Genomic DNA, 133,420 nt, shown 5'->3' with positions numbered 1-133,420 from the left:
CCTGTCTATTCTCTTGCAACGGAGGGCTGGGTATTATTGTATTGTGTCCTTGTGCAAAGGAAGAATTGTTGTTTGATCCTTGGAAGTGTTCTGTACACTTGTGTGTGTGAAGTCATTTTGCCCAATAAAATTCAGCCTTCCTCCTCCACTGGTGGTTTACCTTTGCATCAGAGCTCCTTTAGCAAAGGATCCATTTGCCTTTGGCAAAACAGCATGGGAAAGAGCAAGGAAAACATGATTTGTGCCCCCAGAGTCCTTCAGTTTCCTACCTTAGTGCCTCCTAGTCCTTTGAGAGCCACTGAAGGCCTCTTCAGGTTGCATCGTTCACTCTCACATACATTTGTAGGACTAGATAGCAGTCCATGGGTGTGATGAATTGCACCAGCCTCTATTGTGCATCTTGAACCCATGCTCCAGAAAAGAAGCCTTCCAAGGTGACACACCGGGTCTCCACACAGTTATCTCCCTCTTGGACTACTGCAATGCGCTCTACGTGGGGCTACCTTTGAAGGTGACCCAGAAACTACAACTAATCCAGAATGCGGCAGCTAGACTGGTGACTGGGAGCAGCTGCCGAGACCATATAACACTAGTCATGAAAGACCTACAGTGGCTCCCAGTACATTTCCGAGCACAATTCAAAGTGTTGGTGCTGACATTTAAAGCCCTAAACGGCCTCGGCCCAGTATACCTGAAAGAGCATCTCCACCCCCATCATTCTACCCGGACACTGAGGTCCAGCGCCGAGGGCCTTCTGGTGATTCCCTCACTGTGAGAAGCCAAGTTACAGGGAACCAGGAAAAGGGCCTTCTTGGTAGTGGCACCCACCCTGTGGAACGCCCTCCCACCAGATGTCAAAGAGAAAAACAACTACCAGACTTTTAGAAGACATCTGAAGGCAGCCCTGTTTAGGGAAGCTTTTAATGTTTAATAGACTATTGTATTTTAATAATCTGTTGGAAGCCGCCCAGAGTGGCTGGGGAAACCCAGCCAGATGGGCAGGGTATAAATATATTATTATTATTATTATTATTATTATTATTATTATTATGTCTTGATCAACGGTGTAGCTTGAACAAAGACTAGCTCAGGAATTCTTGCATGTATAAAGGTTTGAATCATCCCTGGCATTTTTACCTACCCACCCACAATAGGGGTATGACATGGAGAACCTAAGGCCCACCTAGAATACTGATTCTCCACTTACACAACTAGCTGCAGTGTTGTGCAGCACTAGGTCCAAGATGTGGGTGGCGCTGCGGTCTAATCCACTGAGTCTCTCAGGCTTGCCGATCAGAAGTTTAGCAGTTCTAATCCCTGTTGCTCTGTCCCAGCTCCTGCCAACCTAGCAGTTTGAAAGCATGCCAGTGCGAGTAGAGAAATAGGTACCGCTGTGGCAGGAAGGTAAATGGCGTTTCTGTGCGCTCTGGTTTCTGTCATGGTGTCCTGTTGTTCCAGAAGTGGTTTAGTCATGCTGGCCACATGACCCAGAAAGCTGTCTGCGGACAAACGCCAGCTCCCTCAGCCTGAAAGGCGAGATGAGCGATGCACCCCATAGTGGCCTTTGACTGGACTTAACCATCCAGGGGTCCTTTACCTTTTAAAAAAAACCTATGTCCAGGAGGTGGCAGTCAAGGCCATTTCATCCATCACAATGCCTTTTCCAAAGGTCATCCTTTATAAAGTAGCTTACATAAAAGCAGAGTTCTCTTTATGTGGGAACATTGTAGATACTAGGAGAGGATATATTGATTTAATAATATCCTTCCTAACTTGCGCTTGTGAGTCAGCAGCAGAGTGCATTCCCCAATAAATAGCAGGAAGCTAGTTGGTAGATTCATTTGAATCTCTTTACTTAATAATTGAATCTGGCTTTGTGTTCCTGGTAAGTCCCCTTTTATCCCTACTTAAGAAAGAATAAAGACACAAGAAGCTTCTTTTAAAAGTAATTAGAAGTTTATTCACATTCAGTTCACATTCAGATCCCTGAAGGCAGGCTTTAGCTTAGAGCAGGCATGGCCAAACCTGGCCCTCCAGCGACTTTGGGACTACAATTCCCATCATCCCTGACCACTGGTTCTGTTAGCTAGGGATGATGGGAGTTGTAGTCCAAAAACAGCTGGAGGGCCAAGTTTGGCCAGGCCTGGCTTAGAGTTACAGAAGAGGGTTTGAATTCATCCCATATGGGAATGAGCCCATGTCCTGGTGGCTGAGAGTCAGCAGACAGCAAAATACATCAGTATAAAGAGAGAATGGCATCAAGAAAAGAAGAGTCAAAGGAGAGAGATTGCTGCATGACCAGCCCCTCTTATGGGGTCTCCCAGTGTCACACCCACCTACCTGGTCACATGCAGAGGGAGGAAGATCCTGGCAATAGTAACACCCCCCCCCCGCGTGTCCACTCTGGGCTGTTGCAGGACACCCCCCCAATCATTCAGTTTGTACAAACATGACACACACACACTCTCACACATGACATATGTGACTTTTCTGTTATAAATTCATAGTAAATCAACCGTACATCGGATTTACACTGGCCCACTTTTATTTTGCTCCCTGAAGGAAGGACTATCAAAGGGGGATGGTTTGATACAGGATGGCCATAATCCCTTAAGCGTACCAACACGTACTCAGGAGCCCTACCCACTTGGCATGGCAACCTTGATGGTCCCAGACAGAAGACCATCAAAGTCACAAAGGACTTGCATATGGGAGTGGATTCAACACAGACTGGAACAAAGGACAATGATCAGATCTTCCCTCTGGGGGGCAGGAAACTGCCAACTCCCCTTTGTCCTCTGGAATGTACTCATGGGGAGGGGGAAAGGAGGAACCAGTCAGGTGACAAGATACTCAGGTTACCGCCACAACTCCTCCCTCAACCCCTCCTTTTTGTGATGTCTCAATGATGTAGTCATGACGTAGTTGTGATGTAGTTCTAGGGGTGTAGCTTGGGGGATTAGTAACTAATAAAAGTTGGGGTCTTCTTTTGTTCTGGGCTTCCATTTTGTTTCACCTGGTGGCAGGTGGGAGTCCTGTTGCGACAGTCTTCAATAAAGACCATGCCTACTGGCTGCTGTTTTGCTCTGGTATTCCTGGCTGGTGTCCTTGTTTTTTTTGTCCAAGGGAGCCCTTGGATTTCTCCGTTAACAGGGCAAACAGGAAGTGTTGTACTTGACTGCTTATGTTACATCCCACAATTTATACAGCACGGTGGCTGCAGGCAAGAGACTCTCCATAGTGCCCCCACGACCAGTGCCAGATTTATGTATAGGCTAAGTAGGCTAAAGCCTAGGGCCTGTAAATCTAGGGGGCCTCGCCAGCCCTCCCGCTCCCCAACGGGCAGTCTCCTCTCTCCCCAAACTGCAAACCCAAGACTTCATGCGAGGGCAGGGCAACTTGGGCCTCTAAGTCTAGGGGGCCTCACCAGCCTGCCCTCTCCCCAGTGCTGCAGTCTCCCCTCTCCCAAAACTGTAAACCCAAAACTGTAAAACTGTTTCATGCTTGGCAGGGGGTTGGACTCGATGGCCCTTGTGGTCTCTTCCAACTCTATGATTCTATGACTTCATGCAAGGGCAGGGCAACTCAGGCCCAGCAACTACAGTGGTACCTCAGGTTACATACGCTTCAGGTTACAGACTCCGCTAACCCAGAAATAATTTCAGGTTAAGAACTTTGCTGCAGGATGAGAACAGAAATCGTGCCCCGGCGGCACGGCGGCAGCAGGAGGCCCCGTTAGCTAAAGTGGTGCTTCAGGTTAAGAACAGTTTCAGGTTAAGAACGGACCTCCGGAACGAATTAAGTACTTAATCTGAGGTACCACTGTATTAGACTCAGGGCTAGCCAGTGGGGCCCAATTTGAAGCAGTGGGGCACTGCTTGAATTATTTTTTGGTTGGGCTCCAGTTCACAGCCAAAGTCTGCAAAATCTTATAACTATAAATAAAATCCATCTAGATTGCCCTGGTGCAGGGGGCCACTTAGGAGCAGCCCGCGGGGCCCAAATTGCTCCAATTGCCTTAAGGTCAGCCCTGATGAGACTGTGCAGGGCTGGACTGACAAGCCCTGCCCCTTCTGGGTCCCTGGTGTCACTATTCAGAGTTCAGACTCAAGGTATATAAGAGATTGACCCAGCCTGCCCATCATCATCATCGAATAGGACATTCCTATTTTTGTCGGAGAAATGTTGGGAGGGAATGAGACTGGGAAGATGTGTGTTCCAGGCATGCACAGAAGTAAAATTTCTACCCTAAATGACTCTGCCCTAGGATGCAGTCAGTGGGATGCAATTTTGGACCATAAGCGGTGCTGAGGACCTGGTGTTAGATGCACATGTTGTTCAACTCAATGCATACATAAGGGGACAATTGCCAAGGAAGTATATCAATCACATTTGGGGTTTAGCGGAAAAGGAAGCTAAATGGGAAAGTCAAGACCATTAGATTTCTCCATAAGCTTTTTGGAAAACCACAACAATAGCAGACCCTCCACGTGTCCTATTTTCCAGGGACAGTCCCAAATTTACAGAAGCCATCCTAGTTTCTGATATTTGATCCCAAAATGTCCCACTTTTCCTTAAGATGTCTCATTGGAGAAAAGTTGGAGGGTATGGTAGGATGTCCCTATTTTCGTTGGAGAAACGTTGGAGGGTATGGAGTTATCCAACCCCGGAGTCGTCTGAAGGCAATCTTGTATAGGGAAAGTTTTTTTAAAAAAATGTTTAATGTTTTCTTATTTTTTTATATATGTTGGAAGCCACTCAGAGTGGCTGGCGCAATCCAGTAAGATGTTTGGGGTATAAATAGTAAAATTACCCCCCTCTCCCTTTCTTCTTCCTAACCTAACATTGTATCTCACAACAAGTAAAACTGATCTGTAAAAAAACGCAACTTGAAAAAAGAGACAATGCATGTATTTTTGTAAATTAAGAAATCTGATACACACTCTCTCTCTGTATTTAACAGAAAGAGTGTGTGTATGCGATTTCTTAATTTACAAAAATACATGCATTGTGTGTGTGTGTGTGTGTGTGTACATATAGCATATATGTACATTGTGTATATATATATACAATATATATAAAAGCAAAATTATCATTATGGAATGGGACGTCCCTATTTTCATTGGAGAAATGTTGGAGAGCCTGCCCCTTTTGGCCACAGAGTGTGGGGCAGATGGCTTCTTCTCTGAGAGCGTCGCCTACCCCCTTTGCAAGGTTCCCATGATACTGTATTATTCTCCCTTTGCAGCAGGAGGAAGCTCACGGTTTCTTTTCCAATTCAGAGATCCGCGACGTTGGCCGCCCGCCATAGACACAGCTGGCTCGACAACAGCGCCCTCTAGCGCTCGCCTAGGCGCAGAAGAGGGGTTCGGGGTGGGAAGCGGCGCTCTCCCCGCATTGCAGCTTACGCGAAACACTATAATCTTTCTGCGGGGTTTTAACTAGGGAGCCGTAAGGAGCACGTCCCAGCCAGCCTCTTACAAAAGCTAATGCTTGGCTGCCACGAAGTGCCCTCTGCTAACACTAAGGAGGGGCTGTGGGGCGGCTCCCCGCCCCCAGTAGGGATCGATCTGGCGAGATGAGTGGCTCTGGGAGTGGCGCCAGACGCAGCGCCGGGACGGAGGGCACAACAGAGTTGCATACCCTAATGATAATTTTTACGATTTATGCGCCACACATCTGACTGGGTTGCCCCAGCCACTTTGGGCGGCTTCCAAGATATATAAGAAAAATAATAAAACACTAAACTTTTTTTTTAAAAAAAGTCACTGCGCAGGATTGCCTTCAGACGGCTGGGGAGCCGGCGGGTTGGATAACTCCATACCCTCCAACATTTCTCCAATGAAAACAGCGACGTCCCATTCCATAATGATAATTTTACTATTTATACCCTACACATCTTACTGGGTTGCCCCAGTCACTCTGGGTGGCTTCCAAGGTATTTTATATATGAGACATAATAAAACACTAAACATTAAGAAAACTTCCCTATACAGGATTGCCTTCAGACAGCTTGGGGGTCAGATAACCCCATACCCTCTGACATTTCTCGATGAAAATAGGGACATCTAAAGAAAAGCCAAAGAACTGATGCTTTTGAATTATGGTGCTGGAGGAGACTCTTGAGAGTCCCATGGACTGCAAGAAGATCAAACCTATCCATTCTGAAGGAAATCAGCCCTGAGTGCTCACTGGAAGGACAGATCCTGAGCTGAGGCTCCAATCCTTTGGCCACCTCATGAGAAGAGAAGACTCCCTGGAAAAGACCCTGATGTTGGGAAAGATGGAGGGCACAAGGAGAAGGGGGCGACAGAGGACGAGATGGTTGGACAGTGTTCTCGAAGCTACCAGCATGGGTTTGACCAAGCTGCGGGAGGCAGTGGAAGACAGGAGTGCCTGGCGTGCTCTGGTCCATGGGGTCACGAAGAGTCAGACACGACTAAACGACTAAACAACAACAAGGAAAAGCAGGACATTCCGGGATCATATCAGAAACGAGGATGGCTTCTCTAAATTAGGGACATCTCTGGAAAACAGTGACACTTGGAGGGTCTGGCATTGCAGGATGCTCGTAATTGTCTTCGGGGTGCTTAGCATAAAACTCACCGCTCAGATGTGGCAGCTGAGCCCACAAACCCAGAACTTCCCTGATTCTATATACTGCTATCCCCCCCCCCCCCCAGCTTAATATGTGAGGCACAACTTGCCCCTTCAACAGGGTTCGAAATTAGCAGGGTGCTAGGCGCATTTTGCACCTAAAGATTCTCCATTTGCGAGCACCTCAAAAAGTCTGGGTGCCATTTTGTGCTCTGACACTCAAGGATTACTGAAATATCTTTGCTTTTAAGCCTCAAAGTATATGTTAAGGAAAGACAATATGTTAAGGAGTTTAACAATAAAGAGTGTTTCGAAAACTGAAGTACAGTACCAATGTTTTTATCGCTAACACCAAATTAAACACGTATTAACAATTTCTGTTAAAAATGTGATATTAGCATTGTGTCACTTACGTGAATCGTGTATTACGTAGTTCATGTTTATCAAAATAATAAATAGAAAGTTGACCCCCCCCCCAAATGGCAGCTAGACATTCTGTTTTGGCACCCACAACCCAGGTCCCAGGAGCCATTTGGCTCCCAGCTTTTCTATCCCAGTTTCTAACACTGCCCCCCAAAAATGATTTTATTATTATTGCTGGCACATGCAAGCATGTCCTTTCCTGTTTCTTCAACAAGCAACAATTTAAAATAAAAATAAAAAGGAGGATTCCACTTGATTCAGCACCCTTCCTTTAGCAAAACCCTTTCCCCCAGGCTGGTGTGGCTGTGGCGGATCCATTAAGGCTGAAAATCCAATATCGTTGCCATTTCACGGATGTTTCCATTGCTCTGCTTCTAGCTCGCTCGCTCGCTGCCCTCCCCCTCCCCTTTAGCTGTCCTTTGGGCACATTTCAAGTCCCTCAGCAGATATATTCATTTGCTCGGCTTTCCCGTAAGTAGCTGGCAGAGTTCTCAGATGGGAGGGGGCCTGGCTGGCGGCTGGCGGCAGTGGCAGGCAGACTAGAGCTGCAGAGAATGGCGAATAGACCTCTCCGAGAATGAGTGATCTCAGAAATGTCCACCACTGACTGTCTGCGTTCCTCCTCAGAGCTTTTGTTTCAGGAATGATTAATCTGTTTCTGTGTCCGCATCACATCATGCCGACCTCATAATCTGTCCCAAGACAAATTAGAGTGGTGGTACCACTAACATCAAAACCATCAGCAGCGCCAGGAAAGTGGGATTAGCTTTTATTATTAGTGTGCATGAAGGGTGTTGTGCTCAGGGTTTTTGGGGGGGAGGGAGTGCTGCTATTGCTGCCATTGCTTTTTAAAAAAATCTCCCCCCCCAAAATAATTACAGTGGTACCTCAGGTTACATACGCTTCAGGTTACATATGCTTCAGGTTACATACGCTTCAGGTTACAGACTCTGCTAACCCAGAAATAGTGCTTCAGGTTAAGAACTTTGTTTCAGGATGAGAACCGAAACCGGGCTCCGGCAGCGCGGCAGCAGCAGGAGGCCCCGTTAGCTAAAGTGGTGCTTCAGGTTAAGAACAGTTTCAGGTTAAGTACGGACCTCCGGAACGAATTAAGTACTTAACCTGAGGTACCACTGTATTTGGTTTTATATATTCAAATTTAGAGTCATACCACAACACATCCAAAAATACAATATTCCGACGAATCTCTGGACTTTCCCCTCCCCCTCCGTAGGTCCCATTGTTAAGCCTTTTCTACTGCACCTTTTATAATAATCCAAAATTTTATATCTCCATTGTGTCCATAGTTCTCGTTAAATTGCAAGTGTTATTGAAACCCCGCTAACGGTTTTAGCTGTTTACAGTGGTCTCCAAGGTAAACTATTTTAAATCTTTATTTTACATCTTCTTGTGATTTATGTGGAAATTGTTCCGTTTGCTTGTGTGTTTTTTATTGTTTGTGTTGCACTTATGTGTCATTATCATGTTGGTAAGCCGCCTTGAGCATGGTTTGATTTGTGGAAAGGTGACATACAAATAAAATTATGCATGTACAGTGGTACCTTGAGTAACATATGCTTCAGGTTACATACGCTTCAGGTTACAGACTCCGCTAACCCAGAAATAGTACCTCGGGTTGAGAACTTTGCTTCAGGATAAGAACAGAAATCGTGCAGTGGCGGTGTGGCGGCAGCAGGAGGCCCCATTAGTTAAAGTGGTGCTTCAGGTTAAGAACAGTTTCAGGTTAAGAACGGACCTCCGGAACGAATTGAGTACTTAACCCGAGGTACCACTGTATCTAAGAGTTTTGGATCCTTTCATTAGTTGTTTATGACTTCAGATCTCCCCAGGCCATGATGGTTGATTTGTGTTACTGAGACACCCAGCTAAGACTCTGCTGGAAGGTTGCAGGAAGAGGATAATGTGAGACAGGACACATTCAATTCAGGTCCTGAATTATCTCACATTCAAAGCCTTCTTTGGCTTTTGTCTCAGGCTTGGCATCATTACCCAACAGCAAATGCCAAGGGGCCAGCAGTCCTGCAGAGGCATCCTAGCTGATGCTAGCACCTCTTCTCTATTTATTTAAATGTGGCCACGTTTTTTTGGTACATGTGTAAATTAGGCCCTGGCACTGAGAGCAGTGTTAAGCTGGCTGACGGGTGCTGCCTCCATCTTAATCCCCACAATGCACTTGGGCCCTGCCCCTGGCAGTGTCAGGGCCCAGAGGCCTTGTGTGGGAATTACCGGATTTACTCAAGTAAATTTACACTCCATCGGATCTCAGTTTTCAGAACCTTGAAACCCCAAAAAGTATTTGCTGGCGAATGTAAATGGGCCATCAAATCTATTGTTCGCCTTAATTTTTGCAACACAATTTGGCCAAAAGAAGGTGAGCATCAGGTTCGAGTAAATACAGTAAGATAGCCAGCTGGCCCACTCAACTTCCCATGTCCTCTCTCAGCATCATCTTCTGTGGCGATCACTCGTAGCCGAGTATGATTGTCTTCCATAAACACAGATTTAGCAGTGAGTCTGTAAGTGAGTTGGAGATGGCGTTTATAAGTGGTCCACGTTTTACAAGCATACAGAAAGGTTGGTAGCACAGTAGCTTTGTAAACAAGCATTCTAGTTTCCCTGCGAATGTCCCGGTCCTCAAACACTCTGCACTTCAATTGGGAGAAAGCTGCACTCGCAGAGCTCAGGCGCAGCGTAGGATACTACTGAGAGAAACATGGGATGGTTCTCATCAGCAATGCCACCAGCCTTCATCACCATCCTCTGCCACTCATCCCTGTTACTGCCCAATAAGCTTGCTGGAAAGACCAGCAGAGGACACAAAGCTAGAGTTGGGCCTACATTGCCTCTATGCTTATCCCATTTATCTCACATCCCCATCCATGACTTTTGCTCATTTAATTTGTTTTCCTCCCCACCCACCCCAAATTCTGCAACCCTCAGCTGCTTTAAGATCTCCCCCTCTCGCAAATGATTCATCTTCTTTCAAATCTTCCTTTAAAGGTATGCGACAACAGCAGCACGGATGCTACTAGCCCAGAGATGGAAAGAAGAGTTCCTACCAGAGAGGAATGGCAAACTAAGCTGATGGACTGCACTGAAATGGCAAACTGGAAAGCTCAGGAACCAAGAGGACAAAATCTTTAAAAAATAATGGGGGAAAATTACGATTTATTTAGGAGACCACTGTAAGCAGATGAAAACATTAGCAGGATTTTAATCTCATTTGTAATGTAACAAAAACTGGATAAATATGGATGGAAACAAAATATAGATTATGAAATAATATGCAGTTGAAAATGTTTGTAGCACCCTGCTTGTGGTTAACGCTTAGCTGGAATGAAATATTCAACGCAGCAATAGAGAAATTAAAATAATAATTTATTTGTCAGACAAATAAATGATAGGCACAGTGGTATATGGTTACCAAAGCTCTGCCCCTCCAGCCCTGATGGCCAGCACTTATATTCCCTCAGCCCAGCCCCCTTGCTCCTCCTTTGGCTGCCTCTGTCGAATCAGCCTGGTTGAAATTCCTATTGGCTGTTTGCTAGAACCAATCATAAAAGATACACCCATTTCCTATTACCTTTTATGGGAGACAAAGAGCTATATTTCCTTCTATCTATAAATGGCAAATAAATAGTCATATATCTTACATTTGCCTCAACAAGGCACCTTAATTACCAGCTCACCTCTTGCCCTCCTTGCCCTATTGCCCTCCAAAACAGATGGCTAATGGTTTTAAATTTTTATTTTAAACAGAGGTCAGAGATCTTGGGTTCACATTCTCACGCATCATCAATGAAAGATCTCCTTCTTTGGAGGTCTTTAAGCAGAGGCCTGACAACCATATGTCAGGAATGCTCTGATGGTGTTTCCTGCTTGGCAGGGGGCTGGGCTCGATGGCCCCTGTGGTCTCTTCCAACTATATGATTCTATGATTCTATGAAATAAGAATCTAACATAAGAATCTAACATTTCTTACTTTCTAAATCCTTTGCATAATTACATTTAAGCCAATATATTTCATACATTAACATATATAGCTTTTTAGAAGGAAACTTAGTAAGAACACTTTCCAAAGCAACCCCCCTTTTCCTGGCCAACTGCTTTTTCTAAAAGCAACTTCTTCAATTTACCCTTTAACCTTTGGCTCAAGTCTCTAATGGAAGACACATGGTATTATTATTTGTTAAACAATGAGTGCTTTTGCAGCTTGATTGTATTCTGTAATTTGTATGGTCAGTGTGACCTTTTGCTCCTAGCCTGTAATTTCCTTTTACAACCCTGAGGCACTCATCTCCTGCAATAAATCAGGGGGCCCTTATCCAGGAAGATAAACATATGCCAAACCCAGCTGGTCTTCTGCCTGGCATGAGAGATACAAACATTTGCAAATATATTTTTTTAAGCTCATTTTAAAATACAGATCTTGATCTGATGCCTCAAAAGTCAGATGGTTGTTCATTTCCTTGTCATCTGATGGGAGGGCGTTCCACAGGGCGTGCGCCAATCTGCCTGGTTCCCTGTAACCTCACTTCTCGCAGGGAGGGAACCGCCAGAAGGCCCTCAGAGCTGGACCTCAGTGTCTGGGTTGAGCGATGGGGGTGGAGACGCTCCTCCAGGTATACTGGGCTGAGGCCGTTTAGGGCTTTAAAGGTCAGCACTAACACTTTGAATTGTGCTCGGAAACATACTGGGAGCCAATGCAGGTCTTTCAGGACTGGTGTTATGTGGTCTCATTCAGTAAATGTTCAGGAAGGCAAAATCAGCACCAGCTTAAGGAAGGCTGCCCCAACATCACATCGCTTGCCAGGCGATGAGATCAGCAGTACCAGTGGAACTATATTCTACCTCAGCCGATTTTATAAACTGCTCTTGAGGAGGGATATATTTTAGTGTGTGTGTCAAGCAGCCAGGGAATAAGAACTGTAATAATAGCAAGGGCAGGGTTTTATTTTTTGCTTGTCTTTTAATCTGCGGCTGTCTGGCTCCCTCTTTGTCTTCAGCACTTCCTGCTGATGAGGGATCAGATCTCTTAGGTTCTTTTTTCCTGTTTGTTTTTTTTAAAGCTAAACTCCATTAATCATTAAGAGCCAGAGGGGTTTGCAGGAAATGCTTGGCAATCTGATTACCCAGCTCATTCTATGCTTGCTATGATATGACACCCACCCACCATCAAATCTTGGGCACATCTTTGCTACGATTTCTATACTTTCCATTTACAGATAGGTAGCCGTGTTGGTCTGCCATAGTCAAAACAAAATTTTTTTTCCCTTCCAGTAGCACCTTAAAGACCAACTAAGTTAGTTCTTGGTATGAAGAAGTGTGCATGCACACGAAAGCTCATACCAAGAACTAACTTAGTTGGTCTTTAAGGTGCTACTGGAAGGAAAAAAAATTTTTGTTTATACTTTCCATGTTCAGAATGCTTTACAATGTTGCCACCACTCCCCCCCAGGAAAACCCACTTAAATTAAATTAAGCCAAGATAAGTAAATATGCATATGCATTTTATTTTATTTGTAAAAAAAAATAAGTATTTGATTTTACAAACAAAAAGTTATAACAATAGCAAACACATATATTGAGATTTATCTGAGTCTCCCAACTTCCCACTATTGGTCCAATTGTCAACATCTTCAACTGCATATTATTTCACAATCCATATATTGTATCTCTCCATATTATCCACAGTGTTTGTTACATTACAAGTGTTATTAAAATCCTACCAACGTTTACATCTGCTTACAGTGGTCTCCTAAATAATTTGTCATTTCCCCCCATTCTTTCCTAAAGTTTTTGTCTTCCTGGTTCCTGAGCTTTCCGGTCAGTTTTGCCATTTCGGTGCATTTTTTATATCTCAGCTGACAGAGATTGTACAGCTCAACATTCTAGGGCAGAGAAGTTTGATTTTTCTTACAATATAAACACGGCTGTGCTCCCATGGCATGCCACGTATGACATAGGTTTTGTTAGATCTCAAAATATTCCAGCTCTTGACGTTACTCGGCTGTGAGCCTGGAAGGCCCCATTTAACGGGCATCTACTCTGTATCTGGCATTAATTAAATATTGGCAACCTCAGCAGGTGGTCAAGAACTGGACAAACCCCTCCAGCTATTTTCTCTCCCCCCTTTTCCTCCCTCCCCACCCTCCGCCCCCCTCTGAGAGCACTCCCTCTGGCAGGCTGATGGATTGTATGAGTGGTGTTGCCATAAGGGAGAAGATTTCTATTTCCCCCTTTTTGTGCCAGTCAGAGAGGTATTAGGTCTTCTTCTCCTTTGGCGATCACTCACAGCCGAGTAAGATTGTCTTCCATAAACACGGTCTTAACAGTGAGTACATAAGTGATTGTGGAGGCCAATTCTGGACCCACACATCCTTCCACAGTGGAGACATAGGTCTCCAGGCGGGAGTTGATCATGGTGAGGGTTTGCCAAGTGTGCCTTCCTCTTTACCCTTTACCTTTACGATTGTTTAAAGGTCCCTTTACCTTTACGACTGTTTAAAGTAGTATGATACTGCTTTTTAACTGTATAGTGCAGTTGGAGGCAGTGAGACTTACTAGAGCATATGAATCATCAGATTGCACTGTTAAGCCTTGGGGAGAAAACACTGGCTGGGAGGGGAAAGCTGAACTGTCAAGGAATCAGAAAGAAGCATTTGCCATGGGCATATGTGTGTGTCTTGGGTGGAAGAAAACCGTTGACCTCAAGGATTATTGGTCAGGGAGAAGCAGCAACACTGAAAGGGCTTCTGTAAAGGGGTGTTAAAAGCTTTCTGGGAAATGATATATAATGAATTAAAGAAAATGTTTAAGAAAACTTTTATTTAAAAACCAGAGGCTTTTTTGTTAGGTATAAAATAGGTGAGGAACTACCAAAAGAAAATAAAAGACTGTTTACGTATGCAATGACGGCAGCAAGGATACTTTTAGCCCAGAGATGGAATGAAGAAGTACTGACCAGAGAAGAGTGGCAGATCAAATTGATGGAATAGGCAGAAATGGCAAGATTGACGGGAAAGATCAGAAACCAGGAAGACCAAAGATTCTTAAAAGACTGGAATAATTTTGTAATATATTTAAAAAGCCGCTGTAGACAGTTAAAATCATTGGCAGGGTTAGAATGACACTTGTAAAGTGAAATGAAGTTTGGTTATTATGATTAAATAATAGATTGAGAAAGATTCAGGAAAACAGATTAAACTTTTTGAAATGGAACCCACGGAGGGAGGGAAGGAGGTCTGAAGGTTCGAAAGAACCTTCTCTATTCTCATGTTTTGGAATGGTTATGGTTATTGTGTATAACTTTATGCAAAATAATAAAAAATTATTACATGGGGGGAAAAGAAAAAGAAAGGGTTTCTGTCAAAGTTTTCTGATGCAGCTCTTCAGCTCCAAAAAAACTACCCCCCCCCAATATATATATGTGCGGAGGTCAGGAATGATAAGACCAACTGCGATATGATATGCATATGAGATTTTAAAGAGGTTTCTTGGCGTATGGTTTGTCGGCGTGGACGTCTCCCTGAAACCACAGCTGATTTCTATGCAGACTGCAAGGTTGGTAAATTGGATGAGGTACCAGGCCTATGTGAGTCAGCTTGTGGGTGTGAGCTCTCTTGGCTGCCTCACCCATGACTTGCATTTGTGTGTGTGTGTGTGTCCATAGTTTCATGCTTGCTGGATATGCAAGTTGAAGTACTTGACAGTGCTGCTGCTGTTGTGATCAATTTCTCTCTCTCTCCCGCTTCTCAGATGGAAGCTGGCAAACACAGAGTGACTTATTAAGCAAGCGATGGGGGAGGCACACAAAAGAGGGATGACCTCAGGGTCTGGGTAGATTCATATGGAAAGAAGCGGTCCTTGAGGCATTGTGGTCCTGAGCCATTTAAGGCTTTATAGATCAAAACCAGCACTTTGAATTGGGCCCGGAAACTCATTGGTAGCCAGTGCAGTTGGAGCAGTGCAGATGGAGCAAGATGCAATGGCTTGAGTGCTCATTGGGTCTGAATACAGTCATAAAAGGTAAAGGTGAAGGGACCCCTGACCATTAGGTCCAGTCCTGGCCGACTCTGGGGTTGTGGCACTCATCTTGCTTTACTGGCTGAGGGAGCCGGCGTACAGCTTCCAAGTCATGTGGCCAGAGCAGCGCACGGAAACGCTGCTTACCTTCCCGCTGGAGCGGTACCTATTTATCTACTTGCACTTTGATGTGCTTTCGAACTGCTAGGTTGGCAGGAGCAGGGACCGAGCAACGGGAGCTCACCCTGTCATGAGGATTCGAACCTCCGACCTTCTGATCGGCAAGTCCTAGGCTCTGTGGTTTAACTCACAGCACCACCTGCGTCCCGAATACAGTCATACCTTGGGATAAATGTGCTTCAAGTTAAGTATTTTCGGGTTGCGCTCCGCAGCGACCTGGAAGTAACGGAGCACATTACTTCCGGGTTTCGCAACGCACGCATGTGCAGATGGTCAAAATTACGTCATGCGCATGCACAGAAGCGGTGAAACACAACCTGTGCACGCACAGACGCGAGTTGCATTTGCTTCAGGACGCAAACCTGGCTCCGGAATGGATCCTGTTCGCATCCCGAGGTACCACTGTATTGCCAAAATGTCACCCCGCTCCGGCCTTCTGTCATGGATGCTTTAGCTGAGATTCCTGCTTTGCAGGGGGTTGGACTAGATGACCCCTGGGGTCCCTTCCAATTCTACGAGCCTATGTTTCAGGGAGCCACAGAAAACTCTTCCTGCTCGGCTGCTGATAATAATAAACCACCCTGCTGAATTTTAATGCCTCTTTTCTGCCACGCAATGGTGGCTCCCCCATCTCACTTAGTTCGCCTGCCTCCTTGCTTCCTCTCCAGAACCCCCTAACACAGAATGGTTTCCCATTGGTGGTCCACGGGCCCCGGGGGTCCACGTGACCCACCCACGGGGGACTGTGGCACCATTCACTGAACAAAACCCACCATAGAGGAATCAAAATATTTCAAAAGCAGCGGGGTCCATGGGTTGGCTTTGGAAAAACACGATTTAACTAATTGGGAACCACGGCCCTGACATATTTAACCAACCCATTCCATTTTTGCCGACAGATCTAGGGGGAGAATCGGTGGTCCACCGCCCTGTGCCCTAGCTCCCCCCCCACGCACTTCCCCCACCCTGGGTAGAGAGAGACCCCAACCGCCAACGATATACTTCTCCGTTCTTGCCCAGCCCGATGCCCCAGTCGGGTGTCAGCAGGCCCATACAGAGGGGGGGGGGCACATGGGCCACTTGGCCCGAGCCTCCGATTCCAAAGGGGGCCTCGGTCAGCATATTCACTATTGTATGTCTATATTTTCCATTTTATCCTTGTATACAGATATGGTTCAAGCCTTGAAATAAAATTATTTATCAGCATAACTTTTGTGAAAATTATTTATATACTTACTTATTTATAAGGGCACATTATCTACCTGGCCCGGGCCTCTGCCTGGCTCTGCAAGGCCCTGGGTGTTAGGTACCCCGCGGATAATCGAAGGGATTTACTTTTGCAGAACCGTGCACGGGGGGGGGGGCTGCAGTGCGATGCTCTGTCTCTCCAACAACATGGAGCAGGCGTGGTGGGTGACATGCATCATGCGTGGCCCTCGCACCGAAATTGGTGGTGCCCCGGCCCTTTCACGGGGAATTTTGTGGGTGCTCGTGCACCCAGGAAGTTGGCACGTATGACATGGAGGGCGGTGGACCGGACAGGACCGAGCAGGGCGCCTGGGATCCCACTCACCCTCCCCTCCTGCCCGCCGGAGCATCTTTGCAGAGCAGCCTGGGCGGGGTGGTTCCCTTTCCCAGACGACGGGGCTGCAATGCGGGGCTCTGGGCCGCGTCCAAGAGAGGAGGAGCCTCTTCCTCCTGCTGCTGCTGCCCTCCTCCCCCCTCCAGTTCGCGACTTGGGGGCCTATAAAGCGGCATCTCCGAAGGCGGCGCCTTCTTCCCCCGTCGAGAACTTCGCGGCTCCGTCCCAGCCTCGACGCCGCCTCTTCTCCTTCTCCATCTCTCTCTGGGCACAGCCGCTGCGCCATGAGCCACCATCACCACTCCGGCGCCATCCGCGCCACCTCGTACCGCCGCACTTTCGGGCCGCCGCCCATGCTGTCCCCGCTGTCGTACTCCTCGTCCCGCCTGGCCTCGTCCTCTTCGGCCACGCGGCTGCTGAGCACACCCTCGACGGCGGCATCCATGCGCTCCTACCGGGCCAGTGGCGGCGGCGGCGCGGTGACCTTCCGATCCTCCAGCGCGCCGGCTCCGCGCTACTCCTACGGGGCGGCCGAGAAGCTGGACTTCTCGGTAGCCGAGGCGCTGAACCAGGAGTTCCTGGCCACGCGGAGCAACGAGAAGCAGGAGCTGCAGGAGCTCAACGACCGCTTCGCCAGCTTCATCGAGAAAGTGCGCTACCTGGAGACGCAGAACGCGGCGCTGCTGGCCGAGCTGGGCCACGCGCGCTCCAAGGAGCCCACGCGCGCCGCCGACCTCTTCCAAGACGAGCTCCGCGAGCTGCGCAGGCAGGTGGACGCGCTGGGCAAGGATCGCGACCGCCTGCAGGTCGAGAGGGACAACATGGCCGAGGATCTGGCCGCCCTCAAGCAGAGGTGAGGCGCCGGGGTGGGGGCGGGGGCGTGCCAGGACGCCTGGGTCCTCCTCGGAAGATGGAGGGGGCAAGCCGGGCCACATCCTGTGCGGAAAACGGAACTTCAGCCTTTTAAGTGGCTGGGGTGGGGCGGGAGGGGTTAATCGCGGCAGGCGCCCCCCGGATTCCTGGGTTCTCCTTTGGGTGGTGGGAGGGTCCTGAGAAAGATGAAGCAAAAGATAAGACAGAGCTCAATTGGAGTCAGCCCCCCCCTCAAAGGGATCCTTCTGGGTAGATGAAGATGAAGTCAGCCCCGCCCCCAAACGCATCATTTGGAGCAGATGAAGATGGTTGCCTCTGAGCTCGTGCAGAGTCCCTTTTCCCACTCCCTGAATATTCAGAAATCTCTGCTAACTCTCTCTGCTTGGGAATAGCGGAGAGAGTTTCCAAGGTAGGGTCGCACTCTGATGGCACGTTTCCCTCCGAAGATAGCAAGACATTTAATTGGTGCCAGCGCCAGAGAGGCACAATTCCAGGTCCTCTTGCAAAAAGGGACTCGGCCTAAAATAATAGCCACCCCTGTCCTGCCTCCAAGGCAGCAGAGTCCATCGATGCAGCCTGGTGGATATGTGGGTTAAGTGAGGAAGGTTCAGAAAGTGATGGTTTTAGACTGTGCACTTAACTGCCCAGGCATAGGGGGCTCTTTGGGTGGGAATACATATTATACTTAATTTGCTTCAAAATGTGACACGCCAGCTCTGTTGCATTTGGGGAACTCTCCTGCTCATTCTATAAGTCTCCTTCTGTACCCCAAAGTCCTGAGGGGTGGCATGACTGTGTAGCAGTGGGCCTTTCTGGGATCCAGTCATTTCTTCCTTAGTTTCCAGCTCAAAAGCAAAGCAGCAAAAATGGGAAATGGCATTATATAACACCTTGCGGGGAAGGTCTGTGCATCAGCTGTAGAGCAGTTGCTTTGAATGCAGAAGGTCCCAGGTTCATTCTCCTGCATCTCCAGGTAGGACCAAGGGAGACCCTGGTCTGAGACCCTGGAGGGTCTCTTCCTGTTGTTGCAGGCAATACTGTACTAGATGGACCAATGGTCTGCTTCCTAGGTTCCTAATATAATTGATAAACAAATGGGAACCAACTAAATCTATACAATTCTTTCTCTAATCCATTCATTATATTCCAACTGCATGCATTACAAATGATGAATCACTGCCCTGCAATCAGAGCAGCTTTTCTTATTTTATTTTATTAGCCTTAGGCAGTGATGGGGGAATGTGATGGGTTGTGCTGGGAGCTTATTCTTAATCCTAAAAGAGGGATTGAAGTTGCACCCCGGTAAACCTGGGATCCAGTGTTCCTGGGCTGTATACCCACTGCTGCATAAGAGTCTGGGACAAGACAACAATTAAGGATGCAATCATAACCCCATTTGCCTGGAAGTAAGCCCTGCTGAATTCAATAGGACTTCCTTCTGAAAATACATGGTTAGGCTTGTGCATGGAATCCTATGCACACTGGGAACTGGACATCCTGGGATTTGCTTTTGAGTAAGTGTGTTAGGATTTTGCTGCACTGACGGTGTAGGTCTTGGACTCAGAAGCATTGAATTTGAACTTTGATGACTTGCAGAAGGGAGAGTTGCAAGCCAGGAATTCTGCACAGTGGAAAGGTTTGTTAGAATCTCTTCATTTTGGTTCCGCCTCCCGATGGAGATTGTGGAAAGATGGTTAGGAAGGGTTGATTCGAAACTGTTCCATCCATCCAGAACTGTGCGGAGGGATAGATTAAAGAAAACAAACAAACAGCCACAATAAAAAGATGTCTTGGGAGATGTAGGGATTCTAGGATGGCAAATAAGTAAGACTGGTCCTTGAGATGTGTCAGCGAGGTGGGAAGGGTGTGGTGGGAGATAATTCTCCACTAATGGGATGAGTCCAACGTGGCAGGAGGATGCGGCAGCTAGACTGGTGACTGGGAGTGGCCATTGAGACCATATAATACCAGTCTTGAAAGACCTATATTGGCTCCCAATACGTTTCCGAGCACAATTGGTGCTGATCTTGTCCCAATATACCTGAAGGAGCATCTCCACCCCCATCGTTCAGCCCGGACACTGAGGTCCAGCTCCAAGGGCTTTCTGGTGGTTTCGTCCCTGCAAGAATTGAGGTTACAGGGAACCAGGCAGAGGGCCTTTTCGGTAGTGGCACCCGCCCTGTGGAACTCCCTCCCATCAGATGTTAAGGAAATAAATAACTACCTGACTTTTAGAAGACAGTGAAGGCAGCCCTGTTCAGGGAAGTTTTTAAAGTTTGATGTTTTATTGTGTTTTTAATATTCTGTTGGGAGCCGCCCAGAGTGGCTGGAGAAACCCAGCCAGATGGGCGGGGTATAGTTATTATTATTATTATTATTATTATTATTATTATTATTATTATTATTGGTGACAAAGGGCAATAAAGCAAGGGATGCAGGAGAGAAAAAGAGCTGGATACATGCAGTGTGGGACAGTGGGTATATGGTACCTGAAAACAGTAAGGCGATGGTGGAGATTGGCAGGGAGAAGATGAACTTCTGCCACTTTGTGTCATCCATGAGATGTCTGGATGGGGCAGGGTGCAAGGAGATGGCTATTTCTGGTACTTGGTAGAGGGGGAGCAGTGGGGTGTGGCAAGGGAGCTTCCGCCACAGCAATAACGCCCTTAGCCAGAGAGCTCTCTATATCCATGTGAGCTGGCAAGGAATTGCGTGAGGTGGGTAGCCAGTTTGGGTGGGTTAGCGGCAGCCTCCTTAAAGGGGGCATGTGGCGCTCATGGGGTCCCATGCTGCACACGCGAGAGGGGTTCCTCACAGGGCATTGCAGCTTCCATGCGCACATCACTGTGCTGAAAAGCAAAAGCAAGCAAAGCCACAGCCTCGAGACTGCATTCCCCATGGCGCCGTGGGGTGGGGTTTGAATTTCTGCATCCTGGCATTGCTCACGCTGTGGCAGATGGGGCAGGGTGGGGCTGGGCTATTTGGGAAGAAGAGAAGGGGGTGGATAAGGCGTGCGCAAGGAGCTGAAGCCTGGGAGAGAGGTGGGGCGTGGTCCCCTTCAGCCATGCAGAGTGACGTGGGTTTTGCCATGTTCTCCAGTCTCCCTGCCCTAACAGTGCCATCTGTCTTCTGCGTCAGCTCAGGGACTATGGGAGATGGTGGCGTTGGTGTTGCGGGGTGGAGTGGAGAATACATCACAGGGGAAGGGTGTGGCCAAATGACAGCATCCGTCTGTGTCTTGAAAAACCATCCCTTCCCAAGGAGGAGAATGGAGAATACATCTTGAATAAAAGTGGAATGGCCAAAAGCTTCTGATGCCAATGCAAAGCATTTCTGGAACGGTCTCAATTTCACTTGAGCTCCATCTCCACCTCAAACCAAATGTTCCCTACTCCTGATACAGTGGTACCTCGGATGAAGTACTTAATTCGTTCCGGAGGTCCGTACTTAACCTGAAACTGTTCTTAACCTGAAGCACAACTTTAGCTAATGGGACCTCCTCTTGCTGCTGCTGCGCCGCCGGAGCACAATTTCTGTTCTCATCCTGAAGCAAAGTGCTTAACCTGAAGCACTATTTCTGGGTTAGCAGAGTCTGTAACCTGAAGCGTATGTAACCCGAGGTACCACTGTACTTCTCAGTGACTTTTCCCTCCTTTCCCTGCACTAGCTATCTGCTTTAGGTAAGCCCTGTGGGTATTACCAGCGCAGGGTCGACCAATGTCAGGGGGCTGGAGAAGTCTGTTTGGCATTGCGTTCTTGCGATGTAGGGGTGTGGCAGATGGCAGCAAGGGAGGGTAGAGGCAAGAACTCCTGGGTGCAGTTCATTTGACCGGTTCTTGCATCCTGCTTGGCCCATAAAAGCAGAGTCCAGAGCATAGGGAGGAATAAAAAACAGACTGCTTCTGGTGCAAGGGAAAAGCTGCCAGGAGTTTATGCAGCAGAGCAGAAGTGTGACCAAAGTGGGAAGTGTGTCGCCTGGGGGAAGATGACAAACGATGGAGTTAGCCCAATTCTAGCTCCTGGCTGTTCTTTGTCCTCTACAGGCTGGATGAGGAGATGCACAAGCGCGAAGATGCTGAAGGGAACCTGGTTTTGTTCCGCAAGGTAAGCGGGGCTATACGTGGAGCAGGCTAGCCCACTTACCCTTGAGTAACTGCAGGGTCCCAGCACACTCTGCTGTTTGCAAACTGCCACGCGCATTAGCTCCTGCACTCGTACATGGGTGAAGGGTCCTCTTGAACAGTAACGGCTCAAGCCAAGTTCTTGAAAGCAGCTTTAGGCAGCTGTGGCTGCTGTCCGTGGTGCTGAACTGAGGCACCCTGTTCTTTCCCCCTCAGCCCACCATCGCAGCCTGGCGGATGAGGCTGGGATTACCTTGTTTGCTTTCCCCGATCCTTCTCTGACCCATATGTATTTCACGTTAAAATGGAAAGGGGCTTGCTGCGGTTCTGATCATGGCTCGTTTCTCCTCCCTGGCATGGTAGGATGTGGACGATGCCACCCTCTCGCGCCTGGAGCTGGAGCGCAAGATTGAATCCCTCATGGATGAAATTGAATTCCTCAAGAAACTACATGAAGAGGTAGGGCAAATAACGGGGGTGGCCTTTGAGTGGAGGGCAGATTTGAAACTTCCCTTTCTCTCTCTCTTTTTTAGTTTTTTATTTATATTTTCAAATTTATACATTTCAACAGTTTTCCGATCAATTTGACATTTCAAAATTTGACTTCCGCTCTTTCTGCGATTCCTTGAATTCATTTTTTTCCTATCTTCTGCATCTGCAAATTCATTTAACTTACTCATTTCTTTATCTACTATAGATAAATACTCTTATAAAACTGCAGGTTATGACATGAATCCCACTAATATTTTTATCTGTTTACAATTTATCTGTAAATATTCAATAAACCATTTCCATTATTTTATGATAAGTTTGTTATCTTGATTTCTTATTCTTCCGGTGAGTTTTGCCATTTCTGCATATTCCCTAAGTTTTTGCATCCATTCTTCCTTTGCTGGGACTTCTCCTTCTTTCCATTTTTGGGCAAGTAACCTTCTTGCCGCTGTAGTCACGTACATAAATAAATTTCTATACAATTTAGGTAGTTCTGTCCCTATAATTCCCAAGAGAAAAGCTTCTGGTGTCCCCGCCCCCCACATGTTAATTTAAACATCCTTTTCGATTCATTATATATCATTTCCCAGTAAGCTTCAACCTTACTACAACTAGTTCATTGACTGGCTTACATAGAGGCTTTTGAGAGTTCAGCTGAACCCTATACAACTGGACAGGTGTGCCATTTGTACTGACGGAAGCAGCTACTGCTTCCCCGGAGTGCAGAAGACTGGGCTCAAACCTTATCAATACACGCCTCGCAACAGGAATTATGTTTTATCCCAAACTCATGGCTTGCTCCTGAGGATGGTGGCAGCCTTGGGAGACAGGTAAGGGGCTGCAGGAGAAGCAGCAGAAGTGGGCATGGGGTAGGGGAAGATTTCACGCACAGGATTCATGGGGATCCCATTTAGAGTCCTTTAACATTTCTGATAAAAAGGGATGCGGGTGGCGCTATGGGTTAAACCACAGAGCCTAGGACTTGCCGATCAGAAGGTCTGCGGTTCGAATCCCCGCAATGGGGTGAGCTCCCATTGCTCGGTCCCAGCTCCTGCCAACCTAGCAGTTCGAAAGCACGTCAAAGTGCAAGTAGATAAATAGGTACCACTCCAGCAGGAAGGTAAATGGTGTTTCCGTGCGCTGCTCTGGTTCGCCAGAAGCGGCTTCGTCAGAAGCTGTACGCCGGCTCCCTCGGCCAATAAAGCGAGATGAGCGCCGCAACCCCAGAGTCGACCATGACTGGACCTAATGGTCAGAGGTCCCTTTACCTTTTTAACATTTCTGATGTCCTGAGGGTCTTGCAGAAGCCATTTTGCTTGTGCTCCATCTGGTGGTAAACAGCAGAAGTGCAGTTGCACCCCCAGCCCCACCCTTGGGTGTGTGAGCAGGATAGCTTGTATCCAGGGTTATGAATGTAGATTTGCAGGACTGATGTAGCTGAGAAACCCTTGCATGCAGCAGATAGTCACTTGCTTCTTCTTCTTTGTCTAGCAGTGAATAACAGCAATTATTACCCACGGCCCCACTCTTGGGTGTGTGTGCCGTATACGGGAATTTTGTACTAATGTGTCCATCTGTCATTCAAGGCTGTGATACTTTATGCTTTAAATTTTTGATTCTTTTGTTTTCTTTCTTTTTCTTATGCTTTCACTTTTTTTTGTTAACAAGCCAATAAAATAAAAAGTGGAAGAAAAACAAGAAAAGACTGATGCCCCCCCCCCCACCCGGAAATGCCGTGGGGCACGGTATAGGGTATGCACATAGCGTATTCACCAACCTCAAAGTATTTTATTCCATGCACAGATTTTGTGCCACCTAAGAATACCATAACATAAGAATACCATAACATATATCTTATAATAGGAACATTACCCCAAAACAGTTTTCCACAAGCTCATTGCCCAAATAAATTTCTGTTTGAATCAAGTCAGTCCACGCATTTCCTCTATGCCAGTAAGTGACCTCCTCATCTGTTTTTTTCCTCCAGTATACATGCACGCTTTCTCCCCAAATCTTCATGCAAATGCACATGAAGCTATTCCAGCAGCGGGAATAAAACAGTGCCAAAGTTTGGTAACCCTCAGTGAGACAGAGAGAAAGAAACACACACACACACACACAGAGAGAGGGAGAGAGAGGGAGGGAGGGAGGGAGGGAGGGAGAGAGACAGACAGACAGAGAGACGGAGAGAAGAAATTGTTGTTTTTCTCCAGCCATTCTTAGCATCCCATCTTACCCCTGAACTCCCCCAATGATTTGGGGGAAATCTTAGGACTGCCTAACATCTTACAGGCAGTGTAAGAAGAAAAGAAGGTACTGTATTTTTTGCTCTATAGGACGCACTTTTCCCCCTCCAAAAATGAAGGGGAAATGTGTGTGCTTCCTATGGATGAATGCAGGCTTCAGGCAGCTGAAGCCTGGCAAGCGCAGCTGCGAGTTCCCGCCGGGCTCCGAAGGCTTGCGGATAGCTGCCTGTTCTGGGGGCTGGGCCCGGGGGTCGGGGGAAGATCAGGCCCGCAAGCTCCGAGAGCAGCGGCGAGGTTGCGCGCAATCCTGCTGCCGCTCCTGGATGGCGGGGGGGGGGGAAATAAATTTCCCCCCTTTATTCCCCCCTCCTAAAAACTAGGTGCGCCCTATGGTCCGGTGCGCCCTATGGAGCCAAAAATATGGTAGTTCTGGTTAGTCCTTTCCTTATGCAAAAAAGAAAAGAAAAGAAGCAAAGTCGAATGGCAGATTTCTCCCACCTCTGATGTGCCACACCTATAGATTAATAGCCAGATCCTGTTGCCTAACCCCTATTCTTGACTGAATTTCCGTGCTATTTTTAAAATATTGTTTTGCTCAATCTAGCTTATCTATCGCATTTCCGCTTTATCTTTCTTTCATGATATGTATTAATGCTGTTCACTGCTTTAGGGGCCCGAGGGGCCAAAAAGTGGTATATAAATGAGACATAAAACTGAGAAGCATACTTTCTCTGCCACGAAGTCTCACATTAGGGAGGCTACGTATAATGGGCCTGCATTTCCTTGTGGCTGTGCTCCTCTGCATTTGTGCTCTCTCTTTTTGTAGTATCTCCTCTTACAATCTCTCTGAGTCTGATTTGTTGTGTCTGTGTTCCTTTGCATCTTTGTCCCCATCGATGTCTCGGCGCGTGCAGGAGCTGAACGACATGCAGGTGAGCATGCACAGCCAGCAGCAGGTGCAAGTGGAGGTGGAGCAGGCCAAGCCGGACCTGACAGCTGCCTTGCGGGACATCCGCACCCAGTATGAGAGCATCGCGGTCAAGAACCTGCAGGAGGCCGAGGAGTGGTACAAATCCAAGGTATCTAAACTGGGTGCAGCTACAGGGGTGGTGTCAGGGGCTGGACTGGGGAGGAATGTTGGGAGCTGTCCCCCCTCTGTACCTTCCTGGGAAGAGGAGGACAGTATAGATTTAGAAGAGCGGTTTGCAGAAGGGCATAGTTCAGAGGCTGCAGAGGGGAGAAGCTGGGAAATATTGGGGGAGCGGCAGGAAGGAGAAGCACTGAGGGAGAGGCAGTTAACAGACTCAGTGTCTCTCGGAAGCATTCCTGACCCCCTGCCCCCAGGCCCAGGCGTGCTGTGAGAACAGAACAGAAAGCTCAGAGGCAGAAAGCACAGATCAGCCGGCGCAGGGGTGACGTAGAATAGGAGGGACTGAGGGGGTGGGACTTTACTTGGAGCAACACCATTATCTAAGAGAGATTCGTTTCTCTCTGTGAATATTAAATAAAGTACTTGGTAAGAACTCATTGGGGACGCACGGCATTTCCGTGCGTTGCTCTGGTTCGCCAGAAGTGGCTTAGTCATGCTGGCCACATGACCCGGAAGCTGTACGCCGGCTCCCTTGGCCAATAAAGTGAGATGAGCGCCGGAACCCCAGAGTCAGTGATGACCTAATGGTCAGGGGTCCCTTTACCTTTACCAAGAACTCATTGTTTTTCTGCTTCTTGGCATCCCACCGTGGGAGGGATAGGATTCCCTGAAGCCTTGACAGGCGGGAGGGTGGGCTACATATTGATGGAGAGCCTGTCCTGGCTGGGATGGATGGGAGCTAGAGTCCAGTGACATCTGGAGACTCCACAGGCTCCCCTTTCCTTGGAGTACAGTCTGGGACGGCCGGCTATGACTATAGTGCCATTTCAAAACACACGCACACACACACACACACACACAGTTCGTTATTGCTAGGAATTATAGAACCATAGAACTGGTTGGAAAGGGACCCCAAGGGCAGCATGGCCAACCCCCTTGCAATGCAGGAATCTCAACTAAAGCGCCCATGACAGATGGCCACCCAATCTCTGCTTAGAAACCTCCAAGAAAGGAGAGTCCACAACCTCCTGAGGGAGACCGCTCCTTTGTTGAACTGCTCTTACTGCCAGAAAGTTTTCCGTTATGTTTAGTTGGAATCTACTTTCTTGTACAGTGGAACCTCGGTTTTCGAATGTAATCTGTTCCAGAAGTCTGTTTGACTTCTGAAATGTTCGAAAACCAAGGATCAAAGGGCTGTCAGCAAGTTCAGTGAGGAAAATTGAGAAACATGCCTAGGAAGCTGTTTGACTTCTGAGGCACATTCAAAGCATTCACTTTGGGGTTTTTGGCGTTCGGCTTCTGAAATGTTCGGCAGATGAGACATTCGAAAACCGAGGTTTGACTGTAACTTGAAGTCATTGGTTCGAATCTTGCCCTCCAGAGCAAGAGACAACAAACTTGTTCCCTCTTCCATGTGATAGCCCTTCAGATATTTGAAGATGGCTATCCTATCTCCTCTCAGTCTCCTCTTTTCCAGGCTAAAGATATCCACCTCCTTCAACCGCTCCTCATATGGCTTGGTTTCCAGACCCCCTGATAGACTAGGAGATAGACTGGGAGATGGTCTTGGGGGCGGATCTTTCCCTTCTCTCCACTGACTCCCCCAACCACTTGCAGTTTGCTGACCTGTCGGACGCAGCCAACCGGAACCACGAAGCGCTTCGCCAGGCCAAGCAGGAGATGAACGAATCCCGGCGCCAGATCCAGAGCCTCACCTGTGAAGTGGATGGACTCAAAGGAACGGTCAGTAGGACATCCTTCCTGTCCTCAGCCCCCTTTTCTTGTTCCTTGGGAGGCAGCAGCTGAGCAGCTGCCCATCTTTGCGAAACGTTTTGTATTCTTGGGTGAGGATTCAAGGCTGCAACCTGAGCGAATGATGCCATTGGTGTCCTCTTCTGGCCTTTGCAAGTTCACCAGGGATTTCACTAGATATCATTCCCATCATATATTTTCAAGTTTATCTTCAAAGCCATAAAGGTTTAAAAAGGATATATGCTGTGTAATTGAGCACAGAGGTCATTGGAATTTCTGACTTCTCTCTGCCCAGTGCCACATTTTGCAGTGTGATTGTGTATGTATAAATCCTATACCCTTTTAAAACGTGGCTCTTTTCTGGGGTTTGTGTGTATGTGTTATTGGGTTGTTGTTTTTACAGTGGTACCTTGGGTTACATAGGCTTCAGGTTACAGACTTCGCTAACCCAGAAATAGTACCTCGGGTTAAGAACTTTGCTTCAGGATGAGATCAGAAATTGTGCTCCGGCGGCGTGGCGGCAGCAGGAGGCCCCATGAGCTAAAGTGGTGCTTCAGGTTAAGAACAGTTTCAGGTTAAGAACGGACCTTCGGAACGAATTAAGTACTTAACCCAAGGTACCACTGTATTCTGATTATATGTTGTGATCTTTGCTGTGAACCACCCTGAGACCTCCGGGTATAGGGCGGTAAATAAACTCAATACAGTCATACCTTGGTTTTCAAACAGAATGCGTTCCGGAAGTATGTTTGACTTCCAAAACATCCGGAAACCGAGGCGTGTCTTCTGATTGGCTGCAGGAGCATCTTGCAGCCAATCGGAAGCTGTGGAAGCCGCATCGGATGTTCGGCTTCTGAGGCAAAGTTCTCAAACTGGAACACCCACTTCCGGGTTTGCGACATTCGAGTTCCGAGTTGTTCGTGAACTAGGCTGTTCGAAAACCAAGGTGCGACTGTAAATAATAATAATAATAATAATAATAATAATAATAATGGGGTGACTGTGACCGTTTTCACAGCTGGGAAAAAAGGAGGACAACCATTTTCAGCACTTGCCAGCCTTGCACCCTCTTTCCAAGGCCTGGGAAGCTCCGAGTCCACAGCCTTGCCTGTTCTCACTCGGTTGAGAATTAGGAGCAGGATTTGGGAGTCGGTGTGGGTCTGGGTAAGGTGTCCCTGAGACCTGCTTCCCTGCATCCCCCATGTAAGCCCCGCTTGTGTTTTCCTCCCCAGAACGAAGCTTTGCTGAGGCAGATGCGAGACCTGGAGGACCAATACGGGGTGGAGATGGGCTCGTACCAGGACACGGTGGCCCGGCTAGAGCAGGAGATTCAGCACATGAAGGAAGAGATGGCACGGCACTTGCGGGAGTACCAGGACCTCCTGAACGTCAAGATGGCCCTCGACATTGAGATTGCCACCTACCGCAAGCTGCTGGAGGGGGAGGAGAGCAGGTGAGGACTCCCCCATAGCTCTTTGCATGGTTCAGCCCATCTCATGGTGGGTCCATCTCTGCCTTTGCAGGATCAGAGGAGGAGAGTGGTTTTAAAGGAGCTTGTTGGTTTTGGTTTCTCAAGGTCTTTATGTTTTATTTTTGTAAATATGACAGAAGGAAAGAGATGAGAGAAAAAACACCACCAGCTGTCATTAACAACAGGAACATCACATGATTTCTGATTTAAATGCCAAGATTTAAATAAGCATACCATATGAGGACAACTCCCCAATCATCTCACACGCTCCCTTCCACTGAGATGCGCACCGTTTTCTTTCTTCTTTTTTTAAACCATTTTTATTTGGTTTTACAAGTACAAAGTTATACGCCAAGAATAAAAAACATACCCATATGTGGAGATTCCTTCAAATCTCAGGACTCACTCCCCCTCCATGGAGTCCCATTTTAAACATTTATTACTGCATATTTTTCCATATTCCATTTTTTTTTTATCAAACCATATTGTCCATGGTAATCATTACACTACAAGTGCGATCAAAATCCTGCCAATGTTTCCATCTGCTTGCAGCGGTCTCTTAAATAACTTATATGTTTTCCCCATTCTTTTATAAAGTTATTATCCTCTTGATTTCTGAGTTTTCCAGTCAGTTTTGCCATCTCGAGATGTGCACCATTTTTGATGCCCCAATGGGGTGGAACAGGGGTGGAATGGGGTGGGGCAGGGGCGAACAGGGCACCGTATTTTTCACTCCACAGGACACTTTTTTCCTCTTAAAATCTAAGGGGAAATGTTTGTGCGTCTTATGGAGCGAATGTGTGGTTCCTGGGGCTGGGGCTGGGAACCCGGGCTTCCCCCGCCAGCCCCGACAAGCTCCTGAGCAGCTCTGGGGTAGCCCGCGAAGCCTCCGCAGGGCAGCGGGGAGCCTTCATCCTGCTGCCCTGGGGAGGCTTCGCACAGCTATCCCTGGCTTTTGCGGGAGGTGGGGGAAGGGACAGAGCAAGGCTCTCTCACTTCCCCACCTCCCGCAAAAGCCCCCAAGAGCTGCATATATTTTTCCTTGAATTCCCCCCCCCCCCAAAAAAGTAGGTGTGCCTTATGGTCAGGTGCGCCTTAAGGAGCGAAAAAAATGGTAATGCCCCATTTGCGCAAGTGGGGAGACGTCTGTATTTTGAGCCATGCATTTTAAATGTAGAAAGGGCAGTGAGATCTTCAGGCCGCTGAGTAGTAGTGGATTGCAGGAGTGGGTGGGTATTTGTCCTTCCAGCCTTGCAGTATAAGCCTCTCTGCCGCCATAAGTGTTTGCAGGATCCCTTTTTGTTGTCCATCCGTTAGTTCCCACACCACAGGATATCATTCAATAGTGCACGAACTTCAACACATGCCAAGGATTTCTCCAAAACAAAGCTGGTACAAACATCAATTCCTGATCAGGAAGAAGGCACCACACATTATGCCCCAGAGAGACGTTTATTTATTCATTGAATTTTCTGTTTTACACTTTAGAGCAGGCTTCCTCAACCTTGGCCCTCCAGATGTTTTTGGCCTACAACTCCCATGATCCCTAGCTAGCAGGACCAGTGATCAGGGATGATGGGAATCGTAGTCTCAAAACATCTGGAGGGCTGAGGTTGAGGAAGCCTGCTTTAGAATATTCATTTAAACAACCTTAAAATATCTGTGACTTCCCTTTTTCTCTTTCCATGGCTCATTCGCATATCATAAATCCCTGCATATTTTACATAAACTAAACCATTCAGTATTCCATTACAATGGAACCTTGGTTCTCGAACGGCTTAGTTGATTAACAAATTGGTTCCCGGATGCTGACAACCCGGAAGTAAGTGTTCCGGTTTTCAAACGTTTTTCAGAAGCTGAACGTCCGATGTGACTCTCGGCTATTGTTTCCGGGGCGCCTTCGCCATTCGGAAGCTGCGCCTTTGCTTTTGAATGTTTTGGGAGTCGAACGGGCTTCCAGAACAGATTATGTTCAAGAACCAAGGTACCACTGTATTACATCCAATGAGACTCGTTTACACTGTTGAATTTATCTTAATGTTTCCAAGAAGCGTTTTCAGCATCTCTCTGAACCAGCCATGTCCTTCCTGGGGGACTTCATTGTAGAGCTCACTGTGGCTTGTTCCCTGCAGGATTGCAGTACCGGTTCAGTCCATGGCCTCCTTCGGCTTCAAAACGACAGGTAAGCTCCATATTTTGGATGCATAAAAAATGCATCATGTGTGCTTACGCACACTGCTGCACACGAACATGGACTTTTGGAAGATACCATGTTCATGGCTCTGACTTACACCCCTTTCCTGCTGTTGAGCTCCACCTCACCCAAAGATGGATTTATGGTTGACATTTCTGGAAGCACACCAACTGATTGCAAGAATCTACCCTGGAGGATCTGTCAGGAGCTCTGCCTACACTTGAGTAGGACCCTGGTAGAGACACATGCCTGACTGGCATGTGTTCTCCCTCCTGGTCAATCGTTCGGGAGCTTCAAAGGTTTCTTCAGCCCGAACATCACAGTGACCGATGCTAACAGACATCAGCACACTTAGGGATCCGCAAAGTTTGTGCATCATACGTAACAGACCTCAGCAACTCAGCATTTTGGCTAATCTACTTTATTTACATATAAACACACACAGAACACTGCAACATGGCTCCCTCTCTCTCTAGCATCAGACAGCAAAGAGGAAAAGAACAAAGGACAATAATCCCACTTCATGGAACACAGTAACACAAACATCCTGTCTCCGTCACTTCCCACTCTGTGGAGTCAAAACATATACCGTCATGTGAAAGACAAAAATCCCATGACTGCAATCACGGTGCAGGAATTCTAACATCATCTTCCTCACCCACCACAGTCGACACCTGAGCTTAGCTTTTATTGCTGTTTTTCCTTGGGAACTGGCAGGAAGAAATCACACCTCCTTCCTCCCTCCTTCCAATCCTTTCTGATTTCACCCAGCTTGGCCTGGAGTAATTTTTTTTGGGGGGGATGCTGGTGGTGCAGGGGGAGATACGTATTGTATTGAAACTGCCATGCCCTCTCTTCTGAATGCCCCCCTCCCTTGTAGTTTCAGAGCCAGAGCCAACGGTGGAGAGCCACTCTAGGAAGACAGTGCTGATCAAAACCATTGAGACCCGGGATGGAGAGGCAAGTTGTTTACCTTTCTTTCTCCCAAATTGAGGAGGAGGATAGAAGTGCCCAGGCCTCAGTGTAGTCTTAAGCACGATAAATTCTCTATAGAGAGGACTGCATCTAGGCCTAGAGCAAAGGGGAAGCAGGTTTGCCTGATGTGAGTGTCTGGAGGCTGTTGAAGGATGGATGGTGGCTAACAGATTGAGGTTGAATCCTGACAAAGAAAGAAGTACTGTTTATGGGGGACAGGAGGCGGGCAGGTGTGGAGGACTCCCTGGTCCTGAATGGGGTAACTGTGCCCCTGAAGGACCAGGTGCGCAGCCTGGGAGTCATTTTGGACTCACAGATGTCCATGGAGGCACCAGGTCAGTTCTGTGTCCAGGGCAGATATCTACCAGCTCCATCTGGTATGCAGGCTGAGACCCTACCTGCCCGCGGACTGTCTCACCAGAGTGGTACATGCTCTGGTTATCTCCCGGTTGGACTACTGCAATGTGCTCCACGAGGGGCTACCTTTGAAGGTGATCCGGAAATTACAACTAATCCAGAATGCTGCAGCTATACTGGTGACTGGGAGCAGCTGCCGAGACCATATAACACTGGTTCTGAAAGACCTACATTGGCTCCCTCTACGTTTCCGAGCACAATTCAAAGTGTTGGTGGTGACCTTTAAAGCCCTAAATGGCCTTGGCCCAGTATACCTGAAGGAGTGTCTCCACCCCCATCGTTCAGCCTGGACACAGAAGTCCAGCTCTGAGGGCCTTCTGGCGGTTCCCTCCCTGCAAGAAGTGAGGTTACAGGGAACCAGGCAGAGGGCCTTCTTGGTAGTGGCACCCGCCCTGTGGAACACCCTCCCATCAGATGTCAAGGAAATAAACAACTATCTGACTTTTAGAAGACACCTGAAGGCAGCCCTGTTTAGGGAAGTTTTTTATGTTTGATGTTTTATCTCTTCTTCTTCTTCTTCTTCTTCTTCTTCTTCTTCTTCTTCTTCTTCTTCTTTGCGGGTTTACTGCAGCTCAGGAGGCTCAATCCTCTCCTGCAGTTTGGACCTTTCTCCAGGAGGAGACCCAATGTTATTTGCTCCAGACAATTATTATGGAGTCAGTTTGGCTGGTCAAGATTGTGTGGCTCTGCATGTGGGAGGTGTTATATGAGCACCCGACATGTAGCTGTGTGGAGTTGACGCTGAATTGCCCTCTGGCCAGGGGTGTGTGTGTGTGTGTGTGTGTGTGTGGAGGGGAAGAAATTCAACAAGGTACTCTAAGTTCTGGTCTTTGCATAACAGGGATCTCCAAGCTTTTTGGGGGTGGGTGGGGAGAAGTGGACACAACTGGAATTCTGAGGAAGTACTGCAGGTGCCAGTTCTGAAAAGACTGTGGTGGGGGCACAACACAACACAAAATGACTGTGCAGGGTGTGGCACAATAGCTTCAGTGTAGGTGCAGATGAGCTAGTGCAAGAATGAACTCTGCAGGAAATGCAAACAGTTTCTCTTGCATAGGAGTCAACTCCTAGAGGCCTTGACCTCCACAGTAAAATATTTGAGGGGGCTGGGCCCCAACAAAGTTGATGGGCATTCTCATTCAAATAGTGTGCGCGCGCCGCGTCATGTGATTGATTGTGCGGGTTGGGGCTTACCTGGCCCCCCCACAATATTTTATTCAAGTTGGCACCCCTTCTCTTGTGTGTTGTGAATTTGGGGTGGGAGACAGAAACATGGATTTGGGGTGGCGACACAGAAAGCATGACCAGCCATAGAGGTACAGTTGCATGTCGACACCTCCTGCTGTATAAATCATGCAAGTAGTGCAAATTTACATACATTAGCATAACCTTTTTTCTGTTTACATCAGCCATGGAGGGGAGAGGCAGAGCGGTATGCAAGAGACTGAAGTCTCCCCACTAACGCCAAGAAATCCCACCCAGCCTGCTCCCTCCAGCTTTTAACTCACAACTGCTCAAACCATGGCTGACCATCTTGAGGCCTAGAAACCTTTTTTGTTGGTTTAAACAACAACAAAATGAACCCTGTCCGAAACGTAGCGCTCAGGTGTGTTCCTTGCAAGGAACTGTGGAATGCCCTGTCTATGATCCTGTGAGCGTTGCCTGTTCCACGCTCAGCAATACACCTATCGGACGGTCTTGCCTTTCCCTCTCGGCTCTGACCTGTTTTCTATCGGTTTTTTGCATTTTGTCTCCTGCAGGTGGTGACTGAATCGAGGAAAGAGCAGAGAGCTGAGATAGAGAAGTGATTTGGGGAGCCCCAGGCACCTCCTCCTCCCCTTCCCCCACCCCCAATGCCGTGGAGACGGGCACTCAGCTATCCAATGTGCAGAAGTCCCAACAGCAGACCCCCCCCCAAAAGCCGCACTGGCCTTATTTATGATGATGGTGAATGATACCTCTGACCTCCGTCCGCCTTCCCCCACTGTACCAGGCTTCCCCAGCCAGCCCTGCTTCTTCAATGTGCACTTCTAGCCTTCCTGGGGGGCAGCCTGGTTGCGACCCCAGCAATAACCTCACACGGGCTGGAGAGCGGGGAGTTTCTCCATCCCCGCTTTCCTCTTCCAGCTGCCTCCTACCTCTCTTAACCACGCAGTCTCTCGCCTTGCCCGTTCCAGCCAGTGTTGTCGTGAAAGAAGAGGAGTGTTGCCTTTCTACAGGGCGTCGGGCGTTAATCCATGAAAGCCCAGGCTAGGCTGGCACAGATCTGCCAGTTGTGTGTAGAGCCTAACCCTGGTGGCGATTGCGAGATCAAGTCCATAGAGCAGGCACCCCCAAACTCGGCCCTCCAGATGTTTTGGGACTACAATTCCCATCATCCCTGACCACTGGTCCTGTTAGCTAGGGATGATGGGGGTTGTAGTCCCAAAACAGCTGGAGGGCCGAGTTTGGGGGGTGCCTGCCATTCATGGCTTTGCAGCTGGTAAGCTTTTCACATCTGGCAAGTCAAGTCAGCCTAGAAACACCAAAGAGGACCAACAGTTTGGTCGCAGTCCGTTGTTTACTGGCCACCCCTGATGGCCTTGATACTGATTCTGCATACCGGCCACTGAGGCCAAAACCACCGCTTTCAGGGATTCTCACAAATGAGAATCTCCTTAATCAAGAATGTAAGTGTGAGCTGGTGTAGCATATTGGCTAAGAAAGTGAGCTATGTTAATGGAGCAGTCCCCAGTTCAAATCCCACCTCTGCCATGAACTCGATAGGTAGCCTTAGGCAAAGTTGTTCTCTCTAAGCCTCAGTGTTTTCCCTCCCTATCTGCAGTATGGGCAGATGACACTACTGACTAAGCACATCACGTGAATTATCTCATTGGAATTCTTACAGCAGCCCTCTAAGTCAAGAATTACAATGAGCTAATTCAGGTGATATGCTTAGAGCATCTGAAAGCACTATACAAATTCTATTTATCATTATTTTGTCCCCCAAATCTTCAGAAGTGTACCCAAGCTAGAAAACTGAATTACATTTTTTTTAAAGAAATCAAATTTTGCAGGAGGCTCTTTAAAAAAGCTTTCCCCCCACCCTGGCTTTTATGGGGTTTCGTTTATCATAAGGGTCCTAGTGACAATCTTAACAGGCAATCCTCTGTTTACTCAGAAGTAAATCCCACAGCCTTAAAGCGATATTTCCTTGTCTCTTCTTTAGAGGCAATCCATAGGGTTAAATTAAATCAATTTTCTCCAATCAGACAAAATGTGGTCCTTGAGAAAGACAACTTTTCAAAGGATGAACTTACGGGCTGATTTGCGTCCTCCCGCCACCCCCAGCCATTTGACTTTTTCAGCCCCATCCAGCAGGGCAAAGGATTGTGGGAGTTGTAGTCCAACAGCATTAGGCAGGCCATAGCTACAATAGCAATCCCCTAGGGTGACCTCCCACACAGTCATGCTCTCCTTCGCTTCCTTTCTTATCTTCTTGTGCAACCCCCTGCATGCACTTTCTGCAACTTCCACAAGGGATGGTTCTGCTCTTATCAGGCAAGAACACAGCTGGACTTCCCCATCATCTGTATCGCATACAGGTTAGTCCTATAGGCGTGAAGAAGGCAGCTGAACAAAGAGTCCCTGGAATACAGGGAAACACCTAGGCATGGCTTTTTAGTACAATCTGAGCTAACACGGTTAAAATAACTAGTTGCACCTCGGAAGTCGAACGGAATCCGTTCCGGAAGTCCATTCGATGTTTGGAAACCAAGGCGTGGCTTCCGATTGGCTGCAGGAAACTCCTGCAGCCAATCGGAAGCCGCATTGGACATTCGGGTTCCAAAGAACGTTCACAAACCGGAACACCCACTTCTGGGTTTGTGGCGTTCGGAAGCCAAAACGTTTGAGTTGCAAGGCATTCGTCAACCAAGGTATGCCTGTAATATCTAATAAACGGGGAAAACACACACACACATATCCATCCATCCATCACAATTCCTTGACATGAATAAGTTTTGATTAGGTAATGCTAATCCATAGGTGTCTGTGGGAATGGAGCAAAGCGGAATTGCTGCCACCCCGAACAATAATTCTGATTCCCAGCTTTCTTTCTTTCTTTCTCTTTCTTTCTTTCTTCCTTCCTTCCTTCCTTCCTTCCTTCCTTCCTTCCTTCCTTCCTCCCTCCCTCCCTCCCTCCCTCCCTCCCTCCCTCCCTTCCTTTCTTTCCTTTCTTTCTTTCTTTCTATCTTTCTTTCTTTTAAAACAGAGCAAATTTTTAACATGAGAGATATTAGGCAAAATGTGCACTTTTTTCCTTCTTGTTTTGGCTGACAAAGTAGTGTGCTCCACCTTTGACTGTTTTACTCCCTCCATTATTTTTTCGTGCAGATGTCCCTGTACTAACCCCATCGAAACATGATATATAATGACCTAAACGGTTCTCCTACTGGAGAATAGTGGCTTCTCAACATCTTCCCTTAAATCCAGCTTTCTACCAGCTGCACACATATTCAGATTTCTTTGACATCCTGTCTTTCCACTTCAGCTCTCTTGCTGTCACCTGATCCTTTCCCCCTTCTTTCTCTCATTCTCCCCTTAACTTTTCAGACCCTCCAATCCAGAACTGACTCACCCCCTGTGGACCATTTTGACAGGTGGGTGGGACTGCCCACCTGTCAATCACCTGATGTCATATGACTCAAAGTTGATGCTGCATCAGCAGGCAGAAGCTCATCTCTGATCTTAGTGCTGTAGCCCCACAGCACTAGGACCAGAAATAATAAGAGAAATGCTTGCCTGCTTTTCTCTCTCTTCAGTTTAATGTTACCCTATCACATGAATAAAATGCTTACCACCTTGTAAGTAATACTTTTATGATTCATTTCTCTGGGCTGCTATTCTGAAAATAATACACACAGGAAAATGTGGCTTCTCAAGAGGCACTTTTGGTTTAGCTGTTAGAGGGGTGCAATGTGACAGACTCAACCACCAAGGCAGTATAATGCAAGGTCACAGCAACTTTTTGGGTTGGATCCTGTCAATTATATCTGTCCATCCTGCTACAGGGGTCCTAGCACTTGAATCTATTTGTTGCCTTTCAGAACAAATAATTATGGCAGAGGCATTTAGTGTTTTGTGAGCATCTAGCTGACAAAAAGTGTTTCATTATTCTGGATTGCAAGAAATCTGACATTTCAGGACTGGAAGTTGTCACTGAAGGTTCAAAATAAAAAAGGGTACTCATTTATAGTAGCCACCCATTTTCTCCCTACACCCCCTTCCTTTGGGACACCAATCAGGGATTTTTTCCCTTTTGTTTTAGATCCAGTCTTATAATAGTCATGACAATCAAGGGACATTTGCAAACAGGCTCTGGCTGCAAAATTCTGTGGGGGAAAACAGCAAAAGTACTTTCGGACCTAAAAGCCTGCAATCCCATGCAGAGTCTGGCATGTATCCAATTTGGTATACGACTGGGCTGTATTGTAAGAATTTCTTTGGGATTATTCACTTATATGATGCTGCTGTCCCATTACTGAGTTCTGCAGCTTGATAACCATTTCAGCCTTGCTTGAATCTCTTCCTTTTCATCCCCTTTTTGATAATAGGCTTTGAAAACAGGAATCCCCTTTTTGGGTTTTGGTGCTGATTTTCCCCTCTTTTTGATAGCCATGTTGCCTGTTTCCCATATTCCTACTCAGACCTGGTAAGAATTCATGGTGCTAATTCCACCATGCTAATAGCACTCTTCGTGAACAACCCAAACTTGCTCCTCTCTGCCTCTTTCCCCCACTATTTTATGCCGGTTCCCCAGTAACCCCACTATTTTGTGCTCTTTCCCAGCATGCACACATACAACCGGCTTTCCAGAACATCCTTCCCTTACAACTTGGCTTGCCTCACTGATGTCTAGCTTGAGGAATAATGATGTAGTATCAACCCCACGGGACAATTCCTTATCTCCCACACTCCTACGAAGAAACAGGGTCCGTGGAGACTCTATGAATGGTTGCAGTAGACCTCTGTTTCTGGTGCTTCTTGATCTCCCCTGACTAGTGACAGTTATCTGATGACAAGTGGCCATTGTGTGAAACGGGCCATGTATTGCTTCCAACCAGCCAATAAACAACATACTGAGAAGTCCTCTGTGTTCTGTGCTTTCTCACTTTCTCTCTCATGCTTGGTGGTCTTCCTGTGACTCCTGCTGAACTCAAATGTACTCGTTTGCTCAAGCTACTCTAACACATGCAGAAAAGGCATGCATTGCTCTGTATCTGAGCCTTGACAAGGAAACTGAGATTGTGAGGCTTTTCCCCACCATTTGTCCATTTGCATGTTGGAAAAAGTTTCACCTGCCTAATTTCTGTGCTGCTGTAAAAGGCATAAGAGGGACACAGGTGGCACTGTGGGTTAAACCACAGCCTAGGACTTGCCACTCAGAAGGTCGGCGGTTCGAATCCCCGCGACGGGGTGAGCTCCCATTGCTCGGTCCCTGCTCCTGCCAGCCTAGCACTTCGAAAGTACATCAAAGTGCAAGTAGATAAATAGGTACTGCTCCGGCAGGAAGGTAAACGGCGTTTTTGTGCGCTGCTCTGGTTCGCCAGAAGCGGCTTAATCATGCTGGCCACATGACCTGGAAGCGGCCAATAAAGCGAGATGAGCGCCGCAACCCCAGAGTTGGCCACGACTGGCCCTAATGGTCAGGGGTCCCTTTACCTTTTAAAAGGCATAAGGGAAAGGGGCATAATAAAAAAAAGGTGGCACACAGTTCATGCATTGTATCAAAACTGTGGTTCAATGTGGATGCACAGCAAACTAGTAAATACTACTGAAAAGTGACTACCGTATTTTTCCAAGTATAAGACGCCACCCTATTTTTTGAGCCCAAATTTAAGAAATATTTTAAACATCAAAGCAGTGTGACGACTGCTGCTCCTCTTAGCCCGCACTGGGTGCCATCTCTGAGCTCCTTGCAGGGGAGGGGCGGGGAGCACTGTGGGGCCTCCAGAGTCTGCCTGCCCCCTCCCACTCAGCCGCCCTACAGCTGGGGAGGAGGCAATGCAGAACCTGCGTGCGCCCAAGGGGCAGAGGGCAGTTCGCTCCCCTGGATGCTTGAGAGTGGAGCAGAAAAAATCAATTTGACTTCTGCAGTTCCCGGCTGCCAGGGACATGCCCTCGTTCACGCTCAGCTGCCCGGCTCCGCGCTGGCTCCACCAACCACTCCAGTTGGCCGAGGGGATCGAAGTCATCTCACCCATGCGCTGCCTCCCCTCCAGCTGTACGGTGGCTGAGGGGGGGGGGAGGCAGACTCCGGAGGCCCCGCAGTGCGCCTTGCCCCTCCCCTGCAAGGAGCTGCAACTGCCAGACAATGTATGGCGGCATGTACGGCACATACCTGAAGGAGCGTTTCTACCTCCATCGTTCTGCCCGGACACTGAGGTCCAGCTCCAAGGGCCTTCTGGCGGTTCCCTCCCAGCGAGAAGCCAAGTTACAGGGAACCAGGCAGAGGGCCTTCTCGGTACTGGCGCCCGCCCTGTGGAACACCCTCCAAACAGATGTCAAAGAGAAAAATAACTATCAAACTTTTAGAAGACATCTGAAGGCAGCCCTCTTTAGGGAAGCTTTTAATGTTTAATAGGTTATTGTATTTCAGTGTTCTGTTGGAAGCTGCCCAGAGTGGCTGGGGAAACCCAGCCAGATGGGCGGGGTATAAGTAAATAAATAAAAATTAATAATAATTTATTTATATATTCAATTGCAACATTCAGAGTATAAGACTACCCCCAATTTTAAACTTTAAGAATTTGGGGGGAAACCTCGTCTTACACACGGAAAAAAAACCCCTCGTCTTATACACGGAAAAAATGGAGGTAACCTTCCATTCCCTGTCGTTGCCACCCTACCTGGAAAGTCAAAGCAGTTTTCAAAAAAGAGAAAACAAAGTTATCACTATGAAATCTGCAACCTGATTCAAAACGTAACAAAGGCGGAATCAACACACATATAAAAAACGCTGTGAAAATGCTTTTTAATTTTTTTTTAAACAGCCAAAACACCTTTAATAGGAAAATGCTGGTCAGAGGATCAGAATGCTGCAGTTCGGGCTCATGCCTTCACAGCGTATTTCCGAGGCGGGTACAGGCGTTCTTTTCGCTGCTGCTTTTTGGTCTTCATACCCTCTTCATGCTTGTTCAGCCTGCGCCGCATGGCACGTGTCTTCTTAGGCCGCAAGTCTAGAGGCTTGTATTTCTTGCCTTTGTAGAACTTCCTGAGGTTTTCCTTCTGGGTCTGGTTAATGACGGTCAGCACTCTGGCAATGGATTTGCGAACCACCCAGATCTTTGAGAGTTTGGAGGCTGCTCCACCGGTCACCTTGGCAACCCGCAGCTGAGAGAGTTCCACCTTGAGGTCATCCAGCTGCTTCAACAGCTCTTCCTTCTTCTTCCCTCGTAAATCACGGGCTTTGATTTTGGCCATGGCGTCCACAACGGTCACAGGCTACCAACGTGAAAAGAAAAAAAGGACAAAATGCTTTTTAAACAAAAGTTTTGAAAAAGAAATTGAATTTGGCATGGCTCACTGTAACCATCTAGTGTCTCATTTGTATATTTCACTTTACAACACGTTTAAAATGTTTTATTTGCAGCTGTGTAGCTGAGTCTTCTAGAGTGTTGTCATGTTTTTTCAAACTAGGAACTGTACAGTGTAGTGCAATGTCCCGCTTTTCCTGAGGATTTCCCTACTTTCATCTGAGAAATGTTGGAGAGTAATGTAGGACATCCCTATTGGAGAAATGTTGGGAGGGTATGGAATCATGGACGTAGCTGTCCCCCTGCCCCCCAACAGTAAAAATCAATACAAATCACCGTAATACAAATCTGAGGTTCTGCCCCCCCAAATCCTGGCTACACCCAGGTATGGAGTTATGCAAGGAGCCAAGGAGATAAGTAACTATACAACTATACGACCGAAGGCAACCCTGTATAGGGAAATTTTTTAATGATTAATGTTTTATTATGTTTTTATATATTTTGGAAGGCAGAGACACCTGTCAGAAATAGGATGTGAAAAGCTGGCAATTCTGTCCAACCCCCCCCCCCCACAACAACCCCACTCTTTCACTAGTAAGCTCAGGATGGCATTCAGATGGGATCCCCCACCCACCCATCGCATGTTATCCTCACCTCTGCCATGTGAGAGACAGGACATGACCAAGGTCACCCAGGGAGAATAATAATAATAATATAACAATAATAATTTATTATTTGTACCCCGCCCATCTGGCTGGGTCTCCCCAGTCACTCTGGGCAGCCCCCAACAGAATATTAAAAACACGATAAAACATCAAACATTAAAAACTTCCCTAAACAGGGCTGCCTTCAGATGTCTTCTAAACGTCAGATAGTTGTTTATTTCCTTAACATCTGGTGGGAAGGCGTTCCACAGGGCGGGCGCCACTACTGAGAAGGCCCTCTGCCTGGTTCCCTGTAACGTCGCTTCTCGCAGTGAGGGAACCGCCAGAAGGCCCTCAGAGCTGGACCTCAGTGTCCGGGCAGAACGATGGGGGTGGAGACGCTCCTTCAGGTCGCCGAGGCCGTTTAGGGCTTTAAAAGTCACCACCAACACTTTGAATTGTGCTCGGAAATGTACTGGGAGCCAATGTAGGCCTTTCAAGACCGGTGTTATGTGGTCTCGGCGGCCGCTCCCAGCCGGCACCCTTCATGAACAACCCAAACTAGCTCCTCCCTTTCTCCTGCCTCTACTTGGGTAGCGAAGGGGAAACGAACTTATACACGCTCAGAAACACTCCCGCCCGTGAAAACCGAAGTACCTGACTCGAGAACTGAGGCGCGCGTGGTGCACGAGTCTGAACGAGAGGCCTTCCGGAACTCGGTCCTGACGCAACGTCCGCTTCCTCCTTCTCCTGAAGCTCGGCGAGCCGGCGCTTCCGGCCCCACCCGCGGCTCTTTCCCTGCGGCCCCGCCCCTTCCGCCGGGCCACGTGAGGGAGCGGAGTGGCCAATCAGCTCGTCCCGCTGCTTTATGAACTTGATTCGGGAGAGGCGGATGGCTGCGCGTCAACGGCCTCGCCTGAAGAGAAGGAGGCGGGGGCGACGGCGGCGGAGGAAAGGAAAGGAGTTGGCCGGAGGCAGGTGGGCGGGGGGGGGGGGAGAGGAAGGAGGGCTGCGCGAGAGAAGAGGGTCCGGGGTTCAAGGAAAGGGGGCTGAGGGAATGAAGGAATGGAAGCCTTTACTGAAACGTTTGGCCTCCGGGATTCGGTAGGCGGCCAGTGAGTCGAGCTTTGGTTCTTCGGTATCGAAGAGTTTGAAGGGGCCAGCGGGGGGGGGGGGAAGCGGGCGCTGCCACGCGCCCGGATTTTCCCGGACGCCCGCCGTCACGCCAAAGGCAGATTTATTACAGAATAACAGCCGCACGCGTGAAGAAGGAAAGAGAGAGTTTGAATTTCTCCATCACTTGTTGTAGGACCGTAAATTATTTGATGCGTTAAACGCCAATGGAAGTCGTTAAAAAAAAACTGCAGCTGCGGTATTAAGGGTTCGTTATTCTGACTGGTATGTCATTGGAATTGATAAGTTTTTGAAAGGCAGAGTTAAAGTAAATGATCAAACCGTCAATTCTAGCATGCCGGGGGCGGAACAAAATAACACAATTTGGCATCTGAACAATTGGCATCATTGATGGTATTATAATTTGGTATTGTGACAATCAGGCTTTTATTGGGTTATTGCATTTGGAAGCTAATATTAAATTATTATACAAAAGATGCCGTGGCCCTGAACAAGACCAGCACTTGCCTTGCCTCCCATTCCTCTTCTTGGATGGCCTTCTGAAAATGGCCTGTAGCGTTGGTTTGGGGTCTCTAGGTGTACATTAATGTGCTAAAGGATATTAGTTTGCTAGCGGTGAAGCTTCCTGGATCTTACCTTGGCGCAGCTGTTATAGAATATTCACAAACAAGAGGGAATTTGCCAGCAGTTTATTTAAATTATTCATTTAAAGAAGGAGTTTGTATTCCGTGCTTCAGCCAAGAAAGGTTCCCAGAGTAGCTTGCAAATCACTAAAAAAAGAGAAGAAGAAAAATGGCAGTACCTACCTTTGGGCTTGCAATCTAAAAAAGTTATAGCACGGAAGTAAAATGGGTCATGAGGGAGGAGGAAATAAACAAGCTCGGCCCGTCTCTCAGCTGTTCTAATGAAGTGTTCCAACAAACCTTTTCTTCCCTCCTCTGCTGCAACCTGATGGGATAACTGCTGACTGGTGATAGCTGATGGAGTGGAGAGCCTGGCTGCTTAACAGAGCCGACAATTAGTGGCCCTGCACCATTTCCCTTCCCTTTTCTACAAGGTGACCGGAAAGTTCGGTGAATGGTCACAGAAATTGGACAGCGAGAAATATTTGAACATACATACCTTATAGGCCTTCAAAGTCGGCTCCCTCTGATACAATGCACCATTGACAACGTCCGTAGCACTGTTGGAAACTTCTGGAGAAGTCCTCTTTTCATACTGCTTTCTGTTCCCTTGTTAAAGCAGCTTGGACGTGTGAAATGTTGGGAAATCTGTGCCCTTTCAGTGCAGATTTCAGTTTTGGAAAAAGAAAGAAATCCAGTGGGGCCAGATTGGGAGAATATGGAGGGTGGGACAACTCAGTAAGCTCAGTAATGATTTCATGTGGAATGTGTAATTCTTCCGCCATCATTTGGATGGACAAACGCCAATCCCACATCAATAACTCACAAACTCTGTTGGCATTAGCCACAGTTCTGCTCGTCGACAGTCTGCCAGTTTGCCACCCTTCATGGAAATGCTTAAACCACTCATACACTGTCTTTTGAGTTACAGCTTCATCTCCGTACACAACTGTGAGCATTTCGTGGGTTTCTGATGCTGATTGTATGTTTGAATATTTCTCACTGATTTCTGTGACCATTCACCAAACTTTCCGGTCACACCATTATTAAGAGCCTGCTGAAAAGAATTTTGCCAGGTGACAGCTGGCAAAGGAAGGAACGGTTTGGGTCCAGTTTGGGTACTTGGTTGTGTTAAAGCTCTTCAGTACACTTTTGAAGGCATACAGTTAGCCTGCTGTGCTCGCCAGCTAAAAAGCAGCAAACCAAGCACTTGTTGTGGGGAACAAATAGTATTATTTGCATTAGTCTTGCCCCATAGGTGGCTTCCTTGTGCCTCTCACTCTTTTTCCTTGCTTCAAAAGCCTTTTCTCTCCCCTACCCGTAGGTGCAAATACTGCCACAAAGGATTCGACCGTAGGATCAGCACAGGAATTCTAAATGGCTCGAGTTGGGAAGGAAAACTTGCAAGAAGTCTTGCCCCTTCCTGTGACCTCTGCAGGAGAAGGACGGGAGAAAAGTGCGTCGCTTGCTGCAGGTGCCCTGAGCAGCAGCAAGATCCCAGTGCTGCGCAAAACCAGAATCCCACGAGAGGTGAAGCAGTCTCGGCAGCAGCCACAGAATAGCCTTCATCAGGTGAGTGTGGTGGAGCTGCCTTTGGCTTAGGCTAGGTATTCCCTCTCCGATTTGAGAAAATTGTTACCTGTGTTGCATCCTGCTTGTTGCAGCCTCTCACTCTTTCAGTGCTGGTATTCACTTTTTAATGAAATGGTTTCTAGCCCTCGAGGTTTTCAGAACAAGCTTGAAATCTGCCTGGGTGGTAGCTGCCGAAGGCTGCAAATAGAAACCTGGGTAGGATTTTCAGCAGTCGGAAATGCCCTGTGCTGATCTCCCATTTCTAGATCATGTCCCCGCTTAGTCTATCAACCAAGTCCTTGCTTCCTCATTTGCTGTTTTGGAGCACTTTCCTTGCCAAACACTTTTGATGTACAACCTTAGTGCAGAGGGCTGTCAGCACTCCCCATAAGAATGGCCCTGCAGGATCAGGCCCAATGGCCCATCTAGTCCAGTATTCTGTTCTCAAAGCGATAAACCAGATGCCTATGGGAAGTCTGAAAGTAGGACATGAGCACAATAGTGCTCTCTCCACCTGCGATTCCCAGCCACTAGTATTCAGAGATGTACTGCCTTTGATATTGGAGGTAGCCGTCAATAGCTTTGTCCTCCTTGACTTTGCATGGTGCTCTTTTAAAACCCTCCAAGTTGGGGGCCATCGTTGCTTCTTGTGGAAGTGAATAAGTACCTCTTATCCACCCACTTTTTCAATGCGTGAATAATCATACCCTATCTTATCTATCTATCACATCTCCCCTTCCTTACCTTTTATCTAAATCAGTGTTCCCCAAACTTGGGTCTCCAGCTGTTTTTGGACTACAACTCCCATCATCCCTAGCTAGTGGGACCAGTTGTCGGGGATGATGGGAACTGTAATCCAAAAACAGCTGGAGACCCAAGTTTGGGAAACACTGTATACCTTGGGGGTCTGGTTGTCCAGCAAAGGTAGTGCTGAGCACCGGGACTCAGGAGTTACTGTTCTGACAATAGAATGGCCTCACTCGCAGGGAGCCTTTCTTCTTCCCACTTGCAGGCTTGCCCTCTTCCAGAATTCGGTTGCCCTTTCCTGAATGGCGACAAGCCTTTTGATTGGAACATAGCACTGGCACGAGTAGAATCCTTGTCTCTCTTCTTTTCTCTCTAGGCATGTCCGTCCAATGCGAGGAGGAAAGGGATCGAGATGAGCAAGATGCCTCACTCTGGTTTAGTACCTGATGCTGCTGCGGTGGAACCTGCATCTGGGTTAATGCCCAAGATGCTTTCTAGAGAACCCCTGGGAGAGATGCATCTGAGCACATCGGGTCACAGGAATGAAGGTTGTGTGCTCAATGGCAAAGGTATTGATCACGACAGCAAAGGATCTTCCTAGTGTGCTGCTGCTGCTGTTTTGTTTTTGTTTTTGGCAGAGATGAATCATTGTGAACCATGTTTTGCGACTGGCCTTAACTTGTTAGAATGAGTGGTCCATTCTGATGGGTTTTTGGCTGAGCTCTGATTGTTTTGGCTCTGCTGCTTGCTAAATCATAAAATGTAAGGGAAGCAAATTGACCTCCGCCTGGGGACAATGGGTAGCTGGAATAAGGCGCTCAATGTAGAAGACCTTGTTTTATATTCTTGTTAGGTAGTCTTGGCCTAACCTGCCTCTGATGACGGTTGGTAAAGGTAAGCTGCTTTAGAGTCATTGTGAAAAGTCCTTGATTCTAATGTAGCACAAATAAATATCTCAAGGTAGAAAGGTGATTGAGTGGCTATCAGCCTTTTCTGCATATTCACTGTTTTACTGCAAAAATCATGTGCCACCTTGCTCAGTTCCTTACAAGGATAACCTTGAAACACACACACACACAAGTAAAGGTGCAACAGGGTGCTTAAACTGCGGCTGATCACAGCTGAGAAGACTCACAATTGGTTTTGAAAGAGCCAATGTCTTTGAAAAGAAAACAAAATTGCATGTTTTGGTTTTAACTAGTGGATTAATGCAACTTCCCCGTGACGGAGTGAGCTCCCGTTGCACTGTCCCAGCTCCTGCCAACCTAGCAGTTCGAAAGCACACCAGTGCAAGTAGATAAACAGGTACCACTGTGGCAGGGAGGTAAACGGCGTTTCTGTGCGCTCTGGTTTCTGTTGGGGTGTTCTGTTGCACCAGAATCGGTTTGGTCATGCTGGCCACATGACCTGGAAAAGCTGTCTGTGTACAAATGCTGGCTCCCTCGGCCTGAAAAGCATGATGAGCGCCGCAACCCCATAGTCGCCTTTGACTGGACTTAACCGTCCAGGGTCCTTTACCATTTTTTTTTAATGCAACTTTCAAATGGAAAAAGGGGTTGTTTCTTAAGTTGGGATATCTAACGGAGGAATCAAACAGGGCTGTTTACCAGGCAACCTATGAGTGGGGATAAACCGCGAGGTGATTCTAATAGCTCCCTGTGTTCATTTGCTTCAGCTATTTAGATTTAAACCAGTTTATCAACCTGCAATGATCTCTATCCTATTTTAACCCATTTTTTAGTCTGTAAAAAAGAAGAAGCAAAAACACCTAGTTTCTCCTTCTGCACTGTACCATGCTGTTTGCTTGTGACAGACTATACTCTGGATGATCTTAAACTTAAATCCCCTATCGGGGATCCTGGTATCATTCTGGGAGTTGGCTCTGGCCATTTTGAGGACACGTCCCATGCAGGGCTGGGAGAATATTTCAGAGCTTTAGAGACCAGCTTTGAGGTATGTGGGTTGACCAACTGCATTGGATTACCCATCACCACCAACGACACTTCTTTACTCTGTGCTGCTGATGTGATCACCAAACATTTTTTTTCTTGCAGAAGTGAGCACAGTTGAGTTTGTGCCAGATGTAGCAGCTCTTGCCAGCATCCTGTCCAACACAGGGCTGACTAACCACATGGTAAGTGCAGCCCACAAGCCCAGCCTGGCCGGACGAGTCCCTTTAAGAGGGAATAGAGCATGCTCGACTATCGTTGGGGTAAGTCTCTACCGTATACAGTAGGGCTATTGTGCATTTATGTGGCGTGTGCTTGTCTGCTGTGTTGAAATGGAATAGATCAGGGTTTCCCAAACTTGGGTCACCAGCTGTTTTTTAGACTACAAGTCCCATCATCCCTGACCAGGGGTCCTGCTAGCTAGAGATGATGGAAGTTGTAGTTCAAAAACAACTGGAGACCCAAGTTTGGGGAACACTGGAATAGAGCATGTATCCAGCATGTATGTGCTTTATACCTCTAGGTCTGGAGTGGAGAACCTGTGGCCGTCCAAATACCGCTGGGCTCTCCTCAACTTCATTCTTGTCCAGTGGGCAGGTTGGCAGGAGCTGGTGGGAGTTCAACAATATCTGGAGTTGGGCCACAGGATCTCTCCCCTGCCCTGGGCAAGAGCTCTAAGCTGAGGGAGGTCTTTAGTTTATCTTCCACAGGGCCAGCCCACTCATAAGGCAAGGTGAGGCAACTGCTTCAGGCGGCAGGATCCACAAGGGCAAAGGCAGATTTAGGAGAGCACAACCAGTTCGGTCACATTGGGTGTGGAGCCTTGAGGGTGCTGCAGAGGGCGCCACAACTATGATTTAGAATGATGGAGCACGCTATGTTGAACTATGGAAGGTAAGAGGTGGGAGCGCCAAATTTTGGCATCACACAGCTGACATTTGAGACTTGTCCGGTCTGCCACTGACAGGGGCAGCGGATGCCAGTATAGATCGATATTCTCCCTTGTTCCTGATGTAGACATTCTCTCACCCCTTCTTTCCTGGCATGGAGGGGGGGCACCATGGGAATGCTGGGACTTCATGGTTCGCCTCAGGTGCTAAAATGTCTTGGGCCGACCCTGCCCTTATAGCTCACGAGATGGAGTTTTCAATGAAGGAGAGCTGAAATTCTGCTTGACCATCTGCTTCTGTCTGTCTGTGTCCATGTACGGATTCAATTCTGACTTACATTTTGTGATTTCAGCTTCAGTGCTGTGCTGTTGTGCACTTGTGTTTAATTTTGGTGTGCTGGCATTTAGGCTTGCCGAAATGTTTGTCGAAACCTGTTCTTAAGGCGTCTTTAACAACTTTTTGTCGGAAGCGTTATAAATAGCGAGAACTGACAGGCTGGCCCATAGGGTTGTGAACAAAATAGTCCGTCTGCATATTGGGAAAGGTGTTCCATGCTGGTGCTAAAGTCACACAACCATTAAGCATAACTCTGTCCTGATTTTACTCTGTCTTGGGTCTGAGCCTGCCCATCCAGCCTAGATGCATGCCTTGCTTTTGATGTGTGCTCTAGTTAGCCATTTTCTCAAAGCTATGGAAGCTATTGTATGGAGTCCTGGTGACTGTAATGTGGGGAAACAGGCCTAGCATTGCAGTAACTTGGGAATGCTGGACTTCCATTTCTCTCTCCTTGTAGACTGGTCGAGGATCGTTATACACAGGGGTTCCTGCAGCAAATCTTCCTCGCATGTCGTACATCTCCAGATCAACTTCAAAAGGTATGGCTGAAATTGGGTTTCTTTCTTGGCACCTGGGAGAACAGGGTTTAGTCAGGCAGAGTCTTCATGCAGCTCCTTGTGTTTGCAATCTGGTGGGACTTTGAAATATTCAAAACAAACGCTTATGGGTGTAGAGAAATTGCTCTCAAATGACAAATGAAATATTTCCCCCCCTGGTTTCCTTAAAGAACCCCCAACTCTCTTGTCCCACAACAGATGTGAATCAGCCACAGTCCTCGAACACTCAGCAGCTTAAGATGCGGTCGGCTACATTTGAGAACCCTGGGCCTCGGGTAGGTAACTGATGCTTTTCTTCATTTTTTCTGACAATCTGGTGCCAACCTTGGCAAGGAATGCTGGGATTTGGGAAGGTGTGAAAAAGGTTGAACTTGCCTCTGAAGATGTTTGCTTTGGAACTGCTGTGCTAGCCAATAAGTACATACAGTCGTACCTTGGTTGACGAACGCCTTGCGACTCGAACATTTTGACTCCCGAATGCCACGAACCCGGAAGTGAGTGTTCCGGTTTGCGAACATTCTTTGGAACCCGAACGTCTGACATGGCGTCTTATTGGCTGTAGGGGCTTCCTGCAGCCAATTGGAAGCCGCGCCTTGGTTTCTGAATGTTTTGGAAGTCGAACAGATTTCAAGGATGGATTCCGTTTGACTTCCGAGGTACCACTGTGTAGGTTTGTGGTTGGAAGAGCCCCTGGCAAGCAAGAATTGGGATTGTGTCCTTGAAGCATGAGGCAGGGTGGGAGATCAGGGTGTAATGCAACAGATGCAAACTTGACCAGCAGTCCAGACTTTTTTTTTTAACCCCTAAATCCTCCCCGCTGGAAGTCCTGCCCAAAGTGGGTACTGAGCATTTCCACTAAAATGATTGTTCCAAAATGGCACCAGATGCAACAGCATTCTGAAGGAATCATTGCACTTTCTCAGTGGATATTGCTGGGAGGGCTTCTCTCTCTCTCTCTCTCTCTCTCTCTCTCTCTCTCTCTCTGTTGCACACAAACGCCTTAGAATACTTAACTCCTTCTCCAGTGTATTAAGGGGAAGAAAACTTCAGCATGTTTTGAAAGGTGGTAGTTCTAGTTGTTTCTGCATCCAGTCCTGGTTGCTAGCACACCTAAGAACGCACACTACCCCTGATGCTGTTTGTGCTTCTTACACTTTTAAATAATTGTTCTGCCCTTCATACAAACTTTAGTAGAGGACCGTTCTCAACTCCACCTTTTAGTGTGCATTGACGGCGAGGTCTGTGGACAGCTGTATCTGTACCTATGACCCCCTGCCCAAAGCTGATAGGCTTCCCTTTTAACCTGGCAACGTGTTTCTGTATGCAGAGGCGTATCTTGGGAGGGGGGGAGAGGTGAACGGGACTCCATACTGCGGGGTGCGTCCGAGCCACGCGTCCAAGCCAAGCGTCTCTCCTGGGACTGTTACTGCGCCCAAGCCACGCATCTCTCCTGGGTGTGACGTGGGCTCCGCACGGCCCGAAACAGCAGTGGGGGGCTTGGGTCCTCCCGCTGCCTCGCCCTCAGCTGCACTACAGTGCTTCCCTCCTCCCCGTGCATGGTGCCCACGCCCCCCTGGGCGCCCAAGAAGCTAGCTACGCCGCTGTATGTATGGCTAGCCCTGTTGCATGATTGCTGTCTTGCCTGACTTTGTGCCTCTTTCCTCCGGAATAGTGCCTGGGCGCTGCTTGCCTTGCATCTCTGACTCTCTTTGACGTCTGCTTCAGGTGGAGGTGGTGAAGCCAAGCCGACCCACGGAGAACCTGGGAGTGGGCAAGCCCCAAGATTCTGCCCCCAGGCCCGAGGCAGAAGGTCTGAACGGCACGGTGGAGGGGGGCATTGCAACGCAAAGGTGAGGAAAGAACTGGCTGCTCAGTTGGGGCGGCAGCTTGCGTCATTTGTGAAATGCAAGGGTATTGTGAAGCCACAAGGCATGGCAAATAAAAAATTCCATTGTTCTGCTTGCCCTGGTTTCCCAGTATTTCTCAGGGTGGTGATAGGTAGGGCCCCCATCTCCCTTCTCCCTTCCACAGCCAAGTCCTACATTCCAACTCTTCTGTACTCCACCTTCTTTCGGGAAGATGCTCACCTTGTCTGCACATTTCAGATTGATGGCTACAGCCAAGGTTACAGAGTGTCTTTTGTCCTTGATCAGTAGGTATGGGAAGAATGCAAAAGTTTGCAACTTGTTCCTCTCCGAATTGTGCCTTTACCCTCTGCCAATAATGCACCCCAGCATGCATCCATGGAGTGTGTGTGATAGTTGTTGTGTCCTTGTAAAGCGGGGGTGCCAGCAGACAGGTATTCCACATATGTTGGCTGTTTTGAGGCTTGTGTAACCTTTCATCCCTGTCTGCTCTTAAAACAGTGACTCGGCTGGGAAGAAGGAAATCACAGGGACACCATGGAAAGGTGAGTGGCCGCACCATCATTCTTTTCTATCCAGACACATAGACAGGTGTTTGCGTACATTATGCAAAGCTTTGTTGGACAGCTTTCCCACATGCCCCAGACTCATTCTCACAGCTTGGTTGGTCTTGTAACACAAGTCGGCCATTTTTCAGTGAAGCTGTAGCAACTTTGCCTGCCTTCTCCGATTGTACAACCTGAATCGGAGAAAGATACAGTGGTACCTCGGGTTAAGTACTTAATTCGTTCCAGAGGTCCGTACTTAACCTGAAACTGTTCTTAACCTGAAGCACCACTTTAGCTAATGGGGCCTCCCACTGCTGCTGCGCCGCGCCGCTGGAGCACGATTTCTGTTCTCATCCTGAAGCAAAGTTCTTAACCCAAGGTATTATTTCTGGGTTAGCGGAGTCTGTAACCTGAAGCGTTTGTAACCTGAAGCGTATGTAACCCGAGGTACCACTGTACTTTGAACCCTTGCTTCACAAGACATGATATGGGTAATAGATTATTTTCCAAACTTGGCACATGTAATTCATTTGACAGTTTAGTGTTTAAACTGTTAACATACACCCCCAACCTCTCTCACCACCAAAGAAATACAACAAGAGAACCCACACAAGTGACGCTGATGCAAAACCCCACACGTGTACCTAAGCAGAAGAATAGAAGCATTGCCACCCGACCCCACCCCACTCACCATTCCCCCCTTTTCTTTCTTCCTAACTTAACACTGTATGTAAAAAACGTAAAAAAACATACACGCTGCCATTCCCAGCTGATTCATGCACTGTGCCATCAGCCAGAACCACTTCTCCTCAAGTGCCTGTGCCGTGCATAAGAATATGTCCAAAATCCAGCACTCTCTCCCCTTTTGGCGCACCAACAGGCTTGCATTCTTGCCCGCAATGGGTGTAGATAAAAATGTGCTGGCAAGCGTTTGCAGTAGGTTCTGGGAGATATTCTGGTTTCCAACATTGCAAAATATCTCCAGTTAAACATTGTGATATACCGATACATCACGACGTATGAAATAAGGATGGAGCTATGTAGAGGCATTGGCTGGCTTCACAGTTTTTCCTGCATTGTGATTTTTCCCATGCTTGTGATTCGCTGCCTCCCGCATGAGAAAGGGGACTGCTGAGCCGTCAGAATTAACAGAGGCTGCAGGAATCGAGAGAAGCATCGTCTGGCTTCAGTTTTTCCCACATTGTGATTTTTGCATGGCGCGCACGCATTGCAAGATTAAAGACGATGAAATGGATATCACAATACAGACTTCAAACTGCTTTTCAATGATACAGTGGTACCTCGGGTTACATATGCTTCAGGTTACATACGCTTCAGGTTACAGACTCCGCTAGCCAGAAATAGTGCTTCAGGTTAAGAACTTTGCTTCAGGATGAGAACAGAAATCGTGCTCCAGCGGCGCGGCGCAGCAGGAGGCCCCATTAGCTAAAGTGGTGCTTCAGGTTAAGAACAGTTTCAGGTTAAGAATGGACCTCCGGAACGAATTAAGTACTTACCCGAGGTACCACTGTATATTGATATATCACCCAGCCCTAATTAGCATAAAAGTCAAAAACTGAAAGATAGAGCTTGCGTGTGCATTTTGATAATAATGGTCTCAGCCGTATTCCTTACCTTCAGTTGGCATTCCATATACAGTGCCTGAATTGCCGCTTCCTGAAATTCTCATCTCTTGCTGAGATCAAAGCATGCAAGTGGGGAATAACACAGAGCAAAACCAAACTGGTTATAAAGGCTGCGCGACCTGCTTCGCAGAGAGCTGTTCTTGGTTTCCTTTGGAATGTGAACAGCAGGAGCTAATGGTGAGGCTGCCTGCCTGCTTGCCAACTTTGTCCCTTGTATTTGCAGATGACGGGTTCGTGCCCGACCCGGCTGCCAAAGCTAGCATCCTGCTGAACATCGGCGTGACCCATTCGGCCCTAAGGGCGACTGCCGATCTGAGCACTAGGGTGAGCAGAGTACGGTATTGGAGGTCTTGATTTCTGTAGTGCCCTCCCTGTCACCAGGTGTCTGTCCCAGTTACCACCGCTGGGTTCAACGCTCTCACACTCCTCTACTTCCTGGGGCGCTGATTTGCTCCTAGGTGGGCATTCAGGTGGCAAGAGGCAGCTGCAATCTCCAGAGGGCTGGTGGAACAATCCCAAGGAAGGCGTCTGGTGTGAAACAGCTGAGGGTGCCCATTGGCATTCTGGAATATAACAAGTGGGACCTTGCTTTGTTCCTTGCTGCTGTTGTTGGCATCCATCTGTCTTGAGAGTTAATAGAGTGCACCACTGGGGGTGAAGTCAAGCCTCTGTGTTTGCAGAGCCGAAGCGACCTCCCTGGGGCACAAGCCTGGGCAGTGTGCATGGAGATCCTGGGCTGCCCAGACGGCAAGACCTCCAAAGGAAAGCAGAGCAATACATCGGGCACCAGCTGGGCTGCAGGAGTTGCCAGAAGGAGGTGTACAAGGCACCATCCAACTGTCTTAGGGACTCCACTCTGGATTCCTGTGTAGGGTTTACTCCTTAGCTTTCTCCCCAGGAAATCCCGCAAGGCATTAGAGCTTTAGGATCAGAGTTTTCCTTCTCCTAGATGTGCTACCTTCCCAGGCTAATGAGTCCTATCTACCCCTCACTTCCCTCTGTAGCCCATGCAGAAACTGCCTTCTTGTCTGTTGGGCCCGCTGTTGGTCTCATCTGCTCAATCCACCAGAGCCTGTCTTCGCATGGAGGGAAAGTCCCTAACTCACTGGGGGTTTGAGACCCATCGGCTACCCCATGGGTAGGCAAACTAAAGCCCGGGGGCTGGATCTGGCCTAATCGCCTTCTAAATCTGGCCCACGGATGGTCCGGGAATCAGCGTGTTTTTACATGAGTCTACTTATTTAAAAGGCATCCCTGGATTATTTGTGGGGCATAGGAATTTGTTAATATTCCCCCCCCCCAAAAAAAAATATAGTCTGGCCCCCCACAAGGTCTGAGGGACAGTGGACCGGCCCCCTGCTGAAAAGTTTGCTGAGCCCTGGGCCCTACCCTCACCTGATTTAGCTGGCCAGTCGAATCCATATGTCTGGATTTCCCAGGACACGACCAGGATTTCAAAGGCGAAATTGTCGGGGGTGGGGTGGGGGTGGATTTCTGAAACGTGGCACTTTGTCCTGAATCTTAGGCAAGTTAATCGCAAAGGTTAATACTAATACTAATAATAATAAAGTGAACCTAAGGCTAAAAAAGGATCCCTCCCCAGTCTAAATGGATATGAAAACAGCTGGGCACACTGGTCCACCACCGACTGGCTACTGGATTCTTTGTCTGCTCAACGCAGTTTCCCCACAGTCTTCCTGCAAAAGTACTTTCTTAGTTGTGTACAGAGTGACCCTGGGGAGATAGCTGGGTAGGGGGAGACCTTCTTAGAGCAAGGGTTGCACTGCTGAGAGCTGCAAACTGACTGTTTCTTTTCCTCTAGGGGGAAAGTGTCTGTTTGCCATTGCCCTGCACGAGTGTGCGCTCAACGGAAAAGTTTGGGCGTGTGTCCTGCCGCTCGACACAGCGTCTTAAAGGTATACTTAACAGAGGAGTTGCTTGGGTGTTTGTCCTCCTCGTGGCTGCTTGGAGTTGCAAGTTCCTGGTATCAAAGCACATGGCTTATCATTGATTTTTCCTAAATCAAAATCAAATAAGTGTTGGAAATGTAAAGAGAAAGAAATCTCTTATTATCATATGTTGTGGTCTTGTAGTAAGGCTAAAGCTTACTGGGAAATGATATATAATGAATCGAAAAAGATGATTAAAATAAAGTTTGTAAAAAACCCCAGAAGCCTTCCTTTTGGGAATTATCGGGATAGAACTACCCAAACTATATAGAAATTTATTCATGTATGCAACTACAGCGGCAAGAATGTTACTTGCCCCAAAATGGAAAGAAGCAGAAGTCCCAGCGAAAGAAGAATGGATACAAAAACTTATGGAATATGCAGAAATGGCGAAACTTACTGGAAGAATAAGAAATCAAGATGACAAACGTTTTATGAAAGAATGGAAATGGCTTATTGAATATTTACAAATAAACTGTAAACATTGACAGGATTATTGTGGTAGCCTGCAGTTTTATAAGAGTATATGATTAAAGCAGATGAATAATTGAGTAAATTAATTTAATTTGGAATATGCAGAAAATAGAAAAAACAAATTTAAGGAAGCACAGAAAGAGGGGGTAGGAAGTTGAGTTTTGAAATGTTAAAACGACTGTAAAATTATTGAAATGTATTAAACTGAAAATCATAAAATAATATAACTGGTCCCCCCCCCTTTTTGTCCCACTTTGCAGGTCAGCAAAAATCGGAAGCTTCTGGAGCCCAGCTAGCCAACACACCAGGCGGAAGATGTTCAGCTGCTGACCATACCCCCTATGGATTAGCTCGGAGGGTTCCCATTGCTTCCCCGCAGTCCTCGGTTTGTGCTTGAGGGTTGGCGAGGTTGCCTGCCGCTTTGTCACTAAAAGTCTCTCCCAGAAGTGTGCATCCACTTCCTAGCTAGCTATGGGCATGTCCTGGAAAACCACCATTTGTGTTGACGCTGCTGGGGTGAAATGGGAGGGAAATGTAGCTCTGGTGGGTTGGGACCAGAGATTAGTTACCAGCCCTATCCTTTATTGTCTTGAGCTTAATAGTCTGAAACCAGCAGACTGTGCATCATCCCTGCTGCTGGCAACATATATTACCCATGCCAAAAAACATCTGTGCTGGCTTCCTGTGTAATTTCAGGCACAACTTGCAATTTGGGTTAAAAAAACACAGAAAACATAAAGCCCTACAGTGGTGCCTCGGGTTACATACGCTTCAGGTTACATACGCTTCAGGTTACAGACCCCGCTAACCCAGAAATAGTGCTTCAGGTTAAGAACTTTGCTTCAGGATGAGAACAGAAATCGTGCTCTGGCGGCGCGGCAGCAACAGGAGGCCCCAATAGCTTAAGTGGTGCTTCAGGTTAAGAACAGTTTCAGGTTAAGAACGGACCTCCGGAACCAATTAAGTACTTAACCCGAGGTGCCACTGTATATGCCTTGTACCCAGGGTGCCCTACCTGTGCCCTTTTGAACCTGTCTGGCCAGTAACATCATTTTGAGAAGCCCTTTTCTAGGTGCCCACTAGCTATGGAGGTTTAGCAGGTGGTAAGTGGGGAAATAGGGCCTTTTCTGTGGTAGCCCACTAGCTACGGTGCAAGCTCCCCGGAAATGCTTGACTCTCAACCCACTCTCATGTGTTTTGACCGTCTGGCCCCTTTCTCAGAGGCTCATAGTGAATAATAATAGTTGTCATGTTTCTCTGTTTTTCTCTTAATCAGCTGAAGTTCATTTCTCACTTCTTTTTTTTAACTGACGTGATTATCTTATTGTTGGAAATGAATGGAAAGGCAGAGTGGGAAAGAAATGTTTTAAAGTGGTGCAAGAACCTGGGAGCTGCCTTATCCTGAGTCAGCCCACTGAGCCACCTAGCCCCATGTTATCTCTTGTGCCTGGCAGTGGCTCTCTGGGGTCTGGGGCATTGCCCCTTGGGATCCTCTTAACTAGAGGTGGCATGTATTGACTTTCTGCATGAAGAGTGTAAGCTCGACCATTGAGCATCTTTAATAATAAAAATAAATAAATACATAAATAAATTAAATAAATTATTAATACCCCGCCCATCTGGCTAGGTTTCCCCAGCCAGTCTGGGCGGCTTCCAACAAAACACTTAAATACAATAACCTATTAAACATTAAAAGCTTCCCTAAACAGGGCTGCCTTCAGATGTCTTCTAAAAGTTTGGTAGTTATTTTTCTCTTTGACATTTGGTGGGAGGGCGTTCCACAGGGCGGGTGCCACTACCAAGAAGGCCCTCTGCCTCGTTCCCTGTAACCTGGCTTCTTGCAGTGAGGGAACCGCCAGAAGGCCCTCGGTGCTGGACCTCAGTGTCCGGGCAGAACGATGCAGTTGTTAGCTTCATCCTTTTTCAAGTTATGTGCCTTGCTGTTCACTGTGACTCCTATTGCTCCATCTTCTGAATACTTTCTCTTATGTTGGACCAGCATCGCAGTCCCTGGATACGGAACCGGGCGCCTGTTTCTTCCTGCATTAAAGCTAAGAAGGTGGGTGCCCAATGCTTAATCTAAACCAAGTAGGAGGGCAGGAACTGATACTCTAAAAATGCTCAGATAATGAACTATCTGAGAGTCCTTTACCAAAAGCCCTCTGAAATCTCCCATTCCTACTGCTGTGAGCAGGTATTGGAATCCTTAGTAAGTAGGATGCTCCTAAAGATGGACACGGGCAACACTGTGGTCTAAACCACTGAGCCTCTTGGGCTTGCCTATCAGAAGGTCGGCAGTTCGAATCTGTGTAACAGGGTGAGCTCCCGTTGCTCCTTCCCAGCTCCTGCCAACTTAGCAGTTTGAAAGCACACCGGTGCAAGTAGATAAATAGGTACCACTGTGGCGGGAAGGTAAACAGTGTTTCTGTGCGCTCTGGCACTTGTCACGGTGTTCCGTTGTGCCAGAAGCGGTTTAGTCATGCTGGCCATATGACTCAGAAAGATGTCTGTGGACAAACGCCAGCTCCCTCGGCCTGAAAGCGAGATGAGCGCTGCAACCCCATAGTCGCCTTTGACTGGACTTAACCGTCTAGAGGCCCTTTGATTTTTTTACTTCTTAAAGATCCCTGATTACCACTGACCATACCAATTCCTGGGTAAGTCAGAAGACTTGCCGTTGTGGAATAGGCATTGTATATACTTGAGACAATCTGTTTTCTGGGGGCCAGTCGTTACATGGCTGAAACAGCAGCATAGGTGCCCAAGAAAGACGTGTTAGCAGGTTTAAAGGAGCGTTGGCAGAAATACAAAAAGGAAAAACAAACCTAAAGAGTTGGTGGAACAGCCCCACGAAGACTGAACATGCTTGGTGGCTGTGGAATGATGAGTGTTTGACCGGGGATTGAAGCGGAAGACCAGGTGGGGAATGGGAAAATCAAATGCAGCATCCTGAATAGGGTCACTCAACACTGCAAAATGTTGTTGCAAGTTGTTATCCATTCTTACTCATTCAGCATCTTGCTATGGCGGTCAGATTCCTCAATGGGCTCGCAAGCACAGCAGCACATGATACATGAGTGTGTATAGCCCTTATTCTATATTTTCTGGAGGGTGGGGATCCTAGAGGGAGGCTGTATTTTTGCCCTCGTTTTTACCCACAAGCAAACTCATCTGCCATGTACTTGAATTTTTGCTTCTTTCTTTAAATGCAAAAGTGTGTGCACATGTATTTTAGCTACAGAAAGGTAGCCGTGTTGGTCTGCCATAGTCAAAACAAAAATTTTTTTTCCTTCCAGTAGCACCTTAAAGACCAACTAAGTTAGTTCTTGGTATGAGCTTTCGTGTGCATGCACACTTCTTCAGATACCTGGTGAGGTTGATGGACTTCCATTTCATGTGGCTCAATGTGGTGCCTTCCATAGTTCCAGTTACAGAAAGGTAGCCGTGTTGGTCTGCCATAGTCAAAACAAAAATTTTTTTTCCTTCCAGTAGCACCTTAAAGACCAACTAAGTTAGTTCTTGGTATGAGCTTTCGTGTGCATGCACACTTCTTCAGATACCAAATTCTTCAGGTATCTGAAGAAGTGTGCATGCACACGAAAGCTCATACCAAGAACTAACTTAGTTGGTCTTTAAGGTGCTACTGGAAGGAAATTTTTTTTATGTATTTTAGTGTTAGTCACGGCAATGAGCTGCCGCCGAAGGTATGCTATACTGTGTAAAAAAAATTCCCTCTTTGAGCCTCAGCTAGGATTGTGGTAACTTGGTGTGTGTTACTTACAAAAATGCTCCCGGGATTTTGATTTCTCTTACTTTCCCCTAAAGGTTCCTTGGTCGTAGAACTAGAAAGAAATTCCTGGCTGTGTGACTAGGCTGGCTGTAAAAACGTAGCAGGGTTTGAAATCCGTTGGTACCCAAAAAACCCCCTGTCCATTTTGCTTTTTCCAGGTTAATTTGGCAAGCAAGATCACCTCATTGAAGGACTCTGTGGACTCCAAGGAGGATGACACTGCTGTGGCATGGGTAAATTCATGTGGATAAAACTCGGAGCCCTTTCCCATGGGAGCAGCTGTTTGGATTCATGTTGCTCCGATGCATTCCGGTCACTTAATATGTTATGCTCGAGCACCTGCTTAAGAACGCCTTGTATGTGGTTTCTTAGCAATTCGTAAATCTTTATAGTCTGGCAGCTTCTGTTGTTTGAGTTCGTAGTTCTCAAATTTAATCTGTCCGTTCCAAAACCAAGGTGCACTTTCCCATAGAAAGTAATGCAAAATGGATTAATCTGTTCCAGACTTTTAAAAACAACCCCTAAAACAGCAATTTAACATGAATTTTACTATCTAATGAGACTATTGATCCATAAAATGCAAGCAATAATCAATGTAAAAGGTAAAGGGACCCCTGACCATTAGGTCCGGTCATGACCGACTCTGGGGTTGCGGCGCTCATCTCGCTTTATTGGCCGAGGGAGCCGGTGTATAGCTTCCGGGTCATGTGGCCAGCATGACCAAGCCGCTTCTGGCGAACCAGAGCAGCACACGGAAACACCGTTTACCTTCCCGCTGCAGCGGTACCTACTTATCTACTTGCACTTTGACGTGCTTTCGATCTGCTAGGTTGGCAGCTCACCCCGTCACGGGGATTCGAACCGCCGACCTTCTGATTGGCAAGTCCTAGGCTCTGTGGTTTAACCCGCAGCGCCACCCGTGTCCCTAATAATCAATGTACTGTACTATAAAATAAATAAGACAGTACTGTAGATGATAAAAAATAAAATTAATTTTTTTTCTTACCTGCACTGATGATAGTCATTGTTTGGAGTGGGGCGGCTTTTATCCATTTCCACAGTCACACAGTCAGTAGCTGAACTGGGTTCCACACAATCATAAAAGAAACAACTGAAAAAGCCTCAAAAACAAAAACAAAATAAATAGCAAAAACAAAAGCGCCAGACTTAATCTCTTCCGGGAGTCCGTTCGACTTCCGAAACGTTCAAAAAAAAGACGCGGCTTCAGATTGGCTGCAGGAGCTTCCTGCACTTAAACGAAAGCTGCACCGGACGTTCAGCTTCTGAAAAACATTTGAAAACTGGAACACTTCCGGGTTTTCAGTGTTTGAGAACCAAGACGTTTGAGAACCAAGGTACCACTGTTCTCTACAACAGAAAGTGTTCAATTGTAGCAATGTTCCCAACCTTGGGCCTCCAGCTGTTGCCTGGACTACAACTCCCATCATCCATATGTAGCTGGATCAATGGTCAGGGATGATGGGAAATGTAGCCCCAAAGCAGCAGGAGACCAAGTTTGGGAAACCCTGAATCAGCTACATGCATTCTGCCCCCTTCCCCATGTAAGATAGGTTGTGAGGATTATTTGTCAGGTCTAATTCTGTGTAAGTTTTTTTTAAGAAAGGTGTTCGCTGCATTACATCTCTAGACTGCAAGCAGCGGTTCTAGGAGGGCACCATAGTAAAGATATGGAGGACGTGTTATGGGGAAGGTCTTCTATTTCCTCTTCCCATTTTTATGAGGTGCTCAAAGGCATATCTCCTGGCTACGGCTTTGAATGTTTGTAAAATGGGGTATATTTTTATATGCATGCTGCCTAATTTGCCAGTAGCAGCAGACTTGCTAAACCCAAGTATGCAATGGTCATTTTTCCGGCTTGATACCCTTTTGTAGGTTTTTTTCCTCCCTAAACTTTAGCCTACTCCTGAATTGGTTCCTAGAATATAGCCAGAATGCCTGTTGGTACTGGCATGCAGGGAGCGGTGGGTTTGGGATCCTGCCATCTTTCCCACTTTTTCCTTGTCCTTACCTGCCCTCTCGACGGTTGGTAGCTTTGGTGGGGTGGAAGTGGAACCCAGGGAGGCGAGATGACTTTTTCCTTCTCTCGCAGGAAAGCATTGCTGTGCGGCTCTTTAAGGAAGAGATAGCAGCATCGGCAAAGAAGGTGGCAGCTGTTCCTGTGATCACCCCAGAAATGGGAAAACTCCAGGTAAGCATCTTTGTTAATTTTTCTCCCAGGTAGAAACTGGCTCCTAGCGCATAACTCGGCTATTCCTTTAAACAGGCCCTGCTTGCAAATTCTGATAGCGAAAAGGATGGGGTGGTTACTTTTAACACCATTCTCTTTTGTGGTTTTCTGAAACATTTCAAACTTCTGAATTTTCTTTGATTGTGAGGTTGAGTTTACTGCAGAGAGGCAGTTGGAGAAAGATGGAAAATAAACTGTTTTCAAAGAAATCAAAGGATGACGTTCTAATTCTGCCTTTACCTGTAGTACTGGCAAGGTTGGTGTAGGTGGTGAAGCTGAGAGCATTGCAGAGGGAAAAGCAGGCAGCTGTTGGAACAGAATAGTCTGCTGTAATGGAAGCACTGTGTTCTACGAGGGCCTTTTGGCGGTTCCCTCCCTGTGAGAAGTGAGGTTACAGGGGACCAGGCAGAGGGCCTTCTCAGTAGTGGCGCCCGCCCTGTGGAATACCCTCCCATCAGATGTCAAAGAAATGAACAACTGTCGATGACTTTTAGAAGACATCTCATGTCAAGGAAATAAACAACTATCTGACTTTTAGAAGACATCTGAAGGCATCCCTGTTTTGGGAAGTTTTTTATGTTTGATGTTTTATCATGTTTTTAATATTCGGTTGGGGGCCGCTCAGAGTATCTGGGGAAATCCAGCCAGATGGGTGGGGTATAAATAATAAATAATAATTATTATTACTGCAAGAGCTTGGAGTCATTGGAAACAGCATCCAGTTCTGCGCAAATTGTGCTTTCATACATTTTTTGGGGGGATTATTTAGCTTTCATGGTTGCAGGGGAACATCTCAGTCCCTGGCGACCCTCGGGTAGCTTTTGGCATTCTGGGAGGTCTGGTTTACTTTCAGCCTGGGACTCGGGTACGGTGTCCCACCATAGACAAGATGTAGCCTATCGGGCGGCTGAGCTAGAGTTACCTGCCCCATTTCAGCCCTTGTCCTCCTCTTCCCCCAGCGCATCAAGCTCCTTGCTCAGCTCTTGCAACAGGAGGTGAATGACGGCATCAATCACGACATTGCCCCCACGCTGGGGGAATTGCACAAACTGTTGTCGGATCACTGCTCGCCTGCCCAGGAGGCTCCCAAGCCTGGTCTCACTACCCCTGTGCCGTCTCCCGGACCACACCTCTGCAAGCTGGCGCCAGGGTCTGTTGCTATGGCACCTGAACCTGGCACAACACATGCCACCACCTCCAGCCAGCAACCTGTTTGCCCCACTCCTCGGATGCCTTCGGTCCAGCTCCCGGCATCCAGCGGCAGTGGTACCTCCATGCCTTTGCTCGGGCTCATGTCGTCCTGTGGAAATAGTGCAGGTAAGACCTGATAGATTAACTTGATTCTCATGTTAATTTTTTTTTAAGACAAGTGATAATAATATCCTTTTACAGTGGAACCTCAGTTCCCGAATGCCTCCATTGTCGTACGTTTTGGCTCCCAAACGCCGAAAACCCGGAAGTAACTGTTCCGGTTTTGGAACAATTTCCGGAACCCGAACATGCTATGCAGCTTCCGTTTTGAGTTTCCCTATTGTATTGAGGCTTCCGCTTTCAGTTGTTGGTTTTCGAACGTTTTGGAAGTTAAACAGTCTTCCGGAACGGATTACTTTCGAAAACCGAGGTTCCCCTGTATGACAAACTGGTGTAGTAGGGATCCTATCTGAAATAATAACATTAATTTAAATGTCCTGCTTTTCCACTTGGCTCTCATTGTGTGTCTTCCCTGTCCTTCAGGTGTTAAGAACTATTTGGCCATAGTCCATAAATATTTGCTGCTAGGACACTTTTAAAAGTGTTATAGTAATAATTGCAATTAATCATTGATTACAAAACAGTCCATATCTTAATGTTTGACGTTTTTTCATGTTTTTAATATTCTGTTGGGAGCTGCCCAGAGTGGCTGGGGAAACCCTGCCGGAGGGGCAGGTATGTATGTATGTATGTATGTATGTATGTATGTATGTATGTATGCATGCATGAATATATATGTATATTATTATTTATTATATCTTTGCTATTGCTGTCTTTTCCCCAGTAGACCAAGTCAAGCAGCGCTTGGATGACCTCCTTAGTGCACCTATGCGCTTCCACGAGGCACGCCTAAATGATGAATGTGCCTTCTACACCGCCCGCCTCGCCTCTGTCACGCAGCCCTCAGCGCAGCGATGCAAAGAGCCTGTGGCCAAAATGCTGGAGGTCCAGGATGCCATGGTAAGCATCTCAGTCTGCTGCAGCTTGATGAAGCAAAGAGCTGTGTGCTGTCTTCCAGTCCCTTTCAGCAAGGGATAAACGAGGTTGCTTTTGAACCAAGCGGTTTGCCCAACCTTCTGCTGCACATAGGCACAAAACCTTGGCTGTTCCTCGGTTTCCGAATGGTGCCACCGCACGATGGAAGCACTGCTTCTCACTAGACAGAATTGTTTGGAAGACTGCGGCTTGCCAATGGGCTGCACGCCGTGCCATAGCAAGCTGCCCCATGCAAAACAGTCCTTTGCCTTTAGCCGGAGCAATTGGTAGCATTCCCAGGACTCGGAATATGTTCCGTGAAGAGCTTAAGTGTCCTATAGCTCCGTGAACAGACTGGAGGTCTCCAGAGCCCGGCTGGGAAACCTAGCCAGATGGGTGGGGTATAAATAAAAGTAAAAAAGTAAAGTACCCCTGACAGTTAAGTCCAGTCGCAAATGACTCTGGAGTTGCAGCGCTCATCTTGCTTTACTGGCCGAGGGAGCCAATGTTTGTCCGCAGACAGTTTTTCCGGGTCATGTGACCAGCATGACCAAGCTGCTTCTGGCAAAACCAGAGCAGTGCATGGAAACATCGTTTACCTTCCCGCCGGACTTGCACTTTGACATGCTTTCGAACTTCTAGGTTGGAAGGAGCTGGGGCCGAGCAACAGGAGCTCACCCCATTACGGGGATTCGAACCGCCAACCTTCCGATCTGCAAGCCCAAGGCTCAGTGGTTTACACCACAGCGCCACCCGTGTCCCAGCATAAATAGTAAAAAATTATAAATTATTATTATTATTTATTATGAATGGTGACTCCTCGCCATTCTTTTATTCACACGTAAGAGGCTGTAAGCGGGACACGGGTGGCGCTGTGGGTTAAACCACAGAGCCTAGGGCTTGCTGATCAGAAGGTCGGCGGTTCGAATCCCCGTGACGGGGTGAGCTCCCGTTGCTCGGTCCCAGCTCCTGCCAACCTAGCAGTTCGAAAGCACGTCAAAGTGCAAGTAGATAAGTAGGTACCGCTCCAGCGGGAAGGTAAACGGTGTTTCCGTGTGCTGCTCTGGTTCGCCAGAAGCGGCTTAGTCATGCTGGCCACATGACCCGGAAGCTATACACCGGCTCCCTCGGCCAATAAAGCGAGACGAGCGCCGCAACCCCAGAGTCGGCCATGACTGGACCTAATGGTCAGGGGTCCCTTTACCTTTTAAGAGGCTGTATTTCCAGCTGCGACAGCACAAGAAGGCGAACTTCACCTGACGTCTTTTGCAGGGAATTGGTGGTACAGAGATGTTTGCACCTGTCTTTTCACCCTTGAGGTTGGGCAGAGGACAGCATTTAACAAGTCTCTGCGATGTGCAGTCTTCCGCTCTGTGAACCCATGCCCATTAATTGAGTGGTGGGTTGTGATCGACTGTTTTGCATTTCTTTTCCAAAGGAGCAGCAGCCTTTGAGTAGCTTTTCAATATATTCCCCCTTGGTGCCCACGTAGTCCATTCCTTGGGTGCGAATTTACTGTTGGGTGTGTGTATGTGTTGCATGCCACATATACAGTTGTGCAATTTGAAGAACCTGTTTCTGGTCAGATGTAGACACCTACCAATAGCTTCCCTTTGACAGAAACATGTTCTCTTCAAAGCACTTTTGTATGCATAGCACATTTAATTCCAAACCACCTCTTGGCATGGGAAAGGCATGGCCAAAGCTGCTCTGTGGCAACGCAAAATCAATGCACTGGTGCATATATTTTTTAGAGGAGCTCATGGCATGAACTCAGAATTAGCCCCATCATGCCAGCAATCCACTAGAACTTCCAAGTGCTGGTTTTGACCTATAAAGCCTTAAATGACTCAGGGCCGCAATACCTCAAGGACTGCCTCTTTCTGTAAGAACCTACCCGGATCCTGAGATCATCTTCTGAGGCCCTCCTTCGTGTGCCGCCTCCTTGAGAGGTCCAGAGGGTGGCAACATGAGAACGGGCCTTCTCTACAGTGGCTCCCCGTCTATGGAATGCTCTCCCCAGGGAAGTTTGCCTGGCGCCTTCATTACACACCTTTAGTCATCAGGCAAAATTGTTTCTTTTTAACCAGGCCTTTGGTTGATCATATTGACATCAAACACCCTTTAAGAATGTGGCTTTTTTGGGGGGGTGTTATTGAGTTACTGCTTATGGTTTGATTTTATATGTTGTAGTCTTGTTGTGAACCATCTTGAGACCTCTGGGTTTAGTTGTATAAGTTGAATTAATAATGCTGGAGCTGGCATTGTGGGTCAGAGCTCTGTGACTTTTCATTCTCCTTTGGATCCTGAGTTCAGGTTGAGAGCCTAAACCCTTAAGTTTTACTTGAGATGTAGTGTTTAAAAGTTGGCCACCCTCCTCCAGTCTGTTCTGGGTCAAATGTGCAGAGAAACATATATTTTTTCCTGGTTAGCCCATGTGTGTCTCATTGCATAACACTTCTTGCTCTTGTTTTTATCCACCAGCACTTTATACCTATCTCTGCAACCCCATCCCGACCCATGGAAGCAGAAAGGGTTTTGCCCTCGTGAAGGTCTGGGCTATGCTGCCTGCTTGCCAGACCCACGGATACAGAGACAGTGTGGTGAAGTTCCTTAGAACCAGCGTACGGTGTTCTGTTGTCTTCTGAACTTTAGAAGATCCACTCCCAGCTGCTACCTTTCAAGCTCACTCCCTGACCACCGACGAATCTTGTTGGGACTCTGAATCTCAGTGGGGTTGTCCTGGGAGGACCAGGAGCCGAAATCTCCCCTCCTTTTCCGAGAGCGTCTAGTGCATGGCAGAAAAGATGGGGCTGGTGGTGCTGTGAAAGGGGAAAGCTGACCTGGAGTTCAGCTTTCACTGAACTGCAAAGCATTGGCACAAAAGGCAATACGCTAATATGGTATGCAAGAAACATACCTTTTGTGGGAAGAAAGGAGAAAAATTAAAAACGTTTCCCAATTGCTTTAGATTGCTGTTTTTGCAAGCAAGAGCACAACTCTCCCCCAAGGGTAAGAAGGATTATTCCAGTGAGCAAGACTTTGTCATGAGCTGCCTCAATTTGTCAATTTTTGTGAGTGGGTGTTTTACGTTCTTTGTATGTAAACGCCTGTAACAGTTTTGGGAAATAGTTGGCAGAGAGGGGCTTTATATAATTTCTGACCACAGATGGTGGGTTAGGGTGAGGTTCGAAAGATGGGTTTGGTGTCAAGCTCTGACTGTGATTGGGTTAGTAACATCTTCCAGTGTCCTTGGGTTTAGAACACTTAATGGACTGAATTTCTTTTTCTTTTTTTAAAAGCAGCGGTGCTTCTAAGTTAAAAGTTCTTAAACTGTAAGTTCCTTGGGATGTCCTTTTTGGACAAAAAGGTGACTCATAAACAACGATGTAAATAAACGATGATGTCAATAAAGACTTTTCTAAAAAGGGAAACCTTTTCAGCTTGTTTGATTTCTAGGGTCCTTGCAGGTTCTTTACTTCAAGCACTGATTTCTGGGGCAAACTCTGCTAAACACTACCAGGCAACAGAATGGTGGCTGGTTTCACTTCCATTGTTAGAGTCCCAGACCAGCTTGGAGTGTGGGGTCTCTTATTTGCTGGGATCAGCAAACTTTAGGGGCTAATAATAATAGTAGTAATAATAATAATTTATTACTTATACCCTGCCCATTTGGCAGGGTTTCCCCAGCCACTCTGGGCCGCTCCCAACAGAATATTAAAAACACGATAAAACATCAAACATTAAAAACTTCCCTAAACAGGGCTGCTTTCAGATGTCTTCTAAAAGTCTGATAGCTGTTTATTTCCTTGACATCTGGTAGGAGGGCATTCCACAGGGCGGGGTGCCACTAGTGAGAAGGCCCTCTGACCGTGGAGGCGAGTTCTGGATCCACACGTCCTTCCACAATGGGGATATAGGTTTCCGGACGAGAGTTGATCACGGTAAGGTTTTGCCAAGCGTGCCTTCCTCTTAGCACGTTTCTCCCTTTCGTCCTGAATTTGAGCGTCTTCAAAGCCCATGACACCTTTGGTCAAGGCTGTTCTCCAACTGGAGCTCTTGCAGGCCAGTGTTTCCCAGTTCTCAGTGTTTATACTATTTTTTTAAAAAAAGATTTGCCTTGAGAGAGTCTTTGAACCTATTTTGTTGACCACCAGCATTACACTTTCCATTTTTAAGTTTGGAATAGAGTAGTTGTTTTGGAAGACGATCATCAGGCATCCGTACAACATGGCCAGTTCATGAGAAGCAAAACATGCTTGGCTCCGTGGGTTTGACCATTTTAGGTCTCAAATGTTTGGCGTTACCCTGGCAACCTACCGGTAGCCTTCAGTGAGGGAAGAGCATCATAAAATCCTCTTCCTGGGTCTTCCTGGGTCTTCAATTTGCACTCTGGTGCTAAAACATCCTGTCATTTGGACCACTTTCAGGTGTAGATAAGGAGCGAGGAAATGCAGCGTGGGAGAGGCGGACTCTCAAATGCAGAACACACAACAATCAAGCCTCATCCATTCTAGTAAGTTAAATACAAGTACAGAGAAACATTTAAACATTATTAAAATAATAAAAATATATACCTGCAGTCTCTAATTCTTATATTGAGCTCAACAACTTTGTCCAGATTTTCAGTTTTGGGAATACAGTGGTACCTCGGGTTACATACGCTTCAGGTTACACACTCCGCTAACCTAGAAATAGTGCTTCAGCTTAAGAACTTTGCTTCAGGATAAGAACAGAAATCTGGCTCTGGCGGCACGGCAGCAGCGGGAGGTCCCATTAGCTAAAGTGGTGCTTCAGGTTAAGAACAGTTTCAGGTTAAGAACGGACCTCCGGAACGAATTAAGTACTTAACCTGAGGTACCACTGTATGGTGATTCTTAGCATTTGCCAGTGTGGTGATCTCTCATGCATCTTTGCCTGAGAGCAATTTTCCAAGTAGCCATGTTCCTGCCTAGGACTGCAGCCTGAGTGGGTTTTCCTTTTGCCCTTTGTGGGGAGAACACAGTGCAAGATGCTAAACAGCAGCTACAGCGAGGCTCCTTAAAAATGCCTGAATTTCATTTGGCCATTATACAGAGAGCTGTTTACCAAAGTAGAACACCAGGTGAAACCCAAAGATTATGAGGAGATAAGGGATTTATTATTAATGGATTGGTTACAGTTTCACCAACTAGATGACACTTTTAAGACAGATAAAAAGAAAGGTTTTAGTTGTGAGATATCAAGATTTCAAAAAGACCTCTTAGAAAATAATATTAAATTATTGTCGAAAATGTACAGTTTGCTCTTGGAATGGCATACAAAAGATGAGCAGGTTAAATCTGTAACATTACACTGGGCAAAGGACTTGGGACATAATATTCAGATGGCAGATTGGGATGGATTTTGGGAAACAGACCTGAAATTCATGACATGTTGTACACTGAAATAAAACTATATGAAAATGATGTACCGGTGGTACTTGACTCCTAGTAAGTTAGCAAAAATGTATAGAACAAGTACAAATACCTGCTGGAAATGTAAAAAAGAAAGAAGCTTCCTTTTATCATATGTGGTGGTTGTGTAATAAAAGATTTATGGGAGATGATATACAATGAACTGAAAAAAATATGTTTAAAATAACTTTTGTTAAAAAGCCAGAAGGTTTTCTATTAGGAATCATAGGTACAGACATTCCAAAGGAGCAGAAAATACTTTTTATGTATGCAACAACAGCAGCACAGATGCTACTACTCCAGAGATGGAAAGAAGAAAGAGTCCCTACCAGAGAGGAATGGCAAACTAAGCTTGTTGGACTATGCCAAAATGGCGGAAAGCTCAGGAACCAAGAAGACAAAAACTTTTAAAAATAATGGGGAAAATTTATGATTTATTTAAGATACCACTGCAAGCAGATGAAAACATTAGCAGGATTTTAATCTCACTTGTAATGTAAAAAATAGTATGGAAAATATAAGGTAAAGGTAAAGGTACCCCTGCCCATACGGGCCAGTCTTGACAGACTCTAGGGTTGTGCGCTCATCTCACTCTATAGGCCGGGAGCCAGCGCTGTCCGAAGACACTTCCGGGTCACGTGGCCAGCGTGACAAGCTGCATCTGGCGAGCCAGCGCAGCACACGGAACGCAGTTTACCTTCCCGCTAGTAAGCGGTCCCTATTTATCTACTTGCACCCTGGGGTGCTTTCAAACTGCTAGGTTGGCAGGCGCTGGGACCGAACGACGGGAGCGCACCCCGCCGCGGGGATTCAAACCGCCGACCATGCGATCGGCAAGTCCTAGGCGCTGAGGTTTTACCCACAGCGCCACCCGCATCCCATGGAAAATATAGTTGGATACAAAATATAGATTCTGAAATAATATGCAGTTATAAATGTTGAGAATAGGACCCCATGGAGGTGATGGGGAGAAGCCTCAAGATTCAGAGAAATCTCTATATAGGGATAAACATTTGGATTGTTATAAATTTATATTTGTAAAGTCAAATAAAAATGATTTCGAAAAAATAATACTGCTCAGAATTCATAATATTGCTCCAGCTCAGTGTCATTCTACTTGAACCGCAGTAGAGCATATTCAAGCCAAAGGCCAAAAGGGGCCAGCAGAGTGCCACGTCGAAAAGTGCTGGCAAACATTCTCACAAAATGGGACTGAAGATTTTCAACTAGCCTTTGGCGAGGCGGCATTGGTAAAAGCCAACAGATGGTGCGCAGTGATTTCAAGCGGTGCTTTTGGTCTGTACCTTGACGTAGAATTGCTTTGGAAGCATTTGCTGCTTTCGCAAGGCCTCCATCCCTCGAAGAGTTTTATGCATGTGAGATTCTTGCTTCCTATACATAAACGAGGAAGACCAAACAGGCCACACCATCTCATGCAGCCTGAAAAGCCATGTGTATACAGTCATACTTCGGGTTGAAGTTGCTTCAGGTTGAGCGTTTTTGGGTTGCGCTCCGTGGCGATCTGGAAGTAATGGAATGCGTTACTTCCGGGTTTCGCAGATGCTCAAAATGATGTCACGCGCATGCGCAGAAGCGGTGAATCCTGACCCACGCATGCGCAGACACGGGTTGCGTTCTGCTCTGGATGCGAACAGGGCTCTGGAACGGATCCCGTTTGCATCCAGATGTACCACTGTACAGTGGTACCTCGGGTCAAGTACTTAATTCATTCCGGAGGTCCGTTCTTAACCTGAAACTGTTCTTAACCTGAAGCACCACTTTAGCTAATGGGGCCTTCTGCTGCCGCTGCGCTGCAGGCGTGCGATTTCTGTTCTCATCCTGAAGCAAAGTTCTTAACCCGAGGTACTATTTCTGGGTTAGCGGAGTCTGTAACCTGAAGCGTATGTAACCTGAAGCGTATGTACCTCGGGTTACATACGCTTCAGTTCATGGGTTCCCCCCCCCATTTTTTTCCTCTCCAAGTGGTTCTTTATAGTAAGCTGGAACTGAACTGAACAGCAAACAGCTCAGCCGGCCTGCTTTTATAGGCAGCCGGCTGTCAACATTGTAACAACAACAACCCAGGGTTTCCCGCCTAAATTAACTGACGTGGACCTGAGTGAAAACTATACAGTATACACGATACTCCTGGTGGCCAGGGTGAGTACTTCAATACATAACAACCCCGAAACATTTTTTTAAAGAAAAAAGCCCTGTATAGAACTATGTGAAAATGTCTGAGCTAATGGTAGGGTTGCCATATTTCAAAGAGTGAAAACCAGGACACCCTGAAAGTTGTTGAGCTTTTTTTAAAGACAAAGCCCTAAGTTGTTGAGCTGTTGTTTGTTTGTTTTACAAAAAATGCACCAAAGATTTTGCGATTGACTTTCCCAAGATCCAGAACAAAGCACCGCCTTTTGGAAATTACCCCCTGGACGAAGGAGGTGGATTTGCCCTGCCAGACCTTAAACTTTGTTGTGAATCAGCTGCTTCTTGCTGGCTGAGAGAATGGCTGCCTCTTGAAAACATTGAAGTGTTGGATAATGGCAGATGAAGTTGATGGACTATATGGAATTGGCGGAAATGGCTGGCAGAATCCGAGACCAGGGAGAAGAGTCGGTGGAAGAAGACTGGAAAAAGTTTAAAGATTATTTATAGAAATATTGTAAAATTAATGAATGTTAGAAGAATGTTGGAATGAAGTTATATGGCTTTAGTAGAAATGTTATAAGGAATTAAGTATAAATAGATTAATAGAATATTAAAGGAAAAAATAAGGCTAGAATGTGTTAAGATAATTTTAGGATAGAAAACAGAGGAAGATGGAAAGGAATTGCTGAAACAATTAACAGAAGTGGAATACGAAAAGGGAGGTGTGAGGAGGTCGTTGAAATAAGTGAATGAAAGATAAGATATTGAAAATGTTTGAGGTGTTTTAAACTGTTTTTTTGTGTGTTTTTGTTCTGTTTTGTTAGTTTAATGTGTTAGTGTTTGTAGTGTTTCTGTATTGTATTGTTCTTTTTTTTTTTTAAAAAAAATGGAAATTACCCCCTGGACGTCGATTCTGCCATTTAATTCCCGGTAGTGTCCAGGAAAATCCGGACATATGGCAGCCCTGCTTTAGGATTTTGTGCATACAGAAGCTTAAACTGTAGTTAACTGTCTTCTGGGTTTACGAAGGTCCCCACCTCCACAGGGGCAAAGGCGTACCCTCCTACCCCATAAGGCTACGTTCTGGGACAGAGGGGATGCTGCATTTAAAAAATGATGTCTGGCTCCCTTCTATTGCAGCTGTCATGCCCAATGGGTAGTGATGAATGAGGCAGCAGCCTCTGTTCCATTCAGCTACACCCACCTTGCTTCATCTAAGCTAAATGAGAATTAATGACTCTCTTTCTCCTCCCTGTAACCGTTGCAAAGAGATCGAGCTTTTTAACCACCACCTTCCCACATAGGACTCCAGCTCTTAGTCAGAATCCTGCCTTAACTTTCTTCAGCAGAGTGAAGCATCTGTCTCTTGAGGTTCTTCCAAGGTCACTGCTGGGAACCTGGGCAGATACAAGTCAGTGGTTTCCTTAAAAAAAGCTCAACACTTTGAACCTCAGAGCATGGGAAGTCAACCAAAGACTTATAATTTGGCATAAAATTTGGATATTATAATTTTGAATGTTTTTAATGTGGCTTTTATTGGATTGTTAAAATGGAAAACTATATATATATATATATATATATATATATATATATATATATATATATATGTAAAGGTAAAGGGACCCCTGACCGTTAGGTCAGTCACTGATGACTCTGGGGTTGCGGCGCTCATCTCGCTTTATTGGCCGAGGGAGCTGGCGTACAGCTTCTGGGTCATGTGGCCAGCATGACTAAGCCACTTCTGGCGAACCAGAGCAGCGCACGGAAACGCCATTTACCTTCCTGCCAGAGCAGTACCTATTTATCTACTTGCACTTCATGCTTTTGAACTGCTGGGTTGGCAGGGGCAGGGACCAAGCAATGGGAGCTCAACCCGTTGCGGGGATTCGAACCGCTGACCTTCTGATCAGCAAGCCCTAGGCTCTGTGGTTTAACCCACAGCACCATCCGCGTCCACACACACACACACACACACACACACAAATTTGGGGTCTTCCTAAAACAACATTTGGGGTGTCCTGGTTTTTACTTTTTGAAATATGGCAACCCTGGCCCAAGTGGCAAGACTGCAAATCAGGGGTGGAGGTGGAGAACCTGTAGCTTCCCCATGTTGCTGGACTACAACTCCCATCACCCCTGACCCCTTGACCATGATCACAGGGGCTGATGGGAGTTGGAGTCCAGCACTTGACAATAGCAGGCATAGGCAAACTCGGCCCTCCAGATGTTTTGCGACTACAACTCCCACCATCCCTGACCACTGGTCCTGTTAGCTAGGGATGATGGGAGTTGTAGTTCCAAAAAATCTGGAGGGCCGAATTTGCCTATGCCTGGACTATAGGGTAGGACTAGCCCAAGGCAATTAGGCAGTGGAGGCAAACCACAAAATAGTGCCCCTCGCTCCACCAGGGAAGAAGGGGTGAATAAAGATCTACTGTCAGGAGGGCGGCACTGAGGAGGAATGGTGGGAGCCTCCCCCCCCCGATCCTAATCCTGACTCTTCCCAGGAGCAGGAGGACAGTATAGATTTGGAACAGTGGTTTGCAGTGGGAAATAGTTCAGAAGGCAGAAGCTGGGAAATACTGGATGGGGAACAGCTAGGAGAAGAAGCACTGGGGGAGAGAGGGTTAACAGATTCACAGTCTCTGGAAAGTATTCACCATACCCCCGTCCCCAAGTCACAGAGAGCTCAGAAAGTGTTAGAACAGAAAGTGCAGAGGCTACAGGATCAGACGTAGGAGTGAGGTAGTTTAATGGGGACAGAGGGGCAGAGTAAGTCTTAGCTGGGAGCACCGCCATTCTTGGAGACGTGTTCTTTTGTCACTCACTGTAATTATTACAGAATCTAACTGGTAAGACGTTCCTTTCATTTGATCTTTTGGTACCATTTCCTAGTGAACCAGGCAACAGTATATTGCCGAAAACTGTGACCTGTGGCTCAGGGCGCCGAGGGCTCATTTTTTTGGCCTACCTGGAAATGTGGCATTTGCACCGCCAAACGCTTCAGGGGGCAATATTCAGGTGTTTGGTGCTGTTTTTGAGTGAATTGGACGCATAGCTGTCAACGTTTCCCTTTTTTAAAGGGAAATTCCCTTATTCCGAATAGGATTCCTCGCAAGAAAAGGGAAAAGTTGACAGCTATGATCGGATGATGTTGGAATTTTGGCGAAATCCGCGACCCATGGCTGAGGGCTTATTTTTTGGCCTACCTGGAAACATGCCGTTTGCACTGCCAAACGCTTCAGGAGCAATTTGCAGGTGTTTGGCGCCATTTAAGAGTGCATCAGATGACACATATGGTCACAAGCCCCCCCTAGATGACTTTATTGGTATATCAGCAGAATATTTTTCCTGCAGACTTTATTGACATATCAGCAGGACATTATTATTGCAGACCACAAGCTGTCCTGATTTCTATGCTCCTAACCACTGTATGTTAAATTCAAGCCACTTCCTTATCTGATGAAGACGATTGTCTAATCAACAGACATAGCACTGTATGTTTGTTTAACCAACAGGCATAGATGTGTCCATAGATATGTGTTCATGTTCCAACTGCATAGCTACATCCTGTGCACTTTTGCAAGGTTCTCGTAAAGTTCACCTTGTGGTTAGGCATCTCTTCTAATATTTAAAGCAACTAAAGCATTAATAATTGCTAATGCTTAAGGTAAAGAATGGCCAAGCTATAGATCTGAAATGAGTACACTCAAATAAATGTTTGAATACGTTAAACAAAACATCTTATTTTATAAGCAATGAAGAGGCAACAGTATATTATTTCTGACATGCTATAATCCTGATTCCGGAGCAAAGCGAACAAGCCCCCCCCAACAGATCCATTATTTTCAAAATCTTCTGCATACAAAACACCATCTTTGGCAAGTGCAGATTTGTTGTGATTCAAATCTACATTAAAACCATGCTTGGTCAGGGTTGGCACACTCATCAAACTGCCTGTTAATTCGGGCAAGTAAACTACACCTCTCATTTCATTACAAACAGTTTTTCAGCTTGCAACATGCTTGAGCGAACCTGCTCCTTTCCCTTGCACAGATATTTTATTGTCATTTGCAACTGTAACTGTCTCTGCTGAGTTTTCACTTAACTCTGACATCATCTGATTCACTCCAAAGCGCCTGCAAACGTCAACATGAGTCCTACTGCAATGTTTGGCAGTTAAAGAGAGCTGAGTGGAGGGTGCTTGTGTAATCTCACTGTATACAAGTTGTACAAGTGACAATAAAGTATTTCAATTTTAAAACAACACGTTTCACAGCGCCCCACAAAATGATCCCCTCAGTGTCAAGATTTAACCAAAAACGACATCGTCCGATTCACACAAAAGCGGATCCAAACACCGGCACAACCCCCCTCAAAGGTTTGTTCGTCAAAACTCCACATTTCACAGCGCCCCACAAAATGTTCCCTCGGTGCTCTAACCCACGGGGTCAAGATTTCGCCGTAAATCTGACGTCGTCCGATTCACTCCAAAGTGGCGCAAAACGCCAGGACATGGCCTTCCACAAGGTTTAGCACTCAGATCTCCATGTTTCACAGCGTCCCACAAAATGAACCCACAAGATTTTGCCAATAACCCAACGTTGTCTGATTCCCTAGAAAGTGGCACCAAACAAGTCCTACAGTTTGGCACCATTTTCGAGTGAATCGGACGATGTTGGGTTTTTGGCGAAAAGCGTGACCCACGGGTCAGGGCTCCGAGGGCTCGCTTTTTGGCCTACCTGGAAACACGGAGTTTGGTAGGGTGTTGTGGTATTTTTAGGGATGTGGGGGAGGGGGTATACCTGCGGTTTTCCTTTCCTTTCTTTTTTTTTTTTTGTATTTACCTATTGTGTGTTTTTACCTTCACTTCCCAGCCTGAGAAAGCACTGGATTCTGGGTTTGGCATCACGTACGGTAAGTACAGCAATGTTCTGCCCAGGAAATTGCACCGCCTTTGCTAAGTTTTCACATTTTAAGAGGATGGTAGTGAATTAATGTCTGCTCGCCCTAATGACACACTGCTTTTTGAAAGTACTTTGAGCCTCGAAGCCACATCCCTCTCTGTTTCCTTTTCATTGCTGTAGCTTTGAATTTTTTTTTTTTAAAAACGCTTAAGACAAAAATGAAAGCCATTGACTTGCCTGATCCTCGCTCGAGGTTCTAATGACTGTGGAAGCGGCAATATCTGCAAATGTTCCTTTCAAAAAAAATTGCTTTAAATATCGAAATGTAAAATGGCCATTGAGTGTACGGCGGCAGATGAAATTTGGAGTCTGGGCACAAATATCCATGTCGTAGGGGCATGTAATCTTCAGATGCTCTTTGAAGATGAGGTTAGAGACAGGATGCTTGAAATAAATGTTGGGTACAGACAGGGAACTTAGCAACATAATGACTTTATATCTCAGTGAATAGAAGCCGCAGCAGGGTTGGTTAACCTAACAATCTGCGTTCCAACAGAGGTAGCAGCTATTGCAGGGGTGAGGAACCTCCAGGTGTTGCTTAGTCATGTTTGCTGCAACTACTGGTCTGCAACTACTGGTCCAACTGGTCACGTTGTTCAGATGCCTGATTATTGTCTTCCAAAGCAAGTACTCTATTCAGAACTTAAAAATGGAAAGCGTAGTGTGGGTGGTCAACAAAAGAGGTTTAAGGCAAATCTTTAAAAAATGTAGTCTAAACACCGACAACTGGGAAACACTGGCCTGCAAGCGCTCCAACTGGAGAATAGCCTCTACCAAAGGTGTCGTGGACTTTGAAGACGCTCGAACTCAGGATGAAAGGGAGAAATGTGATAAGAGGAAGGCACGTTTGGCAAACCCTCACCGTGATCAACTCCCACACGGAAACCTATGTCTCCACTGTGGAAGGATGTGTGGATCCAGAATTGGCCTCCACAGTCACTTACAGAGAGCCAATGTGGTGTAGTGCTTAAGAGCGATAGACTCGTAATCTGGTGAACTGGGTTTGCGTCTCTGCTCCTCCACATGCAGCTGCTGGGTGACCTTGGGCCAGTCACACTTCTCTGAAGTCTCTCAGCCCCACTCACCTCACAGAGTATTTGTTGTGGGGGAGGAAGGGAAAGGAGAATCTTAGCCGCTTGGAGACTCCTTCAGGTAGTGATAAAGTAGGATATCAAATCCAAACTCTTCTTCTTCTTCTTCTACGGACTCACTGTTAAGAACGTTAAGAATGGAAGACAATCTTGATCTGCTACAAGTGATCACCAAAGAAGAAGAATGTGGTTCAGCAACATCTTTGGGACCAAAAGTTCCCCACATCACATGTGACCTATGGAAATTCTGTTTTCTTCCTAAGTGTATAGAATTTATGGGGAAATCTGGTACTCTCTAGATGTTGCTGGACTCCAACTTCTATCAACCCAGGCGGCATGGTGAGCGATGATGGGAATCGTAGTCTGATAGGGCTGCCAAAAGTCCCGATTTTCCTGGACGTTACTGGGATATCAAAGGCAGAAAGGAATTTCCAAAAGGTGGCGCTCTGTCCTGGATCTTGAACAAGTCAATTGAAAAATTGCGGTGTTTCAGCTCAACAACTTAGAAAACTCAGTAACTGGTTTTTACTTTTTAAAAAATGGAACATCCGTCTGACAATATCTGGTGGCACCCTAGCTTCCCCATCCTTGGCATATGAAAATTTATAGCTATAGCTTATGCATGTCCCCCCCCCCCCATGCCTGAAACAAACAGAGTTCGTTGGGACTTATTCCCAGGTAAAGCCTTAAAATACCACCGAGTTGCTTCATGGCCTGTTCTAAACTTTTATTCAGAATTGAAGTGGATTTTGTATGTGACCCCCTCTAAGGTGTCCATTTAATAGTCTCCTTTTTGTAGGCGCAGGAAGATTAACTTGGGAAAGAGAGACAGCGAGAGTGCTGTATTCTATCCTTTTATTGCTAATGTACTCCTAAGACACCAGACATGCTGGAGTTAAGGCATCTTATCCCGTTACGGCTGTATATTCCTTGACCTTGGCAACTGCCATTAAAAAAAGGGGGGGACACACACCATTTTTATGAGACTGGTCTGTGGTAAGCATGCGTGGTGTACAGCGCTTGTTAATATGTTGTAAAATCCCTACAAGCTATTATCTGTAGGTTATTAGGCTGAAGACAGGCAATTGGAAGGGCATCAGCGATGAACCTGAGACCTTCTGAATTTCCAGTAAAACAAAACTCAGAAAGGCCCAGAAAACCGTTTGTTATGGAAGGATGGATGCTCTGATAGCATATACAGCAGTTTCATATGATCGATATTTTCACCCCCAGGTAGCTGAAAGTGGTATGAATTAGATATTGCTGATCGTGGCGTAAATGTGTGTATTTATGTGTCCACTCTTGTCACTGCTTGTAAACTCATGTCACTGCCAGTGTGATAAGAAAAAAAACAAACGGCTCCTTTTCCCTTATGGGGTATCCAAGAGTCCGTATAGAGTATTTCAGTGGGTTCCCTATCGGTAGGAGAAAATAACAGAGGCCAACCAGAGAATATTGAGAAGCAAAGCAATTCGTAAGCCTGACCTTTATTAAACTGTTGCAACAGGGTCCCCACTCACCACACGCAGGAGGAAGGATGAACCCACAACAATGGTGTGCAAGCCCTTATCTAGACTTCTGAAACTGCCCACCCTGTAGCCCAAAACCACCCCCCTGAAACATCATACATACATCACAGAAGGAGGGGGTGTACAGCAGAAATCCTGCCTGATAACGGTCACTGATTGCATTACCTGGGCAGCCTGGCCATTCTTTTGTGATGGTTAATACTTTAGTTCCTGAGTCCAGGTCACAGGCTCACTCTATACATACACAAAGGCAAACACATACATAAGTATATACCGTATTTTTCACTCTATAGGACGCACTTTTTCCCCTTCAAAAATGAAGGGGAAATGTGTGTGCGTCCTATGGAGCGAAGACATCATAGCCCCGCGACCCTCTCCCGGCTGGAGAGGCGACGTGCGGCTATGGCAGGAGCCTCCATAGCCGCGCGTCGCCTCTCCAGCCGGGAGAGTGCGTGCGGGGCTAAGGCAGCCCCCCGCGACCCTCTCCCGGCTGGAGAGGCGACGCGCGGCTATGGCAGGAGCCTCCATAGCCGCGCGTCGCCTCTCCAGCCGGGAGAGCGCGCGCGGGGCTAAGGCAGCCCCCCGCGACCCTCTCCTGGCTGGAGAGGCGACGCGCGGCTATGGCAGGAGCCTCCATAGCCGCGCGTCGCCTCTCCAGCCGGGAGAGCGCGCGCGGGGCTAAGGCAGCCCCCCGCGACCCTCTCCCAGCTGGAGAAGTGACGCGTGACTATGGCAGCAGCCTCTCCGCTGCGCCTTTCCACTGCTCCCTGACCTGCTCTTTGGGGCTGGTGGTGGGCTTCCCCCCGCCAGCCCCAAAGAGCAGGTCGAAAGGAACCTGGAGCCTGGAGAGCGAGAGGGGTCAGTGTGCACCAACCCCTCTCGCTCTCCAGGCTTCCAAGGTAGCCGTCTGAACGCACCTTAAACAGCACCTTGTTTTAGAGCGGGAAAACAAGAGGGGGAAAATTCTCCCCCTCTCTGCACAGCGCCTCCTGCCACTTCGCTGAAGGGGCGCTGGGCAGAGAGCGGAAGAATTTTTTTCCCTTGTTCTCCCCCCTCTAAAACAAGGTGCGTCCTATTGTCCGGTGCGTCCTATGGTGCGAAAAATATGGTAAATCACGTGTCTGAAATAGTACAGGAGAGCAATCCTGAAGCCATTTTGACTCTCCCAAATTGACCTCAAATATTCCTCTGCAGTAAGGGAGGAAATGGGGAAAATCTTACCACTGCCTTTTTACTTACAAATCTTGTCTTAAGGGCGTATTTGTGTATGAATAGGGTGAGCCTGTGACCTGGACTCAGGAACGAAAGTATTAACCATCACAAAAGAATGGCCAGGCTGCCCAGCTAATGCAATTGGTGACCATTATCAGGTATCCTGGCAGGCAGGATTTCTGCTGTACGCCGCCTCCTTCTGTGATGTTTCGGGGGGGGGGTGGTCTTGGGCTACAGGGCGGGCAGTTTCAGAAGTCTATATAAGGGCTTGCGCACCATTGTTGTGGGTTCCTCCTCCCTCCTGCATGTGGTGGGTGGGGACCCTGTTGCAACAGTTCAATAAAGATCAGGCTTAGTAGCCACTTTGCTTCTCAATATACTCTGGTTGGCCTCTGTTATTTTCTCCAACCAATAAGGAACCCACTTAGGGACTCTATAAGGGAAAAGGAGCAGTCCCCCCCCCTTACAACACCTTTTTAGGTCCTCCATATGACCTGTCTATATAACCTGGAAGGACAGCTTCTGCATGCCCAAATGCTCCTGAAAGTCCATCTTTCACTTCTGCAGCCTCTTGTCATTGCAGCTCTCTCTTTCCTCGGTGGGTGGTTTGCCTATTGCAAATTCTGGCCATGAGATGAGAATCAGCTAGTAGGGGGGCAGAGGCAAGATGATGTGATGAGTGGGGAGGGGGGGTATAGGTCAGGACTGGAGGGAATTCTCTCTCCTGCTCCTCCCCCCCCTTCCCCCGTATTGATGAGTTCTGCTGAATTATTCGTCCCAGAAGGCACCACATGATTCCCTGGCCCTTGGCTCCTTCTCATCGCTGCCGTTTCACCAATCTGATCCGTCAGGAAGTTTTAAATCCCCAGCTTCCCACCTCAGCAGGGCTGGGGAGCTCATTACGGCAAAAGCGCCTCTCATCAGCTGTCAGCGTGGTGACAGGGGCCAGCGTGGAGCAGCGCCAAAGAGCCATTGGTTGCAACAGATATGGAGCATGGGGGGTGGGTGGGATGCGGGGAGGGGGAGAACATACTTCACACAGATGTGTCCTGGGAAGAGCCACATCCGCTGGGTGCGCATGCCTTCCCGCACATGGCTCCAACCACACGTAGGAAACGGCGCAGCAGTGAGAGTGGAAGTCGCAACATGCGCGCGCACGTGCCGGCATGCCACACACAACTGCGTGCAGAAAAAAAAAGTTCCATCACCAGGTGTGCGAATAACGCCATGTGCATTTGCAGTGCTCTGATGCCAGAAATGTGGGAGCAGATGTTGCTTGGAGCATGCACCTTGACACGTTGAAATATGCATGGTCCAGCGCATGCGATCCATGCAGAATAATAATAATATAATAATAATTTATTATTTATACGCCGCCCATCTGGCTGAGTTTCCCCAGCCACTCTGGGCGGCTCCCATTCAAGTGTTACAACAATACAGCATTAAATATTAAAAACTTCCCTAAACAGGGCTGCCTTCAGATGTCTTTTAAAGATAGGATAGCTGCTTATTTCCTTCACATCTGAAGGGAGGGTGCCACTACCGAGAACGCCCTCTGTCTGTTTCCCTGTAACCTCGCTTCTTGCAATGAGGGAGCCGGCAGAAGGCCCTCAGCGCTGGATCTCAGTGTCTGGGCTGAACGATGGGGGTGGAGAGGCTCCTTCAGGAATCAAATGTGTGAGCTCCAACCCCACTCAGGGCAGGTCTTGTGCGTTGCATGTTCAGTCGTCCAGTCGCCTCGGGCGATGGGTGGGAAGATACGCGCATTTGTATCGCCCTCCGCACAAAGTCACTCGCATGAATTCCTTTTAGCAATATTGATAGCTCCTAGGTGAGGTGAATGGAGGGGGTTTTGGGGGGGGGAGTGAAGGGAGAGAGGAGAGCAACTGTGGATGAAATTCAGGGGAAAGCTCAGGGGATGCACTCTCTGTCACGAGAAGATGTCAGCCAGGGATGCTAAACATCCCCAGGGGCATTTGTTAATATAGGGTAGGGTGATGTAATGATATGAGCCAGGAAGGAACTGAGAGAAAGCCGGGGGGGGGGGGCGCTGTTCCAGGGATCGACTGCAACCTACATGCTTTATGCCATTGATTCATACCTTCTCAGTGAACACATTCACCTCCGTGCACAGGGGACCACTTTATGCATCTGACAAAATGGGCACTGGCCCATTCAAATCCAGGCCACAATATGTTTTCTTTAGGAAACTGGGGTTGCCATATTTCAAAAAGCAACAACCGAAAGTGGTTGAGCTTTTTGAAGACAAACCCCAGAGTTGTTGAGCATTTTTTTCTTTTCTTTTTTACAAAAATGAACCGTGATTTTTGGTTGACTTGCCTAAGATCCAGGACAATGCGGTGCCTTTTAGAAATTCCCCCAGACGTCAATTCCGTCTTTGAAATCCCAATAATGTCCAGGAAAATCCGGACTTTTGGCAGCCTTATCAGACTACAACTCACATCATTGCTCACCTTGCTGCCTAGGGCTGATGGAAGTTGGAGTCCAGCAACATCTAGAGAGTGCCAGATTTCCCCGTAAGTGCCATATGCTTAGGGAGAAAACAGAATTTCCACTTCCACCTTTGAAATCCTGGACATATGGTAGTGACCAAAATGTTCTCCTACAGATTTTGCTGAACTACAGCTTCCATCAGCCCCAGCCGGCATGGTCAATGGTCAGGGATGATGGAAGTTGTAGTTCAGTAACATTTGGAAGGCCATAGGTTAGCCATCCCTGCTTCAACACAGCTGCCCTGCTGGAATCTGAGACTGAATTTTGTCTTTCCCTTCTTCATGGTACCCCAAACACTTGAGGTCCCATGTAAAAAGGTAAAGGTAAACCCTGGACGGTTAAGTCCAGTCAAAGGCGACTATGGGGTTGCGGTGCTCATCTCACTTTCAGGAGCTGGCGTTTGTCCACAGACAGCTTTCTGGGTCATGTGGCCAGCATGACTAAACCACTTCTGGCGCAAAGGGACACCAGAGCGCACGGAAATGCCGTTTACCTTCCCGCCACAGCGGTACCTATTTATCTACTTGCACTGGTGTGCTTTCAAACTGCTAGGTTGGCAGGAGTTGGGACAGAGCAACAGGAGCTCACTCCGTCACGGGGATTTGAACCGCCGACCTTCTGATCTGCAAGCCCAAGAGGCTCAATGGTTTAGACCAAAGCGCCACCCACATCCCTAGGCCCCATGTATCTGGAATAACAAGCAGAAGGAAACAAGAGTGCATGTGGGAGAAAGCAGTTTTAAGTGCACCTCTCCATCACACACAAACACAAACCTCTTGGTGGAGAGGGCTGGGGTACAGCTCGTCTCCCTGCTGTGCCGGGTCCCTCTCTCTGACCCAGGTTTTGTTTAAACACGAGGGAGCATTAAAATCCCTCCCCCCCCCACCAGCTACAGTTTGAAGCGGTACGGTCCCCTCCGCCACTTCGTTCTGCTTCTTTAGATCATACATGAGAGAGGAAGTCCCGGTGTGTGTGGTTTGTTGAGGCAGATAATAAGAAATATGTGTACTTGCACACATCCGCTTTGAAGGGGGAAGAGACTCAAAGGCATTTATTTTATGTTGATATCACTCTTTAAATGCATAGCAGCAAACTTGCGTGTGTGGTTTTTGTGTGTGAAAGATAAGGAACTGAATTCCAAACCCAGTAATAAAATCCTGTATTTGAGAGTTCTGTGGTGGTGTAAATAGGCTGAAGAAAGAGGTTTGTTTAAAAAAAGAGCATTTTGTAGCCTGGAGGGGGATAAAACACAAGTGTGCGCAGATGTGTGTGTGTGTGTGTGTGTGTTCTACATAGGGTTTTGCTCATGTAGATATACATCTGTATGCATGCAAATGCTTCTGGGACTGTGTATGTGCATGTAAATGAACGCTTTAGCACTTGGTAAATGTAAATATTTGCATGCAGCTAATGCGATTGTTCCCTGAACGGACACCAGCAAAGGCAAGATGTGCGTCAAAAACCAGAGTCTCTTTATTAACAGATAAAACACAGATTCTGATCATTTAAAGACACACAGTTGAGTGGTCCCAGAGGCATTCACGTTCCTGGCAGCAAAACCATCCCGATTGCTGAGTTCACAGCCATGCCCTGGGGCCTCTCTGGCAGGTTTCTGTCTATAGTATGTACGAGGCACTGTCCAGATCCCTCCACGGATTTGAAAAATTGCTAATGAAAGGGCACACATGCAGTGGGGGGACTGTGCAAAATAGCAAGGCTGCAGACCAGGGGTCCGGCCTGCAGCCACCAGCAACAGAAGCTGAGGATTTCTTTTTCTGTCCCTGGAAGGACAAGGAATGAAAGAGGCGGCGGGAGGGGGGAGGACAGAAGCAGTATGGGGTATAATAGCTGAGGAGGGGATATGAATTTCAGTAATATAAATGTACAGATAAATCATGCACGGCATGTTTGCGCATTAATACATGCGCACTCACATGTTTGTGTGTGTGTATATATATATTTGTAAGTTATAATTTTATATACATTTTAGGTGCTATAAATAATAATGTACACAGTTGTGCACAAGTAAATTTGCGCACATGGTTGTTGCTTTCTTTTACCACATGTATGTTTTGTTGTGCAATTTGTGGAGGTTCGCACACGGTCTTGGTTTCACAGATTCTCTTCTGTTTCACTCCAAGCTTTCAGCCGAGAGCTGTGCACCCTCAAATTCAAATGTGCACACACACAAATGCAGACAATGGAGTGCAGAGATGGCAGGCATTTGTGAGCACCAATACATGCAGGCACACCTCTGCGTATTTAATAGGGCTGGAAAAATATCGGAGAAGCCACTGGTTATTTATTTCAGGAATACGAAATTTGAATGATAAATACAAGATTCTGGCCTGACCTGACGTTGGCTCTGAGAATTCTTCTCTCTTTCTGTCTCCTGGCTCCAAACCTTGCACATGTAAACTTACATCCATTCTGGCATTCGCGTGGATGTTAATGGTAGGGCTGGGGATGCCAGACACTAGAGCTTAATTTGGCAATCCCAGTAGATGTACAGGCCAGCAAATGCATGTACACATAAGAGGTCAAAAGGCATTGGTGCCTCTCTCAATGCCCGAGCACAATTACATGTGCAAATGTTCATGTACATGGAAAAGAAGTTTGCAGAGCTACATAAGGTGGGCAGAATAGAAAGGTTCTTCTTTTGTCTTTAGGAGATGGGACCTGTTGCTAAGCAAACCTACAGAGGGAGCTCGTGTCATCTGTCTGCCTGTCTTCCTTCTTCATCTGAACCTGGGCGCATGAGAAAGGCAAGACCTTTAAGTGTGATTTGGATGCATATATTTTTATGCAATGATTTTTGTTTTAATCTTCTATCTCCTTTTGTTTTATATATATATATATATATATATATATATATATATATATATATATATTGTGTGTGTGTTTTGAAATGTTATTTTATGGTTGATTTGAATTGCCACCCTGAGTGATGCGTAGGCAACAGAAGTTCAGGAAGTAAATTTATATTTTAAAAAAATATTTAAAAGTGTGTGTGCAAGTTGAGGGATTAGGCATGCACAAATGGGAATGTGTTGGAGAAAAGATGTGGGGTGTGGGTGTGGGTGTGGGTGTGTTTTAAACGTAATTTCATGGTTGATTTGAATTGCCACCCTGAGTGGTGTGTAGGCACCAGAAGGGCAGGTAGTAAATTTATACAGTGGTACCTCAGTTTTCGAGTGTCTCGGAAGTCGAACGTTTTGACTTTCGAACGCTGAAAACCCAGAAGCAAATGCTTCCGTTTTCAAATGCTTTTCGGAAGCCGAACGTGCTACACGGTTTCCTTATTGAGTTTTCTGGATGTAACTGCTTCCAGAAATGCATGCTTTGGTTTTCGAACGTTTTGGAAGTTGAACGGTCTTCCGGAACAGATTATATTTGAAAACCGAGGTTCCACTGTATTTAAAAAAATTATTTAAAATCATGTGTGCAAGCTGAGGGATTAGGCATGCGCAAGTGGGCATGTTTTGGAGAAAAGATGTGGTTGCTTACATTTTGGGTTGGTGGCGATGTTTATTTTTTAATAGATTAAGCTCTGTGGAAGTTAGGTTGCAGAGCTTTCGGAAGGAGAGTCAAAACAATGGTGTTCTCCCACAAACAATTTGGACGCCCATTCTTGCATCCATCTCCCTGCACCCCTGACCTTCATGGTGCCAAATGAATCAGGTCACTTCACTCTGCTTATGTGTGGCAGAGCTGGCCCTGTCAGGTTGTATGGCTGTTTGATACGGTATCTGTTGCGTTCACACTGATGCACTTCCAGAGAGTTTTGAAAGTAGGACGAACTATTGGGCGTGTGGGTGAATTTTGTGGGTGAATAGCACACACTCAAAATCTGATTATGACAATGCATGTTTTAGCGGTGTACAATCTTGCGGGGAGGCATGGTTTTACGTGGCAGGTATTGCAACAGCAGGTCATGAATGGGAAAATGCAATATATTCTTGTCACCTTTCTTGCAGTGGTTTGTGCATCTGGGGGTGTCTGCGGTGGTCTTTTGGCACACAACACACCCTGCCACCCATCAAACCCCTTAATAGCCTCTGGTTAGCAATGTTGAGCCAGGAACTGTCTCTGGGACTGTCTCCCAATCATTTCAGCATGTCCCTGCACTGTTGCGGTGTGCATGTGGGAATCATCATTTGCAGCACAAAGTTTTATGATGACACAGACTGTTGCAGTTGCCGTCAGTTCAGGGTGGCTGCGGTGAGATATTTACACACAAAGGTGCAGAGACCCCCATTTGTCCCAGCTTGAGGTCTGAAACATGGATAATACCTATATATCTTCATGCAGGTCAACACAAGATCGCCCTATTGGCAGCTGCTCAGACAGACCTGTGGGTTAATGTACAAAGGTAGGAGGAATCTGGGCCTGACCCCCTTCCGCATTCGTACAAGAGTCTTCAGGGCACCTGTTTGATATAGAAGGGGACTGGAGATTTTATTTGGATGGTTTTGTCTCCCATTTTTTAAACGGAGCAGGCTTGAAACAGTGAACCTTGCACAACACACGCTTTAAAAAAAAGCCTAACCCTTTCTTGCTACTGGCATGCAATGTCACCAGAGCAAAAGATGTATCTCCCTCTGTATATGTTCATGGTCTTGCTGGCATGTTGGCAGAACACTGCTATGGAGAACGGGGAAATTAAACCCAACTGTACTGCCCCCTGTTCCCGCAGAAGACCTCCCCATTCTCTCCCGCCCCCCGTTGGATACATTATGGTTTATACAGATAATGAATCCCATCTCAATAATTGACCAATTAATATATATTTATATATATATGAGGCATCTTGAGTCAGCAGCGGATGTAATAGAGTGTTTGGACCAAGATAGGAGAAACCCAAGTTCAAATTCCCACTTAACCACGGAGCTCGCTGGGTGGACTGTGGGACTGTCTCTGGGCCTAGTCCCTCGCAAGGTTGTTGTGAGGGCAAAATGAGGGAAGGGAGAATCATATAAGCCTGTCCTGAGCTCATTGGAAGAAGGGCGAGATATAAATGCCATCAATAAAACATTTCCTGTGAAAAGTTGATGAAGGGACCGGACTGCACTAATGAAACCACCCCTCTTCGAATATTTGTACCTTACATCTAAAAGGGATGCTAAGGAAATGGACTTACAGAGCCAATCTGCAGCAGGTCTGGGCCTTGTTCCCCATCCGTCGCCCTTCCCTTCATCCTCCAATCCTGGACGTGGCCACCTTTAGAAGGCTTTGCTTCCACTGACCAGGGCCCACCCACCATGACATTATGTTCCCCTGTATCCACCCCCTCCCGGATTTCCCCATGCACCAAAAATCCCTTAATCCTCCCACCCCTTTTCACAGTCTATGAACCCAAGGGGGAGGGCCTCCTCCCCCAAGTTTCCGTTTCAGTCCTTATTGGCCGGACCTTGCTGGAAGGACCTTCTGGGTCCAGGGAGTTGGTAAAGCCAAGGGGGAATAAAAGCTGACCCAGAGCGGGGAAAGGGTTCGGGTAGGCAAAAAAAAGGAGGAGGGGAAACAGGAGCCGGCGGGGCTCAGTCTGGGTAGATGATGAAGCCAGAGAAGGTGCTGTACTTGTTGGTGTTGCCTCCATGAACCTTCCCTCCGTCCAGCTTGATGAAAACTTCGTCGCCCACGTCCAGGTGTAGAATCACGCTGTTGCTGGCGTAATCGTAGTTCTGGTCAGCATCCTGAGCTATGGCACTGGCCCGGACCTGGGAGAGAAAAGAGAGAGGTTAGCAAGGGGCTGGCAGTGTTATGGCACTCTGCCACAAAGGTTCATCGCGCAGCCAAAACCAAATTACCAGGCCATGCGTAGCAAAGCAAAAATTTATTCGTGCACAAGAATGGTGCATCATCCACCTCACGTGCAGTCAAGAGACCCCATAGGTTACATATACGCATTCACAAACCCTAGGGACGCGGGTGGCGCTGTGGTCTAAACCACTGAGCCTTTTGGGCTTGCCAATCAGAAGGTTGGCAGTTTGAACTGCGACAGGGTGAGCTCCTGTTGCTCTGTCCCAGCTCCTACCAACCTAGCAGTTCAAAAAAGTAGATAAATAGGTACCACTGTGGCGGGAAGGTAAATGGTGTTTCGGTGCGCTCTGGTTTCGGTCATGGTGTCCCATTGCACCAGAAGCGATTTAGTCATGCTGGCCACATGACCTGGAAAGCTGTCTGTGGACATATGCCGGTTCCCTGAAAGCGGGATGAGTGCCTCAACCCCATAGTCGCCTTTGACTGGACTTAGCCATCCAGGGGTCCTTTACCTTTTTACCATCACAAACCCTCTAAGTGTCTCTATTTTCCTGGGACAGTCCCAGATTTACAGAAGCATTCTTGGTTTCTGATTTGATCCCCAAATGTCCCTCTCTTCTTGGGACATTCCTATTTTCATTGGAGAAATGTAGGAGGGGGCGTCTCTATTTTCACTGGAGAAATGTTGGAGGGTATGCTTTTATAGTTTCCCATAAGCAGCTTGATACCTCATTCCCTCCTTGCTTGTCCCACCGTTATGAGAGAGCTATAACCCGAACCATAACCATTGATGAGCAACCTTAAACTATGCATTTGGGGAGAACTTCCACTACATCTCTCTGTCTCTGCTAAGCCCTTTGGACTTCCTTGCTCTATTAGTAGTCTGGATGGCCTTTTGTTTCTTCTGCGGATATACTTCCCTTACAAGCTTCAACTTTTGACATCTGGCTTAACCACAACTTTTTCTGCTATTTCGCCTCTGGTCTGGAGGCTAGGTGTTCAGAGATGCAGCTATTAGCAGCTTAACTGTTATTGCTGCCTTAGCTCGTTTCACTTGACCAGAGTGCCTCTATTTTCCAATACAATGGGGAGCTGGGAGTTAGGAGCAGCCTTTCTGGTCCTATGGGTGCTGCTGAGACTCCAGCTCCCATCAGCCCCAGCCAGTGTGGCAAATTGTTAAGGATGATGGGAGTTGTAGTCTAGAAACATCTGGAGCGCCACATGGAACACAGGAAATTGCCTTATAGCAAGTCAGAGCACTGGTCCATCAAGCTCAATATTGTCTACATCTGAGGTGGAGAACCTTTTTGGCCCAGCCGGCCAGATCCTTATCACAATCCATATAACGGCTAAGGCACTACAGTCATACCTCGGGTTACAGACGCTTCAGGTTGTGTTTTTTCAGGTTACTTCCGGGTTACTTCCGGGTTGCGGCAGTCGCGCATGCACAGAAGCGCCAAATCGCAACCTGCGCATGCGCAGATGCGCCGCTGTAGGTTGCGGATGCTGCGAGTTGTGAACGTGCATCCTGCACGGATCATGTTCACAACCCGAGTGTCCACTGTAGTTAAAATCAGGGATTTCCCCCCCAGTCAGAACTCACCGGAACTCAGTTCCAGCACCTCTCAGGAGGGCGCCATTGCCATTATAAAGAGAACAAGGGAGGCGTTCATGCTGAGTTGCAAGCATCTCTTTTTCTAGAAGAATAGCACCGGTTAAAATTATTCCTAAAAACAGAAAAACTTCTTTAAAACGCCTACTGAAACAGCTGGCTACATGAGCAGTTCAGAGCGATATGGCGCTGAGCAAGGCAACCTGTACTCAAATGTTCTGAAATGTCACAAGGCAGCCAGTGCTTTCTTCTTTTGAAGCTTATCTCCTCATCCATACAGGCTCTTAAAAAACAACAACACACACACAACCCAAACATTAAGACAGACACCTTTGAGATGCTGGATTCGGTTCCAGGTGCAAAAAATCCTGTACTTGGGTGGTGCGATCACAGACCCATGTAACAAACGCAGCTCTGAGCATACCAAACAGCTATTAAACAAGGAGAAGCAGCGAATAATTGTAGGCTTTCGATGGGTAGCAGCAATTCACCGATACGAGCTGGGGCTAGTTCAGGCATCTGCCTGTACATCCTAAATGGCCATTATTTCAAAGCCCTATCCCAGGTACGCAAAAGGCATCTGAGAAATATGGCCCTGAGATCTTTCACCTAATGTCCTTTTGCCTCAGTAGCCTGCAAATCTAAAGAAGCTTTTTTGTGTGTGCATCTTCACATCAGTGGAATATGACTGCAGGGGGGCAGATTAACTATTAATTCTGGCCAATGCATGTTCCAAATGGTTTAAGCAAAAACCGAACAACCGCCCAACCGCCTTGCTTCAATGCATGCAAACACCCTGTGCATCTAGAAGCCTATTCACCCCAATGGGACTTGCTTCTGAGTTAAGCATCCCCACGATCAAGCTATTTGTGTGTCTGTTAAGGCATCTGCTTCAGGGCTGCTTGTTTTACTATTTTATTTTCTTACATTTATACCCTCTGCTCCTTCTGTTATGGAACCCAGGAATGGCATCCATTCATTTTCCAGGCAGTCACCCATCCAAGCACAGATCAGAGCCAGACCTGCTTAGTTTGAGCAAGGTGATGACCTCATCTACCTTCAAACCATGTCCTGGGGAAGACAGAGGAGGCAAGCTTGAAACTGCTGCCTTGAAGAATATTGTTTTGGGATCCGTTTTGGGAAGGCATATTTGGCCAAAGCACACCTGGCCAACAGCATCAGGGGCCCGAGGGTTGTTAACTTTCTAGCCCCTTCCTGAATCCTCTTTCTGTGCTACCTTAATGTTTAAAGTGATGCGCTGCCGATTTGCAGCTTTCTTCGCACACACGAAGCCTTCATTCAGCAACTAGCGGTTGTGAGCAGTTGTCCCCCTGGCTCATGTGAGCTGGATTCTGAGAATCAATCTGACTTATAAATAAAGCATGAAGAAAGATTAAAATGACCAGGACTGTTTACTTAAGTGAAAAGGCAATTAAGAGGAGACTTGTTCAAAGTCCATAAAATTTTGCGCCAGGAAGAAAACGTTGCTTTGAGGCTCCTTATATTCCACAAAAACAGACAAGAAGGAAAAAACCCAGTGAGGTTTTTAACTCTATCCTTTCCAGGCATTGGTTCTTTTACCCCTGAATTCCAGGAAAATTCAGGTGTCTTGTGTTTTTCAGACATGTATGTTATTCTTGTCACTGTTGAGTGAATGATGAATGAACAATAGCCTTTGTATTATGGCAAGGTAGTCATCTCAGTGATAGAGCAACCTTATTGTGAAACATGGACCACTTATAAACACCATCTCCAACTCCTCGAAGGATTCCATCAACGGTGTCTCCAAAAGATTTCACACATCACTTGGGAAGACAGGCGAACTAATGCCAGTGTACTGGAAGAAGCAAAGATCACCAGTGTCGAAGCAACGATTCTTCAACATCAACTTTGTTAAGCCGGTCGTGTTGTGCGGATGCCTGATTATCGTCTTCCAAAGCAACTACTCTATTCCAAACTTAAAAATGGAAAGCGTAATGCTGGTGGTCAACAAAAGAGGTTTAAAGACTCTCTCAAGGCAAATCTTAAAAAATGTAGTATCAACACTGACAACTGGGAAACACTGGCCTGCGAGCGCTCCAGTTGGAGAACAGCCTTGACCAAAGGTGTCATGGGCTTTGAAGACACTCGAACTCAGGATGAAAGGGAGAAACGTGCTAAGAGGAAGGCACACTTGGCAAACCCTCACCATGATCAACTCCCCCCCCCGAAACCTATGTCCCCACTGTGGAAGGATGTATGGATCCAGAATTGGCCTCCACAGTCACTTACGGACTCACTGTTAAAACCGTGTTTATGGAAGACAATCTTACTCAGCTACGAGTGATCACAGAAGAAGAAGAAGAAGAAGAAGAAGAAGAAGAAGAAGAAGAAGAAGAAGAAGGAGGAGGAGGAGGAGGAGGAGGAGGAGGAGGAGGAGGAGGAGGAGAAATGCATGCAAAAGGTCCCAGGTTCAATTTCTGGCAAGTAGCTCTGGGTGGTAGCACTGGGAGACCCCAGTTCTGGAGAGCTGGTGTCAATCCTTATTGACCAGGGGTGGGGAACCTTCAGCCCATAAGCCAATCTTGGCCTTCCAGTGGGTTCCATTTTTTTAAAAAAAAGATATTTATTAAAATTTTCCATTGTAATACATTAAAAAATCAAAAAAGAAGAAACAAAAAAGTTTAAAAAACACATAGAATTCACAATCCTTATTTTCAATAACATATTTCCCTGACTTCCCCACACCTCCCCCTCTTGTATTCCAATTCAAATTGTTGGTTCAACAAGTTCTTGTCCCTAATTTTTAACCTTTTTATATTTTATATTTTATATTTAGTTCATTTTGAAAAACCAATTTTACCTTGTAAACATCAATGATTATACATCAGTGCTTATTCTTAAAACCTTTTTCTAAAGTCGGCCTAAATTCCCTTCCACGATTTCCTCAATTCTCATACAAATAACAAAACAAAATAAAAGCAAAACAGATTATAATTATACACCCTTTGGATTCCCAAACTCCCCCCCCCTTTCCCGGTTCCAATCCCCAACAAGCGTCCATCAGTCAATCTACTATCAGCCTGGAGACCTCACATCCGAGGCTCTTAATTCTCTCTCAATTCCTCTCTGCCGGTTTTTTTGATAGTCCTTGGTATTAAACACCAAATCTCGAAGAAGCTCTAGCCCAATAGGGTCCATGTTTCTTCCAGCCAGACCTCCATACTTAAAAGTGGAGCCTGAATCTTGTTTCTTACTCCTTTCAAATCCAAATGTCTCCAAAGCTCCAACTTCCACCTTAATCAAATTTGTAATCCTTGGGTCTTCAGATCTCCACATAAGGAGATCTCTCCATTCTTCAGTCTACAATTCAGACCAAATTTTCACCATCAAGTTCTTATTTTTCTTTGTAACCATCATGTCAGGCCTCTGGCTCTCCTTTATCATCTGCAAAGTTATAGCTCCTCCTTCCTTTTCCTCAGGAACAACATATATCTCTTTCTTCACACTCTCAAAACTCTCAAGTTTCTCTTCTTGTCCAGCTGCATGGGCTTCCTGAGTCAATTCCTTATCAAATTCAATGGATTTGTTTACTGTTAAGTCCAGAGTTGCAACATTTGTAGCCAAAACATCAATTTGGCCTTGTAGCTTTCCCAAGAGAACAAAGACTCTGTCCAATTTAGCTTGAATTTTCCCTCCTTCAGCCATTCTTGTAATGTCCCAAAACCCCCTCTAGAGGGATTTTGGTTACTTGGTATTCTTTCCAGTTCAAATCCAAAAATCAAATTAGTTTGTATCAGTTCTTCCTTATTTTCAACAAAGTATAGTCAAATTGTAACAAATATAGCCAGCAGAAGCAGCAGAAACAAAGTTCTCTTTTTCCGTCTTGACAGCTAATTTGACAGCTGTCAAACTCTTCAATACCTTCAACAGGCTCTCTCACGGATCACTCCCGGGTCCGGGGGGGTGGCACCTCAGCTCCCAAAATTAGCTCTTATCCTCCAGTAAGGTTTCTTCTAGTGCCAAATCGTGAAATTAATATCTTTTGCCCAGTAATAAAAGAAAAAATTCTCTTGACCTTAGTTAGCAGGTCCTTGCTTTAGGTTGTTTACAAGACGGGGAGGCGGACTTCCTGTTTGTGCCTTCCCCGATCGTGCCTAATTCACACAAAAAAAAAATTTCTTGAAAAATCCAATTTCCGTACTACTCACGGGTTGTTATTTTGAAGTCCAAATCACAAGAAGAAGTCAGCGCACTCCGGCCATGGCAACGCGGCTTCACTCCGCAGGAGAAGCAGTCGACTCTCAGCACTGCGCCGCTCACCCCGTCCCCCATTCCAAAGCCTTTAAAAAGGCTCCTTCGCAGGTCGGGGGGCGCAAATGGTGCCCGCCGAGTCACCAGGTTCACAGGCTTCACCGCCTGTGATTTTTAGGGGTCCCTAAGCCACATCTGGCGAACCAGAGCAGTGCACGGAAAACGCCGTTTACCTTCCCGCCGGAGCGGTACCTATTTATCTACTTGCACTTTGAGGTGCTTTCAAATTACTAGGTTGGCAGGAGCAGGGACCGGGAAACGGGAGCTCACCCCGTCGTGGGGATTCGAATTGCCAGCCTTCCGATCAGCAAGCCCTAGGCTCAGTGGTTGAGACCACAGTGCCACCTGCATCCCAGTTAAAGTGGTACCTCAGGTTAAGAATAGTTTCAGGTTAAGAACGGACCTCCAGAACGAATTAAGTTCGTAACGAGAGGTACCACTGTATGTGCAGAAGGGCTGTGAGGGTGATGCAAGGACATAGCAATACAAGAGTCACGTGGGAAGAAGGACAAAAGTATAAGGTATAGCCATAGAACTGTAGAGTTGAAAAGGACCACGAGGATCATCTAGCCCAACCCCTGCAATGCTGGACTCTTCATGCCCCACGTGGAGCTCGAACCCACGACCCTGAGATTATCCATGAGGGTGGATGGGAGGATGAATGACCCAAATTCTTTACTGTATAGTTAAATCATGTTGGTTGTACACAACATTACGGGCCTGATTCTCTTGACTGCATGCCCTCCATTGTGACACACCTAACAGACTCTCAAAAGTGGTTTAATTCAGACGACCAAACAACCCAAGTTCAGAACAATCTGAAGAATATATCCCCCCCCCCCCCGAAAAAGGTCAAGAAGATAAACTTGAAGAAATCTGATAGGTCTGGGCGGGAGATACAGCGCAGGCAGCATCAGCAATTTTTCTTTGTTGAAATGTAATTAACACATGTTGTATTAATTCTGCTTAATTAAATTTGCATTATTAATCAATTTGGTAACAGAGCATATGCTGCTTAACCATTCTCTCCTGCCCCCCATACAACGCAGCTGAATTCTGCTTTGCCAACCAGCTACATACAGTGCCAGATTTACGTATACGCTAAACAAGCTATAGCTTAGGGCCCCACTCTTTTGGGGCCCCCCCAAAAATTTAAAGGTTAAAAAAAACCTGGATGTACATTTCCAAAATATAAGATAAAAAGCAAATAAAATAAAACTTACATTGTTTTGTGTTGTGTTGCTACACCAAGCAGCTTACAAAGTTGTGTAAAAGTTTTGAGATTTCATAACTTTGTGTTGTGTTTTGTGTTGTGTAGGCTCCTATGATGTAAGTAATGGGCCCCACCTGCTAGCCTGCTCCCTAAAATATCACTGGTTTGCTCATTTCTATATATAGGGTGCCTACATTCTGCATGGACTGGTTGCATGGCAAAATTTGCAAATGGCACATGTTACCTAATAGGTAATAGATACCTATTAGGTCCATAAATTACCATATAGCTTATATTCAGCACACACAAAAAGCGACAATTTGTTGCTGACAAAGGACAGCTGGACATATAAAGGGCCCCATTACCTTCAGTAGCTTAGGGCCTCATCAAACCTAAATCCAGCCCTCACATCTGCATTCAAACACAGACTGGGACATGCACAGACCTTGAATGCCCACCCAAATTCTCAGCCTTCTGAGCATATGTGTACATGTGCAGATACATGCCCCACATTCTCTTCCAGAACAGTCATCCCCATAAGCCAGCAACAGGATTTCTTCTTCCCCTGGATATCTCCCTCTTGCTTCCAGCTGATCACCTCCACCCTCTTGTCCTGATCCCATCTGAGTACAAACCTCGCTAGTGCAAATTTGTGAAAGGTCAAACCCATGTTTTTGCTCTGTGGGAAATGATAATACAAGCGAATGGAGGAAGCCAAACCCACCCTGGGGCCCTGGGTGCCTGAGCACCCACAAAATTCCCCATGAAAGGATTGGGCACCCACAAATTTCGGTGCCAGGGCTATGCACGTTGCATGGCACCCACAGCTCCTGGTATTCACGGTTGCAGGGCCAAGTTGGCACTCCTGACTGTGTAGCAGCTTTTATGCTTTGTGTTATAAGTTTGCAATGATGTATAAAAGTCATAATGCTGGCCTCAACCTACATCTGATAGCATTTTTAAAAAAATCCAAGGTGGAGGCTTTTGTGGTAGTTTTTAACCTTTCTTTGGGCTTATCCTCATCCAAAAATACAACAACCTTGGGCTGGAGTTCGTTGAAAAATGAAATGGAATAGACAGACACGGAAACGGATTAGTCACCTGTGAAGGGCAGAAAGTGGAATCCAGAGGGGATATGAATTGCTACATAAATAAAAGAACGAACGCGTCGCTCCGTGTGCACCACTGCTAGAATTCTGTTGATTTCCTACTGCATGCCGACATTCGCATCTGTGATCAAGGGCATGTTGGATTGATTTAAATCGAGGTGATTTTAAATCACAATGAAATGAATTTTCCCTGTTGCGTGATCCATGTGTTTCCTGAATGTGGAGGTGGATGCATTGGTGCTGTGTGACAACCAAAGCATAACTGGTTTGCAGTAGAACCTTTATGGAAACTAGGAGCGTAATCCAAAACCTTTGGACAGTAATCATGCATCTTTTTTTGCACTGCAGAGTTTTCTGCTTAGAGACAAAGTAGACAGGTGTGAAGGTAAGGAATTTCTTTTAGATTTTCCATGTGCTTATGCAAAGGCACTAAACAAGACCATTTACTCGCTGGCTAAATTCCCAGTACCACCCAGAATCAAGAATATTGGGTTAGAATAGTGTTTCTTCAGGAGATGGGAGAGTAAAACATCAGGCTAATATTTCAACATTGAAGTCAATAGAACATAACATTGCTTAATCCAATTTTATGCTAGTTTATTCAGAAGTAAGTTCTCTTGATTTCAATAGGAGTCACATCCTACTGCATTTAGGACGGCAGTTGATTATTCCCTAAATGTCTCTGCTGCTCAGGCGAGTCATAAATATCCATAATTTGCCAAAACGGCCTATTGTGTGTCTAATTTTTATAATGTTTCACCTCAAAAGTCACACTCCCCCCCCCTTTTACATAGAAAAGTGTGATTCATTAAGTCAGTGTTTTCTAGAGGATTATAAATGCAGGTTGGGGTTGTTGTTTTTCAAGTTCTATATAGACTGAAACATGCTGGTTTATGTTTTAAGTCAGATTTCATATTAAACCATTTTTTAAGGGCACTTAACATAACTTTAACAACAAAGACTTCAGACTTAAATTATATTTTAAAACATAATTTTAAAAACTGTGTTGTTTCTGAAATCATTGATTCCCCCCCATCCAATCCAGCAAAAGAAAAACAGTGGCTTTGGTTCCCTAGACATCCAGCATGGCCGTGCTACTTTAAATCACCACCCCCTTCTCCTCCGGCCCCTAACCCCTCAAAGCCCCCGTGTCTGATCCCTACTGTTTCCGCTGGAAATGGGGTCACGGTTATTAGAAAACAAAGAAGGTTCTTTTTGTTCGAGGGAGCCACTGAAGTGAAGAAGATGCAAATTGCTTGTGTCTGGAGTTAGCAAGGGCTAATCAGCAGTTTTCACCTTTCCGTCCAGCCCAAGGGACAATTAGACTGGGCAGAGACAACGTAGTCTGGTAGTCTGTGTTGACCACCAGATGTAGCATAATATAATTTGGCAACCGGATTATAATATAACATAATATAATTTGCACAAGCCCTCCGTGCCTGGTTAAACTAGCCTCCTCTTTTTGATGCAAGATAATTTCCTCAACACCAGACAAGCTGCACAATCTGTGTCCCAGTCATTTTAGTTATATATACCACATAGATAATTGTGCTCAAAGTGATATTCATCACGCAAACGGACATTGTGGGGAAGTTCTTGCAGTGCGAAAAAGTTCCAGATTATTTGGGCAAGTGAACCAAGCTTGGCAGGGAAGGAGAAGGCAAATATTGTCCAATCAAGATGCCACTTCTCATTTCCCAAAATGCACTGGCACCGTACGAAGTCGGGGTGCTTTTCAGAGTACCTTTCACACATAATGATTCAGGGTGCGGATCCCACGAGCGGATAGGTGCTAGGTCTGCATAAACTTGTCAGTTCAGTACAGGAGGCGCTGACCATCTCAAAGCAGCGGTGCTTCTCTGATGTCATTCCTACTGTTTCCGGAACCTGTGTATGTTTGTTTATTTTTAGTTTAATTTATTCATTTAATTTGTATACTGACCTTCACGCAAAGATCACAGGGCGGTTCACAACATAAAAATACAAAATAAGGACACACTGTAAAAACAAGAACAAACCTGTACCTCCCACAAACACATTCAAAAGGACATAGTCTGTTAATCAGCCAAAGCCAAAGGTCTGGTTAAAGGGAAATAATTTCTCCTGATGCCTAAAGATATGCAAGGAAGGTACCAGGCGAGCCTCCCTGGGAAGAGCATACCACAAATGGGGAGCCACCACAGAAAAGACCCATTCTCATGTTGCCAGCCTTGAGACCTCTCATGAAGAAGGCCCTCAGATGATGACCACAGGGTCTGGGTCAGTTCATATGGGGAGAGGTGGTCCTTTAACACATTGCAGTCCTGAGCCATTTAAGGCTTTATAAGACCAAACCAGCACTTTCAATTGTGCCTGGAAAGTAACTGGCAACCAGCGCAGTTGGACCAGGATCGGTGTGATATGCTCAAACCGCCTTGCCCTGGTGAGCAACCTGGCTGCCAAATTCTGCACCAGCTGAAGTTTCCGAACCATCGTCAGAGGCAGCCCTACGTATAACGCATTGCAGTAATCTAGGGTTGCCATATTTCAAAAAGTGAAAATCTGGGCACAGAAGTTGTTGAGCTGCCATACATCCGGATTTCCCCAGACATTTCAGCGATTTCTGCCCAGACGCTGTTTACGAGGGCTGAATACAGGCTATGTCTGGGAAATTCCAGACCTATGGCAACCCTAAGTAATCTAACCTAGAGGTTGCCGGAGCATAGACAACAGACGTTAGGCCACCCCTGTCCAGATATGGGCATAGCTGGGCCACCAGCCGAAGCTGATGGAAAGCACTGTGCGCCACTCAGGCCACCTGAGCCTCAAGTGACATAAAAGGATCCAGAGAAAAAACCCAAGTTACGTACTACAAGTTATGCAATCAAGAGCAGGCAATCTTCTATCCATCTGGTTTAGGGGACCACCAACTCCTGCCACCAGCCAGACTCATCTCTGACTCTTGACTTCCTTCCTCCAACTTGCCTGTTTCAGCTTCTGCCTCTGATTCTGACTTCTCTCTGCCACCAACTCTCCCAGCTCACTAAGACCTGTTCCCTTTTCCCAATTTTCTCCCTCTGACCACTCATCGCCATCCCACCACCACTGCCTGTTCTCTGAGTCTTCTTCCCTTGGTGCTTCCTCAGATCGTTCCTCCCACCATTCTTCTGCATCCTTCTTCTTTTTCTGTGCCGATCACTCGTAGCCAAGTAAGATTGTCTTCCATGAACACAGTCTTAACAGTGAGTCCATAAGTGACTGTGGGGGCCAGTTCTGGATCCACACATCCTTCCACAGTGGGGACATAGGTTTCTAGGCAGGAGTTGATCACGGCAAGGGTTTGCCAAGCGTGCCTTCCTTTTAGTGTGTTTCTCCATTTCGTCCTGAGTTCAAGCATCTTCAAAGCCCATGACTCCTTTGGTAAAGGCTGTCCTCCAATTGGAGCGTTCGCAGGCCAGTGTTTCCCAGTTTGTCAGTGTTGATACTACATTTTTTAAGATTTGCCTTGAGAGAGTCTTTAAACCTCTTTTGTTGACCACCAGCATTACACTTACCATTTTAAAGTTCGGAATAGAGTAGTTGCATTGGAAGATGATAATCCGGCATCCGCACAACATGACCAGTCCAACAAAGCTGATGTTGAAGAATTGTTGCTTCGACACTGGTGATCTTTGCTTCTTCCATTACCCTGGCATTAGTTTGCCTGTCTTCCCAAGTGATGTGTGAAATCTTTTGGAGACACCGTTGATGGAATCTTTTGAGGAGTTGGAGATGGTGTTTATAAGTGGTCCATGTTTCACAAGCATACAGTAAGGTTGGTAGTACAATCAGTTCATGACAGGCAAGTCCTTTAATCCTTCAGTGCTACAGTTTTCAGGAAGAGGCCTGTGTTGTGCACCTCGCCTCATGGCGTGTGTGTTTGCGTGCGTGTGTGACAATGTGAGGAATTCACAGGCTACAGGGACAGGGCCCAGGTAATAAATTCCTTAGATAGACAGATCAAAAGAGGCCAGCATCAGGCCTCTCTAAACAAATCTCTGACAATAGAGTGAGATCTCACATGGATCAAGCTGTCACCAGGGGAGATGAAATACTGCCCGTATCGCCAAAGAGAGGGATAAACCTGTCATGTGGGGCTTATGCTGGGGCCATAAACATAGGGCACCTGCCATTGGGCAAGGGACAGGATTTAATGGGGAATCTGCTGTGTCCTGAGGTTGCTGGTTCAAATTCTGCTTGGGGAATTTGCTCTCTGTTCTGTAGTCTTTATGAAATTGACTAAAAATCCCCAACAACCCTCCAAGGGTAAATCTCTTGTTTATTTTTCTTGACGCTTAAGTGTGTTTAAGACCACAATATAAAAAGCACCGACACTTTTCTTCCCAGCACTGGGAGAGAAATGGCTCCTTCAACCCTCCAGATTAAAAACCAGTGGAGATCTTCTTCTTCTTCTTCTTCTTCTTCTTCTTCTTCTTCTTCTTCTTCTTCTTCTTCTTCTTCTTCTTCTTCTTCTTCTTCTATGATTTGGGATATGGAAGTGGGTGGGTGGTGGTCTAAATCTTTTAACACACAGCCAGGGTATAATAATGTACACAAATCAGTGAGTTTGAGCGATGCAACTTGTTTCTTGCAGTTCAAACCTAGGCATGTTAGCTGGATTAATGGAGTTCGCACACCAAGTTGCACAGCTGTCTCACAAACTCAGTCCAGCACAATAGACAGAGACTCTCGCAGAAAAGCAATACATCCACTCTTACAATGGGCAAAAAAACCTCATGGAATAACCTAGATGTGCAGGAAAAAAAACTGCATGCACTTCGCTGCACGAGAGATTGGGGCAAGTTAGTGACACAAACCGTAAATACTCTAGGTACTGTGTGAAATTGAAATACGTTCTTGCCTTGTTTGCCCCATCTCCATATCTCTTCCCCTTCTCTGCTGCCTCCCTCAAGTCCCTTTTTAGATTGCAGGCCACTTGGGGCAGAGACCTGTCACCCTCATTCCCTTTCTAAAGCACTCTGAATGCAGATGGTGCCATATAAATAAATAAATAAATAAATCATAATAAATACAGAGCTGCCGTAAGTCTGTACATTCCCTAAGAACTGCAACACTACAATGCACACTGTTCCATAACATGGAGACAAAGGATGCTGTAACAAAGGCATTCTCCGTATCACAAGACACACGCCAGGCAGTGTCAAAATGCCATTCAGCTTCTCTGTCTCCCAGTGAGAGGGAATTCCAAAAGAAACTTGAATAAATTAATGCATGGAGTGATTGTGTTAATTATACAGCCAATGGGGAAATGGAATGAATAGGCATGTGGGGACGGTGGAATGGATATTTATGGTCTTCCTGGAATAAGACTTGCATCTTTAGTTCTGCACAAGCTGGTCCCCTTCTTTCTAGAATTTTATTTTCCTCTTAGGAAGTGCGCTTGGATGCTTCCACGTGAAGCTTTGTTGTGGAATCATAAATTTCATCAAAATCTCCGCCCATGTTTTGTTTAATCCGTACAGTATTTCCTTTTACCGTGGAAAAACTGGTAAGTAAACATAACCCTGTTATACATCCACAGTCACTGCTGGTGTGTGAAGCTTGTTAGCTCACTTAGGGGTGTGGAGGGTTTGTCAGTGTTGTGGCAATAGGGTTGCCATCTTTCAAAAAGTAAAAACCAGAAGCTTTCTTTATACAAACCCCAAAGTTGCTGAGCTTTTCATAAATTCCCCCCCGGACATCAATATTCCACCTTTGAAATCCCAGTAATGTCCAGGGAAATCTGGACGTATGGCAGCCGTAATTTGTTTATCCTGAATCTTCTACTTTTGGGCTTCATTGAATGAAGGAGAGACAGAGGAGGAAGAGAAGAACAGTTCTCTCGATCGCCTTCCTCTACACTGTGCATAAATTCATACAATTCTGTCATGTCCTCCCTTCATTCAGCTCTTAAACTAGGGGAAGAGCCAAACCATACATTCAAAGTGCATTCAATGCCCATTTGAAACACATGAGTACCCTTAGCAAATCACAGTGCCCAGAATTATTTGAAGGAAGTCATGGCAGGCCTAAGTGGTGATGTTTTGGTGGGTAGGCCCTAACACTGTATTCCCCACTTCTGTTTGCTCCTCACTCAATCACAATCTCGCCATTTTGTTTCTGGTGGCCCAAAAGATCAGAACATGCCCATTTCCACTGATTGCCACATGCTGAAAGCACATTGGAATTTCAGCAACTTACCGTATTTACTCAAAGCCAATGCTCACCTTTTTTGGCCAAATTATGTTGCGAAATTGAAGGTGCGTACAGTGGTACCTCTGGTTACGAACTTAATTCGTTCCGGAGGTCTGTTCTTAACCTGAAACCGTTCTTAATCTGAGGTACCACTTTAGCTAATGGGTCCTCCCGCTGCCACTGCACCGCCACTGCGCGATTTCTGTTCTAATCCTGAGGTAAAATTCTTAACCCGAGGTACTACTTCTGGGTTAGTGGAATCTGCAACCCGAAGTGTTTGCAAGCTGAGGTGTTTGTAACCCGAGGTACCACTGTATTAGATTCACCAGCAAATACTTTTTTGGGTTTCAAGGTTCTGAAAACTGAGGGGCGCATTAGATTCAGTGGCGCATTACACTCGAGTAAACACGGTAGTTTGGAAGAGCAATTGTCTCAACATACGTGGGGATCACCTTGGAGCCTATAATTACAGTACATACATTAGGGCACTTTTTTATCAGGAAATCTTGCACGATACCTTTTAATTAAGATTTCAATTTAGCTAAATATCAGTCTTGCATATCTCTGCATTATTAATTTTTCAAGAATGGAAACTGATAGCCACACAACCCCTCCCCCCCCAAAAGCACAAACCTCCATTATGCCCAGGGCCGGATTTAGGTTTGATGAGGTCCTAAGCTACTGAAGGTAATGGGGTCCTTTATATGTCCAGTTGTCCTTTGTCAACAACAAATTGTCACTGTTTTTTGTGTTGAATATATGCTATATGGTAATTTATGGACCTAGTAGGTATCTAAAGTCATTTGCACATGCAGAATGTAGGCACCCTATATGTAGAAATGAGCAAACCGGTGATATTTTAGGGAGCAGGCTAGCAGGCAGGGCCCATTACTTACATTATAGGAGCCTACACAACACAAAACACTGTTGCTGTATGTAGGTTTTATTTTATTTGCTTTTTATCTTATACTTTGGAAAGGTAAATCCAGTTTTTTCCCCTTTACATTTTTTTGGGGCCCCCAAGAGAGTGGGGCACTAAACTATAGCTTGTTTAGCTTATACAGTGGTATCTCTGGTTACGAACTTAATTCGTTCCGGAGGTCCGTTCTTAACCTGAAACCGTTCTTAACCTGAGGTACCACTTTAGCTAATGGGGCCTCCCGCTGCTGCCGCCGCACCGCCGGCACGTGATTTCTGTTCTCATCCTGAGGTAAAGTTCTTAACCCAAGGTACTACTTCTGGGTTAGCGGAGTCTGCAACTCAAAGTGTTTGTAACCCGAGGTGCTTGTAACCTGAGGTACCACTGTACGTAAATCCTGCACTGATTATGCCCACTGCGAACATAACTAAGGCTAGTAATGTCTGTTGTTGCCCAATTCCCATGATTTTTAAAAATAAAAATGGTGTGCAGAAAAATGGTACAGAGATACCTGTGTGCAAGTCCCAAACAGGAAAAAGTAGTCTAGGGCTGGGAAGTAATGACTGAGGGGTACAGAGCTGGCCTACCCAGGGGGCAAAGTTCGGGTATCGCCTCAGGCGGCAGAATCCATAGGGGCAGCAGATCCCAATGTAGATCTTTATTCCCCCTCCTTGTTCCTGATGTGGATTTTCACTCACCCCTTCTTCCCTATAGCATAAAAGCAGGGCAATCCCCGCCCCAAATGTTTGTGTTACAAAATGATACAGTGGTACCTTGGTTCTCAAAAGCCTTGGTTGTCAAACGCCAAAAACCCGGAAGTAAGTGTTCCATTTTTTGAATTTTTTCGGAAGCCGAACGTCCAATATGGCTGTCGGCTATTGTTTCCGGGTCGTCTGCACTGATCAGAAGCTGCGCCTTGGTTTTCGAACATTTTGGTAGTCAAACAGACTTCCGGAATAGATTAAGTTTGGCGCTTTTGTTTTTGCTATTTAATGTGCGTTTTTGTTTGGGAGGCTTTTTCAATTAATTTGTTTCAGCTACTGATTTTATATATATATATATATATATATATATATATATATATATATATATATATATATCAGTAGCACCTTAGAGACCAACTAAGTTTGTTCTTGGTATAAGCTTTCGTGTGCATGCACACTTCTTTGACTGTGTCAGACCAACACGGCTACCTACCTGATTGATTGATTGTGAGATTGCAGAAATGGATAAAAGCCCCCCATCCAAACAATGACTATCATCAAGGTTTCAGAATTATTATTTTTTTATTTTTCTCTACGATACTGTCTTATGTATTTTATAGTACAGTACATTGATTATTGTTTTCATTTTATGGCTTCATTTTATGGTTACTATCTTGTTAGACAGTAACATTCATGTTAAATTGCTGTTTTAGGGGTTGTTTTTAAAGGTCTGGAACGGATTAATCCATTTTGCATTACTTTCTATGAGAGAGCGCGCCTCGGTTTTGGAACGCTTTGGTTTTGGAACGGACTTCCGGAGTGGATTAAGTTTGAGAACCAAGGTACCACTGTACATGATTTTAGCAGGAAGCTGCAGAACAGGCACCCATTGGAAACGAAGCAATTTGACGGCCCCAAGACTTGTGCACATGCAAAACATATCAAAAGCGGGATCAAGTATTACTGCTCCTTATACTATCATGAGCGCAAATGTCATGGGCCAGAAGTTGGCTCCACCTGCTGAGCAGCAGCCTAAAGGAACAGAAGGCGAAGTGACTCCACCTGCTGCTGATCAGCCTTCTTGCACTGATGAGAACCAGCTAGCTCCAGCTTTCTTAATCAGGGTTTCCAGTCTCAGCCAGTTGCTGAAAACAACATTCATTGTTCCTGGCCAGACCTTGCTGCTTTTTACTTCTCGTGACCTTGGACCCTCAGCTTTCTTGACCCCTGGATTGTCTGACTACATGGATACTCCTGACCTTAGGACAGGACTGGATCTTGTATACGAACTCTGCCTCCGGGCAAGTACCCCCCTGAGACTGGACTGGTTGGCTGACCTCTACCATGGCTGGCAGCACAGAGCTACGACAACAAAGTATCACAAATACACAATAAAATTAAGATCTGGCAGGGCCATAACCTACTCTCCTAATTAAAAGCAGACGGAAATTGAAAACGTCTTCTGGACCTGCTTCAAAGAGAATAGAGAGGGAGTCAATCTTACATCTTGGCCGAGGGATTTCTGCAGATACGGGGCAACCACTGAGAAGGCCCTGTCTTTCAACCCTGCCATCCTAAGAACTTCTTCTGCTGGGGGTCTGCTATGCTGGCCACCTGCTATCGACCCACTGCTAACCAGAGCCCATCCTTTGCTGCTCCTATAGCCGTTGCCAGCTACTAAAACTCTGTTGCATACAAAATAAATACAGTTGACCAATGAGCAAATGGTGTCTGTTGATGGAGGACACGCAACCACAGAATCCTCCCATGTGCTGCGGACCATTTTACCACCTAACCAGAAATCTGGGGGAACGGGTCTATTTCTGCTGCCACCCCTTTCCGGCCCCCAGAATGGACTTTTCAGTCTTTGTTACTTGGACAGATCCAAGTTGCAAACAGGATAGAGACAAGCAGGAAATACCGCAGGGTGTCCTCACCTGGGTTCTAGCCAACCATCTAGAAACTCCTCCAGGAAATGGTAAGGGACCCAAACAGGCCATTTCCATTCCTTCCCTCCTGGTGCCAATTTTCTGCTATTGTTTTCCAACTGACACCCTTAGGTGGCTATTGAATGGGACGCGGGTGGCGCTGTGGTCTAAACCACTGAGCCTCTTGGGCTTGCCGATCAGAAGGTCGGTGGTTTGGATCCCTGTGACGGGGTGAGCTCCCATTGCTCGGTCCCTGCTCCTGTCAACCTAGCAGTTTGAAAGCACACCAGTGCAAGTAGACAAATAGGTATCGCTGCGGTGGGAAGGTAAACAGCGTTTCTGTGCACTCTGGTTTCTGTCACGGTGTTCCGTTGCGCCAGAAGCAGTTTAGTCATGACCCGGAAAGCTGTCTGTGGACAAACGCCGACTCCCTTGGCCTGAAAGCGAGATGAGCACTGCAAACCCCATGTCACCTTTGACTGGACTTAACCATCCAGGGGTTCTTTACCTTTACCTACCTATTGAGCATGCTCAGTTCTTGTTGTAGGTCCCCCTCACTTGTATAAAATGGGATATTGGGTTGTATTTCTGCCAACCTCAGGTTGCGCCTCCAGCATGCAGACACCTCCCTAATTTCTCACTCCTTAGAACGTCCCTATTTTCATCAGAGAAATGTCGGAGGGTATGGAGTTATCCAACCCCCCCCCCAAACCGCCTGAAGGCAATCCTGGATAGGGAAGGTTTTTTAAATGTTTAATGTTTTATTATGTTTCTATATACGTTGGAAGCTGCCCAGAGTGGCTGGGGCAACCTAGTCAGATGGGCAGGATATTAATAGTAAAATTATCATTATGGAATGCGATGTCCCTATTTTCATGGGAGAAATGTCGGAGGGTATGCAACCCCCTCCCAAAGAAAAACAGCCTTATGAGGACTGAGCGTGCTCCCTACTAGACACAGAATGTTGACTGATAGTTGGAAAAGAAAAACAGAAAATGGGGGCTGGAATTGAAGAGCGAGGTGGGGCGTTCTGCTAGAGGACAGCATGGCTGACTAGCTTGTCGCCCTCCTGTCAGGTGAGGTTCACTGCAACGTTTTGTTGGAGGTCCCGCTTTCATTGCACAATGAAGCATGTCGTGGTTTTGCTCGGCAGATAGCAGTTGGGGCCAGGACACCTGTGTGTAAGGACATGTTTGCTCTCTCTGAACATTAAGAGCTGAACTTGCTGAAGGATCTACTGCCCTTGAACGGCTTCTCTCACACAGAGGTGCCTCCGTGTCTGCAGTGGGTTATGGGATTACTTCTGAGAATCCAAAGGTGTTAGAGGAGGTAAGGCTTTTATATCAGTGTTAGAAACTGAGATATGAAAGCTCAGAGCTATATGGCATCTTAGACCTAGGTTATGGGCACAACAACGAAGTGTATATGCGTGCTTTTTTATAACAAGAATACAAAGCTGAAAATGAATAAACTGCAGCTAAAATATTATGTTCATTTTTCACATGGTCTAGTCCTTCCCCTGTCCACCCCTCTAATATCCTTAAGAGGGTCTTTTCTCCGGTCTTCAGAGAGTAGCTGGAAGTGGGGAGGCAGAAAAAGGTCCTCCTTTCCTTCACCTCTGCAGTTTTAATCTGAAATATTAGGTGCAGTACTGCACCTAGACCTTAGAAAACGCTCACGCTAATGAAATTCCCTATCGAAAAATGTGCCTAGAAAAATGGGAGTTTCGAACACAGTTTTATATGTAAAATTGTCAAGGAGCCCCAGGGAATCAGCCCTGACCCAGGGGCTCTTAGCTGCATGGTATACACCTGGGTTGTGGGAGTGGGCAGGGCTGTGGTCTAAACCCCTGAGCCTCTTGTGCTTGTCGATCAGAAGGTCGGCAGTTCGAATCCCTGCGACGGAGTGAGCTGCCTTTGCTCTGTCCCAGCTTCTGCCAACCTAGCAGTTTGAAAGCACACCAGTGCAAGTAGATAAATAGGTACCGCTGCGGCGGGAAGGTAAATGGCGTTTCCGTGCATACTGGTTTCCGTCACGGTGTCCCGTTGCGCCAGAAGCGGTTTAGTCATGCTGGCCACATGACCCGGAAAGCTGTCTGTGGGCAAACGCCGGCTCCCTCGGCCTGAAAGCGAGATGAGCGCCACAAATCCATAGTCGCTTTGACTGGTCTTAACCATCCAGGGGTCCTTTATCTTTTACCTTTATCTATATACCTGGGCTGCTGGCCACCAACAGGGGATAGCGCCCCCTGCTGATCCACCAGAATTCTCCTCAGTGGCCTCCTGTCCAACTAGTGAGGCATCTAAACTTGGATGAGCTGACAGGATCACAGCCTGAGCTGGCAGGGCTTCGTTCAATGAGGGTGTTTATGACAGAGTGTCGGAGAGCAGCCCGGTGCCCGGGAATGTAGATGTGTTTTAAAAATGACTCTGGAGAGAAGTCGGAAGGAATTGCTGTCTGTTGATGAACTGACCGTAATTCCTCTAGCGTTTTCTCTCACACACCGAGTGACGGCTGTGGAATTGGGACTGCACCTTGGGGCAGATTTCAATCAGAATTAGACATATATATATATATTTGGGGGGGTATCGAAGGCAGAGGGCAGGGGACGAAAATATAAACATAATAGAAATAGCTAGGGTTGCCATATTTTGAAGAGCAAAAAAGAGAAGACGCTATGACGACTCTCATTTGAAATACAGTGGTACCTCTGGTTACGTACTTAATTCGTTCTGGAGGTCCGTTCTTAACCTGAAACTGTTCTTAACCTGAAGCACCACTTTAGCTAATGGGGCCTCCCACTGCTGCACAATTTCTGTTCTCATCCTGAAGCAAAGTTCTTAACCCGAGGTACTATTTCTGGGTTAGCGGAGTCTGTAACCTGAAGTGTCCGTAACCTGAAGCGCATGTAACTCGAGGTACCACTGTACCCCTCCTATATGTAGGCTATAGAAGCTGTGATATATTGCTGAGGGGGGCAGGAGAAGAGAAGAGGAAAGTCTTCAGCCACCAGTTATGTCTATTTCTCATCCAGAAAGTATAGCAAGAGACATTTTGGCGATTTTTAAAAAAATCCACCCGGAAGGAAATTTTACCCCTGAAAAAGAGGACATGTCCTGGAAAAAGAGGACATATGGCAACCTTAAAAATAGCTGTTGTTGCCATCATCTCCTGTCAGGCAATTTGGCATATGGAAGAGACAGGGAATCTGGGGCCCTGCAGATGTTGCTGGGCCACAACCCCTGACCATTGACCATGCTGGCTGGGGCTGATGGGACTTGTAGTCTAACAACCTCTGGAGGGCTCCAGGTTCCCCATCCCTGGTTAGGGGCCAGGATGCCTGAACTCCAGCCAAGACCTTGAAAGGGTTCAGTGAGTGAGTTAAGGAAACCAAAGTGCATCTTCTCTCGAGAATTAATTAGAAGCCCAAAGCTGAAGTGGGTTGGAAGGCCACATCTCGGTGGCTGATCTTTAGGAAGAGGTAAGCAAAGCGATTATGGATGGTCCAGAGCTTGCATCTTTAGCTGTGTACACACCATTTAATCCAAAAAGAAAAGAATCCTGGGCATTCTGGTTTAAGGGAGCTGGGGATTGCAGCTCTGTGATGGGGTAAACTAGTTCCCAGGATTCTCTAGGGTGTGTGTGTGCTTTAACTATGATTTAAATGTATGGTATGTACAGAGTCCTCGTTTTTACAAAGGAAGTAAGGCATAGCGTCACAAAACTGGAGGCGGCAATGAGATATAAAAGGGTGGTTCTGGGCAGGCAAGGCAGAGCAAATCTATTCTTTGCAGTCCTGACAGAGAACCGGTAACTATGCAGGCTCCAGTGATTTTCCCCGCTTCTTTTTCCGTACCTCGGTTTCCACAGCTCTGATTTTTTGGTCCACAAAGCAAGGCTGAGGCCCTTTGGGAAGAAGCTCCTAGTACTGCTGAAACATGCCATTATTAACAAGCGCTTTCTGTCCCGTTATTACACACACACACACACAGACAAATTGGGGTGTGTATGTGCATTGAGGGTGTGTGTGTCTTCTTTGTGAATGATCCAAAGGCATTTAGGCACCACCAAATATCAGAAGTGGTGTTCCAGAAGAGTAAATTGATAAAGGCAGTGTTTTAAACCTTATGTATCATTCCATAACATTATCTCTGGTGGCATAAAATTGGTGCACTAAGCCCCAGATGCCGCCTGATATTGCTATTTGTTTGTGACGATGCTGTCCCCATACTGGAACACTTCTAGTGGCTTGTTCCTGATTTTTACTCTACTACACTGTTCCTTATTATTTTTAGTAAGCTTTCTCGTGGACAAAACGCTTGAATGTCCTTCTCCCATGTATCCTCGTAACAACCCTGCAAGCGAATGACTTGCCCAAATAAACATCACCAGGAGGAGGGATTTGATCAAGCTTTGGTTTCCCGTATCCAAACCTATGCCTGTGCCCACTGCACCATGCTGCTCAAGCACATGGAACTAATAGCTCTGATTATGAAAGATACACTACCAAGATTATGACCTAAAATACTAAGAGATGGTGCAGCAGGGTTGCAGTCGGAGCACTAGACTTGGATTCCCAAGAGCTGGGTACTCAGCAATGATGCTCTCCACCCCCGTCGTTCAGCCTCAGACACTAAGGTCCAGTTTTGAGGGCCTTCTGGCAGTTCCCTCACTGCGAGAAGCGAAGTTACAGGGAACCAGGCAGAGGGCCTTTTTGGTGGTGGTGCCTGCCCTGTGGAACACCCTCCCATCAGATGTCAAGGAAATAAACAACTACAGTCATACCTCAGGTTACAGACGCTTCAGGTTGTGTTTTTTCGGGTTGCAGACCACTGAAACCCGGAAGTACCAGAACAGGTTACTTCCAGGTTTTGGCGGTAGCGCATGGGCAGAAGCGTTAAATTGCGCTTTGCGCATATGCAGAAGCGCCAAATCACAACCCGTGCATGAGTAGACGCGGGTTGCGAACGCTGCGGGTTGCGAATGTGCATCCTGCATGCATCATGTTTGCAACCCGAGCGTCCACTGTACCTGACTTTTAAAAGACATCTGAAGGCAGCCCTGTTTAGGGAAGTTTTTATTGTTCGATGTTTTATTGCATTTTTAATATTCTGTTGGGAGCCGCCCAGAGTGACTGGGGAAACCCAGCCAGATGGGTGGGGTACAAATAATAAATTATTATTGTTATTATATTATTATACTCCCTGGGTGACCTTGTTCATGTCCTGTCTCACACGTGGCAGATGTGAGGATAACATGCGGTGGGTGGGTGAGGAATCCCATCTGAATGCCATCCTGAGCTTACGAGTGAAAGAGTGGGATACAGGGGTTTGGGGGGTGGTGGACAGAATTGCCAGCTTTTCACACCCTATTTCTGACAGGTGTCTCTGCCTTCAAGACCACTCATCCAAAAAAAAGGCAGAACAGATCAAGCTTTCCCCGGTAGTCTTTGCTTCGCATGTTCCATCACAGCAGAGCTTTCCAAACTTTTCATGTTGGTGACACATTCTTAAGGCACGCATCATTTCATGCGGCCCGGTAATTCAGTTTTACTAGCAAACCGGAGGTTAAACTAACCACTTTCCAGCCCCGGAAGGAGGGTTCGCATGACACATCGACACACTGCAGCCGACACACTAACGTGTCGCGACACACGGCTTGGAAAGCTCTGCGTTGCGGTGTTAAAACATTCCAAACGGCACAGAAGCTTGTGGGGCAACCGTACTTATATATTTCCCTGCTTGTTTGTGAGTTCTTAAACAGCAGTGCCTTTGAGGTGTAAGAACAGTCTTCATGGCTTCTTAAAGACATCTCCTTGTACAATTTTATTTTTGCACTTTTCTTTAAAAATAAATCCTAGTTGCCAAGTGATTATTGAATCATAGCAAACTCTTCTGTGTTTACCCACACGATTGACACAGCTGGGCGAGCCCCTGACACCCACTCTCCAATTCTATGATTCTATGACACCCATGGGGACGCGGGTGGCGCTGTGGATTAAACCACTGAGCCTAGGACTTGCCGATCAGAAGGTCGGCGGTTCGAATCCCCGTGACGAGGTGAGCTCCCGTTGCTCGGTCCCTGCTCCTGCCAACCTAGCAGTTTGAAAGCACGTCATGTGCAAGTAGATAAATAGGTACCGCTCTGGCGGGAAGGTAAACGCCGTTTCCGTGTGCTGCTCTGGTTCGCCAGAAGCGGCTTAGTCATGCTGGCCACATGACCCAGAAGCTGTCTGCGGACAAATGCCGGCTCCCTCGGCCTATAGAGCGAGATGAGCGGGCAACCCCAGAGCCGGTCACGACTGGACCTAATGGTCAGGGTTCCCCTTTACCCTTTATGACACCCATGACCCAGGCAGGGGACCTCCTCTGAAGGGCCCGTGGGTGGGTGATTCTCTCCCCAGCCTGTTTAGTTTCCGTCTTCCCCCTCCGCTTGCCAATTAGTTCTGTCAGTGTGGATGCCTGCCAATTGCCATGGGTGGGGATCTCAGAGAACTTTGCTGAGACAAGAAGGGTGTCTCAACCCTGGCCCCCCCCGTGCAAGCTTTCTGTGACTCTGGAAGGGAAATATGTTTCATTTGCTTAACTCGGAACAACAAAATCTCCCTTGGAAGATTGCATAGAATTATGGCATTGGAAAGAAGATCCAGGGGTTTTATATGAGCCTCTATCTGTCCTTGGAGCCAAGTGAAAGAAGACAGTTCGTCGAGGCATATGCAGAGAGCTCAGACTTGTCTCCCCTCCGACCCACACATTGTGAAGTAGGAGTGAATATTTGCAGGGCAGAGGTTATAATTTCCAGGCAGGTTTGAGCCTTACCTCTGCCCTGATTATTTAAGATTTAAACCACTCCTGACGTCGCCTAATGCCTGCTAAATTCTATGCACTTGAGCCATTCTGGAAGTGTTATGTGTAGACTCTGTAAGCGAGTCTTGGCAAAAAGAGTGGAGGGGGGAGCCTAAAAACACACACACAAAGCTCAGGGAAGGATAGGAGCCAAGAACATGTCCCCCCGGTGTGGGATTTGGGACTGACTAAGTGATGGATATTGAGAGCGACTGGCCAGGAAAGGCAACAACCAGTTTGATCTACTTGGGAACGCTCCAGGGTCTTACCGCTGTCCTGTGTCTCCCAGATCAAACAGTTTCAAGAAGGAATAGCAGCCTGGCCCTTTCCAAAATGCTGCATGTGTTTGTTTGTGTGTGTGTGTGTTTTATTTTTTTACGCCCTGCCAAAGGCATGAGAATTCCAAATCCTATGCTGCCCCAAAGTCTACTGGTCTCATTTCTGTGCCTCTTATCTCCTAGGGAGCTCCTTTTGGACGTTAGTGTATAGTCCAATGGTTAGTGGGTCCAACTAAGGCCTGGGAGCGCAGGGTTCGAATCTCCACCTGGCCATGAAGCTCACTGGCCCACCTTGGGCCAGTCAATGCCTCTCAGCCTAACCTATCTCACAAGGTTGGATGTGGGGATTAAAAGAGGGGCAGAACTTTGAGCTCCTTGGAGAAAAAGATGAGACATAAAAGCAGTCTATGTATGTATGTTTGTACTGAGGAAGAATGAAATGGGCAGTGAGAGTTAGAGGGGCGTGCTGAAAAAATGCTAGTGTTCAATAACTGCATTATTATTTTTAATAGCTAAGATGAAAAAGGTAAGAAAAAGGTAAAGGACCCCTGGATGGTTACGTCCAGTCAAAGGCGACTATGGGATGTGGCGCTCATCTTGCTTTCAGGCTGAGGGAGCTGGCGTTTGTCCACAGACAGCTTTACCAGGTCATGTGGCCAGCATGACTAAACTGCTTCTGGCGCAACGGGACACCGTGACGGAAACCAGAGTGCACGGAAACGCCATTTACCTTCCTGCTGCAGTGGTACCTATTTATCTACTTGCACAGGTGTGCTTTTGAATTACGAGGTTGGCAGGAGCTGGGACAGAGCAACAGGAGCTCACCCCGTCGCAAGGATTCGAACCGCCAACCTTCCGATCAGCAAGCCTAAGAGGCTCAGTGGTTTAGACCACAGCGCCACCCATGTCCCTAGCTAACATGAACACGACGCCAGGCCACTGGTCCATGTAGCTCAGTATTTTCCTCAATGGCTGGCAGTTCTCAGGTTCTGCTTACGGGCTTCCTCTACACATCTGATTGGCCACTTTGAGAACAGGATGCTGGACTTGATGGGCCGCTGGTCTGATCCAGAAGGTTCTTTTTAGTAGATCTCCAGGGTTTCAGACAGGAATCCCCAGCCCACTCCCTGCCACTTCTGCCACAAGCCATTCCTGGGGATGCCAGGGATAGAACCTTCTGCAGGCAAAGCCGGCACTCTTGTACAAATCCCCCATTAATTTCTGGTGAGAACCCAGGATAGGGCCCCAGCTTGCCTAGGTGCCATGCCGTTCCCTCTAGTCTTTGAAACCTTGGCCCCCTTGCTCCAGATATTAGTAATAATAATAATAATTATTATTATTTATACCCCGCCCATGTGGCTGGGTTTCCCCAGCAACTTCCAGAATATTAAAACATGATAAAACATCAAACATTAAAGGTAAAGGGACCCCTGACCATTAGGTCCAGTCGTGGCCGACTCTGGGGTTGCGGCGCTCATCTCGCTTTATTGGCCGAGGGAGCTGGCGTACAGCTTCTGGGTCATGTGGCCAGCATGACTAAGCTGCTTCTGGCGAACCAGAGCAGTGCACAGAAACACCCTTTACCTTCCCACCGGAGTGATACCTATTTATCTACTTGCACTTTGACGTGCTTTCGAACTGCTAGGTTGGCAGGAGCAGGGACCGAGCAACGGGAGCTCACCCCGTCCGGGGATTCAATCCGCCAACCTTCTGATCGGCAAGTCTTAGGCTCTGTGGTTTAAAACAGGGCTGCCTTCAGATGTCTTCTAAAAGTCTAATAGTTGTTTATTTCCTTGACATTTAATGGGAGGGTGTTCCACAGGGCGGGCGCCACTACCGAGAAGGCCTGGTTTCTTGGAACAGCAGGGAGAAAAAGCACAATGTTGTGCCTATGTTCAAAAGCAGGTTTTTGTGTATGTGACATTTTTGTATTTATAAGCTATTACAGGCTCAAGCTGCAACAAACGTTTGGGGACTGAATTAAAGCAAACCCTTCTTGGCGTTTAAGCCCTAGTTGGCTTTGAGCTACGAGTGGGATAGACTGCCACTGAACTTGGAGAGCCACACAAGGAAAAGGGCCGATTGAATGTGGTTTGGCTTGGCACCTGCGCAAGAACGTTTTGAGTCAGGGGGGGCCAATGTGGTGCCCTGTATATGGCGCTGGGTTCCAGCTCCCATCCTCCCCGACGAACCGTTATCATGCCTGGGGCTGATGGGAGATGGAGTCTAAGAACATTTGAAGAGAGCGGTTTGTTGGCCACCCGTCTTTCAGACGGTCAGGTCTCAGATGCCCAGGGTCTTGTTGCATCTCTCCAGATTACAGCAGTGTAGCCCCCTCCCCGCTCGTGCCTACGTTGCTGCTAGATTTATTGCCACAGTTATACATAAATCTTACAGTGATTTTTCTATTTTAATACCCTGGCTTTTTTATTTTTTTTAAAAAAGCTACATAAATTTTAGAAAAGAGTAGGAGGAAGGATAGCGACGGGGAAGAAAAAAAGGCTGTTTTATTAGTCTGGGATCAGAGGTAAAGACAGGGGTATCGCTCGCCCCTGATCTCAATTGACAGGAGGCATTTTGGTATTAAAACTCAAATAAAAAAAAGAGAGGTCCTTGCTGACAAATTGACTGCAAACAGGTCTCCAGGGACGAATTGACTGAACCAATATTACCAGTTGCCATGTCAGTTTCCATCCTCCCCGCTATTTATTATTTAATAAACAGGCAATTGTTCCTCTTCACCAAGCACAAATTGTGAAGGTGTCGAAATCTATTTAAAATCTCCCTGGAAAAAAACCACGTATTAACCCTACCATCTCAGCGTTCATTTTCTTATTACAGGGTGTTGGTTTTTTGTGATTTTAAGGAGGGAAAATCTTTATTCTAAGCTGGTGGGAGGGAAGAAGGGAGGGGGTATAAAAAAGCCCATGAAGCATAAATCATGCTCAGCATTACTTAGGTCTTTAGATGTTTTCTTGTATCACTTGTGGGTGAGGCGGAGGTGGAGATTTGCCTTGATGTAAATTGGCATTCAGATCAATAGAGCCATGCCATTATAAATTTTTCCCCCCTCACACCAATCAGGGAAAAAACTCCAAATTTATCCTTAGTGGCACTTTGGATATCCAAATATTGCTAGAAATTAATTGATTTTTTTATTTTTATTATTTTTGCAAGGGAGACAGAACTGTGATATTAATGTTGAAATTATCGAAGGCCTGGGTGAAATTGACTGTGCTCTGCATTTTTTTAAAAAAAGAAGTGACTGAAATCAATGAACAGGCTGAGGGGGCGATTGGCACTCTCCCTAATATATTTCTGCAGGGAGGAAAGTGGGGTGAGATTAATTCGGCTGCAGAATCTCCCCACCCCACCCGCCAAAACTAAAAATAGATCATTTCAATCACTTCTATGAGGAAACTGTCAAATACATGTTATAGTTGGAAAGTATGTTTTAGTTTAGAAAAGCAACGGAATATGAAACGGTCAGCGCTGGGCTTTCTTAAAAGTGTGGAGACAACAAACTCCTAGTAGGCGCATGGACAACAGCCTAGCTCCCTGGCACTGGGGCCAATTCTGACTTGCGCTTTGAGATGCCCTGAGGCTACTCTATACATTACAGCAGTGGTTAGGGTGCTGTGGCACCCTGGGGTGCCTTGAACGATGGTCAGGGGTGCCACAGGAAACACCATCCTCTGTCCCTCTTTCCTTCTCTCCCTCCTCTGATGCCCTCTTGCATCGCTGCCTCCCAAAGGCTTGCACAACTGTTTGTTGCAGCAGCAGCCCTGGCTACAAGCTCCTTGGGTGAATGGTGCCTCTGGGGCTGGCCAGGGGGTGCTTCCCAGGCCCCTGTGGGGCAGTGTGAGGAGGCACTTCTCTTTGGGGCAGCTCAGAGACCAGGGGCAGCAGCTGTAACTGTCCAGAGGACTCCCAAGGAGAAGGGAGAGGAGGCTGAGGGAACACTTCACAAAAGAGGGTGTTCAAAAAGCGGTGGGGGGCTGCCGGCTCTGCAGGCAAGGGGTGGCATATAACTGGGCTCCCGAGCCCCACAGGGGTGCCGCAGAAATAAGTTAGTTGCTTCAAGGGAGCCGCGGACCCCCAAAAGGTTGAAAACCTCTGTAGTACAGGTTAAGTGTGTGTGTTCACTGTCTGGTTCAAAGCAACTATGTTTGCCTCACGGGTGTGTGTGTGTGTGATGTTTGCTGCTCCAGAGTCACACTGTCTATACTCCTAACCCATAATGTGTGAAACAGCCCCCCCCTTCTGATGTGGATTTATTTATTTATTTAAAAAAACAATGTGCAGGGCAGTAAAAACAGACGCTTGCTGAGTTTGGCTGGTCCAGAATTTTGAACAGCAGAGTTATATATCTGGCGATTCAAGGATCTTTTGCCGACGTAAAACTCTCACTCTCTCTGTGTGTACATGCAATATTGGCGTGTGCATTCACATTTAACGCTAGTGTCTCCTATACCCTTTTTTGTTTTTTTGCTTGAACTCGGCTAGCATATGTAAATACGCCTATTGATTCTGTGGAGATGACAGATTCCCTTCTCCTGAGAGGTTGCTTTCATTAGTTCAGGGATGTGGGGGCTTGCTGAAGGAGAACGGGGATGTGTTTAAAAAATTCAGATCAATTGCTTGTTTATCTTCAATAAATGGAAAGCATTGAAAATGAGACTCGAGTGTAACTTCTCCCGTTTAATAATGTGGTGTCTGTCCTAGTTGCGGAGTTGTGTGTGTGTGTGTTTACTTTTAATTTTTTTGGGGGGGAGGAAGTCCTCTCCTGGCAGATGGCTTCTAGATCTTGCCTTTCGGACTCACGAAAGCTCATTCAGTAAACAGATGCACACACCCCTTTAAAAACAACCAAATAAGATGTGCTTCTTGAAAACTTTGCACCTGCCTGCAGCTTCGGATTGCTAATAAATATAAAGATGTGGCAGAGGTCATGGAAGTGAGTTTATTGAAATCTAGCTGAAGAAGAAAGAGGAAAGGGACTTTTGATGGACAGAAAGACATATAGATGAAGGGAAATGAACTTGAAGTCCTTTAACATGTGAGAAGATATTGAAGTGTTATTGGACTGCATTTGGGATGGAGTTGGTTTATTTAAAAAATAAGTAGCTCTGCTTCTCTTTCAGATTCATATAACCCCATGGCGTAACAAAATGCTCTCTTTTCATCTGAACATCTTACATGCAATTCATGTAAAAGCAAATCATTATGTTCACAAGGACGTGTAACTGGAATGAAACTGTTACCAAGTTTTGTTTTAATAATTTATAGTTATGAGTACAGGAAAATGTGCATGTAGAAGGGATTTGCAAGTATATATATGTAATATGCAGATAACTGGTATAGAAAAGTGTTAATTGTTGTATGTTATTCACTGCTAAAAGTGAAATTGAAGCTAGATTGTGAGTCACAATTCTGTATGTATAGGATAAAATAGAACACACACTCCCTGCAACAATTCTACATAACTGAATAAATCTTAATTGTAAAGCACAAAATTGATGTATATGATCATAATCAATTAGTATTTAATATGCTTATATGTGTTTTGTAATTTATGTAGGTTAGGTAATAAAATAATTAGTGTTTAGTAATACATATTGGGTACAATTTACGCTATGTTCACACTTCCATGTATATATCATCTTTTAAGTAGCTGAGATAGACAAACACATATTTCCCCATATTTCTTAATAGAGATGCACAGTGGGCATTTTTTAAAGCTATTTAAATATCCATGCAGTTATTCTATATATCTTGTTTGACATACAATTTATAGATGTAGGCACACAACTTTACCAAATGTGTGTGTATGTATAAAATAAGCAATTTCTATAACATTCCATAAACCGGAAGATTATCTTACATCTATTGACTGTCTTACAGACTAATAAGGTCCATTCACACAATTTTCAAGCATTCAATAGGCTCCAATTTCTCTCTGATCAATGCAAATCCTATTAAACTTCACTAACTAGATGCACCGTATTTAGGAGAATGCATGTTTGTCTGTGCACTGGATGTGATGTTTGTTGCACAAAGTTTAGATTTCACGATTCTGTGTAAGCTGGCAGGAAATATTCGTTTAGTTATGGCATTTTAAAGTCGTTTCACACTGAATCAATGTAAGCAGCATTTCTAAAAAGAAAGTAGAACCCTGCCCCATATATGTGTATAAAGAAAATGTGGAAATCCACTCTTTTCCTTTAAGTTTGCTCCAATCCTTTATGAAATGAGAACATCTTCTCATTTTGGAATAATGAATAAAATTGCTTTCTGCACAGTGTACTGCTTTATATTTTATCATATATTAAACCCTCCCTTCAAATTTTTTAAAAAAGCTAAGCACCCCAAAGCATGGAGAGAGGAGAAAAGAGGAAGCAGGTTTGACCCAAAAACAGCTTCCAATTTAAGGTAATTTTTAAAGTCAATAGAGAGTTATGCTGGATTGTAAATCCGAATATTGTAGCGTTTTGTGTGGTGTTGTTTGTGGGAAAAGGGACGTCAAGGGAAGCTCAATGGGATTATGTGTCGGATATTCATTTGTTAAGCCTCCCCCCCCCAAACTCTTAATATAAATGCCTATTTATAAAGACAGGGTTATTTTCAGTACTCTGTAGCTCCTCCGATTAATAAGACGTGTAGAGCTTTGTAAGAGCAATATGCTTGTGTTGTTTAATTAATAGAAAGCCTGCCTGGGAAGAAGTAAACACACATCATTTGCAGGAAAGTAATTTCTTACTAAAAAGTACTCTGGAGTTAAGAAGAATTATCACATACACACCCCTGCTAACTTTGGGGTCAGGCCGGGTGGGATGTTCTCCTGATCTTTGTGACAAATCCCTTATCTGAACCCCATAACTGAAACGCGCTGTGTTTGGAGTCTACGGCGAGGTTTCCGCGCATGAAGTAAATGCAGGCTTTGACTACATAGCAGATGGTACCTGATCAAGGAGCAAAAGCCACAGGGCAAAAGAACTTTTAAAAGGTGAGTGGGTGGAGTCGGTGTGAAAGATTGGGAGGAGCTAATGAGAGTGGGTGTGGTTAGCACTTGGCCTGGGAGGGGCCAGGTGTGGGAGCAGGTAGCATTGGGAGTGGGCAAGTAGGTGTATTTGGCATGAGGAGAAGGACGCACAAATCAGAGGGGCTACAGGTGAAGTGGAACTGGGATGCTGAGGCTATTGATGGAGTGTCATGGGAGGATGCAATAGGCTTTGTTTGTAGGCACAGCAGGGAGAGTCAGAGAGCATGGCACACAGAGAGTGGTAAGCAAGACAGAGGGGGCACAGAGTATGACCCAGGAAGGAAAAGTTCATAGGGTTAGAGCGTCACCTTACCTGCCCGTTCTTCATCAGGTCTGCCCACATGCTGGTGCCGTCCCCGCCCCGCATCAGGACATGGTAGGTGAAGAAATAGATGCCGGGCAGAGGGCAGGTGAACTTGCCACTTGACGGCTCGTAGTAGTTCCCCACATTGGTCACCACGTCATCGAAGCGCAAGATCTCGTACCCTTCGTGCGGCTTCCGCAGTCCTGCATAAAAGGCAATCTTAGGGCTGTAGAAAGATGGGATATATCCCCCAGGCCCTGGGCCGGGTGGGCCTGGAGGGCCAGGCCTCCCTGGCTCCCCGGCTGGACCTCTGGGCCCAGGTGGCCCTGGAGGGCCCGGCGGCCCACGAATCCCCGACTTGCCCTTCCTCCCTGGGTCTCCTTTCCCTCCGGCCACATGTGGAGGCGGCGAGATGACGGCCAACTCCTGGCTTGCCTCTGCCGAAGCCGCCCCATGGGTTTGGGGCGTGTAGGGGTCGCAGACCATGCGGCAGCTGCCCAACATCTCGTAGTGCGAGGTGGTCTTGGAGCTGTGGACCAGCAAAGGGATGGCCACCAGGAGGACTAGCACCATGGCCACCCCGATGGCGGCCCCGATGACCCTTTTCTTGCGGCTCAGCCTGGAGGCGGCCAGGGTTAAGAAGTCGTCTTCGCTTTTGGAGGTAATGGTGGAAGTTTCTCTGGAGTCGAGAACCACCCGGACGGAAGTCCCCACTTTAGTGTCCTTGGAGTGAGGAAGGGGAGGAGGACGGCGGTGCTCCACTTCGACGGCCTCCCTTTCCAAAAGGGGCACTTGTTGACTGGCAAGGCAAACCCACGTTGCTCGGCTGCGCTGCTTTCCTTCTTGTCTCTTCCCTCCACGAGAGACTTGCTTCCGTTTACAGTAGACTCTTTGGCTCAATCACACTTCATTGGGAACGGCGGCGGCGGCAGCAGCAGGAGGAGATGCTTTAGGGATGGAGATGGCTAGGGGAAAACAAGTGTGTTTGTGAGTGAGTGTGTGAGTGTGTGCATGCATGAATATGTATGTATATATATTTGCCTTCTTTTCTCTTCTCCACTTGAGAACTCAGCTGGTGACCGGGTAGCAGCTCCAGGCTCCTGGTGCCAGATCATATGGCCATCAACGGGAAAACCAGAGGGAGAGAGAGAAAAAGAGAGAGAGAGAGGGAGGTTTCTCAACCACCAGTTCACCCAGCACCCCTCCCTACCACATGCAAAGCCTTTTCCACAAACTCAAGAAGAGGAGATCAGACTGAGCTGGCCAAGATGCAAAAAGTAGCTTTAAGCCAACCAGAGCGACCTCTGCTGCTTCACAGAGGAGGCGAGGCTCAGCCACTGAGCGAGATCTGCCTGGAGCCTGGAAGTGTCTCATCCCATCCATAGCAGCCTGGGCTTCTGCTCGCATTTGCATGAGCCAGGGGCGGATTGTCAGGAACGTGGGGGGCCGGAGGCCTCCATCCTCAGGTGCTGCTGGTGGGGATCCATGTGGACAAACATCACTGTCATCTCCCTGTAAGGAACAAAAGGAGCTCTCAGAGAGGTGCACACACCGTCATTTGCCTTGTTTTGGGGGGCACTTGCATCGCCGTGGAATGACTGATGCTGTGTTCCTCCTTCTCCTCCTCCTCCTCCTCCTCACACCCATTCCATCTCCTGGACCGGGCTCACTGCCTGCATCCCGCAGCCCCGCTGGCATCTAGAGTCATGTTTAAGGATGTGTTTTATATGCCGGGGTTGTATCATTTCCCCCATGCAATTAAGTGCTTTACCTTTGTGCCTTCTTTCGCCTCTCTCTGCGGAGATTGATTAACAGCTGACAGATCCAGCAGGAATCTCCTAGAGGGGCTGCAAGCCATCACATTCATTAATTAATCAATTATTCCCCCCCTCTCCCCAAACACCCATCACACACACCAGAGAGAGAGAGAGAGAGAGAGAGAGGGAGAGAGAGATATGCCGTTTTAACTAATGATTCATTTTTTTGAGACGGCACAGAGAGCAGAGTTGGGGGGGGGAGAGAAAGAGGCATATTAGGAACTTATAGGTATATATTGATGGAAACGATACAGACAGGTGTGGAAGAGAGAGAGAGTGTGTGCGCGTCTCTGTGTGTGCGACATTGCTGGTACATGTTTGTGTAAAGTAAAATAGTGCACATTAAGATGTGCACAGAAGAAAGATGTGTGAGTAATTTAAGGAGTGTGCATATAAAAGAGAAGATAGCATTTGTCATGTACATGTGTAAATATAAAATGATACATTTAAAAAAAATATTTATGCATTTCAGGTTTATACATTTCACTATTTACAATCATCTTAACATTTCAAAACTTGACTTCCTTCCCCCTCTTTCTGCAGTTGCTTAAATTTATTTTCTTTAATATCTCCTGCATATCCAAGTTAACTTAATTTACTCATTTATTCATCTACTTTAAATATATACTCTTATGAAACTGCAGGTTATTACAATAATCCTGCTTATGTTTTTATCTGTTTGCAATTTATCTGTAAATATTCAATAAACCATTTCCATTCTTTTATAAAAAGTTTGTTATCTTGATTTCTTATTCTTCCAGTAAGATTCGCCATTTCTGCATATTCCATAAGGTTTTGTATACGTTCTTCCTTTGCTGGAACTTCTGCTTCTTTCCACGCATATAGGCAATCAGTTGAGAGATACATGCACGCTTTAAGCATGTGAGTTCTGCCTGTATCATGTATGGGTGATGTAGGAAAGGTGGAGTTTTATACATGAACAGAAAACACAGATTTGAACGAGAGAGGAGGGTGTAAGTACAATGCACACACACACACACGCACACACAAAAATACATCTGTGTGTGGGAAAACAGAAATGGGTTGTATTTAAGACGATGCTTTTTCCCCACCGATTGCAAGAGATTTTGGATCAGGCTTCTATGGCGGGAAAATGATTGATTGAAGACATATCATGCAAAAAGGGCCAAATTCATTTCACCTTTCGTCAAGAAGCTGTGCTATGATTATGATTATGCTGTTATGTATATATGATGCATCCCTTTTTCTCCTCGAAGGTGCTTGTCTGTAAGACAGGATCATGCAAGTTTCTCAGTGCTGATGTGGCCAGTTCCTTAGCTCCCATGGGTGAGCAAAAAAAGAAAAAAAAGAAGAAAAAAGGTAAAGGACCCCTGGACGGTTAAGTCCCGTCCAAGGCGACTATGGGGTTGCGGCGCTCATCTTGCTTTCAAGCCGAGGGAGCCGGTGTTTGTCCGCAGACAGCTTTCCGGGTTATGTGGCCAGCATGACTAAACCACTTGTGGCACAACAGGACACCGTGAAGAGTGCCAGAGCACACGGAAATGCCATTTACCTTCCCGCCACAGCGGTACCTATTTATCTACTTGCACTGGCGTGCTTTCGAACTGCTAGGTTGGCAGGAGCTGGGACAGAGCAACAGGAGCTCACCCCGTCGTGGGGATTCGAACTGCCAACCTTCTGATTGGCAAGCCCAAGACGTTAAATGCTTTAGACCACAGCGCCACCTGCGTCCCTCTGTCGGTGAGCACCTGCATGCAGGTCTGCAAACCCATTTCTTTTGTGTGAAACATGGGTATCAATGTTCGAATCAGTGCTTGGCTTACATTCTCTTTGGTATCAGCCTTTATGTTAGTGTTATGTTAGGGGAAGACCAGTGGCTCAGTGTTTTAGAGCACCAGTGTTCCATATGGAAAGTCCCAGTTTCAATTTCTGGCATCTCCAGGTACGGGTGGGAGAGACTTTCTGCCTGAAACCCTGGACAGGGGCTGCTGGTCAGTGGGGACAATTCTGAGCTAGATGGACCAGTGATCTTGACTCAGTATAAACAGCTCATTTTGTTTAACTACTGTGGTGTAGTGGTTACAGTGTTGGCCTAGGAGCTGTAACACAAAGGTTCGATTCCCCACTCAGCCATGAAGCTCTCTGGGTGATCTCGGGCCAGCTACTGCCTCTCGGCCTCTCGGGTGTGGTGGTCTTGTAGTACAGTTAAAGCTTAAAGTGAGTCGGTGTGGTGTAGTGGTTAAGAGCAGTGGACTCATAATCTGGTGAACCGGGTTCGATTCCTCGCTCCTCCACATGCAGCTGCTGGGTGACCTTGGGCTAGTCACACTTCTCTGAAGTCTCTCAGCCCCACTCACCTCACAGAGTGTTTGTTGTGGGGGAGGAAGGGAAAGGAGAATGTTAGCCACTTTGAGACTCCTTAGGGTAGTGATAAAGCGGGAGATCAAATCCAAACTCTTCTTCTTCTTCTTACTGGGGAATGATATACAATGAATTGAAAAGGATGTTCAAAATAACTTTTGTAAAAAACAAACAAACCCAGAAGCTTTTCTTTTGGGAATTATAGGGACAGAACTACCTAAATTGTATAGAAATTTATTCATGTATGCTACTACAGCCCAAGAATGCTACTTGCTGCAAAGTGGAAAGAAGCAGAAGTCCCAGCAGAGGAAGAATGGTTACACAAACTTATGGAATATTGCAGAAATGGTGAAACTTGCCAGAAGAATAAGAAATCAAGGTAACAAACTTTTTATCAAAGAATGGAAATGGTTTATTGAATATTTACAGATAAAACGCAACCAGATAAAAACATTGGCAGGATTATTGTAATAACCTGCAGTTTCATAAGAGTATATATTTAAAGTAGACAATTAAATGAGCAAATTAAATGAATTCGGATTTGCAGAAGATATTAAAGAAAATAAATTTAAGGAACCGCAGGAAGAGGGGGAAGGAAGTCAAACTTTGAAATGTTAAATTGATTGTAAAACTAGTAAAATGTATAAACTTGAAAAGTATAAATAAAAACTTTAAAAAAATAAAAATAAACTACTTCACAGGGTTGTTGTGGGGATTCAGTGAAGAGGGGGAGAACCATGTATGTCGTGTGGAGCTCCTTGGAGGCAAAGGTGCGATATAAATGCAATAACTTTTTTTGGGAGGGGGGAACCACTGATCATTTCTTTGTTCCATTTGCGTCCCATTGTTCCTCATGAAAGTGCTCAAGATAGCAATGTTATTTTCAGGAACCTCTGTGCTCATGTGTTTTCATTCTTACACACACGTTGTATCTGCCTATATATTGGGGTCCACGTATGTCTCTGTGCACAACTTTATTAAACACCAAATTGTTCCTGCTTTGTGACAAAACGGAGCCGTCTTAGAAGTCCCCTTTGCTGCCGTTATGCCCAGAAGCTAACAACCCAAAGAGTCCAATATATCTCAGTAGCAACACATCTCAGCGCCCCCAGCCCCTGTCATTTACTTTTGCACTTTCTTCTGTGCTGAAGAGCAAGAAGAGCCATTTGATTTATGGGCTGTTATTTTGCAATCTTTACTGGGAGGGGTGGTTGTTTTTTTTTAGTGTGTTTGTGTGTTTTTAAAAAAGAATCTTTACAGAATAATGCTCCTTTATGCAAAATCTAACTTTTGCCCCCAGAGTTCACAGGAGTCTGAATTTCCTTCAGAAGGGATTAAAATCTGCATTTTCTGAGCAATTAAAAAAAAGAACAAGCAGGGAAATGCAAGTCTGTGTTCTGCCTCGCCAATCTTCCCCTCAAAATTGTTGTTCGGATGAGTCGTTCAGGCTGGTTTTGGGTTGTGAAAAGGGATAGTTTCCTCTCTCTCTCTCTCATTTGCCATAAATTCCGTCGCTCTGAATGTTTACTGAAATGAAAGATGTACCTGCATCTCACACTAAACTCCTTGTAAGTGTGCTTTGTACGTATGCTCACGTGCCATTTCTGCCTGTGTGGGAAAACAGATGTGCAACTTTTCCCTGGCTGAACCTTTTGCATGTGCATGTCAGTGTGCGTATGAATTGTGCCTTTTAGCCCCTGTGCGTTATTTGTGTGCATGTGTTAACTTATGTATGCTGCTCATTGTCCATCAAACTGTGTGTTACCTTTTAGTACATAAGATCCATTTTTGCATGCATTAACCAGGGTCCTCTTGCAAATTACGTATTTTCTATCTGCATTCATCACTTTCCCTTCTATTTCTCATATGTTTCTTGCCCAGCATACATTTCTGTGCCTGCCCTTTCTAATGTCTCTGTGATGACTTTCTGTGGGGAAACGTAAGGGAAAATTAACTTGTATGGTAACTCTATTTGGGGAGATGCAAATCTGTGTGTAAGGCCATTATTCCTTCCCTCCGCCTGCCCTTTTTCCTAGATGCGTGGATATTACCTCTCCTGTTTGCGCCTGTTTGCGATAACATTATATTACATATCTTCTTTTGCATGCTGTACTAGGGGCACAATATTCTGTTGGGCTGCAACGGCACTGCCTTTTTGCACGTCTTTTTCCGGAGGCGCTCTGGTTGCATCCATGCACGCGCGTCAAATTGATCCCTGGTTTTGGGGAACACCGCATGCGCTTGAGTTCCCCTGCTCCTGTTTGCATGCTGTCCCCCCCCCCACACTTTTGTGAGGCTATGTGTAATTTACCAATATCATTTTCGAAATTTGCAGTCGTGGACCAGAGTCCTTTCAAAGGGCAATAATCAATCAAGCCGGGATATTAGATGGATTTATGGGCGCTTTATGCACTGGGATCAATGCAATTCTTAAAAGAGGCGGTGGAGGGGGGGGAACACAACCCGACAATGTTTGTGCAGCAAATTACACTTGCCCCCCCCCTTTCCTCCACACAACAACTGAGCAGAATATATTCTGGGGGATTGTCACAGGATCGATTCCCTGATCTTCAGCTCCACCTTGGCTAAAGACGATTGCTATTCCCCACTCCTCCTCTCCCCTTCTGGTCAGATGCTGTGCTTGGGGGTGGCAGAGGGGGGCTTAGGCCTGTTTGACCAGCCGCTTCAGTCCTTGCCTTCTTAGCCCAGGGGCCACTGGAAGAGCTGCATCCCAAGCAACCTCTGCAGGCTGATCCTAATGAGCGGCAACAGCAAATTAATTAGAGGGAAAGAAACAAAGGCGGCGGCGGCAGGGGAGGGTTAAGGCCTCCATGTTAATTAGCAGGAAGGGCCTGGGGGTTGTAGGGATATGTGGCAAGCACCCAGAGACCCCAAAGGAAAGGCCAGAGCCAGCTCAGCCGCCCAGAGGGATCTTTTCCTTTGACCGAAGAGGCAGCGGATGAGGGTGGGCATTTCTGAAGATGTTTTCATTTCCCCACAAAACATGGGGTGCAGTTCTTAGCATCCTCTGCCTGTGTCCAAGGCTCACAGCATGCAGCGCACACAGTGGATGGATCGTATAGTCCCATATTGCAGATAGGAGACTGACGCACAACCAGAGCATACGGAGTTAACCGCAAATCTGATTGGCTCCCATGCAGAGTTGGGCATGCAGGAAATGTGATAAATGCAAGCACCAGCCAAACATTTATAGGACCACATTCACTGCCAGATTCTTATCCCACTTTCTTAATGCTCTAATTTAGTTATGTATTTCCTTTTCCTTTTTTTCATTTTGCAAGCTGCCTTGAGCATGATTTGAACTGTGGAAAAGCAGCATACAAATAAACGTATGTATGCATGTTTGGTAGGGACGCGGGTGGCGCTGTGGTCTAAACCACTGAGCCAATGGGGTTGCCGATCAGATGGTCGATGGTTCGAATCCCCACAATGGAGTGAGCTCCCGTTGCTCTGTCCCAGCTCCTATCAACCTAGCAGTTCGAAAGCACACCAGCGCAAGTAGATAAATAGGCACTGCTGCGGTGAGAAGGTCAACGGTGTTTCCGTGCGCTCTGGTTGCTGTCACAGTGTTCCGTTGAGCCAGAAGTGGTTTAGTCATGCTGGCCACATGACCCGGAAAGCTGTCTGTGGACAAACACCAGCCCCCTCAGCCTGAAAGCGAGATGAGCGCCGCAACCCCATAGTCACCTTTGACTGGACTGAACCATCCAGGGGTCCTTTACCCTTACCTGCATGTTCAGGATGTATGCTATGGAAAGTGGAAATCTGTGCTGGATTTTAATACAATTAATTGGATTGTTTAGTTACTCAGTGGGGAATGACCATAGGTGAGCTCAGTGTTAGGGGTATATGCAGGGCATGTGGAAGAAAGGGGGCCCCAGGTTCATTCCTTGCCCTTTCCAGTTGAAGGGGTCTCAGGTAGGAGGTGATGGGAAAGCCACTGAATGGCCGCGCTTGCTAGTTAGAGCAGAACTACTGGGCTAGCCTGAAATGCAACCTGGCTCTCTCTAAGGCAGCGTCATATGCTCAATAATTCCCACTCTCAACATCCCTCCCCTGTGCCCTCTGGTATCTTCTCTTTGTGCATGTTAATAATAGTTAGCCTCACTGGTATATGTGGATTAAAATACTTCTCCCCGCTGCTGCTGCTGCAGGAGGGGAAACTGCAGAAGGGCTGCTTTAACCTTTATAAAGACACTGGCAAAATGCCCATCATTATGATGGATAGCGTGGTTGTCTGTGTTTTGTAGAGAAAGAGCAGGTACATTGCAAGGATCCTGAAGTGTGCAGGGCATCACTCTGAACATGGAGGCATGTTGCTCCCCTCCATGGTGTTCCCTGCACTGAGGGTGGGCAGGTGACCTTACCCCAATACAGTCTTTCACACACAAGCCCCCAAAGTACAATTCTTTATGGGATTGAATGGGACCACAGCATTGCCTTTTGAGTTATGTGGTGAGTAAGGTTGAAATATTTCAAACAGTGAAAATCCGGGCAGAAAAGTTGTTGAGCATTTTTTGGCAAAATTGGCAAAAAAAAAAGGGGGGGACGTTTCCATGTGCTCTGATTTCTGTCGCAGTGCGCCGTTGCGCTAGAAGTAGTTTAGTCATGCTGGCCACATGACCCGGAAAGTTGTCTGCAGATAAACGCTGGCTCCCTCAGCCTGAAAAGCGAGATGAGCATCACAACCCCACAGTCGCCTTTGACTGGACTTAACTGTCCAGGGGTCTTTTACCTTTTACTTTTTACCTAGCCCATGTGGTCTCCTCCAGAGGTTGTTAGACTACAAGTCCCATGCTCCCTGGTCCATTGACCATGCTGGCTGGGACCGATGGGACTTGGAGTCCAACAGCTGGAGGAGAGCTGTTATTTACCTCCTATGTTACAGGGGCCCAAATGGCCTCAACTGGTCAGGCATTTAGCATCACTGGTCTCGTGCTGTGGAACATCACTCCAGCCGAGATTTTTCAGGCATCCTCGCTCCTGATTATATAAAGTTATAACAATCCAAATTACATATCCATATTTAGATATTTCTCTGAGTCTCTGAACTTCCCACCTTTCTCTCCATTGGGTCCTATTGTACACCATCTCAACTGCATATTATTCCATAACCCATGTTTTATATGTCTCCATATTGTCCATAATATTTGCTACATTACAAGTGAGATTAAAATCCTACCAATGTTTTCATCTGCTTACAATGGTCTCCTAGATAAGTTATAAATGTTTCCCATTCTTGGTTGAAGTTTTGAACTTATTGGTTCCTGAGCTTCTGGAATGGCGTCAGTTTTGCCATTTCGGTGTAGTCCAACAGCGTGGTTTGCCATTCCTCTCTGGTAGGGACTCTTCTTTCCATTTCTGGGCAAGTAGCATCCATGCGGCTGTTGTTGCATACATAAAAAGTATTTTCTGTTCCTTTGGAATATTGGTACCTACAATTCCTAATAAAAAAGCTTCCGGTTATTTTTAAAAAGTTTATTTTAAACACCCCCCCCCCAATTCATTACAATGGTACCTCGGGTTAAGAACTTAATTCGTTCTGGAGGTCTGTTCTTAACCTGAAACTGTTCTTAACCTGAGGTACCACTGTAGCTAATGGGGCCACCGCCGCGCGATTTTTGTTCTCATCTTGAGGTAAAGTTCTTAACCTGAGGTACCACTGTAGCTAATGGGGCCACTGCCGCGCGGTTTCTGTTCTCATCTTGAGGTAAAGTTCTTAACCTGAGGTACCACTGTAGCTAATGGGGCCACCGCCGCACGATTTCTGTTCTCATCCTGAGGTAAAATTCTTAACTTGAGGTACCACTTTAGCTAATGGGGGCTTCCGCTGCCACCGCCACGCGATTTCTGTTCTCATCCTGAAGCAAAGTTCTTAACCCGAGGTACTATTTCTGGGTTAGTGGAGTCTGTAACCTGAAGCGTCTATAACCTGAGGTACCACTGTATATATCATTTCCCACTCTTGACTCTCAAAACTCTTGAAGACACCACAAAACAGTTAGTTCCGGTCTCCTCGACCCAAATCTTCTTGCTACATCCATTTGGTTGCAAGAATCACCCTTGAGCCACTGCATGGCAGTGGAGTGTCACTCCACCTTACACAGAGTCGCAGAATCACTTGCAAGGTTTCTAAAATCAAGGGACCTGGATGTGCAGTAGAACAACTTCACAAGCACAAGTTCAGGTTGGTGTATATTATTCTCAGGGACGTTCTGGGAGGGCTGAAACATATGGGTGAATGAACTCTGAGAGTTTGAAGCAGTCTAGCTTGGATTTTTGTCAGTGCTGCTTCCAGTTCTGCAACTATTAAGCAATGTGTGTTAAAACAAATGGAAATTAAACAACACAAAGGCAGAATGTCTCCACTAGAGAGGTGGTAGCTGCTGCTGCGCATATATTGAGAGTTCATCTTCCTTCCTCTCCTTGACCCACAGAATCCCCTGTTTTGGTCCCCGCTTAAATCTGAATTCTTATCAGCACTACAGAGAACCAGAATCCTTGGTTGTTCTTTAATTCATGACTTTGTGATTTGTAATTCATGACTTCATTATTTTGATATTTAAGCCACCAGGATTTCAGACAAATGGTATATTTTACAGGGCTGCTCATTAAACGCCCAAAATAGCAAACAATAAACGGTCTGCTTGCCAATTACAAGATGACCTACAACTCTGGTCCCACAGAGACACACAGTTGTAATGGTAAACTGTTTGGCTTGGCGCTGACATCACTCTGGCAGGCAGGACACCTGGGTCCACTCCTGCTATGATGCACAGCACTGCAGTCCTCTGGTAGATATTTCTACCCCAAATTTGACCAGTTAGCATCGCGGCCAACGTAGCTAGCTCATGGGGGTTGAGATGAGCCAAACCTTAATGAGCCAAATCCTGGAACCAGGAAAATGATGTACTGGTGGTATTTGACTCCTAGTAAACTAGCAAAAATGTATAGAACAAGTACAAATAGCTGCTGGAAATGTAAAGAAAAAGAAGGTACCTTATAGCATATGTGGTGGTTGTGTAAGGTAATAAAGGCTTTCTGGGAAATGATATACAATGAACTGGGGGGGGGGGGGAGTTTATAATAACTTTTGTAAAAAAAAACCCAGAAGCTTTCTTATTAGGTATTGTGTTGTTGTTTAGTCGTTTAGTCGTGTCCGACTCTTCGTGACCCCATGGACCAGAGCATGCCAGGCACTCCTGTCTTCAATTGTAGGTACCAACATCCCAAAGAGCATAAAAGACTATGTATGCGACAACAACTTTCAGGCCGAGGGAGCCGGCGTTTGTCCACACACAGCTTTCTGGGTCATGTGGCCAGCATGACTAAACCACTTCTGGTGCAACAGGACAGTGGCAAGTGCCAGAGTGCATGGAAACACCGTTTACCTTCCCTCCGCAGTGGTACCTATTTATCTATTTGCACTGGTGTGCTTTTGAACTGCTAGGTTGACAGGAGCTGGGACAGAGCAACGGGAGCACACCCCATCACACTAATTTGAACCGATGACCTTTCTATTGGCAAGCCCAAGAGGCTCAGTGGTTTAGACAACAACACCTGTGTCCCTGCTTCTTTGTGTCTGTAGGAGAGAAGCATCCCAGTAAGGAGATGGTAGTGAGGTTGTTGCTGTGTTTGTCTAGATTCATAGACAACAAATGCCTTTATTTTCTCTGTCTTTCAGTGCACTGAATTCCCTATAAGCACACTTAAAAAAACAAAAATTCTGCCACACTTCAGGAGCCAGATTCATCCCCTGGGTCCTGGTGTGCTGGCTAAAAGCACCGTGCATGTTTCTACAAGAGTCAGTTTGGGATGGGGGAGTAGAGTGGGAAATGCCTCTCCCGGCCGCCCCCTCCTCCTCCCTTCCCTACCTCGCAGACTGTGCTAAAATCCATCTCTCAGCCATGACAAGAAAAGACAGCAAAACCCAGCTGGGGTCATTGT

General features: G+C 46.5%; 4 protein-coding genes across 13 annotated transcripts; 2 read left to right on the top strand and 2 right to left on the bottom strand.

Annotated features, from left to right (window-relative positions):
* Positions 1-16,793: 16,793 nt before the first annotated feature.
* Positions 16,794-38,585, top strand: PRPH (peripherin). Of its 3 annotated transcripts, none has more exons than XR_008328729.1 (10): positions 16,794-17,681; positions 21,745-21,805; positions 22,186-22,281; positions 25,475-25,639; positions 27,268-27,393; positions 28,635-28,855; positions 31,006-31,055; positions 31,948-32,027; positions 34,220-34,406; positions 38,289-38,585. XR_008328729.1 is itself a non-coding variant. In XM_053375240.1 (9 exons), exons 1-9 carry the CDS (start codon positions 17,113-17,115, stop codon positions 34,265-34,267), a joined length of 1,416 nt encoding a protein of 471 aa, XP_053231215.1. In that variant the 5' UTR covers positions 16,794-17,112; the 3' UTR covers positions 34,268-36,560. The 3 variants fall into 3 exon arrangements, 1 of the variants encoding a protein (XP_053231215.1); XR_008328728.1 differs by having other exon boundaries at positions 34,220-36,043; XM_053375240.1 differs by lacking the exon at positions 38,289-38,585 and having other exon boundaries at positions 34,220-36,560.
* A 1,869-nt stretch (positions 38,586-40,454) lies between these two features.
* On the bottom strand, positions 40,455-42,393 carry LOC128407187 (60S ribosomal protein L35-like). The gene is made up of 2 exons (XM_053375248.1): positions 42,277-42,393; positions 40,455-40,943 (listed from the first exon to the last, which is right to left on the bottom strand). Exon 2 carries the CDS (start codon positions 40,920-40,922, stop codon positions 40,551-40,553), a length of 372 nt encoding a protein of 123 aa, XP_053231223.1. The 5' UTR covers positions 40,923-40,943; positions 42,277-42,393; the 3' UTR covers positions 40,455-40,550.
* A 50-nt stretch (positions 42,394-42,443) lies between these two features.
* TROAP (trophinin associated protein) lies at positions 42,444-67,607 on the top strand. 8 transcript variants are annotated; one of them, XM_053375233.1, is made up of 18 exons: positions 42,444-42,593; positions 44,701-44,948; positions 46,072-46,264; positions 47,750-47,907; positions 49,328-49,409; positions 49,626-49,702; positions 51,153-51,277; positions 51,533-51,583; positions 51,794-51,837; positions 53,710-53,810; positions 55,309-55,402; positions 56,170-56,294; positions 57,909-57,968; positions 59,858-59,932; positions 61,810-61,908; positions 62,907-63,264; positions 63,983-64,158; positions 66,658-67,607. In XM_053375233.1, the coding sequence occupies exons 2-18, from the start codon at positions 44,754-44,756 to the stop codon at positions 66,721-66,723; spliced, it is 2,079 nt and encodes a 692-aa protein (XP_053231208.1). In that variant the 5' UTR covers positions 42,444-42,593; positions 44,701-44,753; the 3' UTR covers positions 66,724-67,607. The 8 variants fall into 8 exon arrangements, with proteins under 8 accessions (XP_053231208.1, XP_053231209.1, XP_053231206.1 ...); XM_053375234.1 differs by having other exon boundaries at positions 42,444-42,597; positions 63,986-64,158; XM_053375231.1 differs by having other exon boundaries at positions 42,444-42,597.
* A 19,270-nt stretch (positions 67,608-86,877) lies between these two features.
* On the bottom strand, positions 86,878-122,185 carry C1QL4 (complement C1q like 4). The gene is made up of 2 exons (XM_053375230.1): positions 121,302-122,185; positions 86,878-88,789 (listed from the first exon to the last, which is right to left on the bottom strand). The coding sequence occupies exons 1-2, from the start codon at positions 121,863-121,865 to the stop codon at positions 88,610-88,612; spliced, it is 744 nt and encodes a 247-aa protein (XP_053231205.1). The 5' UTR covers positions 121,866-122,185; the 3' UTR covers positions 86,878-88,609.
* Positions 122,186-133,420: the final 11,235 nt, after the last annotated feature.

Source organism: Podarcis raffonei, chromosome 2 (genome assembly GCF_027172205.1).
Source record: "Podarcis raffonei isolate rPodRaf1 chromosome 2, rPodRaf1.pri, whole genome shotgun sequence".
Lineage (NCBI taxonomy): Eukaryota > Metazoa > Chordata > Lepidosauria > Squamata > Lacertidae > Podarcis > Podarcis raffonei.
Note: the sequence above shows the minus strand (reverse complement) of the source record. Positions and strands in the feature narration are given on the sequence as shown.

Excerpts from the sequence above, each read along its gene's own strand:
- PRPH (XM_053375240.1), top strand. The coding sequence starts at position 17,113 with ATGAGCCACCATCACCACTCCGGCGCCATCCGCGCCACCTCGTACCGC. Across the intron at positions 22,282-25,474 it reads TCAAGAAACTACATGAAGAG|GAGCTGAACGACATGCAGGT; the intron begins GTAGGGCAAATA and ends CGGCGCGTGCAG. Across the intron at positions 32,028-34,219 it reads TTGAGACCCGGGATGGAGAG|GTGGTGACTGAATCGAGGAA; the intron begins GCAAGTTGTTTA and ends TGTCTCCTGCAG.
- LOC128407187 (XM_053375248.1), bottom strand. The coding sequence starts at position 40,922 with ATGGCCAAAATCAAAGCCCGTGATTTACGAGGGAAGAAGAAGGAAGAG.
- TROAP (XM_053375233.1), top strand. The coding sequence starts at position 44,754 with ATGGCTCGAGTTGGGAAGGAAAACTTGCAAGAAGTCTTGCCCCTTCCT. Across the intron at positions 51,838-53,709 it reads CACAGGGACACCATGGAAAG|ATGACGGGTTCGTGCCCGAC; the intron begins GTGAGTGGCCGC and ends TTGTATTTGCAG. Across the intron at positions 63,265-63,982 it reads GTCCTGTGGAAATAGTGCAG|TAGACCAAGTCAAGCAGCGC; the intron begins GTAAGACCTGAT and ends TCTTTTCCCCAG.
- C1QL4 (XM_053375230.1), bottom strand. The coding sequence starts at position 121,865 with ATGGTGCTAGTCCTCCTGGTGGCCATCCCTTTGCTGGTCCACAGCTCC. Across the intron at positions 88,790-121,301 it reads ACCTGATGAAGAACGGGCAG|GTCCGGGCCAGTGCCATAGC; the intron begins GTAAGGTGACGC and ends TTTCTCTCCCAG.